At 42.8% G+C, this 144,179-nt stretch overlaps 7 non-coding genes and 1 pseudogene across 7 annotated transcripts; 4 read left to right on the forward strand and 4 right to left on the reverse strand.

Moving 5' to 3' along the window:
* Positions 1-4,719: 4,719 nt before the first annotated feature.
* TRNAK-CUU (transfer RNA lysine (anticodon CUU)) lies at positions 4,720-4,792 on the reverse strand. The gene has a single exon. It is a non-coding gene; the product is annotated as a tRNA-Lys (tRNA).
* Positions 4,793-14,598: 9,806 nt separating this feature from the next.
* On the reverse strand, positions 14,599-43,066 carry LOC126071379 (uncharacterized; annotated as a pseudogene).
* On the reverse strand, positions 42,658-42,729 carry TRNAE-UUC (transfer RNA glutamic acid (anticodon UUC)). The gene has a single exon. It is a non-coding gene; the product is annotated as a tRNA-Glu (tRNA).
* Positions 43,067-46,461: 3,395 nt separating the features above from the next.
* On the forward strand, positions 46,462-46,534 carry TRNAV-CAC (transfer RNA valine (anticodon CAC)). The gene has a single exon. It is a non-coding gene; the product is annotated as a tRNA-Val (tRNA).
* Positions 46,535-47,890: 1,356 nt separating this feature from the next.
* Positions 47,891-47,964, reverse strand: TRNAN-GUU (transfer RNA asparagine (anticodon GUU)). Its single transcript has one exon. It is a non-coding gene; the product is annotated as a tRNA-Asn (tRNA).
* A 650-nt stretch (positions 47,965-48,614) lies between these two features.
* On the forward strand, positions 48,615-48,686 carry TRNAH-GUG (transfer RNA histidin (anticodon GUG)). The gene has a single exon. It is a non-coding gene; the product is annotated as a tRNA-His (tRNA).
* Positions 48,687-66,806: 18,120 nt separating this feature from the next.
* On the forward strand, positions 66,807-66,878 carry TRNAE-UUC (transfer RNA glutamic acid (anticodon UUC)). The gene has a single exon. It is a non-coding gene; the product is annotated as a tRNA-Glu (tRNA).
* Positions 66,879-141,275: 74,397 nt separating this feature from the next.
* On the forward strand, positions 141,276-141,348 carry TRNAK-CUU (transfer RNA lysine (anticodon CUU)). Its single transcript has one exon. It is a non-coding gene; the product is annotated as a tRNA-Lys (tRNA).
* The last annotated feature ends 2,831 nt before the right edge of the window (positions 141,349-144,179 follow it).

The raw sequence follows: 144,179 nt of genomic DNA on the forward strand, positions 1-144,179 counted from the left end.
CTTGTCACAGGAAATAGAGGATGAATTCTCACATAATTTTACCTAGAATTAATCCCTACTTTGATCCTTTTAGAGGTTTGGGTGATAACATTAAAGAGACATCCCTTGAATGTCTAAAGTGGTTGCCAAAGTAACCAGGTTACAAGTTCTTAGGAAGAGTCACATGAGGTGGGTGTAGGACTTTTTTTTTTTTTTTTTTTTTGTCCTTTTGTGATCTTTTCCTCCCAGAGAGATAGGCATATGGTTGTCTGACTACAGAAAATTCAGGGAATATACAGAAAGGCAGATGCGGTGAGGACATTTTCAGTTCTCTACTTAAGCTGCTAGTTCCCAATGACTGAACAAATACTAATCTCATTGTTTCAAATACAGACTATGTATTGAAGTTCGATAAGTGTTTAGGAGTGTGGAGCAAAAGCACAGGCGTGAGGCTCTATTTCACAAATGATATATCACTGGTGAGGCTGACTCTTGCATGGGAGGAGTCACCCACCCCCTCTCACTTTCTCCTACCCACCTCCTTTTGTTGACTCCTATCATCCAAGTATATCTGAGATAATGAGATAATACCCAGTTTAGATTTAGGAGAAGGAAAGAAAGAACACATTAGGACTTCAGCCAAGACACGTGTTCTCCTTCAGTTTATAAGAATTCCCTGAGTAGGATGAAAAGCCGTATAAAAAAATGGTACCATTCCTTATTCCACTGATCAGGGTAGACAGATTATTGTCAGGGTAAGAGTCAGGGTTTCCAGCATCTCTTGGCTAAACAGCATCTACTAGCATCTCAACCAATTACCACTTCATCCATATAATTGATAAAGTTGTACACCTGTACTATTGTTTTAAAAGGCCATATAGCAAAATATTAACGAGAATTACCTCTTATGATTGGAATTGAGAAACGGGAAGTTTAATTTCTTCTTTGTAGTGTATGGATTTGTTTGTTTTACACCAAGCATGACTTTATTACTTTTATAACAAATAAATGACCGACTTTAAAAGTATGTATTAAAATCCTCAGACAAACCAGACCATATTGACCTGCTGTGACTCAAAGTTGACCACAGGCTGCAGAAGCCACAAGGCAGGCCATTAACCCAAAATCATTGCCTTTCCCTGAAAGCTCAGGGAAGTCGCAGTCTTTAGGGACTTCTTAATGCATCATAACGCAGAAGTTTCCACAGGATTTTCTTTCCCTGGTTTTTCCAGTCTTCTCTGGGCTAGAAGCCAACAGATGCAAAACAAAACAAAACAAAAAACCTTTGTTTTGAATTTCTAGAAACATGACTATTACTTTTTTGTGAAAAAGAAAATCCACTTATGGTATTCAAAACATACATTGGCAACATAACTTTATTTTAATGAAATAGGCAGCCTCTGACAAAAATATAAAGGTTCTGACAATGATTTTTGGAAATTTTGTTGTTTAGCTGTTTTCCTTTATTTACTAATTTATTCATTTACTTTTATTGTGCTTTAGGTGCAAGTTTACAGCTCAAGTTAATTCCTCATTCAAAAATTTATACACATATTGTTTTGTGACATCAGTTGCAATCCCCACAATGTGACAGCACACTCCCCCTTTCCACCCAGGTTCCCTGTGTCCATTGAACCAGTTCCTGTCCTTTCCTGTCTTTTCATCCTGCCTCTGGACAGGAGCCACCCCTTTGATCTTGTATATCTGATTTAACCTAGAAGAACGTTCCTCACGTGTATTATTTTTTGTTTTATAGTCCTGTCTAATCTTTGTCTGAAGAGTAGGCTTCGGGAATGGTTTTAGTTCTGGGTTAACAGAGTGTCCAGGGGCCGTAGTTTCAGGGGTTCCTCCAGTCTTTGTTAGACCATTAAGTCTGGTCTTTTTAAGTGAATTTGAGTTCTGCTCCACTCTTTTCTCCTGCTCCGTCCAGGACTCTCTGTTGTGTTCCCTGTTAGGGCAGTTATTAGTGGTAAGCCAGGTACCGTCTAGTTCTTCTGTTCTCAGGCTGGTAGTCTCTGGTTTAGATTGGTGGAAAATTTATCTCAGTGTTTATAATGATCTGAGTGAAAGAAAGAGTGAATAAAATGAGTACATACAGACAGATAGCTTTCCAGTCAAAATGTGATACAGGCCCAAAGACAGCAAGCTCATTCTCATATAAATCAGGAAATACAGACTTTCAAAAAAAAAAAAAAAAGACTATTTGACACCCAAATTCTGCCAGTGACAAAATTAATCACAACAAAATCTTAAGAATGATAAAGTCATGTGTGCTGGGTATTCTGCATTTGTCCCTCTAGATCCATTCTCACCATTATCCACTCCATTTTATGTCCCAGGAAGCTGACCCCTGCATAAAAGATTTCCCTTGCCCACTTGATTCGTGGTGGATACAGCCAATGGGATGCAAGAATATGACATGGGGGGTAATTATCCCCTGCAGGCCGGCAGAGGTTGTGTTCCATCCATGAAGTCCACAGCTATCGTCCAGGGCCACTCTGTGACAGCTGCAGGCTTAGCTACAACTATGACTTCATCCAGGTTCCAGAAATATCTCTCTCTCCTTGCCCCACTAGGTCTAGGGATGGTAATGACTCTTCACTGTTGCTAGTGCTGGGATGTTGCACCATCTTTTGGTGACTGCATTCCCCTCTTAGAGTCCGGTAATCTTAAGATGGAGGTCCCAGGAAACAGCCTCAATCCTCAGCAGGTAGGGTCTTCAGAGAAGCTCAGGGGATGCACCACAGAATTATCTGGGAGCTAATTTTATCTCTAGTCAACTCATTAGCACAAGAATAAACACACCCTTCTTCCTTCAAAACTACCTGCAATAAAAATTTCATAGTCTCATAGGCAGAGCAATTCCCCTACAAAAGTCGAGACAACAAACTGGCAAAATACTTGAAAAGCCTTTCTAAGCCTGACAGAAAACTCAGAACCCTTAAGGGGAAAGACTGATATGTTTCACTACATAAAAATTTTAAGAATTTGTATGACAAAAAACAAATCATAAAGAAATTTGTCAAGCACACAGCAGCAGATAAGGTGTAAGAATGGCGTGGGGGTGGTATCTGACCCCCTCTAACTTCACAAGGTGGAAGGAGAGTCAAGATTAGTAGCCCAGAGTTGATTCCTATGAGGCAGACTTGCCTCCTCTCTTTGCATCTTTACCAATTCTGACACCAACCAGCCCTCTCGTGGTGCTCCCTACTTCTCTGTTGGGTCCAATAATTCATTGCAATGGCCACTCAAAACTCATAGACCATACTCACGATTGTGAGGTTTATGAGGGAAGTAACAGATTAGACTCCTGCTTCCAGGAGCTTCTCAGGGCTGGGATCCTGGGTCCAAAGGGTGTGCTGGCTCTTGGCTGTTTCTCCATTGGTGGTAGTGGGATACTTTCTTTTACACCTCTGGGGTAGCTCCTTTCAGTCCAGCAAGATGGCAGAACTAACCAATCCCCTTGGTGGGCCACAATTACCCTATTACACAGTTAGGCCCAATCACTTGGGTGGGAGTTATAAGATCATGTCTAGAGAGGCCACGCAAAAGCAATCCATCACACCGAACAAGGCCAAGGTCTGGGTGATTCAGATTCAGACAATTTATTACTTATATAGACAACAAAAAGATGAGTAGCCAAAGGTGCCTGGGTTCTAATCCCACACGCCAAAAAGGAAGACATGGAAACAAAAGGGGCCTGATGACTACAGCAAGAGTTGTAGGATATCTGTTGCTGATGAGCCAATTCTAGACTGCAGCTAACCAGTTTTATAGTTTGCAGCTATAGCCTGAAGGTGAACAGACCATAAAACCTCGCATCTCACATCAGAACCTGGAAGGCGGTGAGAAACTGTCCCATGACTGCCTCCCAGAGAAGATAGGGAGGCAAGTGGAGAGATGGTCTCAGGGTAGTTCTTCACAAGCCTCATGGCAGTTCTTTACATGCCTCCAAGGTCTCTTGTTCTGGGACAATCACTTTTTATGTTTAAGGATAAATCATTTCCCAGAAAATGATTTGGAAAAGGATAGTGAGAATGGTTACACAGCTTGAAGAATGTAATCAATGTCACAGAATTGTACTTGGAGAGATCATTGAGTAGGCGTAGGTTTTATTATGTAGATTTTCACCACATGCACTCAAAATTATATTTCTTCTCTCTCTTTTTCGTAATGTGTCAAAAATATATTATTGCTGTTGTTAGGTGCACTTGAGTGGGTTCTGACTCTTGGCCACCATATGTACAACAGAATGAAATACTGCCGGGTCCTGCACCATGCTAACAATCATTGCTATGTTTAAGCCCATTGTTGCAGCCACTGTTTCAATCCATGTCCTTGAGGGTCTTCCTCTCTTTCGCAGGCCCTCTACCAAGCTTGATGTTCATCTCTAGGAAGTGGTCCCTCCTAATAACATGTTCAAAGTAAGTGAGAGGAAGTCTCAGTGGCAGCAACTGACAATTTAAAAGCTCCTGATTCTGTTGGTGGAGCTTAGGTTGCTAGGTGGTTGAGATCTCTTAGCTGCTAATCCAAAGAAAGGCAGTTAAATCCAGCAGTGGTCCTTGGAAAGCCTATGTGGCAGTTCTACTCTGTTGAATAGGGTCTCTATAAGTCAGAATTCACTTGATGGCAATGAGGATGGCAATGGGTTTTTCTTCTTCTTCTTTTTTTTTTTTTTAATTCTCTTGGTAAGTGGCTAGAGAAGATTCTGTAACAATGGAAGGGAGGATAAAAACTACCCGCCCAACGTGGGGCTCGAACCCACGACCCTGAAATTAAGAGTCTCATGCTCTACCGACTGAGCTAGTCGGGCACCACAGCCACTTGCTTTCTACATAATTGTTATTATCTTTAGTGAGCTAGAGTCATAATTACTCAGTGTGAAAGTAATTCCTGAGTTTACAAATTCATGGACGCAGTCTCTACCTTTTACCACTGAAACACTCGAGGCTCAAAGACAGAGCTTGCGCAGGTTCATCGGACTCACCTGACGTGGGACTCAAGAGTCCTGAAACCTGGATATTTACGAAAATTCCTTCTGGACCTGGTCATTCTGAGAACCCGGTTTCGAGGACTCTGGCTCCGGAACAGCTCGAGGGGAGGGGGATGAGCGCCGCAAACAACTGCGGGGAGCAGGAGGAAAAGCGGACACTCTTTTGCTCTTGGAACCTTCGAGCTGCAGCCCGAGCTCCGTCTTCACGGTCCAAATCCTTTTCTCTCCTAAACCATGATGCGGGTGGGGGCAGAGGGGAGTGGGCGACGCGTTATTGGAAAGTAGGTCCTATATATTTGGGAGCACAATTTTTAAATATATAAACTGGGAGTATCGATTTGTAAACTCAGATCGGATTCAGGGCCTCATGCATCCTTGCTCACGGGATCCTTGGCTCCTCTCCAAAGGGTTCCAATCTCTAGCTTCTGAAAGGTTGGAGCTCCGGGGTCATCCTCTAGAAGGGTCTTCTCCGCTGCTCCTGTGAAGGTGAAGGAGACTGTCCTTGCAGCCTTGGTTACTGCTCCCATGGATTTTCATTTTGCCCTGAAGTGTCTCTCCGTATGGATGGTGGAAAATACTATTTGCCAATTCTTTGGCTGCACTCCTGAGAGGCTGCCTCCAGCAAAAGTAGCATTACAACTTTTAAAAGACAGGGCTGCAGAAAGAAGTTTCAACTACATGTCGCGACTGGCATTTGAACCGAAGTTGCTGAGGCCACAATGCAGAGTCCTAACCAGTGTGCCATCAAGGCCACTCGTTTAGGACAACTGTACTTAAGTTCCCCAGGAAAATGGATGCACACGTCCACAAAAGACTCATCTGAAAATATTCATAGCAGCCTTAGTCACGACCAAAAACTACAAGTAACCCAACTGCCCATCAATACTGCTGTATTCGCACTTTGGAATAACCTGCATTAATATTGTAGAAATTAACCAGTGACGCAGGCAGGCAACAATGTGTATGAATATATTTCAAAAACATGACAATGCTTGACTAAAAAAACAAAACAAAGCGAAACCAGGTATTACAAGATATACATTCATTAACGTGAACTCCAAGAGTAGGCAACACTAATCTCTGGTGATAGAAATCACTATAGTGAATAACTAAGCGTGGGCAGGCGGCGATTGATTGGAAAAGGGTTCTACAGACCTTGCTGGGATGATGGAAATTCCCTGTAACTTGATCTGCGTGATGGTTACATTTTTCCATTTTAATAAGTCACCCAGTTAAGGTTTTTACATTTCACACTGTTTGAGTTATATTTGAAGAATTAACTGTTGGGATAAACATGGGGGATGGAGGATGGGGATAAGACTGTGTAGAGCATGGCAAAGAGCTTGGATTACATTTTAAACTCACTAAAAATTCATTCTCCCTTAGTCTAAAAAGGTCGCTATGAGTCAGAATTGACTCGACAGCAATGAGTTTAATGGGTTTAGTCTAAAAAAGTCATACTGATAGTTGAAATATCTCAGTCAGAAAAACGGTTATGACCACAACTCAGACTAAGTGAGAGGCTGCATTTTACTTTCTCCTCACTTGTGGGGAACAGCTATAGTTTCCGAATGACCAGAGCCCAGGTTTGTGCACTATCACGTTGCTTTCGCTTCTCTTGACTCGCAGCTGAGTCCTGCCGCTGTATGGCCTCATAGAAGCGTGCAGCCTGCGCAAGAACTAAAGGCAAACCTCAAGAGGAGTGAGTTCCTGTCAAGACAGACTGCTGACACTGCCGAGATTACTGTGGGTAAACGAAGAGTACCAACCACTCACTGATCACCGCATGCCATAAACTTGTTAACAGATGATGCGTTTCCTTGAATGTTTTTGAAGTAAGAACCTTCACAGTATTTCCTTGCTTTAAATAGCCACAGATAATTTGCTTTTCTCTCTTTCAAGTCTTCTCTCAGTTCCGTCCCTCGCCTGCCTCCCCATCCCGCTTCCTCAGAAAGACCATTCTCTCCTTGCCAGGATGCCTCCTGAGTCTCTGCACAGGGCCTCCTGGAGCTCTTGTCCTCACCCACGTCTTCCTGTTTTCCTTCGCTCCCCTTCACGGTTCCCCTTTCCCCCTTATTTTCCCATTTCCCTCACCACTGACCACAACCAAGTTGAGCCGGGGGTGTCTAGTGGCGCGGGCGGGCGAAGGAGGAGCAGGAGATGCTATGCGAAGAGACGTCCCCAAGCCCACTGGGGCTCAGCATGTTGTGGGCCCCGCCCCGGTTAGGCGGAGGTCGCACTAGGGGTCTCCGGGTGTTGCTAGCTTCTGAGGCGGAAGAGGACCAAGGAGGGTGAAGGCCGTTCCGCGGCCCTTCTAGTTTGGGACTCACCCAAAACACGGGTTTCAAATGTGCAGACCAACGCGATTTGTCGCCCTAACCCTTCCGGTTTTTCCGAGGCTGTGGAGCCTGCGCAATTGTGCGGCAGACATCGTGGTTAGTTAGAAATCCCTGTTCATCGACACCAGAAACACTGGCTACTGAAGGCTCCGTGGCGCAACCTGTTAGCGCATTCGAATGTTAACCGAAAGGTTGGTAGTTCGCAGGCCACCCCGGGAAGCGGAGACCTCCCTTACCCTCCTGTCATCTCAGATCCTCCCAGAAGAGTCATTCAGAACAAATTAGGAATGCGCCTGGGAATCCGGAAATGCTTGAAAGAATAAAATCATCATCATTAAACGAGCTTTTCCTGTTGTTTGTACTGTTATTTATTGAACACTTCCGTCATTCTTGTACACATATCTTTGGCGACTTGTGCAAGTATTTCTATAGGGTACAGTCTGGAAGAGCAATTGCAGAAAAGGCAGTATGTTGGGGCAATCGTAGGGCTCACCTTGTTTGTTTCCTGGTTTTCAAGGATTGGTCACCCTTGTTGCCTGATTTTCAGTGTTTTGAAAACCGGTGTTTCATAAAATTCCTGTTTTTTTTTTTTTTGTTGTTGTTCAGGAGCCCCGTTGCCGCAGTGGTTAAGCACGCTCACCTGCTAACCGAAAGTCCGAAGTTTGAACCCGCCAGGCGTTGTGCGGGAGAAAGATGTGGAAATCAGCTTCCGTAAAGATCACAGCATTGAAAACTCTCTGGGACAGTTGTATAAAAGGTTTGCTAGTAGTCGGAATCTACTCCAAGGCAAAGGGTTTGGTTTTGGTTAGTCCATGTTTGCAAAAAGTGGAAGGCATATGTTTAAATGTTTTTCATTTGAGCTCAATGGTTGTATAAATGTATTTGTATTTCAATTTATTTTTCCAACTCAATGAGTCCTTTTCTTCGTGCATATGCCAGCACAACAATTTTTTTATACATCTGTGGTGCAATGAGTTCCTTTATGTGGTCTTTTGCCTTGGATCTTCGGAAAAAACAGCTTGAGAGGTTTTTTCCTAGCCTTGATGAGTTGTTACTTTTTCCCTAGTTCTTTGAAAAAACTACTTGAGGGACCTCCAAGGTTGCTTTCTACCCCAGAGTGCTGTTACTCTTGCCCAGGAAAGAAGCCAGTGCCTACAGGGAGAAAGACCTGGTGATCTGCTCCTGTAAAGATTAGAGCCTAGGAAACCTCATGGGGCAGTTCTACTCTGTCAAGTGAGATCACTGTGAGTCAAAATCCACTCGATGGCACCTCACGACATGTTTGGTTAAAAATTGTAGATAGATATAGAAGTCTCCGTGCTGCAAGTGCTAATATAACAATTGATGCAGGCAGGGATCATCAACAAACCTTAAAACTTCTAACAATACACAAGTGCACACATACAGTGTATTTACATACTCTCTAAGTATCATCCCACAAACTATCTAAAAATTACAAAGTGAAAAAATGTATCTTTACAGTGGAGAGGACAGACACACCAGGCGCTCTGTGGGAGAAAGATGTGGCAGAGGGAGAAAGCTAAGGATAAGTAACAGTGATGAACACTCTGACCCCTCTTTCCTTCCCGACGGGATGCTGTTCAAAGCACACGGCATTACATATGCAGTGTTCTTGCCCAAAGTGTTTAGCTTGAACAGAATGTAGGGCAAGACAGTGGTTCTGTCCTCTTCAAAAATTTGATATCATCAAAAAACACACCAACAAAAGAGTACAAAGGGGGTAGGGAGACAGTTCAATGTAATTAGGAATAAAGAGATATGACAATCAAGTGCCATTTAGGAGCCTTGATTGAAGGTTGGAGAATCAACAGCACCACAACTCTCAATCTGCTCTCACTCTGGCTCTCTGGCTCTAGCTCTCTCATTTTCACTCTCATGATATATTTATATCTGTCTGTCTGTAAAACAATGGAGGAAATTTTTACCTGGACATTATGTTAGGTTTTATTGAACTAATGTTGATATTCTTAAGTTTAATAATTGAATTATATTATGGTGATATATAATACTGTCCCTTAATCTCAGGATAGTGAGAAGTATCTAGAAGTTTTTTTTTTTTTTGTCTGAATTTACTAAAGAAATATGTATGTTTGTGTGGGTGTATGTCAATACAGAAAGAGGCAAATGAATATCAATTGCTGAACTTAGTAGAGCAATGTGAGGTGATCATCGTATTACTCTTCCAATTTTTTTTTAGGTTTAAAAAAATTTTCCAGTAGTTGCTGGGGGTAGGGACAGGATGATTGTAAAATATGGTCGGCTGTGGAGAGCTGTCAGCATCCTGGATTAAAATTGACTCCTATGGGTCTCCTTGCTGGAGGATGTGACAGTCCCCACTACCATTCACTGCTACAGTTTAACAAAGATCACTAATCTGCTGTACAAACTCTTCTGAAGGGATCCCTTCCTGCCACACAGGATTTGGGAGACGTGTCTCCTTTGTCCTTCTTCCTTGAATTAGCCTACTCTAGTCTGGTAAGTTTGAGGCTACTTTGTGTGTTTCAAAGTTTCTGAATAAGATGTCCTGCTTTTTTACTGGATTTCAAAAGACAAGTCAATGTTTATGAGAAATTTGTTTCCTGGGGAAAAATAAGCAAACAACAACAAGAGGATAGTAAAATTATTTGAAACCTCCCAGTATCATCTGGGAGACCTCAGCAGAGACCTCTAGGATGGAACTTCTGCTAGAACTGTACAGGAAGGTTTTTCTTTATCATGTGTGAACGGCAAGCTCTCAGGATTCCTCTTTGGCAGAGAGTCTATCGCTGTTTTCTTTGAGAACCCAATCTTGGACACATGTGAGTCTGCTGCCCTGATTACAGGCACCTCACCACAAGGATAGATGGTGTTGGCTGAGTTAGCTCTGTTCTCAGGTGTGAGACGCAGTATTGTTTTTCTAAGTAATACCAGGTGCTTAGTAACATTTTAACTTTGGAAGGAAGTGATGTACCTACACTGGGTTGCTATTGCTCTGAGATATAAATGTAGTGGATGTATTAATGATGGAATTTTCTTATATTAGCTTGGAAAAGAAAACTTTATAATTTTGATATCTACAAAGAAAATTTTAGGCAACAGAACATGTATAAAATAGTTCATTTTCAGAGATTTAAAAACCCTCATCTTTCAAGGGAAATGGACGTGTGCCGAAGAGCTGATGAATAGTCTGCAGTGATATTATTATTCCCAAGTCCTCGAGATTTTCTTCCAGCTGTCGCTAACTCCTGTCATCTACGGGATGGGGCTGAGGAGGGAAAAGGATCTGGTTCTCTCATGATTATCTGTGGAACGAGTCATCAGTGCCCTTCAGGAAGTTATCACATTAGGAGGCTGAGGGGTTGCAGTTTCTGCCATGAAACCAGCTGTCTGGAGTAAAAATCCTAAGTGGTAGTGACATCCGATTCTCATCTTGCTTTCAGATTTGGACTTTCACTTGTATTAGTTTTGGTCAGCAATTTGAGAATTAAGCTGAAGTTTGTGACTATGCTTTGTTGAAATTAGACAAGCTCTTTTCCTAGTTCCAGCATTAGTTGTTACCTGAAACAGAAAGGAAAAAATCCAAATGAGAATCTTCTACCAGGTGCTGCTGATAGCTAAGTGAGGCTAAAGTGAGGACTAAGTGGTGATGGAGGCCAGGTGCAAACTGAGTGCAGTTAAGTGGATGAGCCACAGTCTGGAAGGAGTTAGTGATGATAGCAGGGGAGAGGAAGTGTGGTCTGAAATATACTTAGGTCCTACCCCCGGTGCTGGTGATAGCCCTGCTCAAAGATACTGCTTGTTGATTGGTGAGATCCCTCCTCATCTGCCAGTTTACTCTCTATTGTATTTTCCTGGAGGAAAATGAAGCCCTCTCACACTTCCTGGGAAGAGATGTGCATAGCCTCAAACATGCACTTGCAGAAACAGCTGGTTATAGGGAAGAATGTTTCCAGGAAAATCTGCCTCCCAAATTCATGCCCTATTCTTTGTTAATACGAGGGTGGTGCCAAGGGAAGATCCCTGGAATATGTAATCCAGCAGGGACTATCCAAGTACAGTTCGACCTTTTGCAGATGAGGAGACACTGGTGGCAAGAGGGTGAAGATCAGGTAAACCTGCATGTCCTGCAAATGACAAACTGGAACCAGAACCCAGGTCTTTGACCTTTTCCAGTGTATCTCAGAGTTTAGGGAAAGGGAGAGTAAAAGCTTCAGTCTGGTTAAAGCCAATGAGCACCAGAGGCTACTGGGTCATCTTGGTAAGGAAAGGAAAAAGGCTTTACAGAAGGGGCTTGCAAGCGTTCTTCTAAAGAGATCAGGGAAAAAAGGAATCATCGGAGAGAGAAAAATGGGAATTAGCAGATAAAGAACAAGGCTTTAACCTTGGACCAATCCATTTTCACCCCGTGGAGGCCAATATTCTTTAAAGTTACTTCCACATTCAGGTTGTATCTTAGGGGAATTTCTAGGAATATTTTCAATAGATTAGCAAAATTTTGAAGTGAAAAGTGAAAAACTACTAATTTCTTGTTTTTACGTGGTCTCTGTAACCTGATACATTTCAAATGAGTTCTTAGGGGAAAAGAATTGTTTTTAAGCTGTGGTGATAATATACACAACTAAACATATGCCAGTTTCCTAATTTCTACATATATATCATTGGCATTGATTACATTTTTCCACTTGTGCAACCATTCTCACTATTCTTTTCCAAATTATTCCACCACCACTAACATAAACTCAATGTCTCCTAAGCAAAAAACTCCCCATTTCCCCCTACCTTCCACCCTTGGTAACTAATAATTTTTGGTTTCTACATATTTCCTTCCCCGACTTATCTGTCAGTCTGTCAGTGGAACAAGGGATATCATTGCTGATATCAGAGGATCTTGGCTGAAAGCAGAAAGATATTTACCTGTGTTTTATTGACTACGCAAAGGCATTTGACTGTGTGGATCATAGAAAATTATGGATAATATTGCGAAGAATGGGAGTTCCAGAACACGTAATTGTGGTCATGCAGACTCTGTGCATAGATCCAGAGGCAGTCATGCGAACAGAACAAGGGGATACTGTGTGGTTTAAAATCAAGAACGGTGTGTGTCAGGGTTGTATCCTTTCACCACACACATTCAACCGGTATGCTGAGTAAATAAACCGAGAAGCTGGACTATATGAAAAAGAATACAGCATCAGGATTGGAGGAAGGCTCATTAACAACCTGTCATATGCAGATGACAGAACCTTGCTTGCTGAAATTGAAGAGGACTTGAAGCACTTACTGATGAAGATCAAAGATACAGCCTTCAGTAGAGATTACATCTGAACATAAAGAAAACAAAAATTCTCACAACTGGACCAATAAGCAACATCATGATAAACAGAGAAAAGATTGAAGTTGTCAAGAATGTCATTTTATTTGGATCGACAATCAATGTCCATGAAAGAAGCAGTCAGGCAATCAAAGGACTTATTCTACTGAGCAAATCTGCTGCAAAAGACCTCTTTAAAGCATTAAAAAGCAAAGAAGTCATTTTGAGGACTAAAGTGTACCTGACCAAGCCATGGTATTTTCAGTTGCCTCACATGCATGCAAAAGCTGAGCAATGAATAAGGAAGAGTGAAGAATTTGATGCCTTTGAATTATGGTGTTGGCGAAGAATACTGAATATTCCATGGACTGCCAAATTTGTCTTAGAATATATACTGCCAGAATGCTTCTTAGGAGTGAGGATGACAAGACTTCGTCTCACGTACTTTGGACATGTTATCAGGAGGGACCAGTCCCTGGAGAAATACATCACGTTTTGTAAAGCAGAGGGCCAGTGAAAAACAGGAAGACCCTTGATGAGATGGACTGACACAGTGGCCACAACAATGGGCTAGAATATAGCAATGATTATGAGGATAGCGCAGGAGCAGGTGGTGTTTCGTTATGTTGTACATAGGGTCACTATGATTGGTAGTGACTCGACAGCACCGACCAACAACACATATCTCGTTATTTCATTTAAGTGAGATCATATGGTAGCTGTCCTTTTGAGACTGACTTATTTCACTCGTCATAATGTTTTCAAGGTTCATCCATGTTGTGGCATGCATCATGACTTCATTTCTCTTTATGGCTGAGTAATATTCCATGTTGTGTATCCATTCACACTGACAGACATTTCAGTTGTTGCAACATTTTGGCTGTCGTGAAGTGCTGTAAGAACATTGGTGTGCCTCGTTCTTTACCTGCTAATTCCCATTTTTCTCTCTCCGATGATTCCTTTTTTCCCTGATCTCTTTAGAAGAACGCTTGCAAGCCCCTTCTGTAAAGCCTTTTTCCTTTCCTTACCAAGATGGCCCAATAGCCTCTGGTGCTCATTGGCTTTAACCAGACTGAAGCTTTTACTCTCCCTTTCCCTAAACTCTGAGATGCACTGGAAAAGGTCAAAGACCTGGGTTCTGGTCCCAGTTTGTCATTTGCAGGTCATGCAGGTTTACCTGATCTTCACACTCTTGCCACCACTGTCTCCTCATCTACAAAAGGTCGAACTATACTTGGATAGTCCCTGCTGGATTACACATTCTAGTTTGCATTCCTGCTTTCACTTCTTCTGGGTATATACCTAGAATTGGGACTGATGGGTCATATGGTAGTTCTATGATTTTTTTTTTTTTTTTTTGAGAAACCACTGAACAGTTTTTGTTTTTTTAAGTACTTTACGCCATTGTGTTTTGTTGTTAGGTGTCGTTGAGTGGATTTCAGCTTATACTGACTCCATGTGCCAGAGTACAAAAACCAAAAGCACCCAAATCGACTGCCGTCGAGTCGATTCTGACTCATAGCAACCCTATAGGACAGAGTAGAACTGCCCGATAGAGTTTGGAAGGAGCGCCTGGCTGATTCGAACTGCTGACCTCTTGGTTAGCGGCCGTAGCCCTTAACCACTATATCACCAGGGTACTGCTGCCCCAAGAAGTTTTCTTGGCTATAATCTTTTCGGAAGCAAATGGTGAGGTCTTTCTCCCATGGAGCCACTGGGTAAGTTTGGAACCGCTAACCTTCAAGTTATAAACTGAGTGTTTAACCATTTCCACCTACATGGCTCCTTTTATGCCACTATAGAGAATGGGAAATGTAAATATGTAATACGTTCCCTAAGGGTTTAGCCTAAACCTAGCCTAAGCCTAACCTAGCCATACAGGTCCATGTAGGGCTGGGAAATATTTACATATGCATCAGGAGGGTGTGACTTGTGTGGTACCAGGGATGAGTGGTTTCCACTTGGGAAGTCTCAGGTCAGATCTGGGTCACCATGCCATTGTCTTTGGAGTGACTCTTTATGGCCTGGAAGATCTACTCCCAGAAGTAGCTCACTTTGTTGTAGACACCTGGCTTCTGGGCCAACGTGCAGGTAGTGCCCCATCTGACAATGCCACACAACTGCCATCGTGGGGTCCGAGAGATGCTGTCCTCATATACAAAGGGGTTGCTGCTGTCACCCTAGCAGGCATCAGTGCTACCTTCTAGGTAGCCAGCACAGAATATCTTGGGCTTCATCTGATTCCCATAGAAGTCTGGGCTGCTGCAGACATTATTGCTGATTATGAGGACTCAAGCACCCTGAAGTACCCCAGCCTGATGGCCTGGGGTCATGCAGGCAAGGCTGGCCAGAGATGGGAGCATGCACAACCCCTTTCCCTCCTGGTGCCCACCACAGGTCCTTCAGGGTCCCTCCACCCCAGGGCCCAGGAGTCATTTGAGCAGCCCCAGGTCAGAGTCTCCCTTTTGGTGGCTTCATAGCAGAGAGCAGCGACTCCCCATAGTAATGCGTGTTACCCCAGCCAGTCATGGTGCACAGCTTGCCATCCACCAGGGCCTGGCCAGCAGCGGGAGGCACACGGGCTAGATGTACTCCGTAAGGGGCAGGGGGCTGGAAATGTGGACAACGGCAGTGTCATTGCTGTTCTCCTCACTGTTGGAATTACAGAAGGGAAGACAGCCCCTATGGTAGACCTCTGTCTGTATTCCCAGCTGCAGGCCATAGGGCGAGGCCTGGGCCACTGCACCAGCAAACACCCACCGTCTGAACAGAACCTGGCTCTGCTCAGGGAAGCAGTGGGCAGCCGTCAACACCCCGTCTCTGGACAGTAGGGACCCCCCACAGAGGTGTGCCCCATCGTAGGGAAGACTGACCTGCCATGGCCACTTTCCCAGGCTGGTGTCCTGGCATCCCACAATGCGATCTACAGGCAGTTTTCTGCAGCCACAGTCTTGACAGATGGTAGCCAAGAAATAACCCCTGGGACAGTCACACACAGAGATGACCTCTAGCAAACTCCAGCAATGGGAAAGCCTTCCCTCGTCAACGCAGAAGCTCAGTGTGCCATCTGCCCGTCTAGCTCCGAGTGGGCCAGTGCCCTCAGGAAGCCCATTTCCTCACAGCTGAGCCTGGCCACCCTGGCATTGGAGCACGAGGAGCACAGTAGCCACCATGTCCCTCCTGTACCATCAAACAACATGAGTGGAGAGTTCCCTGGGCTGAGCTGCACCAGATACAGCTGCTCCTGATTCCTCTTGAGTAGAACAGTCACAATGACCCAAGATGCTGCCCGGATGCCTGTCAGGAGCAGCAGGGTCCCAGCAGTTAGAGCGGCCACCTTGGATCCTCGGTTTTCACCTGTTCTAGGAGTACTTTCCCCATCCTGAGGATGAGGCAATATCCCCAAACTTCGAAGTGGCTTGAGGCCAAGGGAGCAGTTGCTGGCAAGGTCACCAAGGGCTGATTTTTGGTTAACTGCTTGGGTTCTGGTGAGCCTTTCCATATCAAATGTTCTGTTATCAATACACAGCAAATTTGGCACAATTCCCAGAGCCTTCAAAATATTAAGTTTGCACACAGGACAGGTACAGTTTTCACTAAACCAGGGATCTATGCAGGATTTGTGGAAAACATGCTTGCAGGGGAGAATTAGGACAATATCATTCTCCTTATAGCTCTCTATGCAGATTGCGCAGTGATCAAAGTCAGGGTATGTTTCCTTATCACCTTTTTTACTGTCCTGGTTGTCAATTTGCTGATGGCTTTCTGGGCTGCATTTCCTAGACGACGCTGGTTCCTGTCACTTGCATTTGTGTACCTGATCTTCTGAATGAAGTAGAGTGTGAGCCATGCTGAAGAGATAATCATTAAAACAGTAAAGGATATTGACATGAAGACTAGAGAGCTACAGCTGAAGTTCTTTGTTCGCATACGAGCTCCAGCAGCTGTTGTCATTTGTACAGAGATTTTTTTCCAGATAACTCAAAATATCCATACCCCTCAATTCTGTAATCATGACAGCAATAATATCTCCAGTGCCTGGATGAATCATGGTGACTGGCTCCTCTTTGGCTTTATTATTATAGATGACTACAGCAACTGCATCGTGGAAAGCAGGCCATGGTATTTTCTCTTTAAATGTACAATTTCCCCTCTGCAGCAAGGCAATACACTGATATTAGGAGGAACAAAGAACCCCATTTGAGGATCACAGCCCAGATGATCAGGAACTCCATGTTTGGGCAGTGAGGCCACCACCTGGCCTCCGACCTCGGCCTTGGGTGAGTCCAGCCCGTAGCGCCCATGGTCTATGCAGAATGTAAGCGGGGTTGCTACGGCCTGGGTCCTGCACGGTCAAGTTCTTGATCGCGGTGTAGTACTCCCGACGTTGCTGGCCTGAGTGGGCCCCAGGCTGCAAGTCAATGGCTCCATAGCGGTGAAGGGGTCGGGGGGCGGTCCGCCCGCACCGCTGCCCCCACCTTCTGCCAGCTCTTCCACCTCCCCCCAACCCCAGCTCAGACTGAGGACAGCAAGGAATGGAGGAAAGGGAGGACAAAGGAAGGAGATGAGCATACAATGTGGGATATTTTCTGAGATGTCTTACCATAAAGTAAATTAAAATGCAGGCCTTTCCTTTTAATTCAGGCCAAGCTGTCCACAATGGTGGGAGGGTACAATGTATTTGCAGAGGCCACATGCCAAGCAAGCCACTGCAGAGCCAACCAATCACCTACTGCATGGTTGTGTTTGTCTGCTTGACCTTGACCATCCTTGATACCAGCAATTACCCTGTTTACTGCTAAATGGCATCTGGGTATGCGATAGTAGAAGTGCTTGCCTATTGTCATTTGAACATTAAGAGGAGTCATGGAAGGAAAAGAAACAATTGATAAACTTGAGCCTAAGAGAGGAAGAGAAGAGATGCTGCAATATTCTCCTTTTTAATTTTTTTTGATATTGGTGGTTTTTTGGACACAGCGTTGGATGAGTAGGTGGGCAAAAAAAAAAAAAAAGTAAATATTGTGATAGCAGTACTGAGGGTGGTACTAAGCATACCTGGGACCTGTTAATAGTGACAGATTCCTTTGACCTGGATGGGTTTCAGAAGATCAAAACATAGAATGACTTTTTCTGGTCTCTCTGAAGCAGCTAGATGAGTGTCACTAGATATTTCAGGATTGTGGAAGGTCTGGAAATAGAAGATAAACTGTAATCATTTATGATGTCAGAATACTGGGTCAGAACTCCGTAGAACTGGAAAAAAAAAGTATATCAGTATGTATATTCTTTTATATTAGGAAAATAAACTGTGTGTGTGATGTGGGTTCATCTAGGTCTGTGAGCAGAAGCACAATTTGGTAGCCTTTCGGGCCTTAGGTGTGATTCCTAAATCATACTTGTCTGTTTTTTCCCACAAGCCAATCGGGTGGGAAACCTGGAAGAAGGCATGGTATTGAAGCAGGCAGCCATGAAAGTGTTATTAAGGGTATCTCATAATGGCTGTTTTTCAGAAAAGTCTACTCTGGCTACATTTTTGTTACAACCTTTCCAGCACTTCACCCAGACTGGTTGATTCCCCAGGTTTCTTCTCTTCTCCTAGCAGGAGGCCAAAGAGCAGATGCACTAACTCTGAATTTACCTGAAATACGTCCTACCTCAGGTGGCAGTAGCAAGCCATCGCCATATTTTTAAGGTTATGCACAATATTTTTAGAGCCGTGTGCAAAAACTTATTTATAAAATTATGAGGACTGCGCACACATCACAAGACTGAAGATCCTCCCCTCTCTGTTCATGCACATGTATATTACTCCCTATAAAAAGAGTGAATCTACCCTGGTTAAGCTGAGCAGGCAGCCTTAGGTCCTGAGACCCTGCCTGGCTCCCAGTTTGCAAACTGTGAATAAACCTTTCTGTTCTTCCAACCCTGCCTCTGGTTGACTTCAGTTCACCAGTCTGCTTGTCAAGAACCTATTAGTTGACCACTTCATTTTGGTACCCCAAGTGAGACACAGTGGACACTACAGCTCCGGGTAAGTTAGGTCCTGAAACCTCCTCTGAAGGACTTTCTGGGCGGCATCAACCCTGACCAGACAACCCGCAAGTCCCTCGCTAGAGCACAGAAACATTCTGACAGCGCAGTGAAATATGTACCTATTTTAAGTTTTATTTTGGAATAGCTACTAGGTGATGGATTGTGTCCTCCGTAACGGGTATAGGCCTTGTGGTGATCTCGCTGTGTCCTGGGGCTGAGTCCCCACCTGCATGAGAGCACAGCCCTTGATCCCCGCATCCGGAGGACACCTGGGGAAACTGTCACTGTCCAGGGGCCGAGTCCCCACCTGCATGAGGGCACAGGTCTCCATCTGGTCTTTTGTCTGGATCCCTGCATGTTTTTTCTGTTTGTTTTGGTCGGGATCTGGTTAAGAAATATTGTCTTTTTGCCTTGGGCCCCGTTGTTTGTCTCGTGTTTTAGTTAGGAAGATTCAACTGGCTCAAACCCAGGACCCTCCCTGTGCAGGACAATTTTTATCTCTCTTCTAAGGTGTGTACTGAAGAGTCTTTTTAACTTTAGATACTGAGTCTTGCAGTCTTAGTTGGAACAAAACACACTTCTTACAAATATTGGTTCTGGAAGGTGTGGCACTTGAATTGCACTGCCAGAGATTATTTATCAGGGTAACCAAGTTCCGTGCCTCCGTATAGCCAGGGCTTTTCCAATAGATCCTTCTTCTGGCCAGCTAATTAGAAGGAGTGAAGATCTATAAACAAGATAGGTGCCGGTTAGTCCACCCTTAAACTATCTCCCTTAGAGTCCCTCTTGACTCACTGAGTATGACTTTGAATTGTGGTGTTCCTGAAGAATATTGAATACACCCTGGACTGCCAAAAGAACGAACAAATCTGTCTTGGAAGAAGTACAACAAGAATGCTCCTTAGGAGTAAGGTGTATATAAGCTTATATGTGACAGACTGACTTGACTTGTAAACGTTCACTTAAAGCTCAATAAAAATTATTTAAAAAAAAAAAAAGAATGCTCCTTAGGAGCAAGAATGGCAAGGCATGTTATCAGGAGGGGTCAATCCCTGAAGAAAGACATCATGCTTGCTAAAATAGAGGGTCAGCAGAAAAGAGGAAAACCCTCAATGAGGTAGATTGACACAGTGGCAGCAACAATGGGCTAAAGCATAACAACGATTGTGAGGACGGTGCAGGACCAGGCAGTGTTGAGTTCTGTTGTGCATAGGGTCTCTATGAGTTGGAACTGACTCAGCAGCACCTAACAACAACAACAACAAATACATTTAAAATACATTTTGGAAGACGATTATTTATACTCTATCTTAAATCTTTTGTAACACCAAGGAAATATTCGAGAAACATCATTCATGGTTATTACATTTCTAAGTTCAATTTTTTTTTATATCTTAAGCTTTCCTAAATTTGGATGTATCTGTGTAATGGTGTGCACAAGAATGGAAAGGGGATATTAGCAAAAGGATTGGTGAAGAGATAGCTAAAAGGGGAAGAAGGCAAGATCATATCTGGAGGCAGAGTTCTTCATTGCAGGTCTTTGGGGAAAAAGGAAGAACATAGCTCATAAAGCACATGATGAAGGTGACCAATCTCTAAGTTATGACATAGAAAGAAAAGAAATGATGCTGTTAAACCCTTCTCCTTGTGTACTAGTGAGAGTGAGATTATAAACTATGTCTATTTAGTGAGTCAGATTTGTCAGTCACTTTATTCTTGTAGGTGTAAGCAAAACAAGCTTACTATAATACAGTTAACATCTCCCTTCTAGTACCACAGACAGCCATTGCTGATGGAGTCCCGTAGTAGCAATACTTGTCTTTAAAGAGCTCTAAGTACTTCATGGACACTTTGTCTGTTCTTTAGATCTCTTATCCTCTCAGATAAACTCACACTGCACCGGTACTGTGCTTAGCACACATGGGAGTTCAACCAGAGTTGACTAATAGACTCAGTGTGTCAGGCTGCTGTTGCTCTGCCTGATGCTAGATTCATAGCCAATAAGAAATGCTTGTTGGTATTCTGTTGGAATCCTGCTAAACATCTCTTCTTAGCCACTCTGCATTTGTTCATACCATCTGCCAAGGTCTGTGCTATACCACACAGTTGGAAAGGCTGAAGTCAGCTCCTCATCTTTCAAGAGCAGTTACCATGTGATATGCCTTCCCATTCTCATCTCCTCCCTTCCTGCTCTCACTGCCTTCTCTCGAAGGCAATGAGAATGTCTATTTCACAGGAGGCAATCTGGAGGCCCATAGACCATTTGCTGCATCTCCTGGTCATTCAATAACTGTCAAAAGAAAAATTAGGGGTTCCTCTGTCCTCCTCATGTATCGTGACTGTTGGATCACTTTGCTTTTTTATGGACAACTGAGATCAGTAAAGGGAACAAAGTGTTTCCTTTAAAGAGGCTGAGGAAGCATGCAATTCTGAATGAACAAAGGGCTTAGGTTCAGAAGATTAAATAATTGGATTGTGGCTCCAGCACTTACCAACTGGTTGGCCTTGTGCTTTAGTTTCCTAATCCTCCAATTGGGAACAATAAATCCCAACTCCTGGCCGGGGTTGGGGGGGGCGGGGTGTTGCAAGAGCAAGGAATAGTAGAAGTGCCTTGTAGATTGCAAAGATTGATAAATTATTATTTGGAGGTTTCACTTTGTGGATGCATGTTCATAAGTGTTGAGAAAATTTAGGATTTTCCAATTTTATGGTAATGTAGGGTGGCTGAAAAGTTGAACACATTTTAGATTTGACTTTGGAGCAGGGAAGGAAAACGGAAAAAATTTCTTTCACTCTATGTCTTCTAGGTGATTGCATTTGGGAATACCATAAAACAAGCTGAGATTATAGAAAAATACTAGTTTAACTAGCAGCTCTTTTTGATCTTGCTGCATTTTTTCTGGTGAAACCTAGAAAATTCATAGATTTGAATTTAAAATATTCTCTCTAAATTCATATCTTTTGTAGAGTACATGTTAAACTGTAGAATGGAAAAAATATCCTCCAAAACATGAAATAAGGCTTGGTTTCTTAGATACCTACTATTCTACTTAGTTAGTTTATTTTGAAAAGTCCATAGGGAGTAAATCTTGAGGCATGAAAACTTCCATTAGCTTCTCGTCAATGATTTCCTGCTATGAGTTTCCAAGAAAGTCTGGCAATTCTCCAGATAGTCTTGCTTAAGTATACTGGAGCATTGTCTCTTCAGTCTTCTCTTCTGTAGTTGAATGAGGTAATAGTCGACAGGGCAGGGGAGAACTTTCTTTCATCCATCCATACATAAGAAGAAGGTAGTGAGAGAAAGAGAGACAGAGGGAAAAAAAGAGAAACATAGCCTCGGATATGAAAATAAAAGAGAGAAGGAGCACACCACTTAATTGCTTCTCCATGTTAGAAGGATGAAACCACCTGTAAATCTCTTCCCAAGCAAATGGAAGCTACTTTCTACACTTGCTTAAGAGTAGATTTGGACTTATCTGTCAGGCTAGACTGTAGGCTCCACGGAGCTAGAAACTGCCCATTTTGACCATTGTATTAATAGCACCTGGTTGGGGCTCTGACTTATGATAGGTGAATAATAATATTTGTAAAATGTATGAATAAATAAGTGATCACATTTCCCCCTCTTAATATTACTTTCAATTTAAGAAGCTAATGGGTTTTTGGATTTAGATACAACCATACTTCTCTGATTGTTAGGGTAGACCACAACCTATAAATTTTACAATTGTTGAAACTTCTAGAATGCTTTAGCAAGAATATTCCTTAGAAAGGCAGTCGAAACAATAGCAATTGTATTGAAATCAATTCTTTTGGAAAAAAAAATTTTTTAACTAACTTAAAAATAGATGCCACATAATTTCATCCTAGAGTGTGGAAGACTGAAAAGACATAGGCCTAACTATACAAAGAGTATTCACCAAGAATACTCTTTGTAAATACCCTTGGCTGGTAGGGTTGGTTGGGTAAATCCGTTTGAAGCAGGACCTTGAGGAGCATGTTGCGATAATTGCATTTATTCTGAAGCATCTGCTGATTCTTAAGCAGCCAAGCAGAATGATAAAATCACAGTCTAAGTTTCAGGAAGTCGCCATTGGGTGAGTATGAGGGTTCCAGGTGATTATGACTAGAGATGTGGAGAGTGTGAACATTGGATAGAGACATCAACCATGGAATGAGATGCCATAGATTTAGACTAAGCTGCTGGCAAAAGGATCCTGAAGAAAAGCAGAAATCTAACATTCATGAAAAATGAAGAAAACAACAAGTTTGGGCGACTACTTAGATATGGGGGATGAAGGAGAGGGAGACATTACAATGCCTCTGAAGTACTGAATTTGTGCAATATGAAGAACAGTGGTGCTGCTGATAGATTCAGGAAACCTTCTAAGAAGGAACCTCACTTTTTATATGCAGAAGGATGGAGAGATGAAGGAATAGCCCGCTCCGCCACTCAAGGTATATGGCACGTGTGTATTTGTGCATCTGTGTCAATGTATGTGTCTAATTTATGACATGAGCTCTCTGGCAGTGAAGACTATCATCAATATAAAATGCTAGTAGGAATAAAGTAAGCCACAGATTAATAATTTTCAATACAACAAATATTTATTGTTGAAGTCTCGAATGAATTCTTGTGCTAAGAATAGTAGGAAATATGAAGATAAATGGTCCTTGCCAGCTAAAAGATTACAATCTAGTGAGGGGGTCATATACTTAAATAATTTTAGTCTAAAGAAGACTGAGACGTTACAATAAAGACAATAAACATAATCATAAATGTAAAAGTTGTAGGGTGAAGGGGTTAATTCCAACTATTAACGTTTGGAAAAAATTCTACTTGGAGCAAGTAGGGCTTGATCTGATACTTGGAAAATGGTTGGATATCAATAGACAACAATGAGGAGGTTACTGCAAAGGGAAGGCACAGCATGAGCAAAGATTCAGAGGTGAGAGAATACAGCAGGGAACATTGCGGAAGAAGAGCAGAACATTATGACTAAGGTGTAAACTAAGTAGGCGTGCACAGGAAGGACAAGACTGAGAATTAGGCACCTGTCCAAAGGGTCAGCAGTTGGAATCTGCCAGGCGCTCTTTGGAAACTCTATGGAGCAGTTCTACTCTGTCCTGGAGGGTCGCTATGAGTTGGAATCGACTCGACGTCCCTGGGTTTGGTTTTTTTGGTCCTGAGATCATGCATTCTCTATGGGGGTGATAAATGTCTCTTACTTTTTCAGATATAAAATACAGATATGAGTATAATCAATAATCAGATATATAGTTTTTCTGTGATATTGTTATCACTTAGGTGGCGAATGGGAAAAAAATGTCGAAGAAGTATCTCTAAATGGCACAATAAGGAAAAAGTTTGGGAAACACTGCTATAGATGGATTTTGACAAAATGGTGAATTTTATGGAGCCCCCTGAAGAAAGTAATTTCCCTTTCCTCAGTTCTTGTTCAGGTCTGTTTCGTGGAGATAAGGTTCTGGGTTGCAGTGAATGTAGGTAATTTGGATAAAAATACAAACTCAAATTGGTTAACATAATTATGGAAACTGTGTGTGAGGCAAAGTATGCAAAAGTTAGTTCTTCCCTGACTCATGGAGCGAATGACTTCCAAAGTAATGTTGGCCTTCCCTTTGATTTGGGCAGCTTCGTATTATAAGGCACATGGATTGCAGAATGCTCTGAGAAATGGTTACAGTCATTAAATAATGAACTCTCACAATCTCACCAATTCCATTGAGTGACATCATCATTATCTAACCCCAGAGACAAGACATGAACCTGCTGCTTTTATATTGCAGAGCAGGTGGAGATAGAGCTAGGAATCAAGGTTATGGTTTTTATTCTAAGAGACGCCCTAAAATTTGATTTTTATCAATTTATTAGCAAATATTTATAAAAACATAAAAGGTATTGTAATCATTAAGGATGTGTGTCAACTTGGCTGGGCCATGATTCCCAGTGGTTTGGCAGTTATGATGTAGGTTGGCAGTCATATAATGATGTAATCAGTTCCATGATGAGGTCTGATATAATCTGATCACCTCTATAATGGGATCTGCTGTGAGTAGCCAATCAGTTGAAAGGGAGTTTCCTTGAGGGTGTGGCCTACATCCAACATTTGTAGACTTTCTGGCAAGGCTTGTGGGCTTCTGCTCGCTCTGGATCCTGCAGCTGGCTTCTGTTCATCTGGCCCCAGTTCTTGGGACTTGAGCTAGCAGCTTGCCTGCTCATCTTGGGATTCATCACCCTCCACAGTCTGTTAGCTAGCGGCCTGCCAGTTTACCTGCAGATCTTGGGATTTGTCAGTCTTCAGAGCCTGTGAGTCAGAGGCTTGTTGTCTGACCTGCTGATCTTGGGTTTGACAGCCCCTGCAGTTATGTGAGTTAGGAGAAGCCTCCAGACTGACCCACGGACTTGGGACTTTCCAACCTCTACAGCAGCGGGAGCCATTTCCTTGATATAAATCTCTCTCTCTCTCTAAGTATATATCCATAGATGCTTCACTGGTTTTGCTTCTCTAGAGAACCCAGCCTAAGACAGGTATAATTACTACAAGTGCCAGGTCCCATGGGGAAAAGATATAGATGATACATTCACTGGTCTAATAGAGAACTGGAAAACAAGATAGAAACTCATAAAGATTTGCTTTAGAATGGATTCATGTAGTGATCTGCTAACCTAACGTGGTCAAAAAAAAACTTGGCCTTTTCAAAATATGTCCCATTTGGGACAGTAATACTATGTCCAGTCTCAGATTTAAACAAAACAGAACTAATCAGGAGTCACACAGAAGTAATCAGGAAACATGTGAAGACAATTTATATTGATCTTGGAAAAGTAGAATTGCACCCTAGCTCAGTAGGTTCAAAAAAAAAAAAAAAAAGAATAATTGTAGCAAGTAGGAATGTGTCGTAGATTGTACTATGTTCATCAATATCCACTTCCCTACCCTGCTGAGAATAGTCTTGGCCATGTGACTTGCTTTGACCAATGAAGGTGAATGGAAGTGATGCATGTCAATACCCAGGCAGAAGCTTTAAGAACTGGTTCACGTTTTATCACATTCTCTGTTTCTCTACTCTGATGCTCACAACGTTCCAGATGGAGGCTGCCCTGTCAGCTTGATCCCAGAGTAAAAAGAGGGGCAGAGCTGCAGGCGACTTGCCATGACATGAAGCATAAGTGAGAAACAAACCTTTGTTCTTGTAAATTAATGCAATTTTGTTACTACAGCATAACCTTGCCTAATCTGACTGCTGCTGAAAGCTACTTTAGAAACACATCAATGATTAAATGCAATGCTGATGAGTGTGATTAATGAGAACTCTGGAAAATCCCTCCTTCTAGAGAAAGCCAGCTGAAGGGAACGCAATAGGAGAGACAGTGATCGTAATCTAATTGTTCTTCCATAGATAAAAAAAAAGTGCACACTCACTGCTGGAGTTGTATTTTTTTTTTAATTTGTGCATTTATCTTTTTCAGTTATTGGAGAGTGGGATAAATCTAATGATTTCAAAGAGGGGGAGTAACTGATGAGAAATGGTTTCAGATTTGCAATGTGATTCATGTAAATTCACCTCTACTCAAAAAAAGTGGGTTGTTTCAAGGAAGAAAAAGCCTAACACGACTTGCCTGTGACCTCAGGGTAGTTTTGTTTTTGTGATTCTTCCATAGTTTCATCCAGTCCTATGAATTATTATTACCATTCCTGCACATGCATTATATTACATCTTTGTCTTTTACCTTTGTTCTTTGAACATGACTGTTATCAGTATACTAGCACCTCTGTAACATTACTGATGGTGTAAGGGGAAGAATCCACTTAAGTCAAATGATGATGCTTAATCACTAATGGAAACCCTGGTGGCGTAGTGGTTAAGAGCTACAGTTGCTAACCAAAAGGTTGGCAGTTTGTGTCCACCAGGTGCTCCTTGGAAACTGTATGGGGCAGTTCTACTCAGTCCTATGAGTCGGAATCAACTCGGTGGCAACGGGTTTAGTTTTTTGGTTTTAATAGCTAATGTTTGCAAAGTGCTCACTGTGCACCACAGACTCTTCTAAGATTTTCCCATGAATTATCTCGTTTAAATCCACATAATAACTCTGTGAGGCAGGTACTATTATTATCTCCAGTTATTAATCTAGGAAACTGGGACAGAACGGTCAAAAGACTTTCCCAAAGCCGAACAGCCAATAAATGGCAGAGCCTGGATTTAAAAACTAGCAAGTTAGTATTAGGAGCCATGAAGCCATTTTCCAGCCCTTTTTCCGCTACTACTGAGTGGTGTAAATTTCAACAATTCCATTTCACATCTCTGGACTCAGGTCCCTCATGTTTCAAATAAGAATGGTTGACTAAGGAAGTTTTCTGCTGTAAAAACTCTGTAATTCTATCGACCATTGAATGAGTACATCTGAATCATCTAATATATTATGAAAAGGAGCTGTGGTATAATAGAAAGGTCATAAGTTTTGGTGTGATTGAAACTGTGACCTCTGACAAGTCACCTAACCTCTCTGAGCCTGTTTTCTTATGTATAAATGGGCTATAATCCCTATCTCAGAGATATGTTGTCATTTTTAAGGAGATAATATTGAGGTTCTTTGCTAATCTAAAGAACACTAAAAATGTAAGAAATTATCTTTGCATAAAAGACACCATACATCCATTCTTTCATTGAGTGATTCATTCATCCATTAAGTATTTATTTAATGCCATTCACAAAGGTGAAAAATATGGTTCCTTCCCCTTAAGGAGTTTGCAATTAAAGCGGGAGACAGACAAAGTAACAATCACCACAAAACTTGATGAATATACCTGGAGGCAGGCTCTGAATATAATTAGTTTATATGAACGACTTAAGGTGCCTGAAGAAATCAGGGAGGCTTCACATAGGGGGCAGCATTTAAAATGAGACCCAAAGATGTAAATCATATAAGTATAGGCTGATGTGGGTAGGGGTAGGTGGGGGATATTTCAGGAGAGTGACAGATTATACCAAGACATGGAACTGTGAGAGTATAGCACATTTGAGTACTTGCAGGTAGATCATTCAAACTAGCTTGCAAACCTCAAGGTGGTGAGGGTAGGAGAGGGACATACAGGGAGGCGAAGGAAGATCATCAAGGGTCTTGTGCACCATGTTAAGGAGCTTAGATTTTGTCCCATGTTTTTGTTAGGTCCTATCGAGTTGGCTGCAACTCATGGAGATCTTATGTATAACAGACTGAAAAGCTGCATGGTCCTGTGCCATCATGATGTTTGGAGGTTTGGAGGCTAGAAGTCCGAATTCAGGGCACCAGCTCTAGGGGAAGGCTTTCTCTCTCCGTCAGCTCTGGGGAAGGGTCTGTGCCTCCTTTCAACATTGTTTTGTCTATTGCGTCAGTTCATCTCATTGAGGGTTTCTCTTGTTTTCGCTGACCCTCTACCAGATATGATGTCCTTTTCTAGCAATTAATCTTTCATAATGATGTGCCCAAAGTAGGAGAGCCAAAGCCTCACTATTCTTGCTTCTAAGGAGCATTCTGCTTATATTTCTTCTAAGACTTATTTGTTTGTTCTTCTCCCACAGGAGATAGAATCTAGGGAAGATTTGAAGGAGTGGATGTGATTAAATTCACACATCCAAAATATCAATCTAGCAGGGCTGTGGAGGATGGAGATGGGAAGGAAATTCATGGCAGCAAGGCAGCCTCTGCTGTTCACTATGTGAGGCCTCAGACAGTGACTTGGCCATGAAGGATCCTGAAACTGCAGTTAAGAGAAAGCCCAAGTCTGCTCTGAGACCAGGGAGGGAAGAAAGAGGGACTGTGGGGGAAGAGCCTATCAATTCTGCTGGCCAGGCTCACTCAGAGACTACAATATTGTGTTGTTATTGGGAATTCACCCCTCTGCCCCCACATGCCACACCCTCTACTGGTCTGCTCTATAGCTGGTACCCAGGGAACCACCTGTTACGATGGAAATATAATAGGTGGATACATAAAACTGATCTTATTTTGATTGTTTCATTCAGTTTATTTTCCCTTTTAAATCAATCCCAAGCAGGACTAACATCAAACTGTAGCAGCAGAATTGGTCATGTTTGTGTTTTTCCTTTGTTCTAATCTTTGCTTTCTGGGAGAAGTGTGAGAAGGTGGGAAAGCCAGAGGCCTAGATAATCCAAGAATTCTTTAATCAATTCCTAATTGTTCTCCTCAATTGACCATAATAAATAAACAGATACCAAAGGAAATTGTGTATCTACTTTTCCATATATATAAATTCTATAGTTACACGTGTTACCGCAAATGGCGGATTCGAGCCACCTGCTGCAAAGCCAACACTGAGACAGGAGGAGGTAGGCTGCAAGAGGGCTTTATTGAACACCGGTGTCCAAGAGACAGAGGGGGTTAAATTTCTCCCAAATTCTGTCTAACGTTAAAGGGCTAACTGGAGGCTTTTATAGGGGAAAGGTCAGGGTTTAGAGATTTCCAGGAATCCTGGCTTTTCTTTGAGGTGGACATCATGATCTATCATTGCAGCCTTGTAAGTCTCTTCATGTTATCGTGGAGTCTTGGCAGTCTCTTCACACTGTCCTGGTTTCTGTCGGGTTTAGAGATCTCGAGGAATTTGGACTCCTCTTTGAGGTGGACCTAAGCTTTGTTCAGCTATCTCGGTCTTGTGTGTTTTCCCCCCTGTGAGTGGAACATAGTGTAATCAACAATAAAAAATTGATTACCTCATTTTTCTTTAAAGGAACAATCATGAGACACATTTTAGAGCAAGTAAATGTGTTTCAAGGACTAGAGATTATTCACAGCTATAAAAAACTAGGAAATATATTCTCTCTGGTTTAATACTAAAACACTAAAAATATATTTTCTCTACTTCATACATATATACCTTTCCATATACATAAAGAAAAATTAAATTTGTTCTCGAAATTTTTAATAATAACTGCTAAGTATCATAGTGTGTAAGGATGTTAACTATGGAACCACGCTACCTGGTTTCAAATCCTGGCTAATTTTCTTGCTAGTTGTGTGAATTTGGATGAGTAATTTACCTTTCTGTGCCTTAATTTCTTCAATTATGAAATGAAAAAAATTATAAGTTCTGCCTACTTTAAAGTGTTTTGAAGGATGAAATAAACATAAAACACTTAAATCAGGTTTTGTTCCATAGTAAAAGTTTAATCAGGGTTAATTACTGTTATTAACCATTATTAATATTCATGCTGCTGAGTTTGCCTACTGTTTTAGTTATCTAGTGCTGCTATAACAAATACCACAAGTGGATGGCTTTAACAAACAAATTAATTCTCTTACAGTTTAGGAGGCTAGAAGTGTGAATTCAGGGCACAAGCTTTAGGAGAAGGCTTTCTCTGTCAGCTCTGGGGAAAGGTCCTTGCCTCCTTTCAGCATCTGTGAGCTCAGCATCCCTTGGAGATCTACATGTGTCTTGGCATCAACCTTCTTCCCTTGGGTCTAGGAAGTTCCCAGTTCAGGGACCCTGGGTCCAAAAGACCGTGTTCTGCTCCCGGCTCTTTTTTTTTGGTGGTAGGAGGTACCTCTCTCTCTCTGCTTGAGTCACTGTCCTTTTATCTCTTGTAAGATAAAAGGTAATACAGGCCCCACCCCAGGGAAACTCGCCTTACATCAGATCTGGGCTGTGATCTGAGTCAAGGTGTTTCATCCCACGCTAATCCTCATTAACATGATCTAATCCTGCCTTATTAACATAGCAGACAGCTGGCTCCTAAACGGGACCATACCCACAGGCACAGAGGCTAGGATTTACAACACATCACAAAATGGAGCCCAAGGTCTCCTGCACCAGAACTACTTAACAATCTCTTTGCTGATGATTCCAAAATGGCTTCCTAACAGAACAACAATAACAGCATCATCACACTTGTAACTTTGTATCTAGATCGCTAAGTCTTTGATATATGGGCTAGTTATTATTAAAAGGGCGAACTGATACACGGATGCCTTGCTTCTACTTAAGGAGCTCTGGTGGTGGTGCAGTGATTACGGTGTTAAAAGGTTGGCGGTTTGAACCCACCAGCTGCTCTGTGGGAGAAAGATGTGGCGGTCTGCTTCCGTAAGGATCACAGCCGTGGAAACCCTATGGGTCAGTTCTACTCTGTCCTTTAGGGTTTCTGTGAGTCAGAATCGACTTGACGGCAGTGGGTTTGGTTTTTCGGTTTTTCCTTCTACTTAGTTTACAAAGTATATGAAAGGAAAACAATAGAAGACACTGGTTGTTAAATTTATTGTAAAAAACTTCAATGTCAAAAATCGTAAGTGAAATTAAAATGCAGACAACAAATTTGGAAAATATTTATGAGTTATGACAAATGAAAAATTAGTTTCCTGAATGTGTAAATAACATTGACCAATCAATAAGGAAAATCTTGAAAATGGAGCAAGGATGAGAAGGGATAATTCATAGCAGACATAATTAAAATCAATAAACATGAAAAAATTCAACTGCAGTAGTAATCATATAAACAAATAATAAAGAGATACTATTTTTTGCCTATGAAGCCGGTAATGATTAAAATAGGTAACAGTTCTGGCAAGGTTACCATAAGATTTATTCTTTCTTACACTGTTTAAATAGTGTAATTCAGGAACAGAATCTGACAGTATGTTAGCAAGGGCCTTAAAAAAGTCCATACCTTTTCAGGCAGACATTTCAGGTCTGGAAATCTCTATGGAATTAGAGGTTCATAAAAGCATTTGTTTACTGTAGCCTTGTTTACAGTGGCAAAAACCCCAACCATATCAATGACAACAAAAAAACAAAATAAGCCCCGAAACAACCACAGCAAAAAAAAAAACTGGAAACAGATATTCCTAATGAGTTCAAAATAGAAAATGATCAAATAAATTATTGTTCACTCACATGGTAGACTTATTACCCACAATATTTTTGTTGTAGCCATCAATCATATTTGGAAATAACTCTCAATAACATGAAAATGCGAACATTTATACATAATATTTTTTATATATATGTATGTGTATATGATGGGCTTGTTATGCTAAGCCGTTATTAACCACGTTTTCAAAGAACTTTTACTAACCTAAGTATTTATGAATACATTCTTGGTCCCTGGGTAATGCAAATGGTTTGTGTTTGGCTACTAATGGAAATTTTAGTGGTTCAAATCCATTCAGTGGCACTGCAGAAGAAGGCCTGGTGATCTACTTCCATAAAATTACAGCCATTGAAAACCCTAGTCTGACACACATGGGGTCACCATGAGTTGGAATTGACTTGACAGCAACAGGTGTGGTTTTTTGGATATGCATACATATACCATAACATATACAGTTATTATAATGCATAATTATACCATAATGAAATAATTATATTTTTAAAAGTAAACCCCCTCATAAACACAAACACGCATACACATACTCTGGAAAAAGACTTGGAGAATATAAATGAAAATCTTAACAGTACTTATAGCTGACCAATAGGTAAGAAACGACCACAAGAAACTCTTAAAACACTGTTAAAAATCCTGCTACAGGTATATAATGATGATTTACAGTGCATTTTTGCATACTTTTCAACTTGAGCTTCGTAGCCATCCTGCGATCAAGTGCAGTCAGGTATCATTTTCCCTTTTTATAGATAAAGATACTGAGGCTCAGAGGGATGCCTTGAGTTAGCCATGGTTACAGGGTTAATGAAAGGCATAGTTGAAATTTGAACATGAGCCATTTGATACCATAACGAGCTACTTTCACTGCACTAAGTTGACTGTAAGATCACATGGCTAGAAAATCTACAGCTGTAAAGAGGTCAGGACATTGTGACAACCTACAGTTGAAACTCCTGAAAATCTAAGAGGCGTTAGTAAGAAATAGGGTAAGTCAGTTGAGATTCTAGGTAGTAGTTATGTATAACCAGATGAAAGGTTCTGCAGACTTTAAAGAAATTATTTATTATTAAAAACATGTTAGCACGCTGGCTAAATTGAACAAGCATTTTCATGAGTCATGCCTGAGACCTTTGAAGGAAAGTAAGTGGGTATTATCTCGGTCTATACAAAGGGAAATAAACTCATAAATAAGGAAAGAATACTCCAGTTCACACGGTGAAACGGTGAGGAAGCAAGGCACAAAGCTCACATTCCTGGCTGCGTATGTCCTGTGGTGGCTTCATATTCCTGGCCCTCTGCACAGGGGAAGCAACTGAGGGGGAGGTCGTCAGGCATTGTTTTGCTGGCTAGTAAGCAAACGCACTGCTCACTGAAAGGCATGGCCTCTCTACCTTATTTCTTCTCAGACTCCCATTTTATAGCCCCAAATTAGAGCCTGAGCATTCTCAGCCAGAGTCCCTGAGTGGTGCAAATGGTTCAAAGCTGGGCTGCTAATTGAAAGCTTGTGGTTCGAGTCCACCCAAAGGCATCTTGGAAGAAAGGCCTGACGATCTGCTTCTGAAAGGTCACAACCACATAAAACTCTATCCACTCTACAACACATGAGGTTGCCACGAGTTGGAATTGGCTCCACAGCAACTGGTTTGGTTTTTTTTTGGTTTACTCTTGGCCAAGAGTTTTGGAATGAGAAAAGTGATCAGTGTTGTAATTTCATACCCACCAGGAAGCCAGGGCACTCAAAGTTTACTCTGCTTACATTTGAAAAGACTGCACCCTGGTCAGCACAGGAAGTCTCTGTGGGGCCAGTGTCTCCTGGGTGCTGATTATTTTCTCTCTCATTATCAGGTTTTCTTTCATTTCATCAGTAAGTACTCATTTATATAACCTACTCTTTCCTTGTAAGAAATTATCTGCTTGATCCAAGCTCTAAAAGTTTTCCCTCATTTTTCTAAATTTGTCTGGTTGGAGAGTTTCTCCTTCTGGATTTTCTAAATAGTTTACTAGGTTCACCAAATCACTTTGCATACATAGACCTAGTGTTCATTATTCTTAAAATGTAAAATGCTATGTTAACAAATTTTATGCTTGCTTTTACCTTTGTGTGCTTGGTATCTTGAAAACCTGTATAAACAGGTAAATATTAATAGGTGATTGGAAAATATTATGACTCATGCATAGATCTAGAATTCTGTCTCATACCAATATTTTGGTAAACATTCTGAAGCACACAGAGGGTTATTGGCCATACCATAATAGCCATTTTTCAGAAAGGTCTACTCTTGTTACATTTTTGCTACAACTTTTACAACTCCTCACCATGATTGGTTGATTCCCCAGGTTTCCTTTCTTCTTCTGGCAGGAGGCCGAGGTACAGGCACACCAACTCCAAATTCACCTGCTATAGGACCTTCCTGGGGTGGCAGTAGCCAGTGGTCACCATTTTTTTTAGGGCCGTGCTCAGTATTTTTAGAGCCCTGTGCAAAAACTCGTTCCCAAAAATTATGTGGGGCAGAGCCAAGATGGCAGAATACACACTTTTGGCAAGCCCTCTTTACAACAGAGACCCGAAAAAACAAGTGAAATGAGTATATTTGTGACAAGCTGGGAGGCCTGAGCATCAAAGGCAAGCTTAGATAATGAACTGAGGGTCAGGGGGAGGAAGAGACTGTTCAGAAGTAGAGAGGAGTTATTGGACCTGAATCGCAGGGAGCCCTCAGGCACCATTCCCAGAGCAGCTGCAGCGGTGGTGGGCTGGTACTAGCCTTCGGCCGCAGTTTCCTCAGGGAGAAGTAGCCAGCCCCACAGCCTACTCACACCTCCAGAACCTGAGAAGAATGGTGCTCTAGGCGAAACCTAAGTATTTGCCTATATTTACCGCAACCCCCCCCTCCACCCCCAAACTGGCGTCAGCGGCAAAATCCCTGGGCCTGAGATAGGCCCTGTTGAGCACCAAGAGCCATCCCCTCGGCCTTGGGGAAGGAAAAAATTTGCATTGGGGGGAAAAGATAATTTGCTACCTCCACTAACCAGGGGACCTCAGGACAGAAGAGGCTCCTGTCCAGACATAAACCATCAGTGGACCTTGAGCACCTTTCCCTTCTGCATGGACCTGTGTGGGCCTATTTCTGGAGAATAGGCCCTTGTTGGCAAACTCCAACCATTTCAGCTGTGTGGTGGAGAGGTGGGTGTTTGATGTTTGACATTGCTTTACCTATTAAACAAGGTCCTCACCTACCCACATCAGGGACCTAAGGACTGCTGGCTCCACTCAGGTCATCCAGCCACCCAAAATAGGGGTCCAAAGATAACTGATACCTCCCAGTCCTTACAACCAAAAACTTTGGGTGCCCATGGTCCATCTGCAGAACCCACCTACCTGCACACTCTAGGGAACAGGGACACGTTTTCCTCACAGACACTTGGTGGTCGGTTCTCAGTCCCCTGCCTTGTTCAGAGCATGACCTGCTGCTGCAATCAGATACCGGTATATACGCCAATCACCCCTGCCCCTCTAAGACTGTAGGACAGAGCCTGTACCACACACTTGATAATCAGCTACTGGAAACCTGAGCTGAATTCATACAAGAAAACTGAATGGACGCCTAGACTGATATACCTGATAACAGCTCTAGCCAGCTGGGGACAGGACACCAGAGCTCCAAAGGCGAAAATAATCAAGCTAGCTCACTCAAGCAACCCATAGGCGTATACCAAAACAGAACAAAGCAAGCAGCTACGACACAGTAAGCAAGCATAAACTAATACAATACCTTATAGACGGCTCAGAGACATCAGTCAATATCAAGTCACATAAAGAAACAGACCATGATCACCTCAACAAGCTCTCAAAACAAAGAATCCAGGGATCTTCTACATGAAAGTGTATTCCTGGAATTACCAGATGCAGAATACAAAAAGTTTAATATACAGAACTCTTCAAGACATCAGGAAGGAAATGAGGCAATACGCAGAACAAACGTATTGGTTTGGCAGATGCTGGACGTACTGCTTTTTCATAATGTAATATAGTGTATTCACTTCCATGATGTGATCTCATGTGATTGGCCAATCAGTTGTAAGAGTTTTCTGAGGGGTGTGGCCTGTATCCACTACATATGGATGTTCCAGCAAAACTTACCGACCTCCCCCCAAATTGGCTGATAACAGGAGGTGGTCTTTCTAGGTTGGCCAGCCCCCATCTGAGTTGCTTTATTAGCATAAACCTTCAGGTGTGGTCTGGAGGCCTATAGTAAACAAACCTGTTGTCCATTCCGACTCACAGTGACCCTATAGGACACAGTAGAACTGTCCCATAGAGTTTCCAAGGAGTGCCTGCTGGATCCAAATTGCTGACCTTTTGGTTAGCAGCCTTAGCACTTAACCACTACACCACCAGGGCTTCATAGTAAACAAAGGAATCTCAATTACTTAGCAAATTCCAAGAGTTTAGAGTTATCTCAAGGAGCCCTGGTGGGACAGTGGGTAAGTGCTGGGCTGCTAATCCAAAGGTCAGTGGTTTCAATCCACTAGCACTCTACTGGAGAAAGTTGTGTCAATCTGCTTCCCTAAGGACTTACATCCTCGGAAAATCTATTGGGCAGGTCTGCCCTGTACTACATAAATGTGTATATGAGTTGGAATTGACTTGACAGCAATAGTTTGCTGTTTTGTTTTGGTTTTTGGTTTAGAGTTATCCCTTAGAAACCAAGGACAAAGATAAAATTCCTTGGATACAGTTAAATTCTTTACACTACATTTTAGAAAACATCTAAAAAAAAACAATGAATGACATATTGAGATATTGCAATGTGATGGACGTGGCCAAGCTCTTAGAAAACAGACTGTGGCTGTATAAGTGTCGGACCTCTGTCTTTACAGCCTCAAGAGCGTGTGATCAATTTTGAGTTACAGCAGATGAGGTTAGTCTGGTTTGTCTAAGTGTGTAAATGTTAAGCATTATTAATTGTTTTATTGTAAATCTGACAAATAGATGCTTGTTGTAAGAAAACTTACTAAAAAAAGAAGTGTATAAAGAAGAAAATGAAAGTTATCCTGTCTCGTGAACCCACTTCCAGATAAACCACTGCTGACACACCTTTCTATACTCTACATAGGAAGCTGTGGTGGCTTTGGAGTGTAATGGGAGCTGTTTGCCCAAGGGACACACAAAGTCCCAAGTCCTGCCCTGACAATCATCTGCCCTCCCTGGGCAATGAGAAATGGGTGAAGGCAGAGAAAAGGAAATAACACTATTGTTTGCAGAAACTTCACCTTGGGACAGGAAACACTGGCAAATGAGGCAGAGTTTGTGGTTTATGATGGAGACTTAAAGAGCTGTGCTATTGCCCTAAACCCAAAGTGAATTTTACCTCGTTTCCCGAGATGCGAATGATTTTTTTTTTTTTTGCCATCCATCCAGCTGAAAGTGACCCTATATTACAGAATAGAACTGCTCCCATAAGGTTTCCAAGGAGCGACTGTTGAATTCAAACTTCCAGCCTTTTCAGTTACCAGCCAAACTCTTAAGCACTGGGCCACCAGGGCTCTGAATGAAATGATGGAAGTCAATAAAAGGAGAGAGGCAGAGAAAGCAAGACCGGTGAGCCCACTCACACAGGTCAACCGTACTCAAGTCCTGTCTGACAGAGGACTGCCTTGAGATTAGTCTGTGGAAACTATGGATGCTAAATTAGTATTTACACACCTCTACTGAGATCTTTGGAAACTCTACGGGCAGTTCTACTCTGTCCTATAAGGTGCTGTGACTTGGAATCGACTCGACGGCACTGGGTCTGGGTTATTGAGATGAGTTGTAATCAACTTGATGGAAACGGGCTTGCTGTTTTGGTTTTTATTGAGATAGTCATATATATAAGTTGGAATCAACTTCACAGTAGTGTTATTGGGTCTGGGTTTTTGCTGCGATACTCATAGGTACGAGTCAAAATCCACTGGACAGCAATGGAAATCAGGTCTGGTGTTGGGATGCAGTCATCAACTTCTGAGGGGGTTCCATGGTGTAATGGTGAGCACTCTGGACTCTGAATACAGGGGGTTTAATTAAAGTTTTTTTTTTTTTTTAATCTTTAGTGAATGAAACTCGTTACCCCCTTTTCCGTGTCCCCCTCCTGATGGTCATTTAGAAGCCAGAAAGGTTTCAGACTGGAAGGGAAGAAACAGGAGGGGAGCCCCAGGCTCCCCAGAGCACTCAGCTGCTCCAGATCCCCCTCTTGCTCCCCGCGGCCTTTTAGGCCTCGCAGCCTGTCCCTTCGTCCTCTTCTCTCCTCCTCAGAAACTGAGATTCCAGAAACCCTCAGAAAATAGCTGAGGAAGGAGAAGAGACAGGAAAAAACAAAGGGGAGAATAGGAAAGAAAAAAATGAGAAAGTAGGGAGGGGAAGGCAGAGGAACTGGGCGTTCACAGCAGCAGTTTCAGTTGCTGGGTGTGGACCACCACGCTCCTCACTCAGGAGCGATCCCATCCCTTCCTGACCCACCCGAAAACCCAAACCCGGTCCCACCGATAAACCTCAAAGCAGCTTGCCTGGCATTTGTTCTTGCAAAGTTTCCTTCCACAGTGTGGAGGGGTGAGGTGGATTGAATCGGTGGGCAACTGAGTGGAAGTCAAGTGAAGCGCCTTGGTGGCTCCCTTGGTGTTGACTAGCAGTTGATGCAGGCACCAACTTAGATGCCCTCATTTTTTCACCTTGCAGGCTGTCTGCAGGGGGTAGACTGGAAAATCAAGGCGTAACAATGTTTCTTTAAAGAAAGAAATAGCCAGATAATTGGTTATATGGGTTGAAAGTGGTTTTCTCTGGAGAACAGGAAATGTAGAAAGGGATCAGGGGACTTCAGTTTTTCATAACAAACTTTTGGGCGTATATTACTTTGATAAAAATACATACTAAAAAAAGGTCATCGAAAAAGAGGAAGACCCTCAACAGGACAGATTAACACAGTGGCTACAACAATGGGCACAAGCGTAACGATTGTGAAGATGGCACAGAACCGGGCAGTGTTTCATTCTGTTTTAAGTAGGGTTGCTATGAGTCAGAACCGACTCAGTGGCACCTAACAACAGCAACAATGAAAAGAAAAATAATTTCGTTGTTATGTAGAATGTTTTTAAAGTTCATCATTTGTATTTGAATTGAAATTTTGATGTAGTCATATATATCACTCTTTAAAGGTTCTGGGGTTTGTGTCATCTGTAGAAATTGTTACAGGGCAAGGCTTCCCAGCTCAGGACTAAGCTCTGTGTGACCAGGAATGACCAGGAGAGGCTCAGAGGTTCCACATGAGCAAAGGTTTATTAGGGACAGAAAGAAAGTAAAAGGCTCCGGAAGGAGAGAGGGAGAGGGATTTCTACCTAGCTAGCCTCCAGTCTCTCAATGAAGAAAGGATTCCCTGGGGCTTATAAAAGTTTTTGGGGGGAGGGGAGAAGGCATTATCTTTATTCGTTAGATGGGTTGAGATTTCCAGGAGAAGGGGAGGGATTATGAAAATCAAATGCACAGGAAGTTAGAATTCAAGATGGACTTCCTCACAGAGCTTGCTGGAACCAAGATGGAGTCTGTCACAAAGGCTGCCAGGAAGTCCAACAGGACTTATTTGAATCTCTATTTTTTATTTCTCTCCTCATGAAGCTCGTGCTTTCCTCCATTTTTCTGAACCTATACAGTGTGTTTATAATAGCTGTTTTAATATCTTGTCTACTGATTCTGTCATCTGTTATTTCTGTTATTTGATTTTTCTCATGCTTATGGATCGTGTTTTCCTACATCAGGGTTACTCAAAAGTTTTTCTTCATATACTCCTTTAAATATTTTAGGACTTTGCTCTGGGATGCCGTGAAGTGACTTGCAAACAATTTCATTCTTTCCAGGCTTGCTTTTAAGCTTTGTTGGGGCAAGTTCAGAATATTCTAGGCTAATGTGGACAGGGTATTAAGGCATTACCCCTTCTGAAGACTCTCCTTCCTGCCACATGTGTTAGATGCTCTTTCCATTCAGCCTGGTGGAAACATACACTGTTACTGCCTTAGTCTGAGCTCTGTCATATACTTCCTGTGGTACAGTGCCTCCAAAGAGCTATTTCACATATTTTGTCTTGTCTTCTAGTGGTTTAAGTTAGAACAGTAAATACCATTTTCTCTAACAACAACATGGCTCAAAGCAGAAACCTGTATACTTTTCTTATATTTCACAATTAAGGGGGGAAAAAAAAAACCTACCTTCGACGTTATTTCCTATCTCCCATACCTAATATGCAAAGTGTGGTGGCATAGTGCTGAAGTGCTAAGTCTCCTCACAAAACAGGTCCACAGTTCAAATCCACCAGGCACTCCCTGGAAACTTTATGCGCCACTTCTGTTCTGTCCTATAGGGTTCCATTTCTTCTCAATCAATGCCCTCACTTTAACTTCAGACACCATTCAAAGTTGAGAATTCATTTGGCATTGTAATTCAGCCACTCTTACAATAAGATTCTGTGTTAGATTTTCGGCAATATCAGCTCTGTTACTATAAGAAATAAGGCTTTCTTTCAGGAAGCAAGTTGCAACTTTGAGGTGTTTTATGTGGCGCTTGAACTGTAACTCTGAAGCCCTGAGCTCCTCTCTCTTATCACTTCGTCTAATGAAAGGAGGACCAACCAACCAGCTTCTGTACTTCTCATTCTGACAAAACTGTGGAAATTTTTGAAACGTGTGATCACCCAGAGCCTCGCTTCTCACCAATACATGATCTCTTTCTGTTGATATTTGGCATATTAAAATTGCCACCTCATGCCATGGATTAGCAGCAACCTGTTTACTACTGGAGGTAGAGTTGTCAGTACTTTTAGGACTAGCCAGTCTTGAGGACCAATTTAGAAAACTCATCCTTATGATTCTGTTCCTCTGGAGCCACTCTCAGTACCAAATGTCTCAGGCCGGATACTCGAGAGAAGCAAAACCAGCGAAGCATGTGTATGGGGGTGTGTGTGTGAGTGTATGCATACATAACTGTGTGTGTGTATATATATATGTATATATGTGTATATATACATATATATATATATACACACACATATAGCTATATATGGGTATAAAGAGAGAACTTTATCTCAAGGAAATTGCTCACATGGTTGTACGGGGTAGCAAGTCCCAAGTCCATGGGTCAGACATCAGGCTGGAGGCTTCTCCCATCTCATGTACCTGCAAGGGCTCATGAATCCAAGACTGGCAGGTAAGGTGGCAGGCTGCTACCTAAAGTCCCAAGAACTGGATGTCAGACGGTGACCAGCTAGATGCAGGATCCAGAGCAAGCAAGCAAGGTTTGGCAAAACATCTATACATATATTGGATGCAGGCCACACCTCTGAAGAAAATCCCCTTACCACTGATTGGCTTATCATGTCAGATCACATCATGCAGGATGACTACATCACTATATAACTGCCAGATTACATCATTACATGAATGCCAAACCACTGAGAATCATGGCCCAGCCAAGTTGACACACAACCTGAACCACCACACATTACCAACCCAGTGATTACCTTAAGAATTTTCCCAATTGGTAACTAAAACAACCTATAAATAATTTTATCTACTCCTCTAAAAATGTTAAGTCCTGTTTCAATACACATTAATCTACTTTTCCTTCCTGGGAAAGGTAAATCTCATGATAGTCAAAGTCAAATAGATGTTCACATTCTAAACTTGCCTCACTCTAGTTTCACTGATGATCAACCCTGATGACAACCCTTCTAAAATATTTTTTGCTTATGAAAATGAACTAATAACACACCTAAGTACTTATACTGTTATGGTGTAAATTCCAAATATTCTGCTATAAAATAATATTTACTAAGAGGTCATCCTACTCAGATAACTTTGGTGGGAATACGCCATTTTGGTAAAACCCTAAGAGAATTGATTTTTGACTGTATAAACAGGTTCTTCCTTGAGGGGATCTACCTCTCTTTCATTCAAAGAGCTCTGTGCTTGTGAATTTGTTGAGGGTCTGTCACTGTCTATTGCTGTGATTCAAGTCAGACTACGTTCACCAGACTTAGTGTGTTTCTGCTTATGCAAATCAAGTAAGACGTTAATAGGTTGCCCATCTATTGCATTTCTAGAGACACCGACCAAGGAGTTAATGCCAAAGAGCTTTGAGGGACAGACCATTCTGATTACTGCTTCAGCTCTGTACTCAACGTAGTAACTGAGGTCACCTTGTCCTTTAAGGTTAAATGTTGTGACTTGACCCTTCCAATCCCATCTTCCCACCATCCCCATTCATTTCAATGATCCCAGTTCCATGGTAGCAGTTCCCACTGTCTTTCATCAAATGACCACCATAGAGTTCTCTGAGGATGTGAAAACAGTTCTGTAGGATCTATTTCTCACAGCCTTGTTGAAGGTAGTGTCTTCTGACCTTTCCAGGGGATAAAAGTAGGGGCGAATGAGCATGTCTGTGGAGTGTACAATTAATTTTTACTCAAAGGATTTGGACTTTTTCCCTGGTTTCTGAGAGAGAATCTCTAAACACCTGAGATTTTCCCAGTGATTGGAGTCTTTGTAATTCCTGGAGGGGCTCCAGGTCACACCTGAGAGTTTATGCTCAAGGAGCAAGAGGGACCTCTTTGAGAGGATAAAGAGGAGAAGTCCCCAAGAGGCTGGTTTAGAGGGGTATTGCCAAAGGAAAGGAGTAACCAAAGGATCCTGAGATATCTGCAAGTTACTTTGAAATGGGGTAGAAAATACATACATATGGAGAGATGGACAAAGCTAATGTGGAAAACGTTCATTGGTAAGTGCGTGAAGCATAAAGTCACTACTCTTTCAACTTTATGTTTGCAATTGTTTTGAAAAAGGAGATTTGGAGCTCTTGTCACAGGTTCTACTTTGTTCTCTGGAGATGAACAATCTGAGAGCGAAAGGTTAGGTTTCCAAGATGAGGACCACAGGAGCGGTGAAGGTTCCTGGTGGCCAAGGGCAAGGTACAGCTGTTGGGAGCCCCAAGCCGCTGAACAGTTGCTCATCGCCTCTCACCTCTCCAAGCCTGGGCAATTCTGGGACTCTTCTGCATCAAACAGGCGGAGGAGAGAGGGCGCAAAACAGCTTTCCCTGGCCGGGAATCGAACCCGGGTCGCGGCGGTGAAAGCGCCGAATCCTAGCCACTAGACCACCAGGGACCTGCTGGGGCTGGTGTAATCCCCCGCCTGCAGATAGTACATCTCTTCTCACCAAACTCGGGAAGTCAGGACGCCTACCCTCTACTCCTGCGATCGTCCCCCAAGGCCCTTTCCTCCTGTCTTCTCGAAAACGCCCGTCAGCCTGCAGCACGCCGAGGGCTGTCAGGTCTCCGCAAGTTTCGGAGTGAACTGGCTCTTCCTCGCCGCCGCACTTCAGACCTGACATAGAGGTGCGCCTTTGTGCGGCGGCAGCGTGTGAAGAGACGGTGGCTGGGGTCCAGCGGAGGGCACGAGCCTGCAGGGAGGAGGTGCCCAGGATGGGAAGAGGGCCGAGCATGAGCGCCCAAGAACTCCAACATCAAAAAAGGGTTCAGATGCATACAGAAACGGAGACAGCCTGGATGAATAACTCTTTGAACCAGGGCCCCGGGACCCCTTATTGAACTCCGGATTTGCCCCCGAAATTCTGCTGCCCCTGCCTTTTTTCCCATCTTTGTTGATGGCAACTCCACCCTTCCATATGCTCAGGCAAAAAGTGCGAGCTCTCCTTGGCGCCGGTCTTTTCCTCACACCCCACATCTAATTATTAGGGAATTTTCGTGTTCTCCACGGTAGTACAGTGATTGAGAGCTCAGGCTGCTATGTAGAGTCCGTAGTTGGACTCCACCAGCCGCTCTTTGGAAACCGTTTGGGGCTGTTCTACCGCACTCGCTGTGAGTCCGAATAGACTCGACCGCAGTAGACCTTTTGGTTTTTTGTCCGTCAAATGTGGACGTTGGTCTATACAGTTCCTCCCTTTCATGAGCGATGAATTTAGACGAAGGGCTCTCCTGATAAAGGCGGGAGATCAGTTTAAGGCGTGGCCCTCCGCTTGCTCAGACCTTAGGGTTCGAGACCCTTAATTGCAAGGCCTGGAGTTGGGCTGCCTTTGCCCCTTTTATTTGGCTCTGTCCCTCAAAATCAGCCTGTTCCTGCCCTGTCTTGGGAAGTTGGGGACATGCCTGAGACCCCTTGCTCGACTGGCCTCTCGAGGTCAAGAAACCAACTCCCTTCGGGTTCTGTCTGCAGAGAATCTTCAAAAGCGCTTTTTTTCCGTTTCTTGAACTGGGCCCTACCCAGGCGTGCGATATGCGGGGGCGCACGCCGTGAGTTTGTGGTTCTCCAGTAGCCCGCTCTTCTCGGCCTCTGTAAAGAATCCAGTGCAGGTCTTCAAGGCTGGCTTGGCCTGTGTTGCTTGTTAGATATTTTCAAAGAGCCAAGTGCCCTAAGACCCATGTTTCAGCCTTTGCTAAGGTACAGCTAAAACATGAAGGTGTGATTAAAGTAGTGGACTGAAATTGAGTGGCACAGAACAAGAGACGCCACAAGTGTCAGAGAGGGGACAGAGGGGAGGAGCTGAGGCAAAAGGGCTTCTGAGGAAAGAGTGCAGGTCAGGCCCCAGGGAAAGTGCAGGGTAGGGCCTGGAGGGAGGCTTCCGGTGTTCCTGGGTGGCCCGGACGTGTGGATCATTTTGCGTGTGTGCCTGTGTGATAAAATAGATAACAAAACGCTTGCTATTTCAACCACTTTATGCGCACAATTCAGTGACAGTAATTACGTTCACCATGTTGCGGAACCATCACCACTATCCGTTTCCAGACTTTTTCCACATCCTTAACAGAAATTCAGTGCCCCTTAAGCAATTTTTCCTGCCTTTTTCCCTCCCACCCGCCCCTGGTAACCACTAATAAACTTTGTTCTCTACGCATTTGCTATTTTAGAGATTCCAAGTAAGTGGGATCATATAATATTTGTCCTTTTGTATCTGGCTTCTTTCATACAGCATAATTTTTCTAGGTTCTTCCATGTCTTAACATGTATCACAACTTCCTGTTTATGGCTGAATAATATTCCATTGTATGGATATGCCACATTTTGTTCATCCATTCATCTGCTGATGGACACTTGGGTTGTTTACACCTTTTGGATAATGTGAATAATGCTACAGTGAACACTGGTGTACAAATATCTGTTTGCATTCTTGCTTTCAATTTTGGGGGGCATATGCCTATGCCTAGTAGTGGAGGTGTTGGGTCATCTGGGAATTCTATGGTTAACTCTTGAGGAACTGCCAAACGTATTTCCAGAGGCTGTACCATTTTACAATCCCTTCAGCAATGGGTGCGGGTTCCAATTTTCCACATCCTCAGCAATGCTTGTTTTCCGGTTTTCTGCCAAACGGTTGAGCACTCGGCTATTAACTGAAAGGTTTGTGTTTGGAACCCACGCAGAGGCGCTTCGTTGCCATCCAGTTGATTCTGACTCATAGCGACCCTATAGGACAGAGTAGAACTGTCCCATAGGGTTTCCAAGGCTGAGATCTTTACAGAAGCAAGCTGCCACATCTTTCTCCCGCACAGCGGCTCCTGGATCCGAATTGCTGACCTTTCAGTTAGCAGTCAAGCGCTTTAACCACGGCAGCACCAAATTACAGCCTTGAAACCCTATGGGGCAGTTCCGCACTGCACTCATGTGGTCGCCGTGAGTCCTAACCAACTCCATGGCAACTACCAGCAAGTGGGGGGATGAATAACATTGCACATCTTTTCATGGAACCAGCGCCATTAAAGGGGCCACCGAGGCGCTGGTCCGAAGCCCCGGGGCGAGAGCCTTCACAGCTCCTGGGCTGTGGGGAGCTGGAGAGCCAGAGAGCTTAGTTCTGAAAATGGAAACTCTAATGAGCTGCGGGATCTCGAAGCTCTCGGGGCAGGGCCCTCCTCCAAGTCCTAGCTTAACGGATAGGCGCAGAAAACTACATTAGGTCCTAACTGAAGCCGCAGACTCCTTTGCCTGAGGGATTGTTGGTGCTTTTCCCGAGGGCTTTCTCCAGCACTTTGCTGCTGGCAGTCGAATTTCAAATGTAGTTGAATATTCTGTGCTGGAAGCCAAGGTACTTGAAAACTGCAGGTCGTACAATTTTCATGGGCAAATTCTTAGGTTAACCTACTCGCCTGGTTCCCGTAGTGCAGTGCTTATCACCTTCGCCTTATGCGCGAAAAGTCCCTGTTTAGAAACCGGGCGGAAACAGGATTTCTTTTGCGGATAGACAAGTGTTCGCCAAAAGCCTTGTAAGGAGAAAAAGGGGGGGGGGGGAGAAAAACATTGCAAGAAGACTTCCAATTACTCAGCATCTTGAGCCAGACCTCATTTCTCTGCTCTAAATCAGATGGCAGACCAGGACACAATTCTCATCTGGTGCTTGGGAGGCGGGGCACCAAACGAGACATGCTTTATGTTAGTTTTAGTTCCTGAGAGTTCTAAAGGTTCTCTTTGTTCTCTTCTATCACCTGAACCTTCTCCACCGGCTGACACTGAAAAAGAAAAGGGCCTCAGGAAGCACCGAGCGACCCCTTCGGGCAAAGGAGACTGAGCCTCCCGATATTCCCTGGCTTAGGGTTCCTCGCCTACCCTCGAAACAAGGACAGTGGGGCCCCACACGTTTGCTTTGAGTTCTCACACCAAAAGCAAACGAAAGTGGCAGGAACAAGAGAAAGAGATAACAAAGAGGCATTAAAGCTAAGCCTTGAGGGAAATGACCAGTCAAGGCAAATGCAGTGAGCCTTGGTTCGCTTGGTGCTTACTGAGGCCCTTTCCAGGACTTTGCTGCTGGCAGTGGAATTTCGAACTGGGATTGAATTTCGTCCACTGAAAGCCGCAAAAGTTAAAGAAGAGCAGCAGAGAGTTTCCCCGGGTGTTTCTGTAGTGTAGTGGTTATCACGTTCCCCTCACACGCGAAAGGTCCCCGGTTCGAAACCGGGCGGAAACAGTTGGTCTTTACTCCTCAAAGCGGAGTGCTACTTTTTCTCATTGCTTTAGATCTAGAATCAGACTCGAGTCCCAGAAAGTCCCAGAGGGAAATGCACAAACTGTGATGACCCATAGGAAGGTGCAATACAACCAGAAGTACTGCAAGATTGATGCCACTTTATATGAACCTAAATCCTGCGGTGTATCTATGGAAATGGATCCTAAGGGGGTAGAAGCAGGGCGGAAGTAACATAATGTTGGATACGGCTAGGTTTACTTACTGACACAGGTGCACTAGATAGAAATTCTGGAGCCACCGTGTTTTGAGCAGCTGCCAGCAATTCTAAATTGTTCACTTGAAGCAGTTGACTGAAAACTTGCACCCAAAGGTGGCCTACAGTAAATGAACTTGAAATGCCAGAACGTCTTTGATGCATTTATTGTAGAGGAAAATACCGAAAGCCTTAGGGGGATCAGAAAGCTACAGGAAATTTATCACGTAAGACATGTTCATTCACCCATATCTACAGCCCCAGGTACGGTCAGGAAGACATTACCTTTAACAAGTATGTGAGAAATACATTTAAGGGACCTGTCCTTGCATCCTCAAAGCATTCTGTGGTGGCGATTTTATGAAGGATAGTGGGAACCACTGCCGTTGACCTGGGATTTCTCAAATTAATGGGAGTCTTAGTGAGTGAGGGTTGCTAAAGAAACAGAACGAGGGATTATAAATAGATAGCTAGATAACTAATGGTGATTACAACTTCTTTTGTAATTATAAAACCATAGAACCAACTTAATTTCCAAAGTATATGGCGAGGGTTAAATAAATAATGCTAAACCCAAACCCGTTGCAGTCGAGTCGATTCGGACTCATAGCGAACCTATAGGACACAGAACTGCCCCACAGGGTTTCCAAGGAGCGCCTGCTGGATTCAAACTGCTGACCTTTTGGTTAGCAGCCCACTACACCAACCCAAACCAAAAACCCGGGGCCGTCAAGTCGATTCCGACTCATAGCGACCCTATAGGGCAGAGGAGAGCTGCCCCATAGAGTTTCCAAGGCGCACCTGGCGGATTCGAACTGCCGACTCTTTTGTTAGCAGCCGTAGCACTTAACCACGACGTCACCAGGGATTCCAACCACTACTCCACCGGGGCTTAAATAAATAACACTACAAATAAATAATATGGGGGGAAAAAAACTTCTTAGTCAAAAACAACTCCCATGATTCTTTCAGTCATTTCCGAGTTCTCAGTTTCCAAGCGAAGAGGATAGAAGGGTGACTACCATTTCTCTCTGCCTTTCCCTAGTAAGATTTATGGAGCAGAAACTCTGGGAATATCTTAACACGTGCAAAAACCTGGGGACCGTCTCTGGGTGGGCTCGAACCACCAACCTTTCGGTTAACAGCCGAACGCGCTAACCGATTGCGCCACAGAGACCACAGGTGACCCCACTTGTTTGTACAAGGAGTGAACGCCTTTGCACCACCGGACGGTGCCAGCGGCCTTCTGCAGTACGACCTGCACAAACCCTCGGAAAATCCGGCAGGTTGGGGTGACAAATGGTGTTGTTGATCGCGTTAAAATCAGTGCGTTGGGTGAGTCTGAAGCTAGGAGGGCAGCCGAATGGCCTTCGCCCCTCCTTGCGCCTCCTCCGCCTCAGATGCCTGCGACCCCCGGAGACCCCGGGTCTGCAACCCCTGCCTGACCCCAATAGGGTCCAAGACACTGCTGCTCCGCCTTCGCCCGCCCGCCCACACCATGGAAGCCCCCCACTCGCCTCGTTTGCGGTAGTTGGGCCCGAGCGCGGAAAATAAGTGCGGAAAGGGGAGCGGTGAAGAGGGGCGAAGGAAAGCAGGGAGGCGTGGGCGAGAACAAGACCTCCAGGAGGCAGGTGCAGAGACTCGGGCCAGGTGCTGGGGAGGAGAGAAAGGTTTCTATCCTGCAGCACAATGCGGAGGGAGGAGCTGAGAGATGGCAAGAAGTGAGAGAAAAGCAGAGCACCTGTGGCTGTTCAAGAACAAAACAGTGTGAATGTTTTTATGACAATAAAGTTTAAAGACCAGTGAGCGCTGACGGGTTTGTGGTGCGCCGTGATCGTATAGTGGTTAGTACTCTGCGTTGTGGCCGCAGCAACCTCGGTTCGAATCCGAGTCACGGCAGTGTCTGGCGCTAATTTTGTCACTCACTGGCGCGCTTCGTTTGGTTTGCAGTTCATTCCCCGCACGGGCATCGCTCCCCATCTGCGCCTAGAACTGGAAGGCAGCGGGCCTTACAGCTAGAGGTCAGAAGGGAAGGAACCCCGACAGCGTGCATACCTGGAGCCAGGTCTAAGGGAAACCTTGAGTGCGCCCCACATCCGGGCAAAAGGTGAAATGCCTCTCACTCAGCCTAACAAGTACCTTCCACTGTTGAGATGATGTGGTCATAACCGTTTTCCTGGTAAAGGTATTTCAAATACCAGCTGGGCTTTTGTACACGAAAACAGAATAAACTTTTTTTTTTATTAACTTCTATTAAGCTTCAAGTGAACGTTTACAAATCCAATCAGTCTGTCACATATATGTTTACACACATCTTACTCCGTACTCCCACCTGCTCTTCCCCTATTGAGTCAGCCCTTTCAGTCTCTCCTTTCGTGACAATTTTGCCAGCTTCCCTCTCTCTCTATCCTCCCATCCCCCCTCCAGACAAGAGCTGCCAACACACTCTCCAGTGTCCACCTGATATAATTAGCTCACTCTTCATCAGCATCTCTCTCCCACCCGCTGACCAGTCCCTTTCACGTCTGGTGAGTTGTCTTCGGGGATGGTTCCTGTCCTGTGCGGACAGAAGGTCTGGGGAGCATGGCCGCCGGGATTCCTCTAGTCTCAGTCAGACCATTAACTATGGTCTTTTTATGAGAATTTCGGGTCTGCATCCCACTGATCTCCTGTTCCCTCAGGAGTTCTCTGTTGTGCTCCCTGTCCGGGCAGTCATCGATTGTGGCCGGGCACCAACTAGTTCTTCTGGTCTCAGGATGATGTAGGTCTCCGGTTCATGTGGCCCTTTCTGTCTCTTGGGCTCCTAGTTGTCGTGTGACCTTGGTGTTCTTCATTTTCCTTTGCTCCAGGTGGGTTGAGACCAATTGATGCATCTTAGATGGCCGCTTGTTAGTATTTAAGACCCCAGACGCCACATTTCAAAGTGGGATGCAGAATGTTTTCATAATAGAATTATTTTGCCAATTGACTTAGAAGTCCCCTCAAACCATGTTCCCCAGACCCCCGCCCCTGCTCCGCTGACCTTTGAAGCTTTCATTTTATCCCGGAAACTTCTTTGCTTTTGGTCCAGTCCAATTGAGCTGACCTTCCATGTATTGAGTGTTGTCTTTCCCTTCACCCAAAGCAGTTCTTATCTACTGATTAATCAATAAAAAAACCCTCTCCCTCCCTCCCTCCCCCCTTCGTAACCACAAAAGTATGTGTTCTTCTCAGTTTTTACTATTTCTCAAGATCTTATAATAGTGGTCTTATACAATATTTGTCCCTTTGCCTCTGACTCATTTCGCTCAGCATAATGCCTTCCAGGTTCCTCCATGTTATGAAATGTTTCACACATTCGTCACTGTTCTTTATCGATGCGTAGTATTCCATTGTGTGAATATACCACAATTTATTTACCCATTCATCCGTTGATGGACACCTTGGTTGCTTCCAGCTTTTTGCTATTGTAAACAGAGCTGCAATAAACATGGGTGTGCATATATCTGTTTGTGTGAAGGCTCTTGTATCTCTAGGGTATATTCCGAGGAGTGGGATTTCTGGGTTGTATGGTAGTTCTATTTCTAACTGTTTAAGATAACGCCAGATAGATTTCCAAAGTGGTTGTACCATTTTACATTCCCACCAGCAGTGTATAAGAGTTCCAATCTCTCCGCAGCCTCTCCAACATTTATTATTTTGTGTTTTTTGGATTAATGCCAGCCTTGTTGGTGTGAGATGGAATCTCATCGTAGTTTTAATTTGCATTTCTCTAATGGCTAATGATCGAGAGCATTTTCTCATGTATCTGTTGGCTGCCTGAATATCTTCTTTAGTGAAATGTGTGTTCATATCCTTTGCCCACTTCTTGATTGGGTTGTCTGTCTTTTTGTGGTTGAGTTTTGACAGAATCATGTAGATTTTAGAGATCAGGCGCTGGTCTGAGATGTCATAGCTGAAAATTCTTTCCCAGTCTGTAGGTGGTCTTTTTACTCTTTTGGTGAAGTCTTTAGATGAGCATAGGTGTTTGATTTTTAGGAGCTCCCAGTTATCGGGTTTCTCTTCATCATTTTTGGTAATGTTTTGTATTCCGTTTATGCCTTGTATTAGGGCTCCTAGGGTTGTCCCTATTTTTTCTTCCATGATCTTTATCGTTTTAGTCTTTATGTTTAGGTCTTTGATCCACTTGGAGTTAGTTTTTGTGCATGGTGTGAGGTATGGGTCCTGTTTCATTCTTTTGCAAATGGATATCCAGTTATGCCAGCACCATTTGTTAAAAAGACTATCTTTTCCCCAATTACCTGACACTGGTCCTTTGTCAAATATCAGCTGCTCATACGTGGATGGATTTATATCTGGGTTCTCAATTCTGTTCCATTGGTCTATGTGCCTGTTGTTGTACCAGTACCAGGCTCTTTTGACTACTGTGGCTGTATAATAGGTTCTGAAATGAGGTAGAGTGAGGCCTCCCACTTTCTTCTTCTTTTTCAGTAATGCTTTGCTTATCCGGGGCTTCTTTCCCTTCCATATGAAATTGGTGATTTGTTTCTCTATCCCCTTAAAATATGACATTGGAATTTGGATCGGAAGTGTGTTATACGTATAGATGGCTTTTGGTAGAATAGACATTTTTACTATGTTAAGTCTTCCTATCCATGAGCAAGGTATGTTTTTCCACTTAAGTATGTCCTTTTGAATTTCTTGTAGTAGAGCTTTGTAGTTTTCTTTGTATAGGTCTTTTACATCCTTGGTAAGATTTATTCCTAAGTATTTTATCTTCTTGGGGGCTACTGTGAATGGTATTGATTTGGTTATTTCCTCTTCGGTGTTCTTTTTGTTGATGTAGAGGAATCCAAGTGATTTTTGTATGTTTATTTTATAACCTGAGACTCTGCCAAACTCTTCTATTAGTTTCAGTAGTTTTCTGGAGGATTCCTTGGGATTTTCTGTGTATAAGATCATGTCATCTGCGAATAGTGATAACTTTACTTCCTCCTTGCCAATCCGGATACCCTTTATTTCTTTGTCTAGCCTAATTGCCCTGGCTAGGACTTCAAGTACGATGTTGAATAAGAGCGGTGATAAAGGGCATCCTTGTCTAGTTCCCGTTGTCAAGGGAAATGCTTTCAGGTTCTCTCCATTTAGAGTGATATTGGCTGTCGGCTTTGCATAGATGCCCTTTATTATGTTGAGGAACTTTCCTTCAATTCCTATTTGGTAAGAGTTTTTATCATAAATGGGTGTTGGACTTTGTCGAATGCCTTTTCTGCATCAATTGATAAGATCATGTGGTTTTTATCTTTTGTTTTATTTATGTGATGGATTACATTAATGGTTTTTCTGATATTAAACCAGCCTTGCATACCTGGTATAAATCCCACTTGATCATGGTGAATTATTTTCTTGATGTGTTGTTGGATTCTGTTGGCTAGAATTTTGTTGAGGATTTTTGCATCTATGTTCATGAGGGATATAGGTCTATAATTTTCTTTTTTTTGTAATGTCTTTACCTGGTTTTGGTATCAGGGAGATGGTGGCTTCATAGAATGAGTTGGGTAGTATTCCGTCATTTTCTATGCTTTGAAATACCTTCAGTAGTACTGGTGTTAACTCTTCTCTGAAAGTTTGGTAGAACTCTGCAGTGAAGCCGTCCGGGCCAGGGCTTTTTTTTGTTGGAAGTTTTTTGATTACCGTTTCAATCTCTTTTTTTGTTATGCGTCTATTTAGTTGTTCTACTTCTGAATGTGTTAGTTTAGGTAGGTAGTGTTTTTCCAAGAATTCATCCATTTCTTCTAGGTTTTCAAATTTGTTAGAGTACAATTTTTCGTAGTAATCTGAAATGATTCTTTTAATTTCATTTGGTTCTGTTGTGATGTGGTCCTTCTCGTTTCTTATTCGGGTTATTTGTTTCCTTTCCTGTATTTCTTTAGTCAGTCTAGCCAATGGTTTACCAATTTTGTTACTTTTTTCAAAGAACCAGCTTTTGGCTTTGTTAATTCTTTCAATTGTTTTTCTGTTCTCTAATTCATTTAGTTCTGCTCTAATTTTTATTATTTGTTTTCTTTTGGTGCCTGATGGGTTCTTTTGTTGCTCACTTTCTATTTGTTCAAGTTGTAGGGACAGTTCTCTGATTTTGGCTCTTTCTTTTTTTGTATGTGTGCATTTATCGATATAAATTGGCCTCTGAGCACTGCTTTTGCTGTATCCCAGAGGTTTTGATAGGAAGTATTTTCATTCTCGTTGCATTCTATGAATTTCCTTATTCCCTCCTTGATGTCTTCTATAACCCAGTCTTTTTTCAGGAGGGTTTTGTTCATTTTCCAAGTATTTGATTTCTTTTCCCTAGTTTTTATGTTATTGATTTCTACTTTTATTGCCTTGTGGTCTGAGAAGATGCTTTGTAATATTTCGATGTTTTGGACTCTGCAGAGGTTTCTTTTATGACCTAATATGTGGTCTATTCTAGAGAATGTTCCATGTGCGCTAGAAAAAAAAAGTATACTTTGCAGCAGTTGGGTGGAGAGTTCTGTATAAGTCAATGAGGTCAAGTTGGTTGATTGTTGTAATTAGGTCTTCCGTGTCTCTATTGAGCTTCTTACTGGATGTCCTGTCCTTCTCCGAAAGTGGCGTGTTGAAGTCTCCTACTGTAATTGTGGCGGTGTCCATCTCACTTTTCAGTTCTGTTAAAATTTGATTTATGTATCTTGCAGCCCTGTCATTGGGTGCATAAATATTTAATATGGTTATGTCTTCCTGATCAATTGTCCCTTTTATCATTATGTAGTGTCCTTCTTTATCCTTTGTGGTGGATTTAAGTCTAAAGTCTATTTTGTCAGAAATTAATATTGCTACTCCTCTTCTTTTTTGCTTATTGTTTGCTTGATATATTTTTTTCCATCCTTTGAGTTTTAGTTTGTTTGTGTCTCTAAGTCTAAGGTGTGTCTCTTGTAGGCAGCATATAGATGGATCGTGTTTCTTTATCCAGTCCGTGACTCTCTGTCTCTTTATTGGCGCATTTAGTCCATTTACATTCAGCGTAATTATAGATAAATAAGTTTTTAGTGTTGTCATTTTGATTCCTGTTTATGCGTGTTGTTGGCAATTTCATTTTTCCACATACTTTTTTGTGCTGAGACGTCTTTCTTAGTAAATTGTGAGATCCTCATTTTCATAGTGTTTGTCTTTATGTTAGTTGAGTCGTTACGTTTTTCTTGGCTTTTATCTTGAGTTATGGAGTTGTCATACCTTTTTGTGGTTACTTTATTATTTACCCCTATTTTTCTAAGTAAAAACCTAACTTGTATCGTTCTATATCGCCTTGTATCACTCTCCATCTGGCAGTTCAATGCCTCCTGTATTTAGTCCCTCTTTTTGATTATTGTGATCTTTTACCTATTGACTTCCATGATTCCCTGTTATGTGTATTGTTATTTATTTATTTTTTTAATTAATCTTAATTTGTTTGTTTTTGTGATTTCCCTATTTGAGTTGATATCAGGACATTCTGTTTTGTGACCTTGTGTTGTGCTGGTATGTGATATTATTGGTTTTCTGACCAAACAATATCCTTTAGTATTTCTTGTAGCTTTGGTTTGGTTTTTGCAAATTCTCTAAACATGTGTTTATCTGTAAATATCTTAATTTCGCCTTCATATTTCAGAGAGAGTTTTGCTGGATATATGATCCTTGGCTGGCAGTTTTTCTCCTTCAGTGTTCTGTATATGTCATCCCATTCCCTTCTTGCCTGCATGGTTTCTGCTGAGTAGTCTGAACTTATTCTTATAGATTCTCCCTTGAAGGAAACCTTTCTTTTCTCCCTGGCTGCTTTTAAAATTTTCTGTTTATCTTTGGTTTTGGCGAGTTTGATGATAATATGTCTTGGAGTTTTTCTTTTTGGATCAATCTTAAATGGGGTTTGATGAGCATCTTGGATAGATATCCTTTCGTCTTTCATGATGTCAGGGAAGTTTTGTGTCAGGAGTTCTTCAACTATTTTCTCTGTGTTTTCTGTCCCCCCTCCCTGTTCTGGGACTCCAATCACACGCAAGTTATCCTTCTTGATAGAGTCCCACATGATTCTGAGGGTTTCTTCATTTTTTTTAATTCTTTTATCTGATTTTTTTTCAGCTATGTTGGTGTTGATTCCCTGGTCCTCCAGATGTCCCAGTCTGCATTCTAATTGCTCGAGTCTGCTCCTCTGACTTCCTATTGCGTTGTCTAATTCTGTAATTTTACTGTTAATCTTTTGGATTTCTACATGCTGTCTCTCTATGGATTCTTGCAACTTATTAATTTTTCCACTATGTTCTTGAATAATCTTTTTGAGTTCTTCAACAGTTTTATCGGTGTGTTCCTTGGCTTTTTCTGCAGTTTGCCTTATTTCGTTTGTGATGTCTTGAAGCATTCTCTAAATTAGTTTTTTATATTCTGTATCTGATAATTCCAGGATTGTATCTTCATTTGGGAAAGATTTTGATTCTTTTGTTTGGGGGGTTGGAGAAGCTGTCATGGTCCGCTTCTTTATGTGGTTTGATATGGACTGCTGTCTCCGAGCCATCACTGGGAAACTAGTTTTTCCAGAAAATCCGCTAAAAAAAAAAATGCAGTCAGATCCCTATCAGAGTTCTCCCTCTGGCTCAGGCTATTCATAAAGAAAACAAAAATCCTCACAACTGGACCAATGAGCAACATCATGATAAACAGAGGAAAGATTGAAGTTGTCAAGGATTTCATTTTACTTGGATCCACAATCAACAGCCATGGAAGCAGCAGTCAAGAAATCAAAAGACGCGCTGCATTGTTTGGGTACATCTGCTGCAAAGGACCTCTTCAAAGTGTTGAAGAGCAAAGATGTCACCTTGAAGACTAAGGTGTACCTGACCCAAGCCATGGTATTTTCAATCACATCATATGCATGTGACAGCTGGACAATGCATAAGGAAGACCAAAGAAGAATTGATGCCTTTGAATTGTGGTGTTGGTGAGGAATATTGAATATACCATGGACTGCCAGAAGAACGAATAACTCTGTCTTGGAAGAAGTACAACCGGAATGCTCCTTAGAAGCAGGGATGGCGAGACTGCATCTTACATACTTTGGACATGTTATCAGGAGGGATCAGTCTCTCGTGAAGGACATCATGCTTGGCAAAGTACAGGGTCAGCAGAAAAGAGGAAGACCCTAAACAAGGTGGATTGACACAGTGGCTGCAACAATGGGCTCAAGCATACCGATTGTAAGGATGGTGCAGGACCGGGCAGTGTATCCTTCTGTTGTGCATAGGGTCAGTACGACTCAGAGCCGACTCGACAGCACCTAACAACAACAATACAGAAATCTTTAGTGAACAATTACTGAATTTTGACAAATGTAATCAAGTTACAGAAAGTTTCCATCATCCCACCAAGGTCCAAGGAGCTCCTTTCTGGGTAATCCCCATCCCCTACCCCCTCCCGGTTTAATTAATCACTCTTCTGACGTCTCTCACCAGAGATTAGTTTTGCCTATTCTTGAAATGCACATGAATGAACGCACATTTTTTGTGTCTGACTCTATTTCTTTTTTTCCACACAACATTATGTTTTCAAGATATGTCTATGTTGTTCGTCTATCACTTCTTCATTGTAGTATTGTTGATGTTATTCCAATGTGTGAGTAAACCACAGTCGATGGACATTTGGGCTATTTCCAGTTTCGGCTATTGTGAAAACGCTCCTATGAGTATGCTCGCCTGAGTCTTTGTGTGGACACGTGTATCCATTTCCCTTAAAGTACTGGAATTGCTGGATCAAAGACTAGGTGCCAGTTTAACCTTGACAGAAGCTGCCAAACTGTCCCCTAGGATGGTTTCTCACCAACAAAGCCGGTTGCAGTTGTTCCACATCCTTGTCAGCACTTGGTGTTCTCTGCCTTTTAAATGCACCATTCTGGTGGGTTTGTAAGGGTAACTTTTCATGGTTTAAATTTGTGTTTCCCTAATGAGTAATGACATGGGTCTTGTTTTCCTAAGCCTTTTGGCCATTTAGAAATCCTCCTTTGTGGAGAAAGTTTATTCAATATTTTGCACACTGTTATTTCAGTTGACTTTTTATTGCTGATCTCTAAAAGTTCTGTATACAAGATTTGAGTCATTTTGCAGATAATCATGTTGTAAATATTTTCTCCCAGTCTGTGGCTTGCCTTTTCACTTTCTTAGGTGGTTTTTCATGAACAGAAGCTTTTAATTTCAATGAAATCTAATGTATCTAAAACTTTTTTTTCTTTATATATAAGGCCGATTGTGTTCTCTAAGAAAAATCTTTTTACCCCAGGGTGGTGAATGTATTCTCCCCAATTTCCTTCTAGGGACTTTACCATTGTTGTTTTAATTTTTGAATCTCTGACATCTCAGATTCCTGTCCTGATCACAATAAGCTTGTCTTGGCCTCACAGGAATCTTCTCTATATTGCAAAACATTCACAATAGTTACCCGCTTTGCTCTCTGACATCTACAGGAGCCATGCGTCCCTCCATCTCCCCCTTATTACCCCTCCATCTCTGACATTCTCTCTCTCCTTTTCTGTAGCTGAGAAACCCCGAAAAAACTGAAACGGAATTGGAGAGGCCTAGTCTAATCTGTGTTCAAGAAGGCAGGCTCTGGGTTAGGAATCTGATTCAGCCCTTGTATGGCCTGGATAGGTGTGTTAAACTTCATGTGCCTCAGCATTTTCATCCTTTGAAAGTTAAGTTTTAACAAAGAAAAAGCAAAAACAAACAAACAAACAAAAACCACTGGTTGGGAAAATCGTGCCCTTTCTTCTAGCAGTCGCTGTTCTTGGTGCAGTGCTTACCATGTTGTATTCACACCCAAGGTTCAAGTGTTCCCACTCTGGGAAAGGTGAGGACTTGCCTGCTCACCGGAAACGAGGTTCTGCTTTGGTTCAAACTGGAGACAGAGATACAACTGGACTAGATCACCTGTCCTCCCACCCCCAGCTACTGAGGGCTCAGTTCCAGAGGACTCTGACTTCACTGTAGCTTTAGATCAGGAAATTTCATAACATGTTTTTTTCCCTTTCCTTCCTTCTTTGATCTGTCTCCTGCACCTCTTCCCCTGCCCACCCAGAGGAAAGGATTCACTGCTATTCTATCCTGGTGTCCCTTTGATGTTCTTTTGGACAGGATGAAGGGGCCAGTTGTCCTTCCCCTACAGGAGCAGAAAGAGCAGCCGGCCCCAGGGGAACCACAGCTCACCCAGTGTGCCCTTTCGCATCACGCATGTGTGCTTGGCAGGGTTCCGAATACAGCTCAGCCTTAAGCTTCTCTGCAGGTTGAACCAGAAGGGTGTGGGGGTTCCAGATCGCCAAGGCAAGGTAACTGGGAGCTCCTAAAAATCAAACACCTATGCTCATCCAAAGACTTCATCAGAAGAGTAAAATGATTACCTACAGACTGGAAAAAAGTTTTTAGCTGTGACATTTCTGATGTCTAAAATCTTCATGATACTGCGAAAACTCAACTACAAAAAGACAAATAACCCAAAGAAAAAATGGGCAAAAGATATGAACGGGCATCACTAAAGAAGACATTCAGGTAGCTAACAGATACATGAAGAAATGCTCAGGATCATTAGCCAGTAGAGAAATGCAAATCAAAACTACAGTCAGATTCCATTGCACTCCAACTAGGCTGACATTCATCCAAAATACACAAAATAATAAATGTTGGAGAGGTTGTGGAGAGATTGGAACCCTTAAAAACTGCTGGTGGGAATGGAAAATGGTACAAGCACTTTGGAAATCAATTTGGTGCTTCCTTAAAAAACTAGAAATAGAACGACCACAGGAGCCAACAATCCCACTCCTTGGAATATATCCTAGAGAAATAAAACCTTTACACGAACACCCATGTTCACTGCAGCACTGGAAGCAACCAAGGTGCCCATAAATGGATGAATGGATAAATAAATTACGGTATATTTATACAGTGGAATACTACATATCCACAAAGAACGGCAATGGATCTGTGAAACATTTCAGAACATGGACGAACCTGGAAGCCATTTTGCTGAGTGACATTAGTCAGTTGGAAGAGGACAAATATTGTATAAGAGCACTATTATAAAAACTATTACAAGAACAGAGAAAAAAATATCCTTTGATGCTTACTATAGGAGGAGGGAGGAAGAGAGGGAGAGAGGGAGGGGGTATTCACTAATTAGATGGTAGATAAGAACTACTTTAGTTGAAGGAAAAGATAACACACAATACAGGCGAGGTCAGCACAACTGGACTAAACCAAAAGCAAAGAAGTTTCCTGAATAAAATGAATGCTTTGAAGGCCAGCGTAGCAGGCGTAGGAGTTTGGAAACCATGGTTTCAGGGGACATCTAAGTCAACTGGCGTAATAAAGTCTATTAAAACATTCTGCGTCCTACTTTGGAGAGCAGCTTCTGGGGTCTTAAACGCTAGCAAGCAGCCTTCTAAGATTCATCAATTGGTCTCAACCCACCTGGACCAAAGGACAATGAAGAATACCAAGGACACAAGGTAATTATGAGCCCAAGAGACAGAAAGAGCCGCACGAGACAGAGACTACATCAGCCTAAGACCAGAAGAACTAGGTGGTGCCTGGCTTCAACAGATGACTGCCCTGACAGGGAACACAACAGAGAGACCCTGAGGGACTAGGAGAGCAGTGGGATGCAGACCCTAAATTCTTGTAAAAAGACCAGACTTAATGGTCTGACTGAGACTAGAAGGACCCCAGAGTTCATGGTCCCCAGACCTTCTGTTAGCCCAAGACAGGAACCATTCCCAAAGCCAACTCTTCAGACAGGGATTGGACTGGACAATGGGCTGGAGAGGGATGCTGCTGAGGAGTGAGCTTCTTGGATCAGGTGGACACTTGAGACTCTGTTGGCATCTCCTGCCTGCAGGGGAGATGAGAGGGTGGAAGGGGTTAGAACCTGGCGAAATGGACACGAAAAGAGAGAGTGGAGGGAGAGAGTGGGATGTCTCACTAGGGGGAGAGTAACTGGGAGTGTGTAGCAAGGTGTATATTGGTTTATGTGTGAGATATTGACTTGATTTGTAAACTTTGACTTAAACCACAATAAAAATTATTAAAAAAAAAAAAAAAGTAAATTCTGGTTTCGTGTAAAAAAGCCAGGCTTGTGTTTGAAATACCTTTAGCAGGAAAACGGTTATGACCACATCATCTCAACAGTGGAAGGTGCTTCTAAGGCTGAGTGAGAGGCATTTCACCTTTTGCCCGGATATGGGGCGCACGCAAGGCTTCCCTTAGACCAGGCTCCAGGTATGCTCACTGTCAGGTTCCTGTCCTTCTGACCCCTAGCTGGAAGGCTTGCTGCCTTCTAGCTGCAGGTGGGGAGCGATGCAGTGCGGGAATGAAATGCAAACCAAGCCATATGAAGCTCGCCGGTACGTGACAAAACATGTGCCAGATACTGCTGTGACGCGGATTCGAACCGAGGTTGATGAGGCCACATTGCAGAGTACTCACCACTATACGATCATGGCGCACCACAAATCTACCAGCGCTCGCTGGTCTTCTTAAACTTTATTGACATAAAAACATTCACACCGTTTTATTCTGGAACAGCCACAGGTGCTCCGCTTTTCTCCCATTTCCTGCCGTCTCTCACCTCCTCCTTCCCCATTGTGCTACACCTTAAAAACCATTCTCCCCTCCCCAGGACCTCGCCTGAGTCTCTGCACAGGCCTCCTGGAGGTCTGGTCCTCCCCTACGCCTCCCAGCTTTCCTTCGCTCCACTTCACCAATCCCCTTTCCCCGTTTATTTTCCGCGCTCCCGCCACACCGACCGCAACCGAGTCGAGAGGGTGGCGTCCACGGCGCGGGCCGGCGGGCGAAGGCGGAGCAGCCCTGTCGTGGACCCCACTGGGCTCAGGCGGGGGTTGCAGACCCGGGGGTCTCCGGGGGTCGCTGGCATCTGAGGCGGACAAGGAGCAAGGAGGGGCGAAGGCCATTCGGTTGCCCTCCTAGCTTCAGATTCACCCAAACGCACTGGTTTCAACGCGACAACCTGCCGGGTTTTCCGAGGTTTTGCGCTATTGGCTCCGCAGAAAGCGTCAGGCACCGCCTAGCGCTTCACCGGCGTTCACTCCTTGTGGAAAGGAAAACGTTTATCTGTGGCGCAATCGGTTAGTGGGTTTGGCTGTTAACCGGAAGGTTGGCGGTTCTGAGCCCACTCCGGGACGCGCCCGAGATTTTATAAATGTTAAGATGTCCCCAGAGCTTCTGCTCCTTACATCTTACTATATAAAGGCAGAGAGCAACTTAGTTAGCCTTCTATCCTCTTTGCTTGGAAACTGAGAACTCAGTAATGATTGAAAGAAAGGAATCATCGGAGTTGCTTTTGACTAACAAGTTTTTTTTTCCTAATTTTTTCCACCTCGTTTACTGGTACCATTACTTTTTAAACCCTGGTGGTGTAGTGGTTAAGTGCTACAGCTGCTAACCAAAAGGTGAGCAGTTTGAATCCACCAGGCGCTCTTTGGAAACCCTGTGTGGCAGTTCTACTGTGTCCTATAGGGTCGCTTTGAGTCGGAATCGACTGGACAGCAACAGGTTTGGTTCTGGTATTATTTATTTAACCCTTTCCATATACTTTGGAAATCAAGTTGGGTCTATGGTTTTATGAATACAAAAAAAGTTGTAATCACCTTTAGCTATCTAGCTATCTCTTTATAATCGCTCGTTCTGTGTCTTTTAGCAACCCCGACTAAGACACTCCCACTAACTTCAGAAATCCCAGGAAATGGCAGCGGTTCCCACCGTCCTTCATAAAATCGCCACCACAGAATGCTTTGAGGATGCAAGAACAGTTCCTATATTTCTCACAGTCTTGTTGAAGGTTACGTCTTCCTGATAATACCTGGGGCTATAGATGTGGGTGAATGAACATGTCTTACATGGTAAATTTACTGTAGCTTTCTAATCCCCCTGAGGCTTTAGATATTTTCCACTACAAGAAATGTATCAAAGACGTTGTGCCATTTCAAGGTCATTTACTGTAGGCCACCTTTGGGTGCAGGTTTTCAGTGAACTGGTTCAAGTGAACAATGTAGAATTGCTGACAGCTGCTCAAACTAATACGGTGGCTCCAGAATTTCTACCTAGTGCACCTGTATCAATCGGTAAACCTAGCCGTATCCATCACTGTATTCCTTCCGCCCTGCTTCTACTCCCTTAGGATCCATTTCCATAGATTAACCCTAGGATTTAGGTTCATATGGAGTGGCAAAAATCCTGCAGTACTTCTGGTGGTATTGCACCTTCCTATGGGTCATCACAGTTTGTGCACTTCCCTCTGGGACTTTTCGGGACTCGTGTCTGATTCTAGATCTAAAGGAATGGGAAAAAGTAGCAATGGGCTCTGAGGGGTAAAAAAAAGCAACTACTTCCGCCGGGTTTCCAACCGGGGACCTTTCCCGTGTGAGGCGAACATCCTCACCACTACACTACCGAAACCACGAGGTTCACATAACTTAAGGAACATCCGTGAAAACTTTATGGCGGCCTTCTTGAACTTTCGTGACTTTCAGTGTACCAAATTCAATCCCATTTCTAACTTCGATTGGCAGCAGCAAAGTCCTGGAAAGGGCCTCAGTAAGCAACAAGCGAACCAAGGCTCACTGCATTTGCCTTTACTGGTCATTTCTCTCAAGACTTAGCTTTAACGCCTCTTTGTTATCTCTTTCTCTTGTTCCTGTCATTTTAGTTTGCTTTTGATGTGAGATCTCAAATCCAGTGTGTGGGGCCCCATGGTCCTTGTTTCCAGGGTGGGCGAGGAACCCTAAGCCAGGGCATATCGGGAGTCTCAGTCTCCTTTGCCTGAAGGGTTCGCTCGGTGCTTCCTGAGGCCGTTTTCTTCTTCAGTGTCAGCCTGTGGAGAAGGTTCAGGTGATAGAAGAGAACAAAGAGAACCTTTACAACTCTCTGGAACTAAAACTAACATAAAGCATGTCTCGCTTGGTGCCCCGCCTCCCAAGAACCAGATGAGAATTGTGTCCTGGTCTCCCATCTGACTTAGCGCAGAGAAATGAGGTCTGGCTTAGGTACTCCGTAATGAAGTCTTTTGTCTTTTTTTTTTTTTCCTCCTTAAAGGCTATTGACAAACGCTTAACCCTTCAGGAAAAGAAACCTGTTTTAGCCCGCCTTCTAAACAGGGACCCTGCCGGCCTGAGCCGAACGTGATAACTGCTACCCTACGGAAACCACGTGACTGAGCTAGCCTAAGAATTTCTCCAGGAAAATCGTAAACCCTTCAGTCTCCAAGTACTTTAGCTTCCAACACACGAAATTCAACTACATTTGAAATTCGACTGCCTGCAGCAAAGCGCTGGAGAAAGCCCTCGGGGAAAACACCGACAATCCCTTCAGGCAAAGGAGTCTGTGTCTTCCCTTATGCCTTAAAGTAGTTTTCTGCGCCTATCCCGGAAGCTAGGACTTCGGGGGGGGGGGTGGTGTGGGGTGCTCCGCCGGGCTTCAGGAACCCTAAGTTCTCTAGAGTTTCCATTTTCAGAACTAAGCTCCTTTCGGGCTCTCCAGCTCCCCACAGCCCAGGAGCTGTGAAGGCTCTCATCCTGGGGCTTCGGACCAGCGCCTCGGTGGCCCCTTTAAAGGCGCTGGTGTTCCAGACAAATGATCCCTGTTTCCATGAAAAGATGCTCAATGTCATTACTCCTTATTCATCCCCCCACTTGGTGTTAGTTGCTATGGAGTCGATTAGGACTCATGACCATCTCATGAGTGCAGTGCAGAACTAACTGCTCCCTAAGGTTCTGAAGGCTGTGACTTGGTGGTGCACTGGCTAAAGCGCTCGGCTGCTAACTGAAAGGTCAGCAGTTTGAATCCACCAGCCCCTGTGTGGGAGAAAGATGTGGTGGCCTGCTTCTGTAAAGACCTTAGCCTTGGAAACCCTATGGGGCAGCTCTACTCTGTCCTGTAGGGTCGCTATGAGTCAGAATTGACTAGATGGCAACGGCTTGGAGTTTTGGACCTTTCAGGAGCAGATCACCAGACTTGCCTTCTGAGACGCCTCTGCGTGGGTTCCAACCACAAACCTTTCAGTTAATAGTCGAATGCTCAACCTTTTGGCACAAAACCGGAAAACAAGCATTGCTGACGATGTGGGAAATTGGAACCCTCACCCATTGCTGGTGGGATTGTAAAATGGTACAGCCTCTGTGGAAATCCGTTTGATGGTTCCTCAAAAAAGTTAACCATAGAATTCCCAAATGACCCAACACCTACATTACTAGGTATATACCGCCAAAGAATTGAAAGCAGAAATGCAAACAGATCCTTGTACACCAATGCTCATTGCAGCATTATTCGCAATAGCCAAAAGGTGTAAACAACCCAAGTGTCCATCAACAGAGGAGTGGATAAACAAAATGTGGTATATCCATACAATGGAATGTTATTCAGCCGTAAAGAGAAAGGAGATTCTGATATACGTTAAGACATGGATGAACCTATAAAAATTATGCTGAATGAAACAAGCCAGACTCAAAAGGACAAATATTATATGATCCCACCTACTTGGAATCGCTAGAACAGAAAATGCATAGAGGCCAAAGTTTACTAATGGTTACCAGGGGCAGGTGGGAGGGAAAAGGCACGCATGACTGCTTAAGGGGCACTGGATTTCTGTTAAGTGTAATGAAAACCTTCGGGAACGGATAGTGGTGATGGTTCCACAACATGGTGAACCTAAGCACTGTCACTGAAGGTTGAAATGGCAAGTGTTTTGTTTCCTATTTTATCACACACACTCAAAATGATCCACACTTCCGGTCCACCCAGGAACAGGAGAACCCTCCCTGCAGGCCCTACCGTGCGCTCTCCCTGGGGCCTGACCTGCGCTCTCTCCTCTCAAGCCCTTTTGCCTCAGCACCTCTCCCCCGTGCAGCTGGATTTCAGTCCACTACTCTAATCACGCCTTCATGTTTTAGCCGTACCTTACAAAGGCTGAAACATGTGTCTTAGGACATTTGGCTCTTCGGAAAATATCGAACAACCAACATAGGCCAAGTCAGCCTTGAAGACCTGCACTGGATTCTTTTGGACACCAGACCAAGAAGACCAGTATAAACCGCAGGACCCAGGGGATGCTCACGCAGAATTCACAATCGCTTGATTTCTCCCTCCTCACTCTTGGAGATTCTTCCTGAAGGGAAGTTTTATTTCAATACTGGAAACTCATCTTCGTTTGCCTTTTTTATTTTTCTGCTCAACAGATCCTGGAGTGCAAAAGTGAACCGAGGCGGTTTGCACAGGTTTTTCACCTTCGCCTCAGGGCAACCGCCAATAGGCAAAGAGTTTCTGTAGCTCACAGGCTTTAATGTTATTCCCCATAGGATTTCCTTTGGAAATCAAGATTAAAAAACAGAAAAAAAGTTTGGGGGCTCGAATGTGCCCTTTTCTCCTGCAGTTGCTGCTCTAGGTGCTGAGGTTACAGCGCTGCCTTCACACCCAAAGTTCAAGTGCTCCCTCACCCTGGGGAGGGCACAGGTTTCTTGCTCACTGGAAACCAGGACTCGGTGCTCGACTTTGTTTTTTGGCTCAAAGTGGAGACGGGGACACAACTGGACTACGTTAGGCTCTTCAGTGACCTAGGACCCTGTTCCAGACGAGGCTGCCTTCCAGGTAGCTTTAGATTAGGAAATTTCATACCGTGCATTTCCCCTTCCCTTCTGGATCAATCTCCCGCCTCCCCGCCCACCCAGAGGAGAGGGTTCACCGCCTTTCTGTCGGGTCACGACCCTTTTGGATTCCTCCTGAATTGGACAAAGGGGGAGGTTGCCCTTCCCTTACACAGGGGGACAGAAGAGAAGGCTACTGGAGAACCACAAACTCATCGCGTGCGCCTACGCATATCGCACACCTGGGGCGCGCGCACTTCAAGACAGGAAAAAAAAAAAAAAAAAAAAGCGCCTTCCGTAGCTTCTCTGCAGGAGGAACCCGAAGGGGGTTGGTTTCCTAACCTGGAGAGAGGAGAGGAGCAGAGGGGTACCAGCCATGTCCGCAACTCTCCAAGACAGGCCAGAAACAGGCTGATTGTGAGGGATAGACCCAAAGAAAAGGGGCAAATGCAGCCGAACCCCACGTCCTGAAATTAAGGGTCTCGAACCCTAAGGTCTGAGCGAGCCGAGGGCTACGCCTTAAATTGACCTCCCGCCCTTATCAGGAAAGTCGTCGGTGCAAATTCAGAGCTCAGGAAAGGGAGGGACTGCGTAGACCAAAGTCCACATTTGACGGACGAAAGCCAAAAGATGCGTCGTGGAGGAGTCTATTAGGACTTAAAGCGAGCACAGTAGAACAGCCCCATAGGGTTTCCACGGAGCGGCTGGTGGATTCGAGCTACGGACTCTTCACCATTGTGCCACCAAGAAGAGCACGTAAATCCCTGAGTAATTAGATGTGGAGTCTGAGGAAAAGACCGTCGCTAAGGAGAACTCGCAGTTTTTTGCCTGAGCATAGGGAAGGATGGAGTGGCCATCCACAAAGATGGGGAAACGGCAGGGGCAGGGGACTTTAAGGGGGAAAATCCGGAGTTCAATTTGGGGACCCGGGGCCCTGGTTCCAAGAGTTATTCATCCAGGCTGCCTCCGTTTCTGCATCCGTCTGAGCCCTTTTTGATGGTGGAGTTCTCGGGGGCTCGTGCTCGGCCCCCTTCCCACCCTGGGCGCCTCCTCCCTGAAGGCTTGTCCCCTGCGCTGGACCGGGCCACCGTCTCTCCACACGCTGCCGCGCGCAAAGGCGCATCTCTAGGTCAGGTCTGAGGTGCGGCAGGGCAGAGCCACCTGGCTCCGAAACTTGGGAAGACCTGACAGCGCTCGGCGTGTGGCAGGCTGTTTCGCGTTTTGGAGAAGGCGAGGAGGAAAGGGCCGTGGGGGAGGTTCGCTGGAGGCGAGGGCAGCGTGCAGGAAGGTAGGCGTCCAGGCTTCCCCGAGTTGGGTGGAAAGAGGCGTACCCTCTGAAGGATGCAGATGACAGGTCTTCGGGTAAGTCCCTGGTGGTCTAGTGGCTAGGATTCGGCGCTTTCACCGTCGCGGCCCGGGTTCGATTCCCGGTCAGGGAAAGCTGTTTTGTGCAGCCTCTCCTCCGCAGGAATCTTCTTTAGCTTTGTTTGATGCAGAAGAGTCCAGGCATGGCCCAGGCTTGGAGAGGTGAGAGGGGATGAGCAGCTCTTCAGCGGCTTGGAGCCCCCAACAGCTGTATCCTGCTCTGGGCCACGAGGAACCGTCACCACTCCTGTGGTTCTCATCTTTCAGAATGTTCATCTCAAGAGAACAAAGTAAAACCTGGGACAAGAGCTCCCAATCTTCCTTTTGAAAAGAATTAGAAACATAAAAAAGTTGGAAGAGTAATGACTTTATATATTCTTCATGTCCATTTACCAATGAACATTTTGTACATTTGCTTTGTCCAACCCTCCATATATATGTATCTGCTACCCCATTTCGGAGTAACTTGCTGATATCTCAAGATCCTTTGGTTACTCCTTTCCTTTGGCAATATCCCTCTAAACCAGCCTCTTAGGGACTTTTCCTCTTTGTCCTCTCAATGAGGCCCCCTAGCCCCTTCAGCATAAACTCTCAGGTGTGACCTGGAGCCCCTCCAGAAATTACAAAGACTCTAGTCACTGGGAAAATCTCAGGTGTTTAGAAATTACCTCTCAGGAACCAGGGAAAAAGTCCAAATCCTTTGAGTAAAAATTAATTGTACACTCCACAGACATGCTCACTCGCCCCTACTTTTATCCCCTGGAAAGGTCTAGAAGACACTACCTTCAGCAAGGCTGTGAGAAATAGATCCTACAGAACTATTTTCACATCCTCAAAGAACTCTGTGGTGGCTATTTTATGAAGGACAGTGGGAACTGCTACCAGGGAACTGGGATCATTGAAATGAATGGGGATGATGGGAAGAAGGCATTGGAAGGGTCAAGTCACAACATTTAAGCCTAAAAGACAAGGTGACCTTACTTCCTACATTGAATACAGAGCTGAAGCAGTAATCAGAATGGTCTGTCCATCAAACGTCTTTGGCATGAACCCCTTGGTCAGTATCTCTAGAAATGCAATAGATGGGCAACCTATTAAAGTCTTACTTGATTTGTATAAGCAGAAACACTCTTGGTCTGGTGAACATAGTCTGACTTGAATCACAGCAATAGACAGTCTCAGACCCTCAACAAATTCACAAGCACAGAGCTCTTCGAATGAAAAAGAGGTAGATCCCCTCAAGGAAGAACCTGTTTATACAGTCAGAAAGAAATTGTCTTAGGCCTTTAGCCAAATGGTGTTCTCCCACCAAAGTTACCTGAGTAAAATGACCTCTTAGTAAATATCATTTAATACCAGAATATTTGGAATTTACACCATAATAGTATAAACACTTAGGTGTGTTATTAGTTCATTTTCATAATCCAAAAATATTTCAGAAGGATTGTCATCAGGGTTGATTATCAGTGAAACCAGAATGAGGCAAATTTAGAATGGGAACATCTATTTGACTTCGACTGTCATGAGATTTACTTTCCTAGGAAGCAAAAGTAGAGTAGGTAGATGTATATTTTAACAGGACTTAACACTTTTAGAGGAGTAGACAAAATTTCTTACAGGCTGTTTTAGCTATCAGTTGGGAAAATGATTAACGTAATCACTGGGCTTGTAAAGTGTGGTGGTTAACGTTGTGTGTCAGCTTGGCTGGGCCATGATTCTGGCTGGTTTGGCAGTTATATAGTGATGTAGTCATCCTGCATGATGTGATCTGATATGATCAGCCAACCAGTTGTCAGTGGATTTTCCTCGGGGGTGTGGTCTGCATCCAATATATGTATGGAAGTTTTGGCAAAGCTTACTCGATTGCTCTGGATCCTGCATCCAACTGGTTATCATCTGACATACAGTTCTTTGGACTTGAGCCAGCAGCCTGCTTCCTTTCCTGGCGAACTTTCGTTTCTCTGCCCCTGCAGGTACGTGAGACGGGAGAAGTCTCCAACCTGATATCTGACCCATGGACTTGGGACTTGCTAGCTCTACAGCCATGTGAGCAATTTACTTGAGATAAAGCCCTCTCTCTCTCTCTCTCTCTCTCTACACATGTATATAGTTATATGTACATACATACACACACACCCAAACACACACACACACACACACACATGTCCATACATTTGCTCCACCAGTTTTGCTTCTCTTGGGAACCTGGCCCAAGAGACTTGGTACTGAGAGTGGTTCCAGAGAAACAGAATCATAAGGATGAGTTTTCTCAATTGGTTCTCAAGTTTGACTAGTCCTAGAAGTGCTGACGACTCTACCTCCAGTAGTAAAAAGAGTGCTGCTAATCTACGGCAAGAAGTGGCAGTTTTAATATGCCAAGTATCATCAGAAATAGATCAAGTATTGGTGAGAAGCGAGTCCTTGGGTGATCACATGTTTGAAAATTTTTCACAATTTTGTCAGAAAGTAAGGAAGGTGGTTGGTTGGTCCTACTTTCATTGCACAAAGTGGTGAGAGAGATGAGCTCAGGGCTTCAGAGTCACAGTACAAGTGCCTTATAAAATACCTCAAAGTTGCAACTTGTGCCCTGAAAGAAAGCCTTATTTCTTGTAGCAACAGAGCTGATATTGCTGAAAATCTAACACAGATTCTTATTGTAAGAGTGGCTGAATAACAATGTAATTAACTTCCCAACCCCGAATGGTATCTGAAGTTAAAGAGAGGCCATTGATTGAGGTGAAATGAGACCCTGAAACTTGGAATGGGAACACATGGGCAGATAATCACAGACCTGGGGACACCGAGGCTCTAAATTCTGTTGAGTCATTGCTGCCAGGAGAATCAGCACTCTTACTCCCATCTGAAGAGATTACTCCATCTTCTGTAAGCCACCAAAACAAATAAAACAAAGAAACAAACAAAACCAATTTCTGGCTAATAGGAGGTGATTCCAACTCATAGTGACCCCATACAACAGAATAGAACTACCCCATAGGGTTTTCAAGGAGCTTCTGGTAGGTTTGAACTAATGGTCTATTGGTTAGTAGCCAACTCTTAACAGCTATGGCACCAGGGTTTCGGCGAAGCCACTGCCCTCCAGTAAAACCGTTATACACTTCCACCCCCATTTGATGAGATTCACCCAACTGTGTCTGAAGAGTCTTTGAGATATTACCTGCGGAGGCAGCTGGTGCTTTGCCTGAGGCATCCCCTTATGTAGATACCTTTGAAGACATTTCTGAATGTTCCCAGAACTCACCCCCCACTACCCATTTCTCTTCTAGGTCTATAACTAGACTTAAGTCCCAAAAGGTGAAGTACAAATTGTGAACAAGGAGGAGGCAAACCACACTCCAAAGGAACTGCTTGACTTTCCTAATATGTACAAACAGAAACCTGGGGAACATGTGTGAGAATGGCTATTAAGGGTGTGGGATAATGGTACAAGGAACATAAACATGGATCAGTCTCAGTTTACCAATATGGGCCCACTAAGCACAGTTTCTTCATTCAGTGTTTCTGCTCAAGAGGTTAGGAAAAGATCTAATAGTTTATTTGGTTGGGTCAGTGAAGTACAGATTACATGGTGGCCTACAGTAAATCAGGTTGAAGTACAAGACCTGCCCTGGTATACTGTAGGATAAGGTATTGAAAGACTTAGGGAAATTGGCGCATTAGAGTGTATTTATCAGGTTAGACCCACATGCCCACACATGGGGTATCAGAGGACACACCACCTGCCACAATAGTGAGAAAGAAATTTGCTAAGGGGGTCACAGCATTCTTGAAGACTGCTGTGATTGCCCTTTTATGTGAGTAAGGCTTGACAGTGAGAACTGCCCTAACTGAATTAAAACACCTAACCTCAATGGGGCTGATTGGCCCGTGCTGTTAGGAGCCAAGTGGCAGCACTCAATTGAGAAAGACAAGGTGAGAGTGGTTAGCGGTTACTACAATCCACAGCAGAGTCAAAACAGTAATCAGAATAGTGTGACTTGTATGGAATTATGGTGTTGGCTAATGAGTCAAGTGTCCTAGGGGTGAAATAGGCAAGAAATGTACTAAATGTTTACTTGATCTCTACAAGCAGAAGAATTCCAGGTCAAGTGAACGGTAATCTATCTTGAATCACCAGAATAGAGAGTTGCAGCCTCTCAGTCAATTCCCAGCCTAGAGCTAGTTTACTGACCCACAACCCCTTGAATGAAGGGGAAGCCAGGTCCCCTTGAGGAAAGACCCCCTACACTGCCAAAAATTTATGCTGTGAAATTTCTCCCAGCCTCCCCCAAAGTGATCTACAGGCTTTTACGAGAGTGACTGTTTATTGGGGAAAGGAAATAATCAGAATTTTCTGGCATTACTGGATACTGGGTATAAACACATACTAATTCCAGGAGACCCAAAACATCACCGGGGCCCACCAGTCAGAGTAGGGGCATATGAAGGTAAGATTCTTATTGCACCTTTAGCTCAGATTCGTCTCACAGTGGGTCTGGTGTGTCCCCAAACCCATCCTGTAGTGATTTCCCCAGTTCCAAAATACATAATCAGAATACATTTACTCAGCAACTCCCAGAACCTCCACACTGGATACGTGACAAGAGGAGTAGGGGCTCTCAGGGTAGGAAAAGCCAAGACGAAGCCATTAGAAATGCCCCTATCTAGGAAAATAGTAAACCAGAAGCAATACCGCATTCTTGGAGGAATTGCAGAGAGTACTGCCACCATCAAGGGCTTGAAGAATGCAGGGGTAGTGATTCCCACCACATCCCCATTCTACTCGCCTATTGGGCCTGTGCAAAAAACAGATGGATCTCGTTGAATGGCAGCGGATTACCGGAAACTTAACCAAGTGGTGACTCTAATTGTAGCTGCCGTTCCAGATGTGGTTGCACTGCTTGAGCAAATTAATGTATCTCCTGGTACCTGGTACCCAGCTATTGGTCTGACCAATGTTGTTTTCCTATTTTCAGTTTTGAAGAAACATCAGAAACAGCTTTTCCTCAGCTGCAAAGGCAATCAATACACCTATACTGTCCTACCTCAGTGATGTATCAGCTCTCCAGTCCTATGTCTTAATTTAGACCTCAGGGACATTGATTGCATTTCCATTCCTCAGGCCATCATACCGGTCCATTGCATTGATGACCCTATGCTGATTGAACATAGTAAGGACGAAGTGTCAAAGACTCTGGACTTATTGGTAGAATACTTGCGTGCTAGGAGTTGGGAAATAAATCCCACAAAAATGCAGGCTCCTTCCACCTCAGTGAAGTTTCTAGGAGTTCAGTGGTGTGGGGCAGTGGTGTGGCTCATGCACGAAGAACTGTCCTTGTCAGTAGTTCCCGCGTATCTTCTGGCATTCAGTGGTCTGTGAGAGACCCTCACATGTTGTCTACGTCCCATACCTGACCCTCACTACATGTCTCTTCTCTTTTATGAAACAGCACTCAGAAAGGATTAGGACTAGGACCCACCCTCCTCCAGTATTACTTAACTGATACTCTCTTCAAAGAGCAGGAGAAAGATGTGGCAGTTGGCTTCTACTCTGTCCTATACGGCCGCTGTGAGTAAAAATTGAGTCCACCCACAGTGGATTTATCTTCAATGAAAAACTCTATTACCCCAAAAAAGATCACATTCACAGGTACAGCGGTTAGGAGTGTGATTTTTCCCTTCGGGGAACACAATTCAATCCCTAACACTAGAGGGAGAGAGAATTCCATGGCTGGTTCCCTTTTTTTTTTTTTTTAATTTTTATTTTGCCTTAAGTGAAAGTTTACAAATCAAGTCAGTCTCTCACATAAAAACCTCTGTACACCTTGCTACATATTCCTGATTACTCTCCCCGCTCCCCGGTGAGACTGCCCACTCCCTCCTTCCACTCTCTCTTTTCGTGACCACTTTTGATGATCTTCTTAATGTTGGTAAAAAAAAAAAAAAATCCTCTGTTTTCACAGCCAGAAGATCCTGAAACAACTTCTAGTTGACAAGAAAGCATTTCTTCCCCGGCTGTGAGTGCCCCTGATTCATCTGATTTTTCATCAAATATATTGGTGCCAAGAGTTTTATCTTTGATATCAGTAATTCTGGCCTCCATTTCCTCAATTCTACTCCTCTGATTTTCTATTGAGTTGTCTAATTCCAAAATTTTACTGTTAATGTTCTGAATTTCTGATTGCTGTCTCTCTATGGATTCTTGCAGCCTGTTAAATTTGTCATTATGCTCTTCAATAAGCTTCTTAATTTCCTCGAGCACATTATCTGTGGGATCCTCGGTTTGTTCTGCATTTTGCCTGCTCTCCTTCCTGGTCTCTTGAAGAGATCTCTATATTAATCTTTTGTATTCTAACTCTGGTTTTTCCAGGAATATATCTTTGTCCAGAAGATTCCTTGATTCTTTGTTTTGGGAGCTTGTTGAAGCAAACATGTTCTCCTTCTTTATGTGATTTAATTTTGACTATTGTTTCTGAGTCATGTATAAATTATTGTCTTAATTTATTTTATGTTAGCTTACTGTGTCTTATCTTCTTGCTTGGTTTTGTTTTGATATGCCCAAGTAGGCTGCTCAAGTGAGCTAGCTTGATTATTGGTGCCTTTGAAGCTCTAACGTCCTGTCACCAGATGGCTAGAGCTGTTACCAGGTATATAAGCCTAGGAGTCCATTCACTTTTTTTCTTGTGTGGTTTCAGCTGAGGTGTCCAAGTAGTTGGTGCAGGCTCTCACCTACAGTCTCAGAGGAGCAGGGCTGATTGGTGTAGGTGCAGATATCTGGTTGCAGCAGGGGGTCACACTCTGAGCAAGGGAGGGGCTGGCAACTGTCCCCCGAGTGTCTGTGAGGAATGGGAGTCTCTGTGCCCTAGAGCTCACAGGTGGTTGGGGTCTGCAGCTGGACAATGGGGACCCAGTGCTTTTGGCTGTAAGGATTAGCAGGCAGCACTTATCCTTGGGCCCCTGTTGTGGGTGGCTAGGTGCTGTGGGTGAGCCACCAATCCTTGGGCCCCTGATATGGGTAGGTGAGGACCCTGCTTAATAGGCAGAGCGGTGTCAAATGTCAAAATTCAGCCTCTCTGCCCCACAGCTGAAACAGTTGAAATCAGACCTCAGGCACATACACTGTTGCACTATGCCAACAAGGGCCTAAACTGCTGAAATGGGCCCACACAAGTCCACCCAGTGGGGAAAGGCATTCAAAGTCCATAGACTGCTTGTGCCTGGATAGGAGCTGTTTCTGCCCTGAGTTCCCAGGTTAGGGGAACTGGCAGGTTGTTTTTCCTCCATTTGTTAATTTATTCCTTCTCCAAGGCCAGGAGAATGGCTCATGGTGCACAGCAGGACCTATCTCAGGCCCAGGGAAATCGGGTACCGCTGAAGCCGACTCAAGGGCTGGGGTAGTGGGGAGAGGGTTCAGATAAATGGGAGAGGCTTCTTTCAAAAGGGGTGCTTTTTTAAAAAAAATTTTATGGTTTTTTAAGTAAAAGTTTACCAATTCAAGTCAGTCTCTCATAGAAAAATTTACAGACACCTTGCTATATCCTCCTAGTTGCTCTTCCTGTAATGAGACAGCACACTCCTTCTTTCTACTCTCTATTTTTATGTCCATTCGGCCAGCTTCTGACCCCCTCTGCCCTCTCACCTCGCATCCAGACAGGAGCTGCCCACATAGTCTCATGCGTCTACTTGATCCAAGAAGCTCACTCCTCACAAGTATCATTTTCTATTCTATAATCCAATCCAATCCCTGTCTGAACAGTTGGCTTTGGGAATGGTTCCTGTCTTGGGCTAACAGAAGGTCTGGAGACCATGACCCCCGGGGTCCCTCTAGTCTCAGTCAGACCGTTAAGTCTGGCCTTTTTACGTGAGTTAGAGGTCTAAATGCCACTGCTCTCCTGCCCCTTCTGGGGTTCTCTGCTCTGTTCCCTGTCAGGGCAGTCATGGGTTATAACCAGGCACCGTCTAGTTCTTCTGGTGTCAGGCTGATGGAGTCTCTGGTTTATGTAGCCCAGTCTGTTTGTGGGGCTCATAATTACCTTGTGTGTTCGGTGTTCTTCATTCTCCTTTGCTCTAGGTTGTTTGAGACTGATTGATGCATCTTTGATGGCCCTGTGCTAGCATTTAAGACCCCAGATGCCACTTTCCAAAGTGGGATGCAAAATGCTTTCTGAATAGATTTTATTATGCCAATTGACCTAGATGTCCTCTGAAGCCATGGTCCCCAAACCCCCTCCCCTGCTACGCTGGCCTTCGAAGCATTCACTTTATTCAGGGAACTTCTTTGCTTTTGGTTTAATCTTGTTGTGCTGGACTCTCCTGTATTGCGTAGTATCTTTTCTTTCACCTAAAATAGTTCTTGTCTACTCTCTAATTAGTGAATACCCCTCTACCTCCACACTTTAGTAAGCATCAAAGAATATCCTCTTCTGTATGTAACCTTGTTTTGAGCTCCTGTAATAGTGGTCTCATACAATATTTGTCCCTTTGCAACTGAATACTTTCACTCAGCATAATGCCTTCCAGATTCCTCCACGTTATGAAATGTTTCACAGATTCATCATGGTTCTGACCAATGCGTAGTATTCCATTGTGTGAATATACCATAATTTATTTATCCATTCATCCGTTGATGGGCAGCTTGGTTGCTTCCATCTTTTTGCTATTGTAAACAGTGCTGCAATGAACATGGGTGTGCATATATCTGTTCATATAAAGGGTCTTATTTTTCTAGGCTATATTTCAAAGAATGGGATAGCTGGATCGTACAGTAGTTCTATTTCTAGCTTTTTCTTTTTGGTTTTTCAGTTGAGGCTTTTTTTAAATTTTATTGCGATGAAAATATACATAACAAAATAAACACTACCTCAATCATTTCTATATGTCCAATTCTAGTTCTAGCTTTTTAAGGAAATGCCAAAAGGATTTCCTAAGTGGTTGTACCATTTTCCATTCCCACCAGCAGTGTATAAGTGTCCCAGTCTCTCCACAACCTCTCCAACATTCATTATTTTGTGTTTTTTGGATTAATGCCGGCCTTGTTGGAGTGGGAATCTCATTGTAGGTTTGATTTGCATTTCTCAAATGGCTAATGATCGTGAGCATTTCCTCATGTATCTGTTAGCTACCTGAATGTCTTCTTTACAGACGTGCCTGTTCATATCATTTGCCCATTTTTTAATAGAGTTGTTTGTCTGTTTGTAGTTGAATTTTTGCAGTATCATGTAGATTTTAGAGATCAGATGATGATTGGGAATGTCATAGCTAAAAACTTTTTCCCAATCTTTATGTAATCTTTTTACACTTTTGTTGAAGTCTTTGTATGAGCATAGGTGTTTGATTTTTAGGAGCTCCCAGTTATCTAATTTCTCTTCTGGTGTTTGTGCATTGTTAGTAATGTTTTCTATACTGTTTATGCTGTGTATTAGAACTCCTAGTGCTGTCCCTATTTTATTCTTCCATGATCTTTATCGTTGTAGATTTCACATTTACATCTTTGATCCATTTGTAGTTAGTTTTCGTGCATGGTGTGAGGTGTGGGTCTTGTTTAATTTTCTGCAGATGGATATCCAGTTATGCCAGCATGATTGTTAAAGAGACTGTCTTTTCCCCATTTAACTGATTTTGGGCCGCTGTCAAATATCAGGTGCTCATACGTGGTTGAATTTCTGTTTGGAATCTCAACTCTGTTCCATTGGTCTGTGTTTCTGTTGTTGTACCGGTAGCAGGCTGTTTTGACTATTGTGGCGGTTAAATAGTCTCTAAAATCAGGTAGAGTAAGGCCTCTCACTTTGCTCTTTTTTTTCAGTAATGCTTTACTTATCCGGGGCCTCTTCCCCTTCCATATGAAGCTGGTGATTTGCTTCTTCATCTCGTTAAAAAACTTCATTGGAATTTGGATGGGAATTGCATTGTGTGTATACATTGCTTTTGGTAGAATAGACAATTGTACAATGTTAAGCCTTCCTATCCATGATCATGGTATGTTTTTCCACTTGTAGATCTCTTTTCGTCTTGCAGTAGCGTCTAGTACTTTTCTGGGTATAGGTCCTTTACATCTCTGGTATGATTTATTCTTAAGCATTTTATCTTTTTGGAGGCTACTTTAAATGATATTGATTTGGTGATTTCCTGTTGGATGTTCTTTTTGTTGGTGTAGAGGAAAACACCTAATTCTTGTATGTTTATCTTGTATCCTGACAATCTGCTGAACTCTCAGCTTCAGTAGTTTTCTTGAGGATTCTTTAGGGTTTTCTGTGTATAAGATTATGCCATCTGCAAATAGAGATACTTTTTCTTCTTCCTTACCAATCTGGATGCCCTTTATTTCTTTAGCTAGCCTAATTGCTCTGGCTAGGACCTGCAGCACACTGTTGAATAAGACTGGTGATAAAGGGCATCCTTGTCTGGTTCCCAGCTGCAAGGGGAATGCTACAGACTCTCTGCATTTAGGGTGATGTTGGGTGTTGGGTTTGTATAAATGCTCTTTATTATGTTGAGGAAGATTTCTTTTATTCCTATTTTTCTGAGATTTTGTATCATGAATGGGTGTTGGACTTTGTCAAATGCATCTGCATTAATTGATAAGATCATGTGGTTCTTCTCTTTTGTTTTGTTTGTATGATTCTTTTTTTTTTTTTGTATGATTCTTTGCATTAATTGTTTTTCTTGTGTTGAACCATCCCTGTACACCTTGTATGAATCTCACGTGGTCATGGTGAATTATTTTTCTAATATGTGGCTGAATTCTGTTGGCTAGAATTTTGTTGAGGATTTTTGCATCTAATTCATGAGGGATATAGGTGTATAATTTTGTGTGTGTGTGTGTGTCTTTCCTTGGTTTTGGTATCAAGGATATGCTGGCTCTGTAGAATGAGTTTGGGAGTATACCGTCCTTCTTTATGCTCTGAAATACCTTGAGTAGTAGTGGCGTTAACTCTTCTCTGAAAGTTTGATGGAACTCTGTAGAGAAGCCGTTCAGGCCAGGGCTTTTATTCTTTGGGGTTTTTTTTTTTTTTTTTTTTTTTTAACCTTTTCAATCTCTTCTTTTGTTATGGGTTTATTTAATTGCTCAACCTCTGGTTGTATTAGTTTACGTAGGTAGTATATTTCCAGAAATTAATCCATCTCTTCGAGGTTTTCAAATGTGCTAGAGTACAATGTTTTGAAGTAATTTGATATCATTCTTTTAATTTCAGTTGGGTCTATTGTAATATCGCCCATCTCATGTCTTATTCGGGTTATTTGCTTCCTCTCCTGTTTTTCTTTTGTCAGCCTCGCCAGTGGTTTATCAATTTTGTTGATTTTTTTCAAAGAACCATATTTTGGTCTTGTTAACCCCTTCAATTGTTTTTCTGTTGTCTATTTCATTTAATTCTGCTCTAAGTTTTATTATTTGCTTTCTTCTGCTGCCTGAGAGTTTCTTTTGCTTCTCTCTTTCTATTTATTCAAGTTGTAGGGATAATTCCTTGATTTCGGCTCTTTCATCTTTTTTTGTATGTGTGCCTTTATTGATATAAATTGACCTCTGAGCACTTCTTTTGCTGTGTCCCAAAGTTTCTGATAGGAAATGTTTTCATTCTCATTGGATTCCATACATTTCTTTATTCCATCCGTAACGTCTTCTATAACCCAGTTGTTTTTGAGCTGGGTATTGTTCAGTCTGCAAGTGTTTGATTTCTTTTCCTTGCTTTTTCTGTTATTGATTTCTACTTTTATGGCCTTATGGTCAGAGAAGATGCTTTGTAATATTTCGATATTTTGGATTCTGCTAAGGCTTGCTTTATGACCTAATATGTGGCGTATTCTAGAGAATGTTCCATGTGCAGTAGAAAGAAAAGTATACTTGGCTGCTGTTTAGTGGAGTGTTCTGTATGTGTCTATGAGGTCAAATCGGTTGATTGTGGCATTTAGATCTTTTGTGTCTTTATTGAGCTTCTTTCTGGATGTTCTGTCCTTCACCGAGAGTGGCGTGTTGAAGTCTCCTACTATAATTGTGGAGCTGTCTATCTCACTTTTCAACGCTGTTGGAGCGTGTTTTATGTATCTTGCGGCCCTGTCATTGGGTGCATAAATATGTAATACGGCTATATCCTCCTGGTATATTGTCGTTTTAATAATGATATAGTGTCCTTCCTCATTTAACTTTAAAGTCTATTGTTTCAGAAATTAATACTGCCACACCTGCTCTCTTTTGATTGTTGTTTGCTTGATATATTTTTTTCCATCCTTCGAATTTTAGTTTGTTTGTGACTCTAAGTCTAAGGTGTGTCTCTTATAGGCAGCATAGAGACTCATGTTACTTTTTAATCCATTCTTCCACTCTCTGTCTCTTTATTGGTACATTAATCCATTTACATTTAGCATTATTATGGATAGGTATGAGCTTAGTAAAATGCACAAATCTTATGTACACAGTCCAATGAATTTTGATAAACATAACCATTACCTCAATCAAGTTATAGAAGGTTTCCATCAACTCACAAAGATCCTTTGAACACTTTTCCAGTCAATCCCCACCTCACTCCCTCTTAGGCAATCACCATTCTGTTTTCTCTGTCCATAGATAAGTTTTGACTTATAAATGACTACACTTTTTTGTGTTTGTCTTTTTTTTTAATTCAACCTAAGTTTTTTGAGATATATCGCTACACGCGTGTGTGTGTGTTGTTTTGGTGTTATTGATGAGTGTAATTTCAATGTGTGAACAAGAGACAGTTGACGAAGAATTGGATCATTTCTAGTTTTGGCTACTGTGACTAAGGCTAGTATGCAAATTCTTGTACAAGTCTTTTTGTGGATATGTGAATTCATTTCTTTCGGGTATGTCCCTATTATTGGAATCACTGGGTTTTGGAGTTTTCCAGAATGGTTGAGCTATTTGACTGCCTCAACATGAATGAGAGATACATTGATCTACATTCTTGTCAGCAGTTGGTGGTTTTGTTACCACAAATCGTGGATTCGAGCCGGCGGCCCCAAAGCCAATACTGACACAGGTGGAGGTAAGCAGCAAGAGGCCTTTAATTAACACTGGCGTACGAGAGAAAGAGGGGATTAAATTTCTCTCAAATTCTGTCTAAGCCCAGACAACTAATTGGAGGGTTTTTATAGTGGGAAGTTCAGGGTTTAGAGGTTTTCAGGAATGCTGGTTTTTCTTTTATGTAGACACGATGATAAAGTGATCTATTATTGAAGTTCTGCAAGTCTCTTCATGCCATCCTGGAGTCCTGCAAGTCTCTTCATGCCGTCCCGGTTTCTCTTACAAGATGATGTAAGCTTTGTTCAGCTACCTCGGTTATGGGTATTTTTTTCCTTGGGAGAGGAACATAACTTAATCAGCAGCTAAAAATTGATTACCTTATTTTTCTTTAAAGGACCAATCATGAAACAGACTTTAGAAGAAGGAATTATGTTTCAAAAACTAGAAATTAATCACAGTTTATACAGCTATACTAAATCACTAGAAAAATATATTTTCTCTATTCCAATACTAAAACTCCAAAGGAAATATGTTTTCTCTACTTCATTTTCTGTGTTTTACGTTTTACCCATTCTGATGGGTGTATGATGGTATACTACAGTGTCATGGGTTGAATTGTATCCCCCAAAAAATATGTGTATCAACTTGATTAGGCCATGATTCGCAGTATTGTGTGGGTGTCCTCTATTTTGTGACTGTAATTTCATGTTGAGAGGATTAGGGTGGGATTGTAACACCACCCTTACTCAGGTCACCTCCCTGACCAAAGGTAAAGGGAGTTTCCCTGGGGTGTGATCTCCACCACCTTTTATCATTCAAGAGATAAAAGGAAAGGGAAGCAAGCAGAGAGTTGGGGACCTCATACCACCAACAAAGCAGCACTAGGTATAGAACGCGTCCTGTGGACACAGGGTCACGTTGCCCGAGAAGCTCCTGAACCAGGGGAAGGTTGAGGACAAGGAATCTTCCTCCAGAGCCCACAGAGAGTGAAAGCCACCTCCTGGAGCTGATACCCTGAATTGGGACTTGTAACCTGCTAGACTGTGAGAGAATGTACTTCTCTTTGTTAAAGCCATCCACTTGTGGTATTTCTGTTATGGCAGCACTAGATAACTAAGACAGAATTTTGTACTGAGAGAGTGGGATGCTGCTCTTTCAGATACCGAAAATGTGGAAGCAGTTTTGAAACTGTGATTAGATCGAGTTGCGAAAGGAGCAGAGGACCAGGACAGCAGAGAACCTGCAGCAGCAGGAAGGGGCAACAGCAGAGAACCAACAGCAGCAGAACCTGGAGACCAGCACGAGAGGGTGCTGGAGCCGACCCACGGAGTCAGAGAGCTGAGCGCCTGGGATCAGGAGGCTTCCTGGTGGAGTGGGGTGCCTCCAGGCACTTATAGGTGGAGCTACAGAGCTTTGGAACACTTGCCCCAGCAGGGCAGATGCGAATGTGAGGCCCAGGAGCCAAGAGGCCAAGAAACCAAGAAGCAGAAGCTGAAGAGACAACACAAGAATTTGAACTGCCTCAGTCTCAAAAGGTATGGCCATGACCTTAGAGGTTTCAAAGGGTGGACCCATGGCCTCTGGTGTTTTTTAAGGGTAGAGTTGCCACTCAGATGGTTGAGGAAAAGTGTGCGCCTACAGCCGAGGGAGCAGAGTTGCTGTCCCAGTGGGCCTGGAAGGCAGAGTTGAAGCCCAGGGTCGAGGGGTCTCCATTCAGAATCCGGAGAGTGTGGCCAATACCTAGAGGCAGGAGGGCAGGGTTATTGTGGAAATTGTCTTGGAGAACGGAGGATCATTTTCAAAGCTTTGACGGCTAATGTAGTGTTTCTGCGACTTACTTGGTGCCTGTTATCCCTTCTTTCCTCCAGTTTCCTCCATTTGTAATGGAAATGTCTAGCTTGTGCCTGTTCTGCCCTTGTACCTTTGGAAGCAGATAATTAGTGTTCTAGGTTTCACAGATGAAAAGGAATGTTTGGATTTTAGACTTGGAGTTAAGACTTTTGCTATGATGTGTTGGAATAGATACGATTTGTTTGCTGCAAGGATGTGATTTTTGGGGGCTCAAAGGGTGGAATGTCATGGGTTGAATTGTGTCCCCCCAAAAATATTTATGTCAACTTGGTTAGGTCATTACTCCCAGTATTGTGTGGTTGTCCTCCATTTTGTGATTGTAAATTTATGTTGAGAGGATTAAGTTGGGATTGTAACACCACCCTTACTCAGGTCACCTCCCTGATCCAAGGTAAAGAGACTTTCCCTGGGGTGAGGCCTACACCATCTTTTATCTCTCAAAAGATCAAGGGAAAGAGAAGCAAGCAGACAGCTGGGGACCTCATACCACCAGGAAAGCAGCACCGGGAGCAGAGCACGTCCTTTGGTCAGGGAGTCCCTTCGCCTGAGAAGCTCCTCGACGAGGGGGAAGATTCAGGACGTGGACCTTCCTCCAGAGCTGAGAGAGAAAGAGAAAGCCTTCCCCTGGAGCCGGTGCCCTGAACTTGGACTTATAATCTACTAGACTGTGAGAAAATAAATTTCTCTTTGTGAAAGCCATCCACTTGTAGTATTTCTTTTATGGCAGCACTAGATGACTAAGACACATGGTGACCCAAATTTTTGTTTCCGTTATGAGTAATGATGTTGGAGATTTTTTCTTACGCCTTTTGCGTATTAAAAAATCCTCTCTGGGGAAGAAGGCCATGTGAAGATGCATCCACAAGCCAAGGAATGTCAATAAATACTTAGAGCTACGGGAAACTGAAAGAGAGACAAGGATGATTTTTTACTAGAGCCTTCAGAGAGCTTGGCTCTGCTGACATTCTGAATTTGGGCTCTTAGCCTCCAGAACTGTGAAAGAATAAATTTCTCATCTCGTACAAAAAAAAAAAAAAAATCCTCTTTTGTGAAGGGAGCCTCTTCAATTTTAATTGACTTAACTTTTATTTTTTTAACTTTTTAAATAAACATTTTATCTTAGGATACATTTATACGTACAGAAAAGATGAGATGATACCACTGAAGTTTCACTTAAATTTCACAACCATTTTCCCCTATTATTAATATCTTAGATGGTACATTTGACGCAATGAATGAGCTAATGTGGATACTTTATTATTAACTCAAGTACATATTTTATTCAGGTATCCTTAGCTTTTGCTTGATATCGTTTTTCTCTTCCAGGATACATCATCGTATTTAGTTGTCATGTCTCCTTAAGCGCCTCTTAACTGTGACAATTCCTCAAACTTCCCTTGTGTGTGATGGCTTGGCAATTCTGAGAAGTACTGGTCAGGAATTCTGAAGAATGTCCCTCCAATGGGATTTGTCTGATGTTTTTCTCATGATTAGACTGGGGTATGGATTTGGGGAGGTAAAATGTTATTCCATCACATGATATCAACATGACTTAGCACTGTTGATATCAATCTTGGTCACCTGGTTGAGGTAGTGTTCCTCAGGTCTTTGTTGTAAAGGTGCTCTTCCCCCACCCTCCCCTTCCAGGCTGTTTCTTTGGAAGGAAGTCAGTATGAGTAGCCACATTTAAGTAGTGGGTTTTTTACCACACCCCTTTGAGCCCAGAGTACCAAAATTATTTGGGATTCTTCTGCAAGGGACATTAATCTATTCTTATGACAACGGGGGGCATTTATATTCATTTATTCAATCATTTGTTTATATTAATATGAACTTGTGAATGTGTATTTTGTACTTTGGGTTAATCTAATATTACTGTGTTTATATTGTTGCTAAAATTATGTTAGTTTGGACATTAGGAGCTCTTTCAATTGACTCCTGTGTCTCTTTGATCTACCTCCATCATTTTATTCTTTTTTAAAGGACTCCCCAGTTGGAGCAAAGAGCTAAGTGTTCAACTAGGCAGTTTGAACCCAGCCAGAAGCACCTCAGAACACAGCTGATCTGCTTCCCAAAGGTCACAGCATTGAAAACCCTATGGAGCTGTTCTGCTCTGCACACATGGGGTCGCCACGAGTCATAATCAACTCCACAGCAACTAATAACACCGTACTTAAAGTCAATATTTACATTTACTCCCGTTAAAAGCCTAATTTAGATTTGCACCTACAAACATGAACTGACAATTTAAATAATTGCATTTACGGTATGTGGTGTACAGATCAAGGCAGATTCTCACTGCTTCTGCCCACCCTTCTCTCCCGCTTTGTCTCTGTACATTCTTATTTCTGTCTAGATCCCGGCCACTGCAGCTGCCATTGCTTTGCTCAGCTTCACACCTACTTGGATGTCCCACTCCTCTCTGGCATCAAATGACGCTGCTGAGGGCAGCTGAGCACACGAAGCTGGTGGAGTTGAAGATCACAGGATCTTGATTCATCCAGGCTCTGGCCTAAGGGTCCTACTGACTGCTTCCTGCCAACTCTATTCGGATTATTACCCACAATCCTCACCCTCCCCGGGACCCTAAGCCCATGGTCGCTAACATCTTTACCACCACTGGGTATCTGTACCACCTCACAGCTACTCTCTTTCCTGCAGGTTCAGTTGCTTGATTCCCCACTGTGTGGTGAGCACAGTGCCCAGTCCAAGGCCCAGCATGCATATCACAGATCAACAGTGATGTTATGATTCTTTGCCTGGGCTCCTCACATATGCCAGAAAAATAGGGAAGTGTGACAAGAATATTATTTCTAAATGTTCCATACCACTGTAACAGAGCAGAACTTATTTCCCAGCTTGTAAGACATGCTGCAGGGGTGGTTATTGCACTTATCGCTTTAGTGATACGTTCAACATGGAACGGAACCAGATAAATAGTTTAGCCCTTTCAGTGGCTTTAAGGAAAATTATTTGTAAGTAAGTAATTGTGGTTTTTTCCACCACCCCCCATCTAGTTTTCTAGTTCTGGGCTAGATTCTGGTCTGAGGGTACAAAGATGGCACTACAATCTGTGCCTTCAAAAAGGTCACACTCTAGTGATTGAGGTATAAGTTGAAGAATGTGATCTTTGCTCCCCAAACCATTTATTATACAAAACTCCACACGATTCTTTAATTCATGTGTGCTCTGGAATTACCAGAGTGTTTTTTGGAGAAATTCCTGGGCTCCACTTCCAGTGATTTCATAGCCGTGAGGCCATAGAATCTGCATTTTCGTTTTAATTTAATTTCTTTTTGGTGGTGAGAATATATACAGCCAAACATATACCAATTCCACAGTTTCTACATGTACAATTTAGTGAAACGGGTTACATTCTTTCAGGTGTGCAGCCCTCCTTTAGGAGTCGTTCCTTCCTCATTAATGTTAACTCACTGCCTCCCAAGTTTCCTATCTAATCTTTTAAGTTGCCATTGTCAATTTGTTTCTGTAGAAATGGATCTTAAAAGAGCATAATGCTCAAGGCAGACATTCTTACTGGTTAAGCTAAACTATTTTTTGGTTTTAAGAAGTCTTCAGAGAATATTTTTATCCAAGTTTTAAAGATGATCTGTGGGCAATAGTTTCAGGGGTTTATCTAGTCTCCTTGGTTCCAGAAAATCTGAACCATGAGAATCTGAAATTCTGTTCCTCGTTCTCTCAGTCATCTAGTGCTACCATAACAGAAATATCACAAGTGGATGGCTTTAACAAAAAGAAATTAATTTTCTCACAGTCTAAAAAAAAAAAAGAAAAAAAAAATTTTTTTTTTTTTTTAGTAGGTTCCAAGTTCAAGTTCAAGGCCTCGGCTCCAGGGGAAGGCTTTCTGTCATTGTTGGTTCTGGAGGAAGGTCCTTGTCCGCAATCTTCCCCTGATCAAGGAGCTTCTCAGACACAGGGATCCAGTGCCCAAAGGACGTGCTCTTCTCTTGGTGCTGCTTTCTTGGTGGTATGAGGTCCCCAACTCTGCTTGCTTCCCTTTCCTTTGCTCTCTTGAGAGATAAAAGGTGTTGCGGGCCACACCCAGGGAAACTCCCTTTGCACTGGATCAGGGGTGAGTCCTGGGTAAGGGGAGTGTTATAATCCCATCCTATTCCTCTCAACATAAAATTACAATCACAAAATGGAGGACAACCACAGAATACTGGGAATCATGGCCCATCCAAATTGATACACACATTTTTGTGGGGACATAATTCAATCCATGGCATGCATTTTTCCCCTTTGATCGGAATTCTTTTATACAATCTTTGATCAAAATGTACAGTATACCTAGGCACAATCCTTTTCTTCTGGTCTCAATGCAAAGGAGGCAGTGTGTTCATGGAGGGAATTAGCCACACATTCTGTTTTGTCCTCTTATTCCTAACTCTCCTTTTTCCTTTGTTGCTGCAGACAAATAAAGACCAATCCTTCTGCCTGGAATCTTTACTTTTTACCAAGCTATCTGGTGATTGTGATGCATGTAGACAGCAGAGGAGTTTGAAAAAACAGTGCTTTAGGCAATTGATTCATGCGTGACTAAATATAATAATTTTTTTTTTAATTAAATTGAGAAGCTTTTATTGAAAATTGCATAATAGACACTCAATAATATTGTTTGAGGAAATTTAACCATGTTTTTGCCTTCTAGAAATAAATCTAAAATAAAAAAAACGAAACATGTTTCTGTCGAGTCAATTCCGACTCATAACTACTCTGTAGGACAGAGTAGAACTGCCCGGAGGGGTTTCCAAGGAGCAGCAGGTGGACTTGAAGTGCCAACCTCTGTTTAGCAGCCGAGCTCTTAACCTCTGCACCACCAGGGCTCCAAAATAAAGCTACTACTCCCTAAGTCTTTCCTAGATACAGTCATAGAAAAGCCAAAAAATTGAAAGAATAAAAAGAAAACCCATCAAATACATAGAAATAAGTCTATCAGCAAACTAATACCTTAGTTATAGATGGACTCCCCTTTAACCCTATACCTTCAGCTATTCAAACACTGACTTGAATGAGACTTCAGTTATCATATGTTAATGGAACGATAGACATAAACTGCTGAGTGGGTCCAGCTGCCTCTCTCCCCACCAAATCGTTCTTAAACTTTTCCTGGTTTCTCTCTTTCTTTTCTTCTTTCCTCCCTGCTGCTCCTCCTACTTCCTTCTCTGGCTCTTCTTCTCCACACACTAGCGCAAGCCACCGGAATATCTGAATACACTGCCACGATCTGAGAGGATGAGGAACTAGTTTTCACCAGTGGAAGTGCATTTTTCTCTAGGCAGGGCTTTTTATTTAGAGCTTCCCTCCGTATTCTTATTTTATTATAGCACTTCCCTCCCCAATCTTAGATTCTCTGGACTTGTGGTTGCTTTTTTTTACTTCAATGTGTTGTTATCCATTACCGTTATTGTTTTTGATGCTCAAATTGTCTCAATTTGGACCAGTTTGGATCTGTTCAAGTTGGTTCCTGTGATCTTTTGACTTGCTTCCAAGAATCAAGGAGCACATTCTTCCTTTGTGGCACAAGAAGTTCCAAGCTCAACTTGTGATTTCCTTTTCCAAAATCAGTCATTTCTCCTAGGAATCTGGTTCTTTTGGTGGAGAATGGCATTCGCAACAAAGATGTAGCCACTAGGTAGCATTGCTTCTAAAAAAAAACTCTGTAAATGGACATAGTGAGCAAATATTCATTTTTAATTCATGAGCTTATACTGACACTTTCAATCCCAATCCAACACCAAGAGGTTCTTCCTCCACTTCCCCTAGTCCATATTTTTATCTCCTCTCTCATGTTGATAACCCTGATTCCAATTTTTAATACATTTACTCATGTGCTCTATTCTAAAATACACAGAGAATTGTTTCCAAATTATTCCATCAATATGACTACCAACAACAAATCTACAAAGTTAAGTTCAAAATTTCTTTGCAGATGCTTCTGACATAAGAACATACCCCTCTATGGATCACAGTCAGAGGATTGCATTTAAAATTCACATGAATATTTTCTGTGTGATTGTATTATCATTTTGACATATGGTTCAATTTAAAATTTTCTACTTCTTTTCATCAATTGTAGTGTTTTCTTTTTCTTCTTTTTTGGAAAATGCAAAACATCACATTGTTTAAAATCAAAACTATATAAAAAAGATAATACTTAGCAAAGTCTCACCATCATTTCTATCGCTTAAGCCACATTCCCTAGATGAAAACATTTTTATTACCTTCTGGCTTATCCTTCCTGAAAATCAGCAAGTATTAATAATGAGTACAAACACGTCTATCCTCTCCTTTCTTAAAGAAAAGGTAGAATACTGTATACATTTTTTCACTTCTTGCTTTGCTTTTTTTCACATAAACTATCCTAGCAATAACTCAGCAGCAGTCCATAGAGACCCTCACATTTTGGCCACGTAGAACTCCATTATGTGTATGCATGACCAGGTCATTCTTTAATGTCTTATATGCAGTCTAACCATTTTGAAATCATTAGCCCAGGCGATTCAACTCACTTTGCAAAGGCACAAACTAGCCTTAGGAAGAAGAGGTAATTTTGAGTGCCAAAGGAATGTATGATAATAATCTCTTCGTAAAGTATGAAACTATGTGTATAATTTAAAGACAAAGTTTACGTCTATTATACACATATTTAGTGTTGTGGTATTTTGTGCACATAAATGAAATAATGAGACAATACTGTAAGGCAACTTGAATACACCTACCCTGTGACAGAAATGGGTGTCCCTGGATATCTTGATATATTTACATGTTGGAAAAGCCCAAATCAATTCCAACTTCTCTAACACCAAATATTTATTGATCAACCCAAATCTACCTACATCAATCCAATTCTCTTCCACTCTTGTTCTGATACCAGGTGCACATGCAGCGTCTTCCACGGACCCTGAACTTCTGGAGCTAGAGCAGACCTCACAAGTAAAGGGCACAGACACCAGCTGTAACCTTGGGAGTCCTCGTGACCCACTCACTTCTGACCTGCTGGCTACATACTCAGAAGTTCCCTGTGCCCCTTCAGGATACCAGCCATAAGCTCAGAGATGCTCATTCCCCTCACTTCTGACCTGCTGGTTCTCACTAGTCCCTTGGGTTTCATAATTCCTATACTTACAATTACAGTTTTAAAGCATAAAGAATACAAATGAGGAGACACATAGGGCAAGGACTGGGAAGGTTCTAAACATGGCGAGTCCTTGTCTCAAAAAGGGCCGAGTTACCCTTCCATGTGCATAGTTGTCTCCATCAACCAGGAAGCCTGCAGAGCTTTTCTGTTCAGAGCCTTTTTCTGAGCCTCATTTCTTAGGCATGACTGAATGAAGTTTTCCCCAACCTCTGTACCCCTCGCCCTAGGTTGGCCTACATCAGAAGGTCCTCTTTCTAGACTTGCCAGCCCCAACTTGAGTCATCTTATTAGCATAAACCCTCAAGTGTGGTCTGGAGACCTATAGAAAACAAAGGCACCTCTATTACTCAGCAAGTTCCAAGCATTTAGATTTATCTCAAGGAGGACTGGAGACACGGTTTTAAGCGCTGGGCTTCAAAGCAAAAGCTCCATGGTTTGACCCACCAGCCACTCCGAGGGAGAAGGATGTAGGAATGGGTGTCTGTAAAGATTTCCATCCTTGGAAGCCCTACTGGGCTGTTCTACCCTGTCCTATAGAGCTACTAGGAGTCAGAATCAACCTGAGAGGCAAGGGGCTTAGTGTTTTTTTTTTTTTTTTTTTTTTCCGAGTTATCTCTGAGAAACAAAGGACAAAGATGAATTTCTTTGGATGGAGTTAAATTTTTACTGCACTTCAAAAAACAAATAAAAAACTGTGAAGTTTCTAGGTCATGATTTATATAGAAATTGGAATGTAATGGACATGGCCAAGCTCTCAGAAAACAGACTGGGGCTGAATAAGTGTCAGAGCCCTGTCTTATAGCCTCAACAGCACGTGGTCGATTTTGAGTCACAGCAGATGAGGTTAGTCTGGTTTGTCAGAGTGTATAAATGTTAAACAAGGTTAATTGTTTTTTGTTGTATATCTAACAAATACATGATTTTCATAAGAAAAACTTACCAAAAAAAGAAATCTATAAAGAAGAAAATGAGAGTTCTTCTGCCTGCAGAGCTCACTCCCCAGATAAAACACTGCTGAGACACATTTATACATTATACATGGGAAGCCGTGGTGGCTTTGGAGTGTAATAGATGCTATTTGGTCAAGATACCCCGGAAGTCCCAAGAGGTGCCCTGACAATTATCTGCCCTCCTTGGGCAATGAGTAATGGGTGAAGGCAATGAAAAGGAAAATAACACTGTTGTTTGCAGAAATTTCACCTTGGGGCAGGGAATGCTGGTAAATGAGGCCACTGTGTGATTTATGACACAGACTTAAAGAGCTGTGCTATAGCTCTAAACCCAAAGTGGATTTTACCTCAGTTTCCTAAGATATGAATGAAATGATAGAAGTCAATAAAAAGAGAGGTGCAGAAAGAAAGCAAGATGGATGAGTCCACTCACAGAGGTCAATGGTCATCAAGTCCCATCTGATAGAGGACTGCCTTGAGATTAGTCGTGGAAACTATGGATGCTACATGAGTATTCACACACCTCTATTGAGATGCTCATACGGGGTCCCTAGAAGTCAGAATCCATTGGACAGCAAGAGGTTTTTTCTTCTTTTTAACACAAATGATCATAGATATGAGTCAGAATCTACTGCCCCGGGGCAGTGGATTTGGGGATTCCTACCGCCATACCATTGCAAAGGCTTGTGGTTCCATGGTGTAATGGCGAGCACTCTGGACTCTGAATCCTGCAATCCGAGTTCAAGTCTCCGTGGAATCTTAGCGTTTCCTTTAAGTGAAGGATTGGAAAAACACCTTAAATTGTGAATGAAACTTGTTACTCCCCTTTCTGCGACCTGCCTCTGATCCTTATTTAGGAGCTAGAAAGGTTTCAGGCCCCCAAGGAGGAATCCTGAGCTGCTGCAGATCCCTGCTCTCCTCCTGCTCCCCGTGGCCTTTTCGGCCTCGCGGCCCGGCACCCTTTTCCTCACGTCTCCTCCTCAGGAACTGAGGTCCCAGAAACCCTCAGAAAATAGCTGAGGAAGGAGGAGAGACTGGAAAGAATAGAGAAGAGAACTGGAAAGAAAAAGGGAGGAAGTAGGGAATGGTAGGCAGAGGAACTGGGCGTTCACAGCAGCGGTTTCAGTTGCTGGGTGTGGACCACCACTGCTCCTCACTCAGGAGCCTCCCATCGCTTCCTGTCCCACCCGAGAAGCCGGTTCCACCGATAAACCTCAAAGCTGCTTGCCTGGCATTTGTTCTTACAAAGTTTCCTTTCACTGTGTGGACTGGTTAAGTGGATTAAGTTGATTGGCAAGTGAGTGGAAGCCAAGTGAAGGGCCTTGTGGACTTCCTTGGTGTTGACTAGGAGGTGGTGCACCCATGCACCCATATGCACAGCGTTTTTCCCTTTGCAGGCTGTCTGCAGGGCCTGGAGTGGAAAACTGGAATATCAAGGCCTAACAATGTTTCTTTAGAGGTAAAGAGAGATCGAGACAGATAATTGGTTATATGGGTTGAAACTGGTTATCTCTGGAGAACAGGGAATGTAGAAAATGATCAGGGCACTACTGTTTTTCATAACAAACTATTGGGCGTACAGTAGAGTACTTTGCTAAAAAATACATACAAAATAAAAATAACTTCTTTGTTATGTAGAATGTTTTTTATTTGAATTTAAATTTTGAGGTACTCCTCTCTACCATCACTCTTTAAAGATTCTGGAGTTTGAGTCACGTTCTACAGTCCTTTCACTGTAAGATTATAAAAATGTTATTGGAGCAATTTTCAAGCAAATGACCAACCATTGTTCCCCTTTTCATGAGCTGAGCAGATGGACTAACAGACTTGAGGATCGTCCCACATGTAACCATCTCTATGGCTCATGCTCTGAAGCATCAGCAACTGAGAGGACTGGACGTGATTTAGTGCTAAACAGTCCTGAGACCAAGGAAATCCATTAACCTCTGCAAATCTCAGCTTCCTCATCAGCAACACAGCAAACCTTGCCTTCAGTGTTGGCTCAGGTATAAAAAAAAATAACTGGGCAATATTCCATGCTAAGGAGAAGAGAAGCTCTCAGCTCTTAATCATCAAGTAGCTCAGGCCATAGGCATTGCAACTTCTCATTTTAAGGTCCTGCACATTGCCTAGTTTTCTTTGTACCTACCCTTGATCCACTGCTTTGCTATCCTCTTTGGTATGGGGTGGCCCCTCGGGTTGTACTGATAGATCTTTACCTGCTGTCTCCACAGCTGCCACAAGGAGGGGCCAGGACCTTTCCCCTTGGGACTACTGTAATCTCTTCAAACTCTTTCTCTGTCACTCCAGCTGCTCTGTTGGGAGGACTCTAGTTACATGGACATTAGACCTCTTGATGTTTTCTCGCAGGTCAATGATGCTCTGTTCTTTTCATTGTTAGTTGTTTTTTCCCTTTGGGTTTCATTTTAGATAATTTATGGTCTACAGTGTCCAATTAACTGATAAAGTCATTTAGTGTATTTTTCAATTCTAGAAGTTCTATTTGAGTCATATATATATGTGTCTTTCATTTCTCTCCTCATCAAGCTCATGCTTTCCTCCGTTTTTCTGAATGAATACAGTCTGTTCATAATAGCTTTTTAAATATTTTGTCTATTGATTCTATCAACTAGGTTATTTCTGTGTCTGTTTCTGTTGGCTTTTCTCATGGTTATGGATCGTATCATCTGGCACAAGGACTCCAGTATTGACATACCTAAAAATTTTTATTAGATGCCAGACATTATGAATTTTATGTTAAGTATTAAAAAAATATTTTTGTATAATCCTTTAAATATTTTTGGACTCTGCTCTAGGATGCCGTTAAGTTGCTTGGAAACAGTTTGATTCTTTCCAGGCTGTTTTTAAGCTTTGTTTGCTGGGGTCAGAAAATCCTTAGTCTAAGGCTAATGTGGACACAGTGTTGAGGTATTACCCTTTTGAAGACTCTCCTTCATACCACGTGTGTTAGATGCTCTTTCCATTCAGGCTGGTGGGAGCACACACTCCTAGGGGCTCATTCTGAGCTCTGTCCTACACTTCCTGTGGTTCAGTTTCTCCAGAGAGCTCTTTCACGTATATTTTATCTGGTCTTATAGTGGTTTAAGGTAGAAAAGTAAATACCATCTCTGTTACTCCATTATGGCCCAAAGCAGAAACATGTACTTTTTTCTTATATTTTAACAATTAAGGGGGAAAAACTTATCTTCGATGTTATTTCCTATCTCCCATACCTGATATTCAAAGTGTGGTGGCGTAGTGCTGAAGTGCTAAGGCTCCTCACAAAAGGGTCCACAGTTCAAATCCACCAGGTGTTCCCTAGGAACTTTATGTGGCAGTTCTACTCTGTCCTATAGGGTCACTATGAGCTGGAATCGACTTGATGGCAATAGGTTTGGATTTTCTTTGGTATACCTAATATGTGCCATACACTATGTTATGTGTATTATTATATCATCCCATTAATCTATACAATAACTCTACGAGACAGTTAATACTATTATTTTCATATGAGACTTGAAACATTGAAGGAGCTGGCCCAAGGTCAAACAGAAGGCAAGTAGTGGTGCCAGGACTGGAAGGGAGGCCTTCCCAGAGGTAGTGCCCCTAGCCACAGACCAGATCAAAGATCTTTGTAATAACCTCGGAATATCTGATATGCCTGGAATCCAGTATCCAAGGAGTTCCTAGCCACTGTGTCGATAGACTCCTTTTGGTTGGAAACCCCTCCCTCAGGAGCCACAGCATAACTTAGACCTTAAGCTCTGACTCAGGAAAGCCCTTGAACTCTCTGCAAAGCCATTTTTTTTTCATTGGAAAGGCACAGAAAATGGACTTCGGTCTTAATTCAGGTATTTTATATTTGGGCAAGAAAAACTATTGCTCTGGGGAGAAAAGTTCACAGCTCTTCTTCATCGAGCTGTATCACTCTGTAGGATGCACGGCTTGTAGTTCAATGTCGTGAGCAATCACTTGGCATCTTTCACGTTTTAGCTGGTTTTCTTTGACCCTGCCCTTGTTTTCTCCCCTGTCTCCCAGCCCTACACTCCCTAGCGTCTGCTGGGGTCTTGCAGATCTCTCTGTGCTGTGCCCGCAGTAGCCACCAGGGGGCGCCATGGCCCTTCTTCCCTTTTCTCAGTTTGGTTTGTGAAGAAGGATTCCAGGGTATTTCAATTTACTAGGACACTGTGGCTCAGAAGGAGAGTGAGGTGAGGACACACCCTGGGAAGGGGTGGCAAACCGCCCACACCTGCCAACACAAGACCTAGGGTTTTCTTCTATAGTTTAATATTCAGCGTTTTCAGAGAAGGAAAAATCTAAACTTATTTCTGACAGTGAGAAGATAATGTCCTATTTATTTAAATTCCCCGAGGCCCTGGGTGGCAAAAGCAGTTAAAGGCTTGACTACTAGCCCAAAGGTTGGTGTTTCAAATCCACCCAGAGGCATCTTGGAAGACACACCTGGCAACCTGCTTCCGAAAGACCACAGCTTTGAAAACCCTATGGAGCAGTTCCACTCTGCACACAGAGGGTCGTGATGAGTAGGAATCGACTTGACAGCAACTAGCAACAACAGCATTTACAGTCTCCACCAGCATTGAAAGAGAGGGCAGCTGAAGGGATCTTCCTAATTTTCCAATCTAATCCGAGGCAGAGAGAGAGCTAATGCTGTCTGCCCATGAAGGAGGTAAGAGAGGCCTTGAGGAAAGGGGTGGGGGAAGAAGAAACTGAAGCCACCAATTCATAGCTTCTTGTCAAGCACACTAGCGAATTGAAGTCAGACACAGGGTTGAAAGAACAGAATGCTTTCTTCACAGTTGCAAACTGGGAGATAGGCAGAGTCTCCTGACCTAAGTCTGCCAGCTCCCTGACCCAGGGCAGATTTGTTCCTCTTATAGGGAGTGACATACATATGTATGAACAGTGAGGGGAGGATCCTCAGTCTTTCCATGCATGCTCAGTCCACATAATTTTAGTGAATTGGTTTTTGCACAGGGCTCTAAAAATACTGCGCATAGCCCTGAAAAAAGGGCGACGGCTGGCTACTGCCACCCCGGGAAGGTCATATAGTGGATAGATTCAGAGTCAGTGCGCCTGCACCTTGGTCTCCTGCCAAGAGAAGACAAGAAACCTGGGAATTTGACTAATCATGGTGAAGTGCTGTAAAAGTTTTAAGAAAAATGTAGCAAAGGTAGGCGTTTCTGAAAAACAACAATTATGGGATGGTTAATAACCCTTAATAACCCTTCCATGACTGCCTGTTTCAAAACTGGAGCCAGAAAAAAAAAGAGGCTGCTTTAGGGGCCACGGATGTTGTAAAAAGGTGGGAATACTAGCATCAGCGTCAGAACTTTTCAGAATTCCAGGGGGATAATGAGCAGGAGCAGCCCAAAGCTGATTCCCATGAAGTGGCAGGCAGATATACCTCCACCCTCCAAACTTTTCACCAATTCTGACACCAGCCATCCCTCCCACGGCACGCTCTACTTCTCTTCTGGGGTCAATGATCTGTTCCTATGGCCACATAGAACCACACTTACAGTTTAGTGGTTTATTAAGGAAGTAACAGGGTACAACTCGGGATCAGGATCAACAGGCTGCAATTCAGGGTCAAGATCAGGAACCATGTAGGCAAGTCTCCCTTCTTCAGTGTAGGAGATCTCTCTCAGCTCCTCTCAGCCATTCAAGGATCCTCTCGGCCCCCTCAGGACAGGCTCCTCTTGGCTCTGCTGTGTATCACCACTGATTCTGCCACTGGGCCCCTTCCAGGCTTTTCACCATGTTCAGTGTTACAGCCCTTGACGTGTGTTACAGCTCTTTTAAGAACTTCTTTACCTTTTCTCTCTCTCTCTGCTCCTTCTCTCTTCTTTCTTCCTTCTGCTTCTTCCTGTCCAAAAAACCTCTGGGGGGTTTACTGTATATATATATATGTATATATACAAATTCCTCATCAGTTTCAAGGCATGGCCCTCCCACCAAGGCCATGAATTGAACAATCCCCTCTTGGTAGGCCACAGACACTTCATTTGCATAGTAGCATACAGATATTCCATTTGCATAGCCTATAGTCACTGCATTTGCCTGGTGTATTGACCAATCCAGCAAGGTGCATACTAATTACAGGGCAGACTGCAAGCAGCTCTGGGCAAACATCAAGTTGTTTACAGCTTACTCAGGAAATGTCAATCAGCCTGAAAAAGAGTAAGGAACCCTTTGGGGATAGATAACTAGGGCAAACGTAATGCCTCAGGCTTTAGGGGGAAAAAATCTCTCAAGCTGTTTTACCAAAGAACCAAGGCAAAAGGTCACTTAAAGGATCTCATGTCAGCACAGGTGTGTTGGGGTGGTATCTGGGGAAGTTGTATGGCAATAGACGTAGGACTCAGGAGTAAGACAACAAGCAGGACAGCTGTCATCCAAGGAAAGAAGTCTGAGGAGAGTTTAGATGTGGAAAGGGCATCTGATGAAGTGTTGCCACCAGGCTTGTGATACCAACGCTCTTTCTCATCTCTACAAAGAAGGCAACAAAGTGGGCTTGATGTGCTTGTTATGCATGTTGGGTATGAGTATGGAATTAGATACATACTTATTCATATTAAAATACTCATCACTCATCGTTGTACCACCTAAAATTATCTCAAGTACTACCAGTGCTACCCATACCACATACAGGGAAACTGCCTATTGAAAAGTAAAAAAGGAGCCCCACCTGGGGGTAAAAACTTATTTGTTGTGATGGAATCTCCTAATGCAATCTCTCAGGCCAAGGGCACAAAAACACACTAAGTCCCAAGGAAACACAGCCAATCATAGTTCTTCAGAGAATTATTAGAGAGCCTGAGGAATCTCTAGAAACTATGGCAGACACCCTCTTATTTACAGACAGAGAACATGGCTCTGAGTTGAGGTCCAACTCTACCCCAAGACATGTGTCAAGGGTGACGCAGATGGAGCAGGTTCTTGGTCCCCCAGAGTCTGGGAAGATGTAGCTCAGAGGCGCATGGATACACTCAGGACAAGGCCACAACATGATAGCCTACTGGTGGGACTTGTGAATGAGGCCCAGGGCTATATATTTCCAGAGTGATCCTACCAGAGAGTCCATTGTTATACTCTTAGGTCAATGAGAAATTCCAGGTCTTTATCCTTTTACTAAGTTTGGTGTTCCAATCTCCAAATCCTGGCATTTTTCCTACCTCATACCTCTTTCTTTAGGTTTTTAAGCTGATTTTGGTATGTGAAATTCTCAAGCATAAAGGGAGTGCAGCTAATTTACTTCTACATTGACTGAATTCAACTGATGTCTTCACAGGCTGGTTGGGATCCACATTCTCTTCTTTTCTTTCTTTCTATATCTTTTTGCTTGACTGTAGGCTGAAACCCTGGTGGCATAACGGTTAAGTGATGCAGCTGCAAACCAGAAGGTCGGCAGTTTGAATCTCCCAGGAGCTCTTTGGAAACTCTAGGGAGCAGTTCTACCCTGTCCTATAGGGTCACTATGAATCGGAATCGACTCGATGGTGACAGGGTTTTTTGGGTAGGCTGCAACTCCACAGCAATATCAATATCAATTTCTCTGTGGAAAAGAATAGCTAAGCAATCTAGAAATGGGCATAAATTGCAGGACTTTACTCTAATGGAATAGAAGTCTCACAAGAAAACAAAATGCTTTGACTGTTCAGAAACTGACCACCAATCTCTGGGTGTCTTCATGTGACTTGGGGGTCTGGAATTTAAGTCAACAGGAGCTAGAGTTATTGAAGCTAGAAATCTTATGAAGAATGAATCTCTTCCTGCTACTGAGGACTGTGGTCCCAGGTAAATTAAAAAAATAGAAGCCCCAAAGTCACGGACTATGTGTGGATTGAAATAATGGATAAAGTCAGAGACCACATGTCTCAATTAGTAGTGAATGAGAATTCTGAAAGAGAGTGAAAGCTGTATGCGAAGGTATTATCAACCTGTCATCTCTCATAGGCTCTGGTTCTTCTCTGGATAGTTGTGCTGTGTGGTGGCTTCTCTACTCCCTGAGGGTGTTTGAACTCTTATTTACAATTGGCCTTGTACCCTATGCAGGGCCAACTTCATAGGCATGTGACCTGTGCACTCACAGATGGCCCTACGCTCAGAATTATCACACTCGATTTAATGTTCTGCTGTCATCATCTTGGAATTATTTATGATTTTAACTTTGAACATATGTTTCATAAGTGAAATTCAATGGGAAAAGGAAGCGTGCATGCAAGAAGAGGAAATGTGCACAATACATGTGTCTGCTGCAGTTCCTTGCTGGCTCGTTGCATACCACATTCTTGATAACCCCATGAGCGCAGAATTAAAGTAAACTGACAATGCATGGAGGTTCAGCAAGAATCAAAGTGAGTAGAAGATGACAAGCACAAGGGAAAGTAAAGTCAAAGCATAACAGATTCAGACGGTTAAAAAAAAATCTTTTTTGGATTTAGATACTTTACTACTTACACAAGCAGTAAAAGGAAAAATTGTCAAAGGTGCCAACCCCTCATGGCTGTCTCATCAGACGACACTAAAAGTGGGCCAGATGAGTGTAACGCAATTATTTGGTCACTCTTGCAGAGGAGTCAATGCCTTGCTTCAGCTAAGCTGTTTTATATCCTGTGGCAGTGCCCTAAGGAGGGCTAGGTGACAAATTCCACACGTCAGTAGAAACAGGGAGGTGGACGTAAAAACTGTCTAGTGGCAGCCTCCCACAAGAAAGAGAAGCAGATGTAAAAGTGTCAAGCTTCTCACAAGACCACCTATCTTATGTTCCTGGGTGTAGGGCAGGGTATTCCGCCAAGACATGGGTTCTGACCTGCATGGCCTATGCAGATATGTAGGAGATGGCCCGAACACCATGGCAGAGCCGTTCCCCTGCACAAGGTATCTCTAAAACTGACAGGGGGAGGCAAGGCCAGGATAGTGGAGTAGTCAGATGCTTCTGGTGGTCCCTCTTACAAGAAAGACCCAAAAAAACAAGTGAGTCAATAATATATATGACAAGCTAAGAGCCCTGAACATCAAAGGCAAAGTTAAGAAATCAGACTGAGCAACATGGAGAAAGAGCGACAGTTCAGAAGCAGTGAGGAGTTGCCGGACCTGACTCGGTGGACACCAGCACCCCTCAACCGTGATCCCCTGGTAGGGCCGCAGCGGGTTGGTGGTAACATCTGAGATACGTTTTCCACAGTGAGAGAGAGAGAGCGCAACTGGCAGAGAGTCTACTCAGTGAAGAACAGCGCTCTCAGCAAAAGATAAGCGCTTGTGTCTAATTTACCCTGTGGATCAAAAAGCACACCTTGGAGGTGGGGCCAAGATGACGCAGAGTATTCAGACCATTCCGGCGATCCCTCTTACAACAAAGACCTGAAAAAACAAGTGAAACCCTTATATTTATGACAAGCTAGCAGCCCTGAACATCAAAGTCAAAGTTATGAAATCAGACTGAGTGGCAGGGGGAGAGATGATTCAGAAGCGGAGAGAAGGTGCCAGACCTGAATTGCCTGGAAGCCTCAGAAACCAGTCCTGGAAGTGACTGCGGTGGGCTGGTGGTAGCATTCAGCTACAGTTTCCTCAGGGAGAAACAGCCAGCCACACAGCCTACTCACACCTCCACAACCAGAGAAGAATTGCGCTTTCGGCAAAAGCTAAGTACTTGCGTATATTTTACCATGCCCCCAGCTCCCAAGCTGGCTTCAGTGGCTGTCAATTTCTCTGGGCCTGAGATAGGGCCTGCTGAGATTCCTGAGCCATTCTCCCAACATTGAAGAAGGAATAAATACACAATTGGCGAAAAAGATAACCTGCCAGCTCCACTAACCTGGGGGAGCTGAGGACAGAAGCGGCTCCTGTCCAGGCATAAACTGTCTGTGGACTTTGAATACCTTTCTCCCCCTGCATGGACACGTGTGGGCCTATTTCAGGAGAATAGGCCCTTGTTGGCAGACTGCAAGTGTTTGAGCTGTGTGGTGGAGAGGTGGGTGTTTGATGTTTGACACTGCTTTGCCTATTAAACAGGGTCCTCACCTACACACATCAGGGGCCTAAGGACTGGTGGCTCCAACCACGTCACCCAGCCACCCGCAACAAACAGGGGATCAAGAATAACTGGTACCTCCCGGTCCTTACAACCAAAAGCATGGTCCATCTACAGAACCCATCCACCTGTGTGCTCTAGGGAACAGGGACAAGCTTTCCTCACAGACACTCGGAGGGGCAGTTGTCAGCCCCATGCTTTGTTCAGAGTGACCCCCTGCTGCAACCAGATACCAGTACCTACACCAATTACCCCTGCACCTCTAAGACTGTAGGACTGAGCCTGTACCACACACTTGATGACCAACTACCTGGATACCTCAGATGAATCCCTACAAGAAAAGTGAATGGACTCCTAGGCTGATGTACCTGATAACAGCTCTACCCCTCTTGTGGTAGGATGTCAGAGCTTCAAAGGCAAAAATAATTCAGCTAGTTCACTCAAGCAACCCATCTGGGCATATCAAAACAAAACAAAGCAAGAAGCTAGGATAAAGTAAGCCAACAAAAAATAAGCTAATACAATAACTTAAAGATGTCTCGGAGACAAGATTCAATATCAAACCATATAAAGAAGCAGACCATGATCGCTCCAACAAGGTCTCAAAACAAAGGACCAAAGGATCTTCTGGATGACGGTGCCTTCCTGGAATTAGCAGATGCAGAATACAAAGGATTAATATACAGAACTCTTCAAGACATCAGGAACGAGATCAGGAAGGAGATCAGGCAAAATGCAGACCAAGCCAAGGAACCCACACATGAAGCAGCTGAAGATTAAAAAGGCTATTCAGGAACATAACAAAAAAAATAATAAGCTGCAAGAATCCACAGAGAGACAGCAATCAGAAATTTAGAAGATGAACAATAAAATTACAGGATTAGACAACTCAATAGAAAGTCAGAGGAGCAAAATTGTGGAAGTGGAAGCCAGAATTAGTGAGATTGAAGATAAAACACTGAACATCAATATATCTGAAGAAAAATCAGATAAAAGAATTAAAAAAAATGAAGAAACCATAAGAATCATGTGGGACTCTATCAAGAGAAATAACCTACCAGTGATTGGAGTACCAGAACAGGGAGGGATAACAGAAAATACAGAGAGAATCGTTGAAGATTTGTTGGCAGAAAACTTCCCGGATATAGTGAAAGATGACATGATATCTATCCAAGATGCTCATCGAACTCCATGTAAGGCAGATCTTAAAAGGAAGTCACCAAGACATACTAATTAAACTAGACAAAACCAAAGATAAAGAGAATTTTAAAAGCAGCTAGGGATAAATGAAAAGTCACCTACAAAAGAGAGTCAAAAAGAATAAGCCTGGACTACTTGGCAGAATCCATGCAGACAGGAAGGCAATGGTATCACTTATATAAAGCATTGATGGAAAAAAAAAATGCCAGCCAAGAATCATATATCCAGCAAAACTGTCTCTCAACTATGAAGGCAAAATTAGGACATTTCCAGAAAAACAGAAGTTTAGGGAACTCATTAAAACCAAACCAAAACCACAAGAAATATGAAAGGGAGTTCTTTGGTTAGAAAATCAATAATATCAGATATCAGCCCAAGACACTGGACAGATCAGATGTCAATCCAGATAGTGAAATCACAAAAAAAAAAAAATCAAGATTAAAAAAAATGCTCAAAACAGGGAAACAGCGATGTCATTATGTAAAAGAAGACACCTTTAAAACAATAAAGAGGACTAAAGAAAGGTAGTCATAGATCTTTCATATGGAGAGGAAAACAAGGTGATATAAAGAAATAAAAGTTGGGTTGAAACTCAGAAAAATAGGAGTAAATATAAGGTAACCACAAAGGAGACTAACAATCTTACTCACCAAAATAAAATTTAAAAAAAGAGAGTCAGCAGAAAGAAAATCAACAACGAATGAGAGAAAAAGACAGTATATAAACTACTCAGCACAATAACTTCCGTGGGAAAAAGAAATTGTCAATAACACACACACACAAGAATAAAATGACAGCACTAATCTTATACCTATTCATAATTATGCAGAATGTAAATGGACTAAATGCACCAATAAAGAGGGTGGCAGAATGGATAAAAAAAAAAACACAATCTATCTATATGCTGCCTACAAGAGAAACACCTTAGAATTAGACACATAAACAAACTAAAACTCAAAGGATGGAAAGAAATACATCAAGCAAACAGTAATCAAAAAAGTGCAGTATGGCAATATCAATTTATGACAATATAGACTTTCAAGTTTAATCCACCAAAAAGGATAAGGAAGGACACTATATAAGGATTAAAGGGACAATATACCAGGAGGAAATAACCATGTTAAATATTTATGCACCCAATGACAGTGTTGCAAGATACATAAAATAAACTCTAACAGCATTGAAAAGTGAGAAAGACAGCTCCACAATTATAGTAGGAGACTTCAACACACCACTTTTGGTGAAGGACAGAACATCCAGAAAGAAGCTCATTGAAGACATGGAAGCTCTAAATGCCACAATCAACTGACTTGAACTCATAGACATATAGAAAACACTCCATCAAACGGCAGCCAAGTATATGTTCTTTCCCAATGCACATGGAGCATTCGCTAGAACAGAGCACATAAAGCAAGCCTTAGAAGAATACAAAACATCGAAATATTACAAAGCATCTTCTCTGACCGTAAGGCCATAAAAGTAGAAAACAATAACAGAAAAAGCAGAGAAATCAAACACTTGGAATCTGAAAAATACTCTGCTCAAAAACAACTGGGTTATAGAAGACGCTAAGAATGGAATAAAGAAATTCATAAAATCCAATGAGAATGGAAACACTTCCTATCAGAATCTCTGGGACACAGCAAAAGCAGTGCTTGGAGGTCAATTTATATCAATAAATGCACACATACAAAAAGAAGAAAGAGCCAAAATGAAGGAATTATCCCTACAACTTGAACAAATAGAAAGAGAGAAACAAAAGAAACCCTCAGGCACCAGAAGAAAGCAAATGGTGAAGATTACAGCAGAATAATATGAAATAGAGAACAGAAAAACAATTGAAAGAGTTAACAAGACCAAAAGCTGGTTCTTTGAAAAAATTAACAAAATTGATAAGCCATTGGTCAAACTGAAAAAAGAAAAACTGGAGAGGAAGCAAGGAACCTGAATAAGAAATGAGATGGGCAATATCATAACAGACCCAAATGGAATTAAAAGGATCATATCGGATTACTACGAAAAATTGTACTCTAACAAATCTGAAAACCTAGAAGAAATGGGTGAATTTCTAGAAACACACGACCTACCTAAACTGACACAAACAGACGTAGAACAACTAAATAAACACATAACAAGAGACAGAAAAGGTAATTAAAAAACCGTGAACAACAATAGCAAAAAAAAAAAGTCCTGGCCCTGACAGCGTCACTGCAGAGTTCTCCCGAATTTTCAGAGAAGAGTTAACACAGTACTACTAAAGGTATTTCAGAGCATAGAGAAGGATGGAAAACTCTCAGACTTATTCTATGAAGCCCACATATCCCTGATACCAAAACCAGGTAAAGACACCACACAAAAAAGAAAATTATAGACCTATTTAACTTAGATGAAAATCCCTCAGCAAAATTCTAGCCAGGAGAATTCAACAACATATCAAAAAGTAATTCACCATGACCGAGTGAGATTTATACCAGGTATGCAGGGGTGGTTCAACATCAGAAAAACAATTAAAGTAATCCATCACATAAAAAAACAAAAGACAAAAACCACATCATCTTATAAATTGATGCAGAAAAGGCATTTGACAAAGTCCAACACCCATTCATGATACAAACTTTCAGCAAAACAAGAATAGAACGAATATTTCTCAACATAATAATGGCCATTTATACAAAGCCAACAGCCAACATCATCCTAAATGGAAAGAGTCTAAAAACATTCCCCCTTGACACTGGGAATCAGACAGGGATGGTTCCCTTTATCACCACTCTTATTCAACATTGTCCTGGAGGTCCTAGCCAGAGCAATTACTCTAGATAAAGAAATAAAGGGTATCTAGATTGGTAAGGAAGAAAAAAGTATCTCTATTTGCAGATGACATGATCGTATACACAGAAAACCCTAAAGAATCCTCAACAAAACTACTGAAACTAATAGTTCAGCAGAGTATCTGAATATAAGATAAACATATACAGATCAGTTGGATTCCTCTATACCAACAAAAAGAACATCGGAGAGGAAATCACCAAACCAATACCATTTATAGTAGCCCCCAAGAAGATAAAATACTTAAGAATAAATCTTACCAGAGAGGTAAAAGACCTACACAAAGAAAACTACAAGACGCTACTGCAAGAAACCAAAAGACACCTACAGAATTGGAAAAAAAAATACCTTGCTCATGGATAGAAAGACTTAACATTGTAAAAATGTCCATTCTACCAAAAGCAATGTATAGATACAATATTTCTGATCCAAATTCCAAAGTCATTTTTTAATGAGATGAAGAAACAAATCACCAAACTCATATGGAAGACAAAGATGCCCTGGATAAGTAATGCGTTGCTGAAAAAGAAGAACAAAGTGGGAGGCCTCATTCTACCCAATTTCAGAAACTATTATACCACCACAGTAGTCAAAACAGACTGCTACTGGTACAACAACAGATACATAGACCAATGGAACAGAATTGAGAATCCAGACATAATTCCATCCACCTATGAGCAGCTGATGTTTGACAAAGGTCCAAAGTCAGTTAAATGTGGAAAAGACAGTCTCTTTAACAAATGGTGCTGGCATAACTGGATACGCACCTGCTAAAAAAATGGAAACGAAACCCATACCTCACACCATGCACAAAAATGAACTCAAAGTGGATCAAAGACCAAACTATAAAATCTAAAACAATAAAGATCATGGAAGAAAAAGTAGGGACTACGCTAGGAGTCCTAATACATGGCATAAACAGTATACAAAACATTATTAACAATGTACAAACACCAGAAGGGAAAGTAGATAACCGGGAGCCCCTAAAAATCAAACATCTATGCTCATCCAAAGACTTCACTAAAAAAAGTAAAAAGATTACCTACAGACATGGAAAAAGTTTTTAGCTATGACATTCCTGATCAGCATCTGATCTCTAAAATCTACACGATACTGCAAAAACTGAACTACAAAAAGACAAATAACCCAATTAAAAAATGAGCAAAGGATACAAACAGGCACTTCACTAAAGTAGACATTCAGGTAGCTAACAGATACATGAGGAAATACTCACGATCATTAGGCATTACCCAAAACCAAAAGAGAAATACAATTCGAAATTAAAATGAGATTCCATCTGACCCCAACAAGGCTAGCATTAATCTAAAAAACACACAATAATAAATGTTGGAGAGGTTGTGGAGAGACTGGAACACTTATACACTGCTGGTGGGAATGGAAAATGTTTCTACCACTTTGGAAATCGGTTTGGCACTTCCTTAAAAAGCAAGAAATAAAACTACTATACGATCCAACAATCCCACTCCTTGGAATATATCTAGAGAAATAAGAGCCTTTAAAAAAATTTTTTATTATATGTACAGATATGTGCACACCCATGTTCATTACAGCACTGTTTACAATAGAAGAAAGATGAAAGCAACCAAGATGCCCATCAACGGATGAATGGATTAATAAATTATGGTACATTCACACAATAGAATACTATGCATCCACAAAGAACAATGATGAATCCGTGAAACATTTCATAATGTGGAGGAATCAGGAAGACATTATGCCGACTGAAATTAGTCAGTTGCAAAGGAAAATATTGTATGAGTCCACTATTATGACAACTCAAGAAAAAGTTTAAACATGCAAGAAAATATTCTTTGACTGTTAGAATAGTGGGGAGGGAGGGAGGGAGAGGGGTACTCACTAATTAGATAGTAGACAAGAACTATTTTATGTGAAGAGAAAGACAAACACAACACACAAGAGGTCAGCACGACTGCATTAAACCAAAAGCAAAGAAGTTTCCTGAACAAACTGAACACTTTGAAGGCCAGCATAACAGGGGTAGGAGTTTGGGCCATGGTTTCAGGGGAAATGTAGGTCAATTGGCATACTAATATTTATTAAGAAAATATTCTGCATCCCACCTTGAAGAGTGGCATCTGGGGTCTTAAACACTAGCAAGCGGCCGTCTGAGATGTATCAATTGGTCTCAAACAACCTAGAGCAAAGGAGAATGAAGAACACAAAAGATACAAGGTAATTATGAGCCCCAGAGACAGAAAGGGCCACATAAACCAGAGACTACATCAGCCTGAGACCTGAAGAACTAGATGGTGCCTGGCTACAACCGATGACTGCCCTGACAGCGAACACAACAGAGAAACCCTGAGGGAGCAGGACAGCACTGGAATGCAGACCTCAAATTCTCATTAAAAGACCAGACTGAATGGTCTGACTGAGACTAAAAGGACGCCAGAGGTCATGGTCCCCAGACCTTCTGTTAGCCTAAGACAGGAACCATTCGCAAAGCCAACTCTTCAGACAGGGATTGGATTCAACTATGGGATAGAAAATGATACTGGTGAGGAGTGAGTTTCTTGGATCAAGTAGAGGCATGAGACTATGTGGGCAGCTCCTGTCTGGATGGGAGATGAGAGGGCAGAGGGGTCATAAATTGGCCCAATGGACACAAAAATAGACAGTAGAGAGGAGTGTGCAGTCTCATGAGGGGTAGAGCAACTAGGAGTATATAACAAGGTGTGTATAAATTTTTGTATGAAAGACTGACCTGATTTGTAAACTTTCACTTAAAGCACAATAAAAAGTTTTTTTAAAAAGGCACCCCTTTCGAAAGAACACTCCCCTTTATCTGATCCTTCCTCCCTCTGCCCCAGGCCTCAAGCTGACTTCAGTAGCATTTGTTTTCCCTGGCCTTAGACAGGCCCTGCTGTGCACTCCAAACCATTCTCTCAGACTTGGAGAAGGAACAAATTAGCAAATGGGGGAAAAATAACCTGCTGGCTCCCCTATGCTGGGAACTCAGGGCAGAAGAAGCTCCTATCCAGGCACAAAAAGCAGTCTATGGACTTTGAATGCCTTTAACCCCTGCATGGAACTGTGTGGGCCCATTTCAGCAGATTAGGCCCTTGTTGGTGCTCGGCTTGGGTGTATGTGCCCCAGGTCTGACTTCAACTGTTTCAGCTGTGCAGTGGAGAGGCAGGTTTTTGACATTTGACACCACTCAACATGTTGTTCATGGCCTTAAAATCAGTGCGTTGGTTGAGTCTGAAGCTAGGAGGGCAGCTGAATGGCCTTCACCCCTCCTTGCTCCTTGTCCGCCTCAGGTGCCAGCGAACCCCAGAGACCCTCGGGTCTGCAACCTTGCCCAAGGGGGCCCACGACACGGCTGCTCCACCTTTGCCCACCCGCCGGTGCCATGGACGCCCCAGGCTCCCCCAGTTGCGGTTTGTGGGGTGGGACTGTGGAAAATAAGTGGGGAATGGGGAATGGTGAAGAAGAGGGGAGGAAAGCAGGGAGGCATGGGCGAGAAGGCAACCTCCAGGAGGCCCCTGCAGAGACTCAGATGAGGTGCTGGGGAGGAGAGAATGGTTTCTATTGTGTAGCACAATGGGGAGGGAGAAGCCCAGAGACCTCAAGAAGTGGGACAAAAGCAGAGCGCCAGTGGCTGTTCAAGAACAAAACAGTAAATTAAGACAATAACTTATAGATGGCTCAAAAACAATAGTCAATATCAAGTCACATAAATAAGCAGAACATGATCACTTCAACAAGCTCCCAAAACAAAGAATGAAGGAGTCTTCTGGACGAAGATATATTCCTGGAATTAGCAGAGATTGAATACAATAGATTAATACACAGAACTCTTCAAGAGATCAGGAAGATCAGACAAAATGCAGAACAAGCCAAGTATCACACAGATAACACAGTAAAGAAAATTAAGAAGGTTATTGAAGAGCATCATGACAAATAGGGTGCAAGAATCCATACAGAGACAGCAATCAGAAATTCAGAAGATTAACAATAACATTTCAGAATTAGACAACTCAATAGAAAGTCAGAGGAGCGGAATTCAGGAAATGGAAGTCAGAAATAGTCAGACCAAAGATAAGATACTTGGCACCAATACATTTGAAGAAAAATCAGATAAAACTGATGGGGGCACTAACAGCCCTGGAAGAAATACTTTCTTTTCAACTAGAACTTGTTTCGGGATCTTCAGGCTATGAAAACAGGATTTTGCCCCGACATTAAGAGGAGCATCAGCCATGGTATTCTCTCTGCCTCTAGTGTTAGGGATTGAATCATGTCCCCCAAAGGGAAATATCAAAGTCCGAACCCCTATACCTGTGAATGTTACCTTCTATGGGGTAATAGAATATTTCTTTGAAAATAAATCCACAGTGGGTAGATGCAACTCCGACTCACAGTGACTGTATACGACAGAGTAGAAGCCGACTACCACATCTTTCTCTCACTCTTTGAATGGAGTACCAGTTAAGTAATACCAGAGAAGGGTGGGTCCTAGTCCTAATCCCTTCTGAGTGCTGTTTCATAATAGAGACATGCAGAGAGGGTCAGGCACGGGGGTAGAAAACATGTGAGGCTCCCTCACAGACCAATGAATGTCAACAGATACTTGGGGACTACCGACAAAAATGGTTCTTCCTGCCTGAGCCACACCACTACCCCACAACACTGGACTCCTAGAAATTTCACTGAGGTGGAAGGAGCCTGAATTTTTATGGGATTTATTTCCCACCTTCTAGCACGCAAATGTTCTACCAGTAAGTCCAGAGTCATTTACACTTCTTCCTTGCTAGGTCCAATCAGTGTAGGGTCATCAATGAAGTGGACCAGTGTGACATCTTCTGGAATGGAAAGGTAATCAAAGTCCCTGAAGACTAAATTAAGACATAGGGCTGGAGAGCTGATATATCACTGAGACAGGACAGTGGAGGTGTATTGCTGACCTTTCCAGCTGAAGAAAAGCTGCTTCTGGTGTTTCTTCAAAACTGAAAATAGGAAAACAACATTGGTCAGACCAATAGCTGGATACCAGGTACCAGGAGATATATTAATTTGCTCAAGCAATGAAACCACATCTGGAACGGCAGCTACAATTAGAGTCACCACTTGGTTAAGTTTACGGTAATCCACTGTCATTCAACAAGATGTATCTGTTTTTTGCACAGGCCCAATAGGTGAGTTGAATGGGGATGTGGTGGGAATCACTACCGCTGCATTCTTGAAGCCCTTGATGGTGGCAGTACTCTCTGCAATTCCTCCAAGAATGCGGTATTGCTTCTGGTTTACTATTTTCCTAGATAGAGGCAGTTCTAATGGCTTCATCTTGGCTTTTCCTAACCTGACAGCCCTTATTCCAAGTTGTCAGAGATCCAATGTGGGGGTTCTGCCAGTTGCTGAGGAAATCTATTATGCATTTTGGAATGGGGGAAATCACTACAGGATGGGTTTCGGGATGCACTGTGAGGTGAATCTGAGCTAACAGTGCAATAAGAATCTCACTTTCATATGCCCCTACTCTGACTGGTGGGCCACAGTGATGTTTTGGGTCTCCTGGAATTAGTGTCAGTTTAGAGCCAGTATCCAGGAATGCCCCAAAAGTCTGGTTATTTCCTTTGCCCCAGTGAACAGTCACTCTCATAAAAGGCTGTAGATCACTTTGGGGAAGGCTGGGAGAAATTTAACAGCACCAATATTTGGCAGTGTAGGGGGCCTTTCCTCAAGGGGACCTGGCTTCCCCTTCATATAAGGGGTTGTGGGTCTGTAAATAGGCTCTAGGCTGGGAATTGATTGAGGGGCTGCAACTCTCCATTCTGGTGATTTGAGTTAGACTGCTGTTCCCTTGACCTAGAATTCTTCCACTTGTAGACATGAAGTAAATATTTAGTAGATTTCTTAATTCACTCCTAGGACACTATGACTCAGTAGCCAATGGCATAAGTCCATACCAGTCAGACTATTCTGATTATTGCTTTGACTCTGCTGTCCATTGTGGTAACCACTAGCCACTCCCACCTTGTCTTTGTCGATTGAGTGCTACCGCTTGGCCCCTATGACCTCGGGGTCCAATCAGCCCCATTGTAGGTAGGTGTTTTAATTCAGTTAGGGCAGTTCTCACTGCCAAGCCTTACTCACATAAAAGGGCAAACACAGCAGTCTTCAAGGATTCTGGGCCGCCCCCCCCTTTGTAAATTTGTTTCTCAGTGTTGTGGTAAATGGTGTGTCCTCTGGCACTCCATGTGTGGGCATGTGGTTCGAACCTGATAAATACACTCTAATGTACCAATTTCCCTATGCCTTTGAAAACCTTCTTCTACAGTATACCAAGGCAGGTCTTGTACTTCAACTTGATTTACTGTAGGCCACCATGTTATCCATACTTCATCGACCCAACCAAATAAACTATTAGATCTTTTCCTAACCTCTTGAGCAGAAACACTGAATGAAGAATCTGTGCTTTGTGGACCCATATCAATAAACTCAGACTGATCCATGTTTATGTTCCTTGCACCATTATCCCACACACTTAATAGCCATTCTCACACATATTCCCCAGGTTTCTGTTTGGACATATTAGGAAAGTCAAGCAGTTCCTTTGGAGTGTGGCATTCCTCCTCCTTGTTCACACTTTGTACTTCAGCTTTTGGGGTTTTCCGAGACTTAAGTCTACTTATAGGCCAAAAGCAAAAATAAGTAGTGGCAGTGAATTGGGCCCAGCCCAGGTGTGCTATATGCGGGGCGCACGCAGTGAGTTTGTGGCTCTCCAGTAGCCCGCTGTTCTCTGCCTCTGTAAAGAATCCAGTGCAGGTCTTCAAGGCTGGCTTGGCCTGTGTTGCTTGTTAGATATTTTCAAAGAGCCAAGTGCCCTAAGACACATGTCTCAGCCTTTGCTAAGGTACGGCTAAAACATGAAGAGATGGTTAGAGTAGTGGACTGAAATTGAGTGGGACAGAACAAGAGACTCCACAAGGGCCAGAGTGGGGAGAGAGGGAGGTGCTGAGGCAAAAGGGCTTCTGAAGAAATAGGGCAGGTCAGGCCCCAGGGAAAGTGCAGGGTAGGGCCTGGAGGGAGGGTTCTAGTGTTCCTGGGTGGACCGGAAGTGTGGGTCATTTTGAGAGTGTGTGTGATAAAATAGATAGCAAAACACTTGACATTTCAACCACTTTGTGTGCACAATGCAGTGACAGTAATTTGTTCACCATGTTGTGGAACCATCACTACTATCCGTTTCCAAACTTTTTCATCATCCTTAACAGAAATTCAGTGCCCCTTAAGCAATCTTTCTTGCCTTTTCCCTCCCACCCGCCCCTGGTAACCATTAATAAACTTTGATCTCCATGCATTTGCTATCTTAGAGATTCCAACTAAGTGGGATCATATAATATTTGTCGATTCGTGTCTGGCTTCTTTCATTCAGCATAATTTTCCTAGGTTCATCCATGTCTTAACATGTATCACAACTTCCTTTTTGTTTATGGCTGAATAATATTCCATTGTATGGATAGACCACGTTTTGTTCATCCATTCATCTGTTGATGGACACTTGGGTTGTTTGCACCTTTCGGATAATGTGAATAATGCTACAATGAGCATTGGTGTACAAGTATCTGCATTCTTGCTTTCAATTTTGGGGGGTATATACCTAGTAGTGGAAGTGTTGGGTCATTTGGTAATTCTATGGTCAACTCTTGAGAAACTGCCAAAGGTATTTCCACAGAGCTTGTCCTATTTTACAATCTCACCGGCAATGGGTGCGAGTTCCAATTTTCACATCCTCAACAATGCTTGTTTTCTGGTTTTCCAGCAAACAATTGAGCACACGACTCCTAAATGAAAGGTTTGAGGTAGGAAACCACGCAGAGGGGGCTCGGAAGACAAGTCTGGCAATCTGCTCCTGAAAGATCCAAAACTCAAAGCCATTGCCATGGAGTCGACTTTGACTCATGTCATCCCTATAGCACAGAGTAGACTTACCCCATAGGGTTTCCGAGGCTGTGATCTTTACAGAACCAGACTGCCACATCTTCCTCCCGCAGAGAGGCCCCTGGATTCGAACTGTCGACCTTTCAGTTAGCAGCCGAGCGCTTTAACCATTGCACCACCAAGTTACAGCCTTCAAAACCCTATGGGGCACTTCTGCACTGCACTCATGTGGTCACCATGAATCCTAATCGACTCCATGGCAACTAACAGCAAGTGGGGGGATGACTAACCAGTAATGACATTGAACATCTTTTCATGGAAACAGGGATCATTTGTCAAGAGCACCAGCGCCCTTAAAGGGGCCACCGAGGCCCTGGTCCCATGCCCCGGGGTGACTGTGTTCACAGCGCCTGAGCTGTGGGGAGCTGGAGAGTCCCAGAGGAACTTAGTTCTGAAAATGGAAACTCTAGTGAGCTGCGCGGTCCCAAAGCCCGAGGAAGGGCCATCCCCCCCGCCCCCACCCCGCCCGCCTCAGTAGTCCTAGCTTCCCTGATTGGCACAGAAAACCTTCCTAGGGCCTAAGGGAAATCTTAGACTCCTTTGCCTGAATGGATTGTTGGTGATTTTCCGGACGGATTTCTGCAGCACTTTGCTGCTGGCACTCGAATTTTAAATGTAGTTTAATTTCGTTTGTTGGAAACCAAAGTACTCAGACTGCCAGTTTTAAAAAATTTTCAAGGAAAAATTCTGAAGCGAGGCCACTTACGTGGTTTCCGTAGTGTAGTGGTTATCACGTTCGCCTCACACGCGAAAGGTCCCCGGTTTGAAGCAAAGCAGAAACAATTCCTTTTTTACTCCTCAGAGCCCATTGCTACTCTTTCCCATTGCTTAAGATCTAGAGTCAGAGTCCCTTAAAGTCCCAGAGGGAAATGCACTAACTGTGATGACCCATTAAAAAAAAAAAAAAAAAAATTTTTTTTTTTTTTTTTTTTAGGAAGGTGCAATACAACCAATAGTACTGCAAGATTTATGCCAGTTGAAAAAACCAAGAAAACCCAGTGCCACTAAATCCTGAAGTGCATCTATGGAAATGGATCCACAAGGGATAGAAGCAGAGCGGAAGGAATATCATGTTGGATACGGCTAGGTTTACTTACTGATATTGGTGCACTAGGTAGAAATTCTGGAGCCAAAGTATTTGTCTGAGGAGCTGTCAGCAATTCTAAATTGTTCACTTGAAACAGTTGACTGAAAACTTGCTCCCAAACGTGGCCTACAGTAAATGAAGTTGAAATGCCAGAACGTCATTGATGAATTTATTGTAGAGGAAAAACCCGAAACCCTTAGGGGGATTGGAAAGCTACAGTAAATTTATCACCTAAGGCCTGTTCATTCGCCCACATCTACAGCCCCAGGTGTGATCAGGAAAACATAGCCTTTGACAAGTCTGTGAGAAATACATTTAAGGGAACTATCTTTGCGTCCTCAAAGCATTCTATGGTGGTGATTTTATGAAGGACGGTGGGAAACGCTGCCCTTGACCTGGGATTTCTCAAGTTAATGAGAGTGTCTTAGGCAGGATTGCTAAAGAAACAGAACGAGGGATTGTAAACGGATAGCTAGACAGCTAATGGTGATTACAGCTTTATTTGTAATCATGAAACCATAGACCCAACTTAATTACCAAAGGGTTCAATAAATAATACCAAAACCAAACCTGTTTCTGTCGAGTGGGTTCCAACTCATAGCGACCCTATAGGACACAGTAGAACTGCCACACAGGGTTTCCAAGGAGCACCCGGTGGATTCAAACTGCCGACCTTTTGGTTAGCAGCCATAGCACTTAACCACTACACCACCCCAGTGCCATCGAGTGGATTTCGACTCATAAAGACCCTATAGGACACAGTAAAACTGCCCCATAGAGTTTCGAAAGGAACGCCTGGTGAACTCGAAGTGCCGACCCTTTGATTAGCAGCCGTAGCACTTAACCACTACGCCACCAGGGTTTAAATAAAAAAGAGTACAAAAAAATGTGGGGGAAAAAAACTTCTTAGTCAAAAACAACTCTGATGTTTCCTCTCTTTCAATCATTTCCGAGTTCTCAGTTTCCAAAAAAGAGGAGGATAGAGGGCTAACTAAGGTTGCTCTCTGCCTTTATATAGTAAGATGTAAGGAGCAGAAACTCTGGGGACATCTTAACACTTATAAAACCTGACTCACGTTCCTGGGTGGGCTCGAACCACGAACTTTTCGGTAAACACCCTAACGCGGTGACCGATTGTGCTACAGAGACGACAAGTAACCTCTCTTGTTTCAACACAGAGTAAACGCATATGAACCACTAGGCGGTGCCAGCGGCTTTCTGCGGTACGACTTGAGCAAAGCCTCCACAACACCGCAGGTTGAGGCGACACATCGTGTTGTTCATCGCCTTAAAATCAGTGCGTTGGGTGAGTCTGAAGCTAGGAGGACAGCCGAATGGCCTTCTCCCCTCCTTGCTCCTCGCCTCCTTGCTCCTCGTTCGCCTCAGGTGCCAGCGACCCCCGGAGACCCCGGGTCTGGACACTTGCCCGAGCCCAGGAGGGCCCACGATACGGCTGTTCCGCCTTCGACCACCCGCCCGGCTCTGGACGCCCCCCGCTTGCCCCGGTTGCGGTCGGCGGGGCGGGAGCGCGAAAATAAGTGGGGAGTGTGGAACGGTGAAGACGAGCGAAGGAAAGCAGGGAGGCGTGGACGAGAACGAGACCTTTAGGAGGCCTGTGCTGAGACTCCGGCGAGGTGCTGGGGAGGAGAGAATGGTGCACAGTGGGAAGGGAGGAGCTGAGAGACCGCAGGAAGTGGGAGAAAAGCAGACCACCTGTGGCTGTTCAAGAACAAAACACTAAAACAGTATGAATATTTCCATGTCAATAAAGTTTAAAGAAATGAATGAGCACTGGTAGGTTTGTGGTGCGCCATGATCGTACACTGGTGAGTACTGCGTTTTGGCCCCAGCATCCTCGGTTCGAATCGAGCCACGACTGTGTCTGGCGCTTATTTTATTACGCACTGGCTAGCTTCTTTTCGATTTGCAGTTGATTCCCGCATCGGCATCGCTCCCCATCTGCGGCTAGAAGGCCGCAAGCCTTATAGCTAGGGGTAGAAGAGAAGGAACCCTGACAGTGTGCTTGCCTGGAGCCAGGTCTAAGGGAAACCTTGCGTGCGCCCCACATCCGGGGAAAAGATGAAATGCCTCTCACTCAGCCTTACAAGTACCTTCCACTGTTGAGATGATGTGATCATAACCGTTTTCCTGCTAAAGGTATTTCAAATATCAGCTGGGCTTTTTTACATGAAACCGGGATAAACTTTTTTTTTTTATTAACTTTTATTGAGCTTCAAGTGAACGTTTACAAATCAAGTCAGACTGTCACATATAAGTTTATATACACCTTACTCCGTACTCCCACTTGCTCTCCCCCTAATGAGTCAGCCCTTCCAGTCTCTCCTTTCGTGACAATTTGGCCAGCTTCCAACTCTCTCTATCCTCCCATCCCCCCTCCAGACAGGAGATGGCAACACAGTCTCAAGTGTCCACCTGATATAAATAGCTCACTCTTCATCAGCATCTCTCTCCTACCCACTGTCCAGTCCCTTTCATGTCTGATGAGTTGTCTTCGGGAATGGTTCCTGTCCTGTGCCAACAGAAGGTTTGGGGACCATGACCGCCGGGATTCCTCTAGTCTCAGTCAGACCATTAAGTATGGTCTTTTTATGAGAATTTGGGGTCTGCATCCCACTGATCTCTTGCTCCCTCAGGGGTTCTCTGTTGTGCTCCCTGTCAGGGCAGTCATCCATTGTGGCCGGGCACCAACTAGTTCTTCTGGTCTCAGGATGATGTAGGTCTCCGGTTCATGTGGCCCTTTCTGTCTCTTGGGCTCTTAGTTATCGTGTGACCTTGGTGTTCTTCATTCTCCTTTGCTCCAGGTGGGTTGAGACCAACTGATGCATCTTAGATGGCCGCTTGTTGGCATTTAAGACCCCAGACGCCACATTTCAAAGTGGGATGCAGAATGTTTTCATAATAGAATTCTTTTGCCAATTAACTTAGAAGTCCCCTTAAACCATGGTCCCCAAACCCCCGCCCTTGCTCCGCTGACCTTTGAAGCATTCAGTTTATCCCAGAAACTTCTTTGCTTTTGGTCCAGACGAGTTGAGCTGACCTTCCATGTATTGAGTATTGTCCTTCCATTCACCTAAAGCAGTTCTTAACTACTAATTAATCAGTAAAAAACCCTCTCCCAACCTCCCTCCCTCCCCGCCTCGTAACCACAAAAGTATGTGTTCTTCTCAGTTTATACTATTTCTCAAGATCTTATAATAGTGGTCTTATACAATATTTGTCCCTTTGCCTCTGACTCATTTCGCTCAGCATAATGCCTTCCAGGTTGCTCCATGTTATGAAATGTTTCACACATTCGTCACTGTTCTTTATCGATGCGTAGTATTTCTTTGTGTGAATATGCCACAATTTATTTACCCATTCATCCGCTGATGGACACCTTGGTTGCTTCCAGCTTTTTGCTATTGTAAACAGAGCTGCAATAAACATGGGTGTGCATATATCTGTTTGTGTGAAGGCTCTTGTATCTCTAGGGTATATTCCGAGGAGTGGGATTTCTGGGTTGTATGGTAGTTCTATTTCTAACTGTTTAAGATAACGCCAGATAGATTTCCAAAGTGGTTGTACCATTTTACATTCCCACCAGCAGTGTATAAGAGTTCCAATCTCTCCGCAGCCTCTCCAACGTTTATTATTTTGTGTTTTTTGGATTAATGCCAGCCTTGTTGGAGAGAGATAGAGTCTCATCGTAGTTTTAATTTGCATTTCTCTAATGGCTAATGATCGAGAGCATTTTCTCATGTATCTGTTGGCTGCCTGAATATCTTCTTTAGTGAAGTGTGCGTTCATATCCTTTGCCCACTTCTTGATTGGGTTGTTTGTCTTTTCGTGGTTGAGTTTTGACAGAATCATGTAGATTTTAGAGATCAGGCGCTGGTCGGAGATGTTATAGCTGAAAATTCTTTCCCAGTCTGTAGGTGGTCTTTTTACTCTTTTGGTGAAGTCTTTAGATGAGCATAGGTGTTTGATTTTTAGGAGCTCCCAGTTATCGGGTTTCTCTTCCTCATTTTTGGTAATGTTTTGTATTCCGTTTATGCCTTGTATTAGGGCTCCTAAGGTTGTCCCTATTTTTTCTTCCATGATCTTTATCGTTTTAGTTTTTATGTTTAGGTCTTTGATCCACTTGGAGTTAGTTTTTGTGCATGGTGTGAGGTATGGGTCCTGTTTCATTTTTTTGCAAATGGATATCCAGTTATCCCAGCACCATTTGTTAAAAAGACTATCTTTTCCCCAATTAACTGACTCTGGGCCTTTGTCAAATATCAGCTGCTCATATGTGGATGGATTTCTGTCTGGGTTCTCAATTCTGTTCCACTGGTCTATGTGTCTGTTGTTGTACCAGTACCAGGCTGTTTTGACTACTGTGGCTGTATAATAGGTTCTGAAATCAGGTAGAGTGAGGCCTCCCACTTTCTTCTTCTTTGTCAGTAATGCTTTGCTTATCCGAGGCTTCTTTCCCTTCCGTATGAAGTTGGTGATTTGTTTCTCATCACCTTAAAAAAATGACATTGGAATTTGGATCGGAAGTGCCTTGTACGTATAGATGGCTTTTGGTAGAATAGACATTTTTACTATGTTAAGTCTTCCTATCCATGAGCAAGGTATATTTTTCCACTTAAATATGTCCTTTTTAATTTCTTGTAGTAGAGCTTTGTAGTTTTCTTTGTATAGGTCTTTTACATCCTTGGTAAGATTTATTCCTAAGTAGTTTATCTTCTTGGGGGCTACTGTGAATGGTATTGATTTGGTTATTTCCTCTTCGATGTTCTTTTTGTTGATGTAGAGGAATCCAAGTGATTTTTGTATGTTTATCTTATAACTTGAGACTCTGCCAAACTCTTCTATTAGTTTCAGTAGTTTTCTGGAGAATTCCTTGGGGTTTTCTGTGTATAAGAGCATGTCATCTGCAAATAGAGATAATTTTACTTCCTCTTTGCCAATCCGGATGCCCTTTATTTCTTTGTCTAGCCTAATTGCTCTGGCTAGGACTTCTAGTACAATGTTGAATAAGAGCGGTGATAAAGGGCATCCTTGTCTGGTTCCCGTTCTCAAGGGAAATGCTTTCAGGCTCTCTCCATTTAGAGTGATGTTAGCTGTTGGCTTTGAAAAAAAAAAAAAATTTTTCTTTTTTTTTAGATGCCCTTTATTATGTTGAGGAATTTTCCTTCAATTCCTATTTTGGTGAGAGTTTTTATCATAAATGCATGTTGGACTTTGTCAAATGCCTCTTCTGCATCAATTGATAAGATCCTGTGGTTTTTGTGTTTTGTTTTATTTATATGGTGGATTACATTAATGGTTTTTCTAATATTAAACCAGCCTTGCGTACCTGGTATAAATCCCACTTGGTCGTGGTGAATTATTTTTTTTTTTTTGATATGTTGTTGAATTCTATTGGCTAGAATTTTGTTGAGGATTTTTGCATTTATGTTCATGAGGGATATGGGTCTGTAATTTTCTTTTTTTGTGATGTCTTTACCTGGTTTTGGTATCAGGGAGATGGTGGCTTCATAGAATGAGTTAGGTAGTATTCCGTCATTTTCTATGCTTTGAAATACCTTTAGTAGTAGTGGTGTTATCTCTTCTCTGAACGTTTGGTAGAACTCTGCAGTATAGCCATCCGGGCCAGGGCTTTTTTCTGTTGGGAGTTTTTTTTTTTTTTTTTTTTTTAACTTTTATTAAGCTTCAAGTGAACGTTTACAAATCCAATCAGTCTGTCACATATAAGTTTACATACGTCTCACTCTCTACTCCCACTTGCTCTCCCCTTCTTGAGTCAGCCCTTTCAGTCTCTCCTTTCGTGACAATTTTGCCGGCTTCTCTCTCTCTCTATCCTCCCATCCCCCCTCCAGACAAGAGTTGCCAACACAATCTCAAGTGTCCACCTGATATAATTAGCTCACTCTTCATCAGCGTCTCTCTCCCACCCGCTGACCAGTCCCTTTCATGTCTGATGAGTTGTCTTCGGGGATGGTTCCTGTCCTGTGCCAACAGAAGGTCTGGGGACCATGACTACCGGGATTCCTCCAGTCTCAGTCAGACCATTAAGTTTGGTCTTTTTATGAGAATTTGGGGTCTGTATCCCACTGATCTCCTGCTCCCTCAGGGGTGTTGGGAGTTTTTTGATTACCGTTTCAATCTCTTTTTTTGTTATGGGTCTATTTAGGTGTTCTACTTCTGATTGTGTTTTTTTTTTACTTCTGATTGTGTTAGTTTAGGTAGGTAGTGTTTTTCCAGGAATTCATCCATTTCTTCTAGGTTTGCAAATTTGTTAGAGTACAATTTTTCGTAATAATCTGATATGATTCTTTTAATTTCAGTTGGGTCTGTTATGATGTGGCCCTTCTCGTTTCTTATTCGGGTTATTTGTTTCCTTTCCTGTATTTCTTTAATCAGTCTGGCCAATGGTTTATCAATTTTGTTAATTTTTTCAAAGAACCAGCTTTTGGCTTTGTTAATTCTTTCAATTGTTTTCCTGTTCTCTAATTCATTTAGTTCAGCTCTAATTTTTATTATTTGTTTTCTTCTGGTGCCTGATGGATTCTTTTGTTGCTCGCTTTCTATTTGTTCAAGTTGTAGGGACAGTTCTCTGATTTTGGCTCTTCTTTTTGTATGTGTGCATTTATCGATATAAATTGGCCTCTGAGCACTGCCTTTGCTGTATCCCAGAGGTTTTGATAGGAAGTATTTTCATTCTCGTTGCATTCTATGAATTTCCTTATTCCCTCTTTAATGTCTTCTATAACCCAGTCTTTTTTCAGGAGGGTATTGTTCAGTTTCCAAGTATTTGATTTCTTTTCCCTAGTTTTTCTGTTATTGATTTCTACTTTTATTGCCTTGTGGTCTGAGAAGATGCTTTGTAATATTTCGATGTTTTGGACGCTGCAGAGGTTTCTTTTATGACCTAATATGTGGTCTATTCTAGAGAATGTTCCATGTGCGCTAGAAAAAAAAGTACACTTTGCAGCAGTTGGGTGGAGAGTTCTGTATAAGTCAATGAGGTCAAGTTGGTTGATTGTTGTAATTAGGTCTTCCGTGTCTCTATTGAGCTTCTTACTGGATGTCCTGTCCTTCTCCGAAAGTGGCGTGTTGAAGTCTCCTACTATAATTGTGGAGGTGTCTATCTCACTTTTCAGTTCTGTTACAATTTCATTTATGTATCTTGCAGCCCTGTCATTGGGTGCATAAATATTTAATATGGTTATGTCTTCCTGATCAATTGTCCCTTTTATCATTATGTAGTGTCCTTCTTTATCCTTTGTGGTGGATTGAAGTCTAAAGTCTATTTTGTCAGAAATTAATATTGCTACTCCTCTTCTTTTTTGCTTATTGTTTGCTTGATATATTTTTTTCCATCCTTTGAGTTTTAGTTTGTTTGTGTCTCTAAGTCTAAGGTGTGTCTCTTGTAGGCAGCATATAGACGGATCGTGTTTCTTTATCCAGTCCGGGACTCTCTGTCTCTTTATTGGTGCATTTAGTCCATTTACATTCAGCGTAATTATACATAAGTGTTTAGTGTTGTCGTTTTGACGCCTTTTTATGTGTGTTGTTGACAATTTCATTTTTCCACTTACTTTTTTGTGCTGAGACGTTTTTCTTTGTAAATTGTGAGATCCTCATTTTCATAGTATTTGACTTTATGTTTGCTGAGTCATTATGTTTTTCTTGGCTTTTATTTTGAGTTATGGAGTTGTTATACCTCTTTGTGGTTACCTTAATATTTACCCCTATTTTTCTAAGTAAAAACCTAACTTGTATTATCCTATATCACCTTGTATCACTCTCCATATGGCAGTTCTATGTCACCTGTATTTAGTCCCTCTTTTTGATTATTGTGATCTTTTACATATTGACTTCAATGATTCCCTGTTTTGAGCTTTTTTTTTTTAATTAATCTTAATTTGTTTTTGTGATTTCCCTATTTGAGTTGATATCAGGATGTTCTGTTCTGTGACCTTGTGTTGTGCTGGTGTCTGATATTATTGGTTTTCTGACCAAACAATTTCCTTTAGTATTTCTTGTAGCTTTGGTTTGGTTTTTGCAAATTCTCTAAGCTTGTGTTTATCTGTAAATATCTTAATTTCGCCTTCATATTTGAGAGAGAGTTTTGCTGGATATATGATCCTTGGCTGGCAGTTTTTCTCCTTCAGTGCTCTGTATATGTCATCGCATCGCCTTCTCGCCTGCATGGTTTCTGCTGAGTAGTCTGAACTTATTCTTATTGATTCTCCCTTGAAGGAGACCTTTCTTTTCTCCCTGGCTGCTTTTAAAATTTTCTCTTTATCTTTGGTTTTGGCAAGTTTGATGATAATATGTCTTGGTGTTTTTCTTTTTGGATCAATCTTAAATGGGGTTCGATGAGCATCTTGGATAGCTATCCTTTCGTCTTTCATGATGTCGGGGAAGTTTTCTGTCAGCAGATCTTCAACTATTTTCTCTGTGTTTTCTGTCCTCCCTCCCTGTTCTGGGACTCCAATCACACGCAAGTTATCCTTCTTGATAGAGTCCCACATGATTCTTAGGGTTTCTTCATTTTTTTTAATTCTTTTATCTGATTTTTTTTTTCAGCTATGTTGGTGTTAATTCCCTGGTCCTCCAGATTTCCCACTCCGCATTCTAATTGCTCGAGTCTGCTCCTCTGACTTCCTATTGCGTTGTCTAATTCTGTAATTTTATTGTTAATCTTTTGGATTTCTGCATGCTGTCTCTCTATGGATTCTTGCAACTTATTAATTTTTCCACTATGTTCTTGAACAATCTTTTTGAGTTCTTGAACTGTTTTATCATTGTGTTCCTTGGCTTTTTCTGCAGTTTGCCTTATTTCATTTCTGAGGTCATCCCTGATGTCTTGAAGCATTCTGTAAATTAGTTTTTTATATTCTGTATCTGATAATTCCAGGATTGTATCTTCATTTGGGAAAGATTTTGATTCTTTTGTTTGGGGGGTTGTAGAAGCTGTCATGGTCTGCTTCTTTATGTGGTTTGATATCAACTGCTGTCTCCGAGCCATCACTAAGATATTAAAAAAAAAAAAAATTTATACTAGTGCTTTATTCTATATTTGCTCACTGAGTCTCATCTTGTTTTCTTTTCTTTCAATATAAGTGGATGGGCTACTAGATTGTGCTGTCTTGTTTGTTGTAGCCCTTGACTTACTTATGACCTATTACCAGCTGGTTTGGGCTGTTGCCAGATATATATGCCTGAGTCTATTCACTATTCTTGAGTAGAATCTGATTTTGGGTCATCAAGTGTGTGCTGCACCCTAACACCTATCTACCTCGAGAAGTAGTGGTGATAGTTGTGTGCACCAGATTCTACTAGCAGCTGGGGTTCACACTCCGGGGAGGGGGGCAGGATGCTGACAGGCTTCCCCCAAGTGTCAGTGAGGTAGGTGTGTCTCTATTCCTATAGCACCTTGGTGGGAGGGCTCTGCAGCTGTACCTTAGGCCCCCAATGCAAGTACCTCTACTGATTCGTAGGTGTCACCCTCCTTAGACCCCTAAGGCAAGAGGCTAGGTGGTCTGGGGGGAGCTTCAGCCCTCAGTTCCCTGTTGTGGATCAGTTAGGGCTCTGTTGAATAAACAGAGATATCAGACCTGGGAAACTTGGTTTTCCAGTAAATCCGCTAAAAAAAATGCAGTCAGATCCCTATCAGAACTGCCTTTGCATTATAACAGCCACCTTGTTCCCTGTAAGGATGAAAGCTGGAGATTTGGATCATATATGCTTGGCTGGAGCTGGTTCTGTGTTTTTAGTCCAATTAGGGAAGGATTTTTGGTCCCTGGGTTTTTTGTGGTTGCTTCTCTCAGGTCGGAAGAATGGGTTAGGAAAAGACTAAAAAAAAAAAAAGGAAAAGCAAAGCTGCGGAGGAGCCGTTCTCCCTCTGGCTCAGGAAATTCCAGGGTTAATGAAGCCACCTGGGAAGGGGAGGGGAGGGTTCAGAAAAACAGGAGAGAGTAGCACCCCGGAATATAGCCAAAGTTGCTTATCTTGCTTGGGATGACTATTTTATCTGAGATTCCTGCGGGGCGTGTCGCCTATGTGTGCTGGCTCTGTGGAGATTGTCCCCGAGGGTCTGGCCCGCTGAAGCCCGGTCAGATCCTCCGCTGCCAATCCAAAGCCCAGCGTCAAGGTTCCCCTGCTGGGACGCTGCACTCCCGGCTCCAAAATCAGTCGCTGCCTCCGGGGAACTTCTCGTCCGGCCAGCCACATAGCCGCACCGCCCCCGCGGACTGGCTGGGCCCCCTCCCGGGGTTAGTTCAGGGGAGTAGGGCTGTGCCCCATGTTTGCGCCCTGACTGGATGCCGTGTTCAGCTCCCCTGTGCCCAGTCCAAAGCCCGGTGCCATGGTTCCCCACCTGGGACGCTGCACTCCAGCTCCAAAACCAGTCACTGCCTCCCGGGGACTTCTCCTGCCACCAGGCGCATCGCCACGCCCCCAGCGCAGACCGGCTGGGCCCCCTCCCGGGGTCAGTTCAGGGGGGTAGGGCTGCCCCTGTGTTTAACGCCGTGAGAGGAGGCCGTGCTCAGCTCTCCCCTGCGCCCAGTCCTAAGCCCGACGCCAAGGTTACCTGACTGGGACGCTGGCTCCAGGCTCCGAAAACAGTCCCTGCTTCCCCGTAGTTGTTCGTTCTCCGTCTCTGTCACTCAGGTCAACTCTTTAAATCTGTGTTGGTTGTTCAGGGTTGTAGATTGTCATGTATGTGATCGATTCACTTGTTTTTCTGAGTCTTTGTTGCAAGAGGGATCCGAGGTAGCGTCTACCTAGTCAGCCATCTTGGCCCCCCCTCCCATCTACAGCCTTTTATGAGAGTGACTGTTCTTTGAGGGAAAGGAAATAATCAGAATTTTCAGGCAATACTGGATACTGGGCCTAAACTGACACTAATTCCAGGAGACCCAAAATATCACTGTGGCCCACCAGTCAGAGTAGGGGCATATGGTGGTAAGATTCTTATTGCAGTCTTAGCTCAGTTTTGTCTCACAGTGTGTCCATTGTGTCCTTGAACCCATCCTGTAGTGATTTCCCCAGTACAAAATGCATAATCAGAATAGATGTACTCGGCAACTGGCAGAACAGCCACACTGGATCCATGACAATAGGAATAGGGATATTAGGGTAAGAAAAACCAATATGAAGCCATTAGAACTGCCCCCATCTAGGAAAAAAGTAAACCAAAAGCAATACTGCATGTTTGGAGGAATTGCAGAGAGTACTGCCACCATCAAGGGCTTGAAGAAAGCAGGGATGGTGATTCCCACCACATCCCCATTCAACTCGCCTATTGGGCCTTTGCAAAAAGCAGGTGGATCTTGTAGAATGACAGTGGATTACCATTAACTTAACCAAGTGGTGACTAATTGTAGCTGCCTTTCCAGATTTGTTTTCATTGCTTGAGAAAATTAATATATTTCTTGGTACCTGGTATCCAGCTATTGGTCTGACCAGTGCTGTTTTCCCATTTTCACTTTTGTAGAAAAACCAGAAGCAGGTTTTCTTCAGCTGGAAAGGCCTGCAATACACCACCACTGTCCTACCTCAGTGATATATCAACTCTCCAGACCTATGTGTTAATTCAGACCTCAGGGACCTTGATTGCATTTCCATTCCACAGGCCATCATACTGGTCCATTACATTGATGACCCTACGCTGATTGGACCTAGTAAGGACGAAGTGCCAATGACTCTAGACTTATTGGTAAAACACTTGCGTGCTAGGAGTTGGGAAATAAATCCCACAAAAATTCAGGCTCCTTCCACCTCAGTGAAATTTCTAGGAGTTCAGTGGTGTGGGGCAGTGGTGCGGCTCAGGCAGGAGGAACCATCTTTGTCAGTAGTCCCTGGGTATCTCCTGGCATTCCTTGGTCTGTGAGGGAGCCTCACATGTGGTCTACTTCCTATGCCTGAACCTTTCTGCACTTCTCTTCTCTTTTATGAAACAGCACTCAGAAAGGATTAGGACTAGGACCCACCCTTCTCTGATATTACATAACTGATACTCTCTTCAAAGAGCAGGAGAAAGATGTGGCAGTGGGCTTCTACTCTGTCCTATAGTGTCATTGCGAGTGGACATTGAGTCCACCCACAGTGGATTTACCTTCAAAGAAAAACCCTATTACCCCAAAAAACGTCACGTTCACAGGCATAGGGGTTAGGACTTTGATATTTCCCTTCAGGGGACACGATTCAATCCCTAACACTAGGGGGAGAGAGAATTTCACAGCTGATGCTCTTCTTAATATTGGTAAAAAACCCTGTCTGTTTTCACAGCATGAAGATCCTGAAACAAATTCTAGTTGAGAAGAAAGCATTTCTTCCCAGGCTTTGAGTGCCCCTGTCAGTTTTATCTGATTTTTCATCAAATATTTTGGTGCCAAGAGTTTTATCTTTGGTATCACTAATTCTGACTTTCATTTTCTCAATTCTGCTCCTCTAATTTTCCATTGAGTTGTCTAATACCAAAATTTTATTGTTAATCTTCTGAATTTCTGATTGCTCTCTCTCTTTGGATCCTTGCATCCTATTCAATTTGTCAATAACCTCCTTAATTTCCTCGGCTGTGTTCTCTCTGTGATCCTTGGCTTGTTCTGCGTTTTGCCTGATCTCCTTACTGATCTCTTGAAGAGTTCTGTATATTAATCTCTTGTATTCTACTTCTGGTAATTCCAGGAATATATCTTCGTCCAGATTTCTTGATTCTTTGTTTCGGGAGCTTGTTGAAGCGATCATGGTCTGCTTCTTTATGTGATTTGATATTGACTATTGTTTCTGAGCCATCCATAAGTTATTATATTAATTTACTTTATGTTTCCTTACCGTGTCCTAGCTTCTTGCTTTGTTTTGTTTTGTTTTGATATGCCCAAATAAGCTGATCGAGTGAGCTAGCTTGATTATTGGTGCCTCTGAAGCTCTAACCTCCTGTCACGAGATCACTAGAGCTGTTACCAGGTATATGAGCCTAGGAGTCCGTTAACTTTTCTTGTATGGATTCAGCTGAGTTGTCGAAGTAGTCTGTCACCAACTGTGTGGTGTAGTCTCTCATCTACAGTCTTAGAGGAGCAGGGGTGTTTGGTGTAGGCACGGGTATCTTGTTGCAGCAGGGATTCACACTCTCAGAGAAGCAGGGGGCTAACTACTGCCCCCCGAGTGTCTGTGAGGAAAGCGTGTCTCTGTGCCCCAGAGCTCACAGGAGGGTGGGCTATGCAGCTGGACAATGGGTACCCAATGCTTTTGGTTGTTAGGACTGGGAGGTACCGCTTATCCTTGGACTCCTGTCATGGGTGCCTAGGTGACATGGGTGGAGCCACCAGTCCTCAGGCCACTGATATGGGTAGGCGAGGACTCTGCTTAATACGCAGAGTGGTGTCGAATGTCCAAACTCTGACTCTCTGCCCCACAGCTGAAACAGTTCAAGTCAGACCTCAGGCAAGTACACTGTTGCAGTACACCAACAAGGGCCTAAGCTACCGAAATGGGCCCGCACAGTTCCATGAAGGGGTGAAAGGCATTCAAAGTCCATTGACTGCTTATGCCTGGATAGGAGCGGCTTCTGTCCTGAGTTCACAGCGTAGGAGAACCAGCAGATTGTTCTTCCCCCATTTGTTAATTTGTTCCTTCTCCAAAGCTAGGAGAATGGCTCATGGTGCCCAGCAGGACCTATCTCATGCCTAGAGAAATTGAATGCCACTGAAAGTAGGTTCCAGGGCTTGGGTAGAGGGAGGAGCGATCAGATAAATGGGAGAGACTTCTTTCAAAAGGAGTGCTTCTTAAGAAAGTTTTCATTGTACTGTGAGTGAAAGTTTACAAATTCAAGTCAGTCTCTCTTACAAAAATTTATAGACATCTTCCTATATACTCCTAGTTGCTCTCCCGCTAATGAGACAGCACACTCCTTCTTTCCACTCTCTCTTTTTCCGTGTCCATTCAGCCAGCTTCTGACCCCCTCTGCCCTCTCATCTTCCGTCCACACAGGAGCTGCCCACATAGTCTCATGTGTCTACTTCAGCCAAGAAGCTCACTCCTTACCAGTATCATTTTCTATCGCATAGTCCAATCCAATCCCTGTCTGAGGAGTTGGCTTTGGGAATGGTTCCTGTCTTGGGCTAACAGAAGGTCTGGGGACCATGACCTCCGGGGTCCTTCTAGTCTCAGATCATTAAGTCTGGTCTTCTTACTTGAATTTGAGGTCTAAATGCCACTGCTCTCCTGCCCCCTTAGGGGTTCTCTGCTCTGTTCCCTATCAGAGCAGTCATCAGTTATAGTCAGGCACCGTCTAGTTTTTCTGGTCTCAGGCTGATGTAGTGTCTGGTTTATGTGACCCTTTCTGTCTCTTGGGCTCATAATTACCTTGTGTCTTTGGTGTTCTTCATTCTCCTTTGCTCTAGGTTGTTTGAGACCAATTGATGCATATTTGATGGCCATATGCTAGCGTTTAAGACCCCAGACGCCACTCTCCAAAGTGGGATGCAGAATGTTTTCTTAATAGATTTTATTATGCCATTGGACCTAGATGTCCAATGAAACCGTGGTCCCTAAACCCCCGCCCCTGCTACGATGACCTTCAAAGAGTTCGATTTATTCAGGAAATTTCTTTGCTATTGTTTTAATCCAGTTGTGCTAACCTCTCCTGTATTGTGTACTGTCTTTCCCTTCACCTAAAATAGTTCTTGTCTACTATCTAATTACTGAATATCCTTCTTCCTCCCCACGATCATAACCATCAAAGAATATTGTCTTCTGTGTTTAAACTTTTTCTTCAGTTCTTATAATAGTGGTCTCATACAATATTTGTCTTTTTGCAACTGAATATTTTCACTCAGCATAATGCCTTCCAGATTCCTCCATGTTATGAAATGTTTCACAGATTCATCATTGTTCTCATGGATGGGTAGTATTCCACTGTGTGAATATACCATAATTTATTTATCCATTCGTCTGTAGATGGGCACCTTGGTTGCTTCCATTTTTTGCTATTGTAATCAGTAATGCAATGAATATGGGTATGCATATATCTGTTCATATAAAGGCTCTTATTTCTCTAGGCTATATTCCAAGGAGTGGGATTGCTGGGTCGTACAATAGTTCTATTTCTAGGTTTTAAAGAAGCACCAAATCGATTTCGTATGTGCTTGTACCATTTTCCATTCCCACCAGCAGTGTTCCAGTCTCTCCACAACCTCTCCAACATTTATTATTGTGTGTTTTTTGGATTAATGCCAGCCTTGTGGGAGGGAGATGGAATCTCACCGTAGTTTTGATTTGCATTTCTCTAATGGCTAATGATCGTTGAGCATTTCCTCTTGTATCTGTTAGCTACCTGAATGTCTTCTTTAGTGAGGTGCCTGTTCATATCACTTGCCCATTTTTATACTGGGTTATTTGTCTTTTTGTAGTTGAGTTTTTGCCGGTATCATGTAGATTTTGGAGATCAGACGCTGATCGGAAATGTCATAGCTAAACACTTTTTCCCAATCTGTAGGTAATCTTTTTACACTTTTGGTGAAGTCTTTGGATGAGCATAGGTGTTTAATTTTTAGGAGCTCCCAGTTATCTAGTTTCTCTTCTGGTGTTTGCATCGTTAATAACGTTTTGTATGCTGTTTATGCCGTGTATTAGGACTCCTAGCGTTGTGCCTATTTTTTTCTTCCATGATCTTTATCATTTTAGATTTTATATTTAGGTCTTTGATCCAGCTCGAGTTAGTTTTTGTGCACGGTGTGAGGTATGGGTCTTGTTTCATTTTTTTGCACATGGATATCCTGTTACGTCAGCACCATTTGTTGAAGAGACTGTTTTTTCCCTATTTAACTGACTTTAAGCCTTCGTCAAATATCACCTGCTCATATGTGGATGGATTTACATCTGGATTCTCAATTCTGCTCCACTGGTCTATGTATCTGTTGTTGTACCAGTACCAGGCAGTTTTGACTACTGTGGCGTATAATAGTTTCTGAAATCAGGTGGAGTAAGGCCTCCCACTTTGTTCTTCTTTTTCAGTAATGCTTTACTTATCTGGAGCCTCTTTCCCTTCCGTATGAAACTAGTGATTTGTTTCTCCATCTCATTAAAAAATGTTGGAATTTGGATCAGAATTGCATTGTGTGTATACATCGCTTTTGGTAGAATAGACATTTTTACAATGTTAAGCCCTCCTATCCATGAGCAAGGTATTTTTTTTCCACTTATGTGGGTCTCTTTGGTTTCTTGCAGTAGCGTCTTGTAGTTCTCTTTGTATAGGTCTTTCACGTCTTTGGTAGGATTTATTCCTGAGTATTTTATCTTCCTGGGGGCTCCTGTAAATGGCATTGATTTGGTGATTTCCTCTTGGATGTTCTTTTTGTTGGTGTAGCGGAATCCAAATGAATTTTGTATGTTTATCTTCTGTTGAACTCTTAGTTTCAGTAGTTTCCTTGAGGATTCCTTAGGGTTTTCTGTGTATAAGATCATGTCATCTGCAAATAGAGATACTTGTACTTCTTCGCTGCCAAACCGAATGCTCTTTATTTCTTTATCTAGCCTAATTGGTCTGGCTAAGACCTGCAGCTCAATGTTGAATAAGAGTGGTGATAAAGGGCACCTTTGTCTGGTTCCCGATCTCAAGGGGAATGCTTTCAGGCTCTCTCCATTTACGATGATGCTGGGTTTGGCTTTGTATAAATGCTCTTTAGTATGTTGAGTAATTTTCCTTCTATTCCTATTTTCTGAGAGTGTTTTATCATGAATGGGCGTTGGACTTTGACAAAGGCCTTTTCTGCATCGATTGATAAGATCATGTGGTTCCTGTCTTTTGTTTTATTTCTACGATGGATTACATCAATTGTTTTTCTAATGTCGAACCATCCCTGCATACCTGGTATGAATCCCACTTGGTCATGGTGAACTGTTTTTTTGATATGTTGTTGAATTCTATTAGCTAGGATTTTGTTGAGGATTTCTGCATTTATGTTCATGAGGGATATAGGTCTGTAGTTTTCTTTTTTTGTGGTGTCTTTACCTGGTTTTGGTGTCAGGCATATGCTGGCTTCATGGAATGAGTTAGGGAGTTTACTGTCCTTCACTGTGCTCTTTAGTATTAGTGGTGTTAACTCTTCTCTGAACATTTGGTAGAACTGTGCAGTGAAGCCGTCTGGGCCAGGGCTTCTTTTTGTTGGGATTGTTTTGAATACCTTTTCAATCTCTTCTTTTGTTTTGGGTTTATTTAGTTGTTCTACGTCTGTTTGTATTAATTTAGGTAGGTAGTATGTTTCCAGAAATTCATCCATTTCTTCTAGGCTTTCAAATTTGTTAGAGTATAATTTTTTGTAGTAACCCGATATGATTCTTTTAATTTCAGTTCGCTCTTTTGTAATATCACCCATCTCATTTCTTATTGAGGTTATTTGCTTCCTCTCCTGTTTTTCTGTCATCATTTTGGCCAATGCTTTATCAATTTTGTTAATCTTTTCAAAGAACCAGCTTTTGATCTTTTTATCTCTTTCGACTGTTTTTCTGTTGTCTATTTCGTTTATTCCTGCTCTCATTTTTATTATTTGCTTTCTCCCGGTGTCTGAAGGTTTCTTTAGTTTCTCTCTTTCTATTTGTTCCAGTTGTATGGATAATTCTTTATTTTGGACCTTTCTACTTTTTGTATGTGTGCATTTACTGATGTCAATTGACCTCTGAGCACTGCTTTCACTGTGTCCCAAAGGTTCTGATAGGAACTGTTTTCATTCTCATTGGATTCTATGAATTTCTTTATTCCATCCTTAACATCTTCTATAACCCAGTTGATTTTAAGCAGAGTATTGTTCAGTTTCCAAGTGTTTGATTTCTTTGCTTTGCTTTTTCTGTTATTGATTTCTACTTTTATGGCCTTATGGTCAGAGAAGATGCCTTGTAGTATTTCAGTATTTTCGATTCTGCTAAAGCTTGCTTTATGACTTAATATGTGGTCTATTCTAGAGAATGTTCCATGTGCACTAGAAATGAAAGTATACATGGCTGCTGTTTGGTGGAGTGTTCTGTATATGTCTAGGAGATCAAGTCGGTTGATTGTGGCATTTAGATCTTGCATGTCTTTACTGAGCTTCTTTTTAGATGTTCTGTCATTCACCGAAAGTGGTGTGTTGAAATCTCCTAGTGTGGTTGTGGAGCTGTCTATGTCAATTTTCAATGCTGTTAGAGTTTGTTTTGTGTATCTTGCAGTCCTGTCATTGGGTGCATAAATATTTAATATGGTTAAATCCTCCTGGTATATTATCCCTTTAATCATTATATAGTGTCCTTCCTCATTCTTTGTGGTGGATTTAACTTTAAAGTCTATTTTGTCAGAAATCAATACTGTCACATCTGGTCTTTTTTGAGTGTTCTTTGCTTGATGTATTTTTTCCATCCTTTGAATTTTAGTTTGTTTGTCTCTAAGTTTAAGGTATGTCTCTTGTAAGCACCATAGAGACTGATGGTATTTTTTTAATCCATTCTGCCACTCTCTTTCTCTTTATTGGTGCATTAATCTATTTACATTCAGCATAATTATGGATAGGTATTTTTTATCAGCTTAGTTAAATGCAGAAATTTTATGCGCACAGTCCGGTGAATTCTGACAAACAAAACCATCACCTAGATGAAGTTATGGAAGGTTTCCATCAACTCACAAAGATCCTTTGACCACTTTTGCAGTCAATCTCTACCTCACTCCCACTTAGGCAATCACCATTCTGTTTTCTCTCTGCATAGATTAGTTTTGAGTCTTGAAATTTATCTAAATGACTACAATTTTTGTGATTGTCTTTTTTTTTTTAATGCAACCTAATGTTTTTGAGATATATCCATGTTGCTGAATGCATGTATGTGTATTATTTTGGTGTTATCGATGAGTGTAATTTCTGTGTGTGAATAAAAGACAGCTGATGAACAAATGGGTCATTTCTAGTTTTGGCTACTGTGACCAAGGCTGGTATGAAAATTCTTGTACAAGTCTTTTTGTGGATATGTACATACCTTTCTTTTGGGTATGTACCTATTAGTGGAATTGCTGGGTTTTGGAGTTTTCCAGAATGGTTGTGCTATTTTACTGCCTCTAGGAACAGAGCTAACTCAGCCAACACCATCTATCCTTATAGTGAGATGCCTGTAAGCAGGGCAGCAGACTCACATGTGTCCAAGCCTGGGTCCCCAAAGAAACAGCAGTAGACCCTCTACCAAAGAGGGATCCTGAGAGCTTGCTGTTTACGCATGATGAGGAAAAATCTTCCTGTACAGTTCTAGCAGAAGTTCCATCCTAGAGATCTCTGCTGAGGACCCACAGAGATACAGAGAATATACCTAGATGAAAATGGGATGTTGCAAATAATTTTACTCTCCTGTTTTGTCATTGTTTGTTTGTTTGTTTTTACCCTGGAAACAAATTTCTCATAACCATTGACTTGTCTTTTGCAATCAAGTGTAAAAGCAGGACATCTTATTCAGAAACTTTAAAACGTGCAAAGTAGCCTCAGACTTAGCAGACTTCCAGTCTAGAGTAAGCTGATTCAAGGAAGAAGGGTGAAGGAGACACTTCTTCCAAATCCTGGGTGGCAGGAAGGGATCCCTTCAGATGAGTTCGTACAGCAGATCAGTGATCTTTGTTTTATTGTAGCAGTGAGTGGTAGAGGGGACTGTCACATCCTCCTAGAAGAGTAAGACCCATAAATATCAATTTTAGTCCATGATTTTGCCAGAGCTTCACAGCCTATCATATTTTACAATCATCCTGTCCCCACCCCCATCAGCTATTTCCTTGGAAAACTTTAAAAACCGATAGGTAAAGTTGAAAGAATAATACAATGATCACCTCACACTGTTATACTAAGATCAGCAATTGACATTCATTTGCTCTTTCTGACTCTACACATACCCACACAAACATACATATTTCTTTCGTAAATTCAGACCCCCCCCCCCAAAAAAAAAGCTTCTAAATACTTCAGCATGTGTATCCTGAGATTAGGGACATTATTCTATATCACCATAATTCAGTTACAAACTTAAGAATATCAACATTAATTCAATAATACCTAACGTAGTGTCTGGATACAAATTTCCTCCTTTGTTTTGTTTTGTAGATAGATATAAACATATCCTGAGAGTGAGAGTGAGAGAGCAAGAGCCAGAGAGCCAGAGTGAAAGCAGACTGAGAGTTGTGGTGGTGGTGTTGTTTCTTCAACCTCCAATCAAGGCTCCTAAATGGCACTTGATTGTTGTTGTTGTTGTCGTTAGGTGCTGTCGAGTCGGTTCCGACTCATACGACCCTATGCACAACAGAACAAAACACTCCCCTGTCCTGCACCATCCTTATAATCGTTGTTATGCTTGAGCTCGTTGTTGCAGCCACTGTGTCAATCCATCTCGTTGAGGGTCTTCCTCTTTTCCGCTGACCCCGTACTCTGCCAAGCATGATGTCCTTCTCCAGGGACTGATCCTTCCTGACAACATGTCCAAAGTATGTAAGGCACAGTCTCGCCATCCTTGCTTCTAAGGAGCATTCTTGTCGTACTTCTTCTAAGACAGATTTGTTCGTTCTTTTGGCAGTCCATGGTATACTCAATATTCTTTGCGAACACCACAATTCAAAGGCGTCAACTCTTCTTCGGTCTTCCTTATTCATTGTCCAGCTTTCACATGCGTATGAGGTGATTGAAAATACTATGGCTTGGGTCAGGCGCACCTTAGTCTTCAGGGTGACATCTTTGCTCTTCAACACTTTGAAGAGGTCCTTTGCAGCAGATTTGCCCAACGCAATGCGTCTTTTGATTTCTTCACTGCTGCTTCCATGGCTGTTGATTGTGGATCCAAGTAAAATGAAATCCTTGACAACTTCAGTCTTTTCTCCGTTTATCATGATGTTGCTCGTTGGTCCAGTTGTGAGGATTTTTGTTTCCTTTATGTTGAGGTGTAATCCATAATGAAGGCTGTGGTCTTTGATCTTCGTTAGTAAGTGCTTCAAGTCCTCTTCACTTTCAGCAAGCAAGGTTGTGTCATCTGCATAACGCAGGTTGTTAATGAGTCTTCCTCCAATCCTGATGCCCCATGCTTCTTCATATAGTCCAGCTTCTCGGATTATTTGCTCAGCATACAGATTAAATAGGTATGGTGAAAGGATACAACCCTGACGCACACCTTTCCTGACTTTAAACCAATCAGTATCCCCTTGTTCTGTCCGGACAACTGCCTCTTGGTCTCGGTAAAGGTTCCTCATGAGCACAATTAAGTGTTCTGGAGTTCCCATTCTTCCCAGTGTTACCCATAGTTTGTTATGATCCACACAGTCAAATGCCTTTGCATAATCAAGAAAACACAGGTAAACATCCTTCTGGTATTCCCTGCTTTCAGCCAGGATCCATCTGACATCAGCAATGATATCCCTGGTTCCACGTCCTCTTCTGAAACCAGCCTGAATTTCTGGCAGTTCCCTGTCGATATACTGCTGCAGCCGTTTTTGAATGATATTCAGCAGAATTTTGCTTTCGTGTGATATTAATGATATTGTTCTATAATTTCCGCATTCCGCACCTTTCTTGGGAATAGGCATAAATATGGATCTCTTCCAATCAGTTGGCCAGGAAGCTGTCTTCTGTATTTCTTGGCATAGACGAGTGAGCGCCTCCAGCGCTGCATCTGTTTGTTGAAACATCTCAATTGATATTCCATCAATTCCTGGAGCCTGGTTCTTCGCCAATGCCGTCAGAGCAGCTTGGACTTCTTCCTTCAGTACCATCGGTTCCTCATCATATGGTTGAAATGGTTGAATATCTTGAAATGTTTGAATATCGACTAATTATTTTTGGTACGATGACTCTGTGTATTCCTTCCATCTTCTTCTTCTTTTTTTTTTTTTAATTTTTATTAAGCTTCAAGTGAACATTTACCATTCCAATCAGTCTGTCACATGTAGGTTTACATACATCTTACTCCCTTCTCCCACTTGCTCTCCCCCTATTGAGTCAGCCCTTACAGTCTCTCATTTCGTGCCAATTTTGCCATCTTCCCTCTCTCTCTATCTTCCCATCCCCCCTCCAGTCAAGAGTTGCCAACACATTCTCCCGTGTCCACCTGATTTAATTAGCTCACTCTTCATCAGCATCTCTCTCCCCGCCACTGACCAGTCCTTTTCATGCCTGATGATTTGTCTTCGGGGATGGTTCCTGTCCTGTGCCATCAGAAGTTCTGGGGAGCATTGTCTCTGGGATTCCTCTAGTCGCAATCATACCATTAGGTGTGGTCTTTTAATGAGAATTTGGGGTCTGTATCCCATTGGTCTCCTGCTCCCTCAGGAGTTGTCTGTTGTGCTCCCTGACAGGACAGACATCGATTGTGGCCGGGCACCAACTAGTTCTTCTGGTCTCAGGATAATGTAGGTCTCTGGTTCATGTGGCCCTTTCTGTCTCTTGGGTTCTTAGTTGTCGCCTTCCATCTTCTTTTGATACTTCCTACATCATTTAATATTTTCCCCATGGAATCCTTCACTATTGCAACTCGAAGCTTGAATTTTTTTCTTCATTTCTTTCAGCTTGAGAAATGCCGAGCGTGTTCTTCCCTTTTGGTTTTCCATCTCCAGCTCTTTGCACACGCCATTATAATACTTTATTTTGTCTTCTCGAGAGGCCCTTTGAAATCTTCCATTCAGTTCTTTTACTTCATGAATTCTTCCTTTTGCTTTAGCTACTCAACGCTCAAGAGCAAGTTTCAGAGTCTCCTGTGACAACCACCTTGGTCGTTTCTTTCCTGTCTTTTCAGTGACCTCTTGCTTTCTTCATGGATGATGTCCTTGATGTCATTCCACAACTCGTCTGGTCTTCGGTCACTAGTGTTCAATGCATCAAACCTATTCTTGAGATGACCTCTAAATTCAGGTGGGATATACTCAAGGTCATATTTTGGCTCTCGTGGACTTGCTCTGATTTTCTTCGGTTTCAGCTTGAACTTGCAAATGAGCAATTGATGGTCTGTTCCACAGTTGGGCCCTGGCCTTGTTCTGACTGATGATATTGAGCTTTTCCATCATGTCTTTCCACAGATGTAGTCAATTTGATTTCTGTTTGTTCCATCTGGTGAGGTCCATGTGTATAGTTGCCATTTCTGTTGGTGAAAGAAGGTATTTGCAGTGAAGAAGTCGTTGGTCTTGCAAAATTCTATCATTCGCTATCCGGTATTATTTCTATCACCAAGGCCATATTTTCCAACTACTGATCCTTCTTCTTTGTTTCCGGCTTTTGCATTCCAATCGCCAGTAATTATCAATGCATCTTGATTGCATGTCCGATCAATTTCAGACTGCAGCAACTGATAAAAATCTTCTATTTCTTCATCTTTGGCCCTAGTGGTTGGTGCGTAAATTTGAATAGTAGTCACATTAACTGGTCTTCCTTGTAGACGTACAGATATTATCCTATCACTGACAGCGTTGTACTTCAGGATAGATCTTGAAACGTTCTTTTTGACGATGAATGGAACACCATTCCTCTTCGAGTTGCCATTCCCAGCATAGCAGACTATATGATTGTCAGATTCAAAATGGCCAATACCAGTCAATTTCAGCTCACTAATGCCTAGGATATCGATGTTTATGCATTCCATTTCATTTTTGACAATTTCCAATTTTCCTAGATTCATACTTCGTATATACCAGTTTCTGATTATTAATGGATGTTTGCAGCTGTTTCTTCTCATTTTGAGACGTGCCACATCAGCAAATGAAGGTCCTGAAAAATTTACTCCATCTACGTCATTAAGGTCGACTCTACTTTGAGGAGGCAGCTCTTCCCCAGTCATCTCTGGAGTGACTTCCAACCTGGGGGGCTCACCTTCCAGCACTATATCAATGTTCTGCTGCTATTCATAAGGTTTTCACTGGCTAATGCTTTTCAGAAGTAGACTGCCGGGTCCTTCTTCCTAGTCTGTCTTAGTCTGGAAGCTCAGTTGAGACCTTTCCTCCAGGGGTGACCCTGCTGGTATCTGAATATCGGTGACATAGCTTCCAGCATCACATCAATACACAACCCCCATAGTACGACAAACTGACAGACACACTGGGGGCTTGATTGTTATATCTCTTTATTCCTAATTACATTGAACTGTCTCCCTAGCCCCCTTCCCACTCCTTTGTTGGTGTGTTTTTTGATGACATTAAATTTTTGAAGAGGACAGACCCAGTGTCTTGCCCTACATTCTGTTCAGGCTAAACACTTTAGGCAAGAACAGTGCATATGTAATGCTGTGTGCTTTGTATAGCATCCTGTCAGGAAGGAAAGAGGGTTCACTGTGTTCATCATTGTTACTGATTCGTAGTGTAAGGATGTGTCTGTCCTCTCTAATGCAAAGATACATTTTTTCACTTTGTAATTTTTAAATAGTTTGTGGGATAATATTTAGAGGTCTTGTAACTATACCATATGTGTGCACATGTGCATCCTGAAAAGTTTTAATGTTTGTTGATGATCCCTGCCTGCATCAATTGTTATATTATTAGTGCTCACAATGTGGGGACTTCTATGTCTCTCTACAATTTTTAACCAAACATGTTGTGAGTTGCCTTCAAGTGGATCATGACTCATACTGACCTCACCTGACAGAGTAGAACTGCCCCATGAGGTTTCCTAGGCTCTAATCTTTAATCTTTACAGGAGCAGATCACCAGGTCTTATTCCCTGTACAGACTGGCTTCTTTCCTGGGCAAGGGTAACAGCCCTCCGGGCTAGAAAGCAACCTTGGAGGTCCCTCAAGTAGTTTTTTAAAAAAAAAAAAAAACTAGGGTAAAAGTAACAACTCGTCAAGGCTAGGGAAAAAAACCTCTCAAGCTGTTTTTTCCAAAGAACCAAGGCAAAGGCCACATAAAGGAACTCATTTCACCACACATATATAAAAAATCTGTTGTGCTGGAAAATGCATGAAGAAAAGGACTCATTGAGCTGGAAAAATAAATTGAAATGCAAATGCATTTAAACAACTATTGAACTCAAATGAAAACCGTTTAAACATATGCCTTCCACTTTTGACAAAGATGGTCTAACCAAAACCAAGCCTGTTGCCCTGGAGTAGATTCCGACTGATAGCGAACCTATAGAACAGAACAGAACTGCCCCACAGGGATTTCAATGCTGTGGTCTTTACGGAAGCTGATTTCCACATCTTTCTCCCTCTGCCACATCCTTCTCCCGCACAGCGACTGGTGGGTTCCAACTTCGGGTTAGCAGGCGAGCGCGCTTAACCACTGCGGCCACAGGGCTCCTGAACAAAAAAAGACGAATTCAATGAAACCCTGGTTTTCAAAACACTGGAAATCAGGCAACAAGTGTGGCCAACCCTTGAAAACCAGGAAACAAACAAGGTGAGCCTTATGATGGCCCCAGCATACTGCCTGTTCTGCAATTGCTCTTCCAGACTGTACCCTATATAGAAATGCCTGCACAAGACGCCAAAGGTATGTGTACAAGAATGATGAAAGTGTTCATACAATAAATGATGGTACAAATAAACAATGGGAAAAGCCCGTTTAATGATGATTTCATTCTTTCAAGCATTTCCGGATTCTCAGGCGCCCTCCTGATTTGTTCTCAATGACTCTTCTGGGAGGATCTGAGAGGGACAGGAGGGTAAGGGAGGTCTCCGCTTCCCGAGGTAGCCTCGAACTACCAACCTTTCGGTTAACATCCGGACGCGCTAACCGGCTGCGCCACAGAGCCTTCAGGAGCCAGTGTTCCTGGTCTGAATAAACAGGGATTTCTCACTAACCACGATGCCGCCCACTTTCCGCGGCACAACTGCGCAGGTTCCACAGCCTGGAAAAACCAGCAGAACGGGGGCCACAAATCGCGTTGTTCTTCACATTCGAAACCTGTGCTTTGGGTGAGTCTCAAGCAGGAAGAGCCCCCGAATGGCCTTCGCCCCTCCTTGCTCCTCTCCGGCCTCAGAAGCCAGCGACACCGGAGACCCCCTACTCTGCGACCCCCGCCTGACCCGGGCGGGGCCCACGGCCAGCTTAGACCCGCGGGCTTCGGGACGTCCCTTCACGTTTTCCGCTCCGCCTTCTCCAGCCGGCCCGGGCCTCTGGATGTCCCCGGCTGAACTTGGTTGCGGTCGTTCGGGCAGGAGGTGGGAAAATAACGGGGGGAAGGGGAACCGCGAAGAGGAGCGAAGGACAGCAGGAAGGCGTGGGTGAAGACGAGACCTCCAGGAAGCTCTGTGCAGAGACTCAGATGGGATCCTGGGAATTAGAGAATGGTTTTTCTGACTTAGCGGTATAGGGAGGAAGGCGACAGAAGGAGCCCAGAGAAGACTTGAAAGAGAGAAAAGCAAACTCTCTGTTGCTATCCAATAACAAAGCAAAGAAATATTGCGGATGTTTTTACTTCAAAAATATTCAAGGAAACGCATTATCTGTCACCAAGTTTATGGCATGCGGTGATCCGATAGTGAGTGGTTGGTACTCTTCGTCGTGGCCGCAGTACCCTCGCGAACTGACTCCTCTTGAGGTTTGCCTTCAATTCTTGAGCAGTCTGCACCCCTTCTGTGAGGCCATAGAGCGGCAGCACTCAGAGCTGCGAGTCAGCAGAAGAGAAAGAAATCCCGATAGTGCACAAACATGGGGTCTGGTCGTTCGGAAACTACAGACGTTCCCCACGAGTTAGGAGAAGGTGAAATGCTGCCTCTCGCTGAGTCTAATGAGTGTGTGCTCATAACCATTTTTCTGACTGAGATATTTCAGGTATTAATAGGACTTTTTTAGACTAAAGAAAAATGAATTTGTAGGGAGTTTAAAACATAATCCACATAATACACAATCTTATCCCCATTCTCCGTCCCCCGGTGTTTATCTTAACAGTTAATTCATCAAATGTAACTCACATAGTGTGAAATGCAAAAACCTTAACTGGACGGCTCATTAAAATGGAAAATGTAACCATCACCCAGATCGAGTTATAGAAAATTTCCATCATCCCAGCAAGGTCTGTAGAACCCTTTGCCAATCAATCTCCGCTCTCCTCCGCTTAGTTATTCGCTCTTATGATTTCTATCACCAGAGGTTAGTTTTGCCTTCTCTTGGATTTCACATTAATTAAGGCATATCTTGTAGTACCCGGCTTTTTTTTTTTTTTTTTTTTTTCAGTCAAGCAGCGTCGTGGTTTTGAAATAGATGGATCCACATTGTTGCCTGCCTGCTTCACTAGTTAATTTCTACAATATTAGTGCAGGTTATTCCAAAGTGTGGATACACGAATACTGATGGGCAGTTGGGTTATTTCTACTGTTTCCTCGTGACCAAGGCTGCATGACTACTTTGGGGATGAGTCTCTTGTGGACGTGTGCATCCATTTCCCTTGAGGACTTAAGTACCGTCATTCTGTGCGGTGGCTTTGATGGAATACTGGTTAGGTCTCTGCGTTGTGGCCTCAACAACGTCAGTTCAAATCCCAGTCACGGCAGGCAATTGCAACTTCTTTCGGCAGACTTACCTTTTAAAAGTTGTATTTCTGCTTTTGCTGGAGGCAGCCTCTCGGAAGCCCAGTCAAAGAACTGGTGAATAATACTTTCTACCACCCACACGTAGAGACGCTTCAGGGCAAAATGAAAATCCGCAGGAGCAGTAACCAAGGCTCCAAGGACAGTCTCCTTCGGCCTTCCCGGGAGCAGCGGAGAGGACCCTTTCAGGGGATGACCCCAAAGCTCACCGCTTCTTTCAGAGATTGGAGATCTGAACGCTCTGGGGAGAGGAGCCAAGGATCCCGCGAGCAAGTACGCATGAGGCCCTGAATCCGATCTGAGTTTAAAACTCAGTGGGACATTTATATGCAAAGTATATGCTCTTTTATTCAGTCCACACAAAATTTTAGTATTTAAAAACAAAATTGTGCTCCCAAATATATAGTGTATTGGACCTACTTTCCAATAACACTTACCCTCTTCCTTCTGCCCCCTCCCCCACCATGGTTTAGGGGAGAAAACGGTTTTGGACTGGGAAGAAGGAGCTTGGGCTGTAGCTCCAAGTCCAGGACCAAGAGTTTCCGCTCTCTTCCTGCTCCTCCTAGCTGTTCGGGGCACTCATTCCCCTCCCCTCCCGCTTTTCGGTGCCGGAGTCCTCAAAACCGGGTTCTCAGAGTGTCCGGGTCCAGAAGGAATTTTCAAGAAATACTGGGGTTTCAGGACTCTTGATTCCCACGTCCGGTGAGTCCACCGGACCCTGCGCAAACTCTGTCTTGCAGCCTCGAGTTTTTCAGTGGTAACAGGTAGAGATTGCGTCCATGAAAATCTACACCGAGGGGTTACTTTCACACTGAGTAATTAATTAGACCATTGACTCAAGCCCTCTAAAGACAATGATATTTATGTAGAAAAGGAATGACTTCGATGCCCGACTAGCTCAGTCGGTAGAGCGTGACACTCTTAATCTCAGGGTCGCGGGTTCGAGCCCCCCGTTGGGCGGGTACTTCTGCCCTCCCTTCCATTGTTATAGAATCTTCTCTAGTCGCTGACCTACAGGATATTTAAAAAAAGAAAAACCCGTTGCCATCGAGTGAATTACGACTTATAGCGACGCTATAGAACATAGGAGAACTGCCCCATAGGGTTTCTAAGAACCGCTGGTGGATTTGAACGGCGGACCTTTTTGATTAGACGCCGAGGTCTTAACCACTTAACGACCTCAGCTCCACCAACGGAATTGAAAAAGGAGCTTCTAAATTGCCAGTTGCTGCCACTGAGACTTCCTCTCACTTATTTTGGAAATGTTATTAGGGGTGACCACTCCCTGGAGACGGACATCATGCTGGTTGTGGGTCTGTGAAGAAGAAAAAGATCCTCAATCATGTGGACTGATCTAGTGGCTGCAAGAATGGACTCAAATGTAGCAACGATTGTGAGCATGCTGCAGGACCTGGCAGTGTTTCGTTCCGTTGTACATTCTGTGACCAAGAGCCGGAACCAACTCGAGGGCACCTGACAACACCAACAATATATCTTCGACACATCAGGAAAACAAAAAAATAGAAAGAGAGAGAAGAAAAATGTATTTCAGTGCGTGGTGAAAATACACATAACAAAACCTATGCCTATTCAAGGATTTTTACAAGTACAACTCGGTGACATTGATTACAATCTTCAAGCTGTGCAACCGTTCTCACCATCCTTTTCCCAATCATTTTGCTGGGAAATGATTTATCCTTAAACATAAAAAGTGATTCTCCCAGAGCAAGAGATCTTGGAGGCATGTAAAGAAGAGCCCTGAGGCTTGTGAAGAGCTACCCTGAGACCATCTCTCCACTTGCCTATCTTCCCTGGGAGGCAGTCATGGGACAGTTTCTCACTGCGTTCCAGGTTCTGAGGAGATATGAGGTTTCATGTTCTGTTCACCCTCAGGCTATAGCTGCAAACTATAAAACTGCTTAGCTGCTGTCTAAAACTGGCATATCACCAACAGGTATCCCACAGCGCTTGTTGGAGTCATCAGGCCCCTTTTGTTCCCATGTCTTTCTTTTTGGTGTGTGGGATTAGAACCAAGGCACCTTTGGCTACATCTCCTTTTGTTGTTTACATAAGTAATAAATTGTCTGAATCTAAACCACCCAGGCCTTGGCCTTGTTTGGTGTGATGGATCACTTTTGTGTGGCCTTTCTAGACATGATCTTTTAACTCCCAGCCAAGTGATTGGGCGGGACTGGGTAATAAGGTAATTGTGGCCAACCAAGGGGATTGGTTTGTTTTGCCATCTTGTAGGACTGAAATGAGCCACCGCAGAGATAGGAAAGAGAGAATACCACTACCAATAAGGGAGAACAGCCAGGAGCCAGCATGACTTTTGGACCTGGCATCCTTGCTCTTAGTAGCTCCTGGAAGCAGGAATCTAATCTGTTACTTCCCTAATAAACCTCATAATCATGAGTATGGTCTATGAGTTCTGTGTGGCCATTGGAATGAATTATGGAACCCAACAAAGAAGTAGAGAGCACCATGGGAGGGATTGTGTGTGACAGAATTGGTAAAGATGCAAAGAGAGGAGACATGTCTGATCTCTGCCTCATAGGAATCAACCTTGGGCTGTTAATCTTGATTCTCCTTTCCCCTTGTGAAGTTAGAGGAGGTCAGACACCACCCCCACACCATTCTTACACTTTGTCTGCTGCTGTGGGCTTGACAAGTTTGTTTATGATTTTTTTTATTGCCATACAAATTCTTAAAATTTTTGTGTACTTAAATGTATCAATCTTCCCCTTAAGAATTCTGAGTTTTCTGTCAGGCTTAGAAAGGCTTTTCAAGTATTTTACCAGTTTCTTGTCTTTTGACTTTTGTATGGGAATGGCTTTGCCTATGAGACTATGAAATTTTCACTGGAGGTAGTTTTGAAGGAAGAAGGTGTATTTATTCTTCTGCTAATGAGTTGACTAGAGACACAATTAGCTCCCAGATAATTCTGTGGCACATTCCCTGAGGTTCTCTGAAAGCCTTACCTGCTGAGAGTTGAGGGAATTTCCTGGGACCTCCAGCTCAAGATGACTGGACTCTGTCTAAGAGGGGAATGCAGTCACCAAAAGATGGTGCAACATCCCAGGACTAACAACAGTGAAGAGTCATTACCATCCCTAGACCTGGTGGGGCAAGGAAAGAGAGATACTTCTGGAACCTGGAAGAAGTTGTAGTTGTAGCTGAGTCTGCAGCTGTCATAGAGTGTCCCTGGACAAAAGCTGTGGACTTCATGGAGGGAACACAACCTCTGCCAGCCTGCAGGGAATAAGTACTCCCTACACCATATTCTTGCCACCCTTCTATCTCCAATTAATGCATCCCATTGGCTGCATCCATGAGGAATGAAATGGGCAAGGGAAACTTCTTATGCAGGGGTCAGCCTCCTGGGACATAAAATGGAGTGGATAATGGTGAGAATGGATCTAGAAGGACAGATGCAGAATACCCAGCACACACCACTTTTTCATTCTTAAGACTTTGTTGTGATAAATTCTGTCATTGGCTGAATTTGGGTGTCAAATAAGCGTTTTTTTTTTTTTTTTTTTGAAAGTCTGTATTTCCACAATGGGTTTGCTGTCTTTGGGCCTGTATCATATCGTGACTGGAAAGCTATCTATCTGTATGTACTCATTAGATTCACTCTTTCTTTCACTCAGATCATTATAAGCACTGAGATAAATTTTCCACCAATCTAAACCAGAGACTGCACCAGCCGGAGACCAGGAGCACTAGATGGTGCCCAGCTACCACTAATGACTGCCCTATCAGGGAGCACAACAGAGAGTTTCCTGGAC

Source organism: Elephas maximus, chromosome 3 (assembly GCF_024166365.1).
Source record: "Elephas maximus indicus isolate mEleMax1 chromosome 3, mEleMax1 primary haplotype, whole genome shotgun sequence".
In the NCBI taxonomy this organism is placed as follows: Eukaryota; Metazoa; Chordata; class Mammalia; order Proboscidea; family Elephantidae; genus Elephas; species Elephas maximus.